This window comes from Pinus tabuliformis, chromosome 6 (genome assembly GCF_031772625.1).
Source record: "Pinus tabuliformis cultivar Carrire ecotype Pingquan chromosome 6, CPIR1, whole genome shotgun sequence".
Classification (NCBI taxonomy): Eukaryota; Viridiplantae; Streptophyta; class Pinopsida; order Pinales; family Pinaceae; genus Pinus; species Pinus tabuliformis.
Window position 1 is genome coordinate 1,700,254,599 of NC_142292.1, and position 144,179 is coordinate 1,700,398,777.

At 40.4% G+C, this 144,179-nt stretch overlaps 1 protein-coding gene and 1 pseudogene across 1 annotated transcript; one reads left to right on the plus strand and one right to left on the minus strand.

Annotated features, from left to right (window-relative positions):
* Positions 1-8,670: 8,670 nt before the first annotated feature.
* LOC149265535 (uncharacterized) lies at positions 8,671-78,920 on the plus strand. The gene is made up of 4 exons (XM_089404603.1): positions 8,671-8,907; positions 36,413-36,965; positions 76,521-77,870; positions 77,988-78,920. Exons 1-4 carry the CDS (start codon positions 8,671-8,673, stop codon positions 78,638-78,640), a joined length of 2,793 nt encoding a protein of 930 aa, XP_089260729.1. The 3' UTR covers positions 78,641-78,920.
* Positions 78,921-100,830: 21,910 nt separating this feature from the next.
* LOC149265536 (nuclear transcription factor Y subunit A-8-like) lies at positions 100,831-129,959 on the minus strand (annotated as a pseudogene).
* Positions 129,960-144,179: the final 14,220 nt, after the last annotated feature.

Sequence of the window (144,179 nt, forward strand, 5' to 3'; positions counted from 1 at the left end):
CACGCTGTCTAGCTTCCACTGTCGTGAATCTCTGCCCCATCACCTCGATCTACCTCGACAGATCCTACACTGATTTGAGGAGCATGTCCGAAAATCTATTTCCATCCTCATCTGCCATCGGATCCTCCTTCTCTGCGTCCACCACAGGCTCCTCCAATTCTGTGTTCACCACAGGCTCCTCCTGTTCTGTGTCCACCATCCGAACACAGTCTCCCTCTCTGTAGGTGTTCTCCAAACTATGCTCAATATCTCTGTATTTCCTACCTCTGTAACAGATGTAGGGCTTCTCCCTCGGTGTCATAGACTGCTAGCTCCACAGGCTAAGCCAGGTCTATGCTCTGATACCACTGTAATATCCCTTATCAGGGGTGTCCCTGGGAGGGCGTTTACCAGATATGTCGCCTCTAAAAAGAGGACGAGATCTGGGGGCTACCTGGCCCTTTCCAGACTCTGTTTAAGAGTATAGGAGAAAAACACATAAGGGGTATAGTAGCCGGGGAGCTCAAAAGAAATAACAGTAGTGCAACATAGAATAATGTATACATGGAATATAAGCATATACTCGAGAAATGCAGAGAGAAACGCTAAGTTATTTTATTATACTGAGTAATGGAAAGAGTACAAGAGGTGATCAGAACGATAGCACCTTGACTTGCACAAGGCAAGTGAAGAAATACACTTAGAACGGTAAGGAAATGGCCTCTCTCTGAACTACGTCCAAGCTGCCAGAGAACTGATGCGCTGCTATTACTGCTGGAATCAAGTGAGGATTTGGGGCTGTTCCCCTTCTCAGAAAATGCTGAAACTTTGGAATCAATCTCTGCTCAATAAACCCAAAAAATCCCAGAAAGATTTTCTAAAATAACTGACCCTCGAAATCACCCCCTTGAGGATCTATGCTATCCCTTAAGGCTCTACGTTGCCCCTGAGGAGAATCCTCCAAAACTCTACCCGAGACTCTGCCAAAATCCTCCAATATGCAAGGGCTGATCCCTTGTTCAATCTCCAAGCTCAAATCCTCCACATAAACCCAATTCGGAGCTCCTACCAAAAGAGACTGTATCCTCCCCTCTCAAGACTGCGCAGTCATCAAAATGCTCAGTTCCTCCTCAACTCCAGAGATCGCTCCTCCTGCAAATACTAATGAAACTACCTTGTCCGAGCAGGCACTCGAAGTCCCCCAAGGCTAAGGGTGAGATCTCCGAACGGAGACACTCGATGCACTAAACAGTGCTGCAGACAAGCTAAATAGCTATTGTGCTCCAAGTTGAAGTGACTAGCTCAAATGCAACATAATCCCATGCCCAAATGAGGAGGCTCCTCTCTCCTTTATAGCGTTGGCCTCTCTTAAAACCCTAAGGCCGACCTCTTCCAACGTAGCCTCTCTCTTGCCATGTGCTCCTTCTCCATTTGCGTAGTCCCTCCAAGTGTCTACGTGGGCCCCCTTCTCTACGTGGTTCTTTGGCCCCCTTGGCTCCCCTTTTAAGTTACAACGTTGTGCTACTAGGGAGTGACTTTATTCAAAAAGTGAGTTATGTCCCCCTTTCCTCACCTTTTTATTTATAAATAACTATAGAAGGCAAAATTGAGCAAAATCAAATATTCCAATTAGCCATGGCTAATTAGGAATATTACACATCGGCTTATCAGAAATCACAATATCGAAACTTTGTCAAGTGAGGAACCTTTAAAATATTGCGATATCGATAAGTGCCGATAAGCCTTTAAAAGTGCCGAGGAATGCTAGAAGATAATTAATAACGGATTTCGGTGCAAAACCAAGGTTGACGATTCCTCCTCTCTCTCCTCTAGTAGGACACATGGCAATGTCTGGTTGGCTTTGATAAGGACACATGGCAGCATCTGATTGGCTACGATAAGGGACAGTGGCAGCTAACATTAGCATGACGTGGCAGTACGGTAGGATATGTGGCAGGCATATTCAACCTTATTGGGTAGGCTAATGGGCTAGTACTAGGTGATGCCCAATGGAAAAATGTGGACCTAGATGGGAAATATATGAAAAGGGGTTATAATGAGTGGAGGGGAGCGATGTATGTGGTGTCGGGAAGCAGGACCACGCAACCAAAATTAGGGTTTCGCATGTAGTGCCACTCCTAAATCTAGTAGCCAATAAAGGAGATCCCACAGGACTAGGATACAAGACTAACTGTCAAATTGGGCAAGGGGACAAGAGTACAGACCAAGCCCATTCTTTCCTCCAAATCCCCTCACTAATCCACGTCTAGATGTGTCCATGATAAGTAAGCAAAAATACCCAATTACAAAATGAAAAACCATACCTTCGAGGTTGGAAGGCCCACCTTCAAACATACGATCATAACAGATGGGTGAGGGCACATAATGGCCATCTCAGGTGGTGGATAATGGTGGCACATCGAGCTATTTGGTGGTTGCAAGGGGTTGTTGATTGCCGACTAAAGACAATTTAGGAGAAACATTTCTCCTATGGGTGTCATCCACTGGTGGTGGGTAATAGGTATCTCCCTCTTCCTGTGACAACTATTACCTTGCAAATCATAACTACATGCTTGGCCTCAAATTATCATTTCTGCAACATTTTTAGTTGCTGCAATACCACCTGTGCTGGAAATTCTTCTTGATCCAGACTTATGTAGGAATGAAATAGAATATAGATATAAACATAAACACAGAGATGCAACATAAATAAATCTTCATTTCATTAATATCAAAGAACTGAAAAATGTTTACATACAGAATGGAAATGAACTAGCTCGTGCAATGGTTACTTATCTCTGAGAAGAGATGTGGTGGCTACATGCCTCTGAGCTGTGTTACAATGAGGCTCAAGGGCCTTTTTATTATTTAACAAGAAGGGGAAACCCTAAACAGCCAAAACCCTAATCCTAGGAGATGGAACGCCAAGAGTTTGTGGGCGTCACCGAGATTAGTTGGACAACCAACTTCTCGGGGTTTAGACTTGGTCATATGGTCTCCGTTTGGTGCGTACGATACCTTGTTAGAAAGCTAAGTTGCACGAAACGGGGAAACGGAAACGAGTTTCCGAAACGGGAAGCGAAACGAAACGCGACCTCCCCAAATTTTGGAAACGGGGAAACGCGAATATATATAATAATATATATATATATATATATTAAAAATATTTAAAAATTATTATTATATATATCTGCAATCATAAAGCATGAATGATACATTTACATTATATGATTATAATTTATTACATTTAAACATTAAGATTAAATTTACATCACATTTACTCATGAGTCATGAATGATCACATAATGAAAATAAAAATATAGGAAAATCCAAAATCAGCCTTTATTTATATTAGTATATGAGGCTGCAAGTACAATAAAAACTATAAGGCTGCAAGAACTATAGAGACAAGTCACAAACTGCTCTTTTATAACTTTAGAATAGGTTTCTAGAACATCCCGGAAACCTAAAAAAAATTTAAAAACAAATTAAAAAAAAAAAATTTAAAAAACAACACATAAATTTGGGGAAACGTGGCTCGTACGGCCTGGAAACGCGTTTCCGGCCGTACTGCCACGTTTCCGTTTCAGGAAACATGGCAGTACGGCCAGAAATGCGTTTCCAGGCCGTACGGTACGCGTTTCCGGGTTTCGTTTCGTTTCCCGGGAGGAAACGACCCCTAGGGCCACATTTCCTGCAACTTAGTTAGAAAGGTATCTCTGAGTGCTACAATATTTGCAGACCTCAAAATAACACAGTTTAGGGGTCAAAATAGCTTCGGAAGTTCATGACCCAAAAAACTGCTAAAAATAGTAAATTATGCTATAATCAAGGAAACTGATGAAACCAGCGGGAGGTTTAGGTGGAATAGGTGGGTGGACACTAATATCGACCTGGATCATTACCCACCTCCACTGTAGAGATGAATCTTGGAGAATCATCATCTCTAGTTTTCACACAAGTATAAGTAGCCAGTGGAAGCTTTAATTTTTAAGCATGCTGTTGAAGGACATTCTTCCAATATTTCAGGATGTGCTTGAAGGTATTGACTCTGATACTAATTGTTGGAAATATTAAGAGGGGGCGTGAATCAGTATTTATTTTACAATTGTTATCTTATACCAGTTAAGATTACTTAGTAAAAACAAAACACAGGATGTACGATAAAAGTATAATTTTATCAATAAGAATGACAAGGACTTCAATCCTCTTTTACAACAATTCAAGTTCCAATTTATACAAAAACACTTATAATTCCTTCAAGGCTCCAACCCTAGACAAAGACTCCAACCTTCAAATTCAAACCAGGCTCTAACCTATACTATACCAAGCTGCAACTTGGTCTACTTGAGGACTCCAATCCTCTCCAAAATATCAGGCTTTGACTTGGTTTTTCACAAGGTTCCAATCTTGTGTGGGGACTCTAATCCTCTAGGGTTTCAACCCTCTTAATTTGCTTCAGTTCTTCAAGGTGGATTTAGTGTTGCTTCAAGACTTCCAATATCTTCTTCAACAAGTCCTGAAAATAACTCCAATATCTTCTTCAAGAAATGCCTCAAATAGTCTCCAAAATACTTTAGGGGCTAGTTCATCAAGGTCAACTCCAACAAGCCTAGTATGTGTCTCCAAGACTCTTCATGTCTGCACAAACAATCTTCTTTAAAGCTACTTCATTAGGGCTTCAACAAAACCGCTTCTTTATAGATGACTACTTCAACGAAATTCCCAAAATGCTCTATTAATGCCTTCTTGAATGCTCTCAACTGTCAACTCAATATATGCTCCAATTTTGCAACAAAGAGATCTTCAATGAGGTCTGTAAAACAATTATTCTAGAAGCTGCTTCTACAAGAAAAAATGTCTTCAACAATGCTCTAGTAGTGCTCAAACAATGATCTCAAACCAACTCTAAAATGGTCTATAATATGACAGGGCTTGTTGTTCTACAATCCAAGGTCTGCTCTTCTAGTCAAGGTCAAAATCAAGATTTGCTGCTCTTGCAACTGGGCGGAGGTTTGTTCTCTTGAAGTATGCTTTCAGCTGCTCTGGTAAGTCTACTCCAAACTAGTAAGTATCCTCAACAAAATTTGATCCAATAAACCGAAATCTACTCCATAGAGCAACCAAGTTTTGTTCAAAAATTGTCTCTGCATAGAGGCACAAAAGGGGTCGAAGTATGAGGTTTATCTTAGCTTTAGAACCAAGCTCTTCTTACAGGGTACAAGCCGATTTTTTGCACAGAACCAAGGCCTGAACAGATGATAGGGGCCCGAAGTTACTGAGGTTCTGTCTCCGCAGAAAAGGGCTGAAATTCTCCACAGAAAGGGCCGAAAATTGAGGTCTGAAAAGAACCTTTCAGAGGGCCGAAAAATATAGAACTTAACCTTCTTTACACAGCTGAAATCATTAATCTCCATAGGTCCGAGTTGTCACCAAGTCACAGGTTCGAGCTGTCAAGGTCATAGGTCCTAATAGGTCTTAAATGTACCTAGACCGAGAGCTTCAGGATGTCTGTTCAAGAAGCCGAGAGTTGGCCTGTTCAAATAATCCAAGAATTCACAAACATGAAGAATTTGCCCAATAGAAAAGTACCAAACACAGTCTTGTCTTCCTTCCTTGATTAGCCTCTTGCCTCAGATTCGAATCTTCTTGTGCTTGATCGAGTGGATAATGAAGTGAGCAGGTGCTATGCCAATTTATAGTGGTTTGACACTATTGTGAAGGGACACCCCTCTTAGTTAAAGGGATGACATGACAGTTGAGCCAACCTGTGCAGAAACCTCTTACTTGTGTTGACCAACCCAAATTGCATAGACATATCCCATTCAATTTGTTCTAAAACATCATTTATTGTTTTTGCTATACAAGTAATTTAGCACAATTATCTGAAGGTTTTGCAGGGACATAGAATATTGGAGGCTCAGCTTTTGTCCTACAACCAATCCATGTAGTTCTGATTGTGAGCACATAAGATCAAAGCATAGTTCAAAGTTCTTCGTTCCTTATCTTTGTCCTCACTTTCCTTTCATTTTGTATCCTCCTGCTATGCATGTATCTCTAATTGATTCACAACAAACATTCCATCACTGAAATTAGAATTGTCTGAGCTCATTGATTCTGTACATATCTTGGAAAGCTTAGGCTTGGTAGCCTGTATCTCCTTAGAGGGTTCTTTGAGTTCATTCTCCCTTTTCCCATGAGAACTTATACCTTGCAAATCATAACCACATGCTTGGCCTTGAATTACCAAAAATCTCTTCTTACAACTCTCTTTTTTGCGGCCTTTTTAGTTGTTTCAATACCGCCTATGCAAGAAATTTTTCCCACCTCCATTGTAATACTCAGTGAGGAGTATTTCTAGAGCACAATCCTCACTAAGAGGGAGTGTTAATTTGTGGTAGCATCAATGTGCTCTAGCCACGAAATTTGGTGGGGAGGTTGGGGCACATGAGATCTCCAATACCTAGAAATGGTTTGGGCAGATTCTAAACAGTTTGGGAGATATTAAAATAATTAATATTTTTAATAGAGTCCCTAAATCTAAACTTAGGGAAATTAAAATATTAATGTGGATTAATATAAAACTGTGTTAGAATGGTCCAAAAGACATGGATCAATCCAGATCTAATCTTAGCTGTTGATTAGGGACTTAATCTCGACCATTGATGTAAGGTCTTCGCAAACTCGGGCGATTGGGCGTTGGGTGCGACGGGCGCGCGGGCACGCGTTGGTGCGACGGGCGTGCGGACTTGCGACGAGCGGGCGCCACTATGCGACGAATGCGACGAAGGATAAACATATGCGACAACACTTGGAGAGGATACGATATATATGCGTTGGTGTAATGACTTGCAAGCCGACTTGCAAGAGTCATCCAATGGGCATGTTATCATATGTTTGGGGGTCGGCCTTAAGGCGTGCACACCCCATACGTTAACCAAGACTTGTGTATATATTGGAGGACGCAAGTTCATTTGGAGAAAAGGCAATCAACTCGCACTTTCTCCTACACATTGGACAAGGGGTAAAGAAGTGCGCAGAAAAGAGGAGCGCGCATATTTCATGCGCTCCACTTGTGAAGTGCGCAGTCTACCGGGAGTAAGTCGTAGGTTGAACAAGGGTGTTCGAGGTGCGGTATAGTTGCAGATTTGTGCAGAGCTTAAGGTGGAGTTCAGGTGTCTCGGGTGAGCACCCTCCTACCGTGTGAAGTTGGCACACGTATTGTAAAGGCTGTTCTATGCCTTGATTGTAAAATTATTCTAAGTATAGACTTGGAGTTTTGCCAAGTATACTTGATGATGTACTATTGAAGAAACTGTTATAATATATTGTTGGGCAGACTGTTCGGGAGTTGCCCCTCCCTTTATACTTGTTTGCAATTGTTGATGTTCTTGGTTAATTGCATATGGATAATGAATGAGTATGGGCTTCATTAAGTATAAAGGATAAATGCATTTTACTTGGTTGCGAAAAACAAACTAAGTAAGGACAAGTGAATTAGGCATAGTCCACGAAGGTGAGTATTGGTGAAAAGAAAGCGTTCGGTGGTGCCGCACCTCGCTATAAGCGGTTGAAAGACTACCGCTGGTGTAGGGGCGTGACAGGTGGTATCAGAGCAGCTGATTCGGGTATTGAAGCTGCTACACAACTTCATCGAAGTGAAGTTGGTATCAGAGCTCGGTTGGAGCTGGTGTATGTTGAAGCTGATACACAACTTGACAATTGGTATCAGAGCAAGGTTTGCTCGTGAAGGTTTGGAATTGATGACAGATGATATTGAGACTTGAAGAGGTTCAGGTGTTGAAGCATTTGAAGGTTGTTTCAAGACTCGGTTTGAGCAGGGTTGCAGGTGACTTGGTGAACATGGAGAAGGCTGAAAAGGCAGTAATGGTGGATGAAGGTGAATCCAGCCATAATGCGGTTGAAGCTCTCCGGTACGAAGTGTTGGAACATATGAGTCGATGGAGTTCTAACTGGGTTGCGATGAGGGCTGAGAACATGAAGATTCGAGAGAGCTGTTCGGAACTAAAGAAGGAACTTGAAGAACTCAAGAGCCAATGCGGAAGTACGACAGATGTTGAACTCAATGAACTTGATGAGGAGATCCAACGAAGTGGTCTTGGTCTTCAAGAGCTCTTTGATGAAAGAGCCCGGTTGAGGAAGGAAAGTGCCAGAGTGGAAGCCGAAATCAAGCAAATTGAGGAAGAGATAAAGAAGAAGCTTCTTGGTAAGAAGGTTGTTGTGATTGAGCAGGAAGAGCTCGACTACATTGACAGGTTGGGAACTCACTACCGAGAGCATCCAGAGGACATTCGGAAGTTTAGTTCTATGAACTTGGTCAGTGGGCACTTGGTTGGTGCACTTGAGCAAGATGCGATGAAGGACAAGTTTGAAGGAAGTCAAGCTGGACCAGGATCGAGTTGCTTAGAAGAGCCAAGCAAGGAGGTGAAATACCTTAAGAGGAATGTCAAGGTGGAGCATGAGCCAATTGACACTTCTGAGGCCGAATTCTTGAAGAAGGTTGCTGATGTAAGGCGCAAGACAAAGCCAACAAAGGGAGATGGTTCCTTGAAGCTAAGTTTTGTGCAGGTGACCGTCAAGGGCAAGAGATTTGCAGCTTTGGTGGATACGGGGGCTACTCATAGCTTTGTAAGCAGGAAGGCAGCAAAGTCTTTTGGGAAGAAAGCAAAGATGGAGAGGGAATGGAGTGATTTCAAAGCAGTCAACTCCACCATTAGAGCTGTTGATGGTGTGTTGAAGAACACTCAGGTGAAAGTAGGATCATGGTTCGGGAAGTTGGATTTGAGAGTTGTGGACATGGATGATCATTCTATGGTGTTGGGACTGGAATTTATGGAGCTTGCACAATCCATACCAATGGTGAGCCGGGACATTCTCTTGATCACAGCTGGAGGGGAGACCATGATGGTACCGATGAATATAAGGAGTTGCTTGGGGTATAGACCAAGGATGGCTTCTATGACTTTGTATCCCAAAGACCCAAATGTGAAGCATGAGGATGTGGAGCAAAGAGGACTTGGGAGTGTGACTCAAACAACGAAGGAAAGGAAGCTTGTTGACTTCGTTGCAAGAGCTGGAAAGAAGAATGAAGGAAGTGAGAAGAGGACCTCACGAACATGGAGACACTTGTTGGAAGCATCTTCTACTGATGATCTTCACAATGGAGCTACAAGTGAAGGGAGCTCGAGTGCTACTTCAAAGGCAGTGGTTGATGAGGATTATGAAGGTAGAGATCCTGCTGGGATAGTGGAATTTTGCAGGTATGCTATGGGCATATATGACTTTCAGTTGACAAAGAACAAGCTAGGTGAGCTTGGATGTACATGTGAGGAGATTGAAGCTGTGCATAGATACTTGAGGACACAACATCAATCTGACACATGGGTGGATGAGAGTCAGGGAGGAAACTTCCTGGCCCTCCTTTCTCTATAGATAACCTTGGAGGAAGGTTGGTGTGGAGGCCTTGGCAGGAAGGAACCACATCAACTTTACAAGGGGCCTTAGAGGAGGCTTCTTTATGACAGGTGCAGACTTGGATGCAGATGACCAGAGGTTGAGATGGGGTCTACATGAATTGGACATCATGGACAACTAGAGTCATGGACATCAGGTTGACTATATGGAGCATGTTGCAGATGAGATGAGGACTACTTCATGGACCTGAGCATGGTTTACTTATATGGATGGATTCTTGATCGAGTTCAGGATGTGACAAGATGTTTTGAGAACCGACTGATGGTGGCATGAGGATGTGCATTCTCATGGTTTGAGCGTGACAGTTGGACTGATCACCCGACTAGTTCAAACATGGGGACTAGTAGTGTACAGAGATGTGTTGGCGTTTGTTGGAGTATCATGACAGAGGTTCACATGGTGACACATGATGAGTTCGACACGAGATGTTGCAGTGGAGATTGTGGCAAAGGGGTCGATGATCATGGATCGAGATGATATCTGATGGAGGACATACCGTAGAGGTGTATACCTTGGTATGGTTATCTTGGTGGCAGTTAGTCACTAAGGTGAGACATGATGGAGATGGAGTTCTACATATGTTGCAGGGATGTTTGCCTTATGTGGAGGAGTTGACATCATGGTTGATGATGATCTTGGTGGATGGTTACCGAGATGGTATGTTGTCGAGGACGACAACGATTTCAGGTGGAGGAGGATGTAAGGTCTTCGCAAACTCGGGCGATTGGGCGTCGGGTGCGACAGGCGCGTGGGCACAGCGGGCACGCATTGGTGCGACGGGCGTGCGGACTTGCGACGAGCGGGCGCTCCACATGCGACGAAAATGCGACGAAGGATAAACATATGCGACAACACTTGGAGAGGATACGATATATATGCGTTGGTGTAATGACTTGCAAGCCGACTTGCAAGAGTCATCCAATGGGCATGTTATCATATGTTTGGGGGTCGGCCTTAAGGCGTGCACACCCCATACGTTAACCAAGACTTGTGTATATATTGGAGGACGCAAGTTCATTTGGAGGACAGGCAATCAACTCGCACTTTCTCCTACGCATTGGACAAGGGGTAAAGAAGTGCGCAGAAAAGAGGAGTGCGCATATCTCATGCGCTCCACTTGTGAAGTGCGCAGTTTACCGGGAGTAAGTCGTAGGTTGAACAAGGGTGTTCGAGGTGCGGTATAGTTGCAGATTTGTGCAGAGCTTAAGGTGGAGTTCTAGGTGTCTCGGGTGAGCACCCTCCTACCGTGTGAAGTTGGCACAAGTATTGTAAAGGCTGTTCTATGCCTTGATTGTAAAATTATTCTAAGTATAGACTTGGAGTTTTGCCAAGTATACTTGATGATGTACTATTGAAGAAACTGTTATAATATATTGTTGGGCAGACTGTTCGGGAGTTGCCCCTCCCTTTATACTTGTTTGCAATTGTTGATGTTCTTGGTTAATTGCATATGGATAATGAATGAGTATGGGCTTCATTAAGTATAAAGGATAATTCATTTTTACTTGGTTGCGAAAAACAAACTAAGTAAGGACAAGTGAATTAGGCGTAGTCCACGAAGGTGAGTATTGGTGAAAAGAAAGCGTTCGGTGGTGCCGCACCTCGCTATAAGCGGTTGAAAGACTATCGCAGGTGTAGGGGCGTGACAATTGATATGTCAATGAGAAAAGTATAAGAGGGGGCTTGAGGGTCACTTGGAGAACACACCAGATAATCAGTCATTCTATTCTCTAGAGAGAGGTTTGCTAAGAGAGATAGAATTAGTTATCGGAGTTGCAGCTTAGGGGCAGTGAGTACAGAGAAACAGAGAGGCAGAGATAGTGCTGAGAGAACAGTGCATGACATAGTAACAGCCAGGGCTCACATAGGGCCATGCAGAGGCAGCCAGGAGCTGCGTAGTGCTTCAGAGAGGCCAGCATTGCTGACGCAAAGGGCCAGAACGCTGACACAGGTCCTCTTGAGGCTAACGCAGACCCATTCAGGGTGATGTAGGGCCAACACTGGGCAGAGAGAGGCTGACGTAGTCCAGAGAGAGGCTAACGTTGGGGTTTCTGGGGCAGATTGGAGCTAAGGAACTGCTGGAGTGTTTATCGGGGTTTCAGCCGGGACATTTGTCTCAGGCTGAGAGGTATTACTGCCAAGGGCATTCTCTGTTGGGTAAGATGGATTTGGCACCCAGATTGTACTATGAAATTGCTAAATAAGAAAACCTCAGATAGCTGCACTGATTTTCTCGCATTGGGTTTTTCCGGGGACATTGGTCCAAAAATAACGGTGTCATTTTGTGTGCTTGTTTCTATTTCCTTCAGTTGATGATCTGTAATATGTTGAGCATGCACTAGTGTTTATTTTTAGTATTTACATTGTAAATAACTTGTTAAGTAACTGAACAAGTAGGTAGGAATAAATTAGATAAAGTGCATGGAGGGTTTCTAAGTAAGTAGACTTAGAAACTTCTCAGTGAGGAGTATTGTTAGATCATAGTTCTCGCTAAGAGGGAGTGTTGATTTGTGGTAGCATTGGATGTGCTCTAGCCACGAAATTTGGTGGAGAGGTTGGGGCACATGAGATCTCCAATGCCTAGAAAGGGTTTGGGCAGATTCTAAACAGTTTGGGAGATATTAAAATAATTAATATTTTTAATGGAGTCCCTAAGTCTAAAATTAGGGAAATTAAAATATTAATGTGGATTAATATAAAATTGTGTTAGAATGGTCCAAAACACATGGATCAAGCCAGATCTAATCTTAGTCGTTGATTAGGGACTTAATCTCGGTCGTTGATATGTCAACGATAAAAGTATAAAAGGGGGCTTGAGGGTCACTTGGAGAACACACCAGATGATCAGTCATTCTATTCTCTAGAGCGGGGTTTGCTAAGAGAGATAGAATCAGTGATCGAAGTTGCAGTTGAGAGGCAATGAGTATAGAGAGACAGAGATGTAGAGATCGTGTTGGGAGATCAATGCAGGAGCCAGAGAGAGTGATGCAGTAGCAGCTAGGGCTCATGCAGGGCCACGCAGAGGCAGCCAGGAGTTGCACAGTGCTTCAGAGAGGCCAGCGTTGTTGACGCAGAGGGCCAAAAGGCTGACGCAGGGCTTCTTAAGGCTAACGCAGACCCATTCAGGGTCACGTAGGGCCAACGCTGGGCAGAGAGAGGCTGACACAGTCTAAAGAGAGGCTAATGTTGGGGTTTCTATGGTAGATTGGAGCTGAGGAACTGCGGAAAGGTTTATCCGGGGTTTCAGTTGGGACATTTGTCTCAGACTGAGAGGTACTACTGCCAAGGGCATTCTTTGTTGGGTAAGCCGGATTTGGAACCCAGATTGTACTCTGAAATTGCTAAATAAGAAAACCCTTAGATAGTTGCATCGGTTTTCCCACATTGGGTTTTTCTGGGGACATTGGTCCAAAAATAACGGTGTCATTTTGTGTGCTTGTTTCTGTTTCCTTCAGTTGATGATCTATAATATATTGAGCATGCACTAGTGTTTATTTTCAATATTTACATTGCAAATAACTTATTAAGTAATTGAACAAGTAGGTAGGAATAAATCAGATAAAGTGCATGGAGGGTGTCTAACTAAGTAGACTTAGAAACTTCTCAGTGAGGAGTATTGCTAGATCATAGTCTTCGCTAAGAGGGAGTGTTGATTTGTGGTAGCATCGGATGTGCTCTAGCCACGAAATTTGGTGGAGAGGTTGGGGCACATGAGATCTCCAATGCCTAGAAAGGGTTTGGGCAGATTCTAAACAGTTTGGGAGATATTAAAATAATTAATATTTTTAATGGAGTCCCTAAGTCTAAAATTAGGGAAATTAAAATATTAATGTGGACTAATATAAAATTGTGTTAGAATGGTCCAAAACACATGGATCAAGCCAGATCTAATCTTATTCGTTGATTAGGGACTTAATCTCGGTCGTTGATATGTCAACGATAAAAGTATGAAAGGGGGCTTGAGGGTCACTTGGAGAACACACCAAATGATCAGTCATTCTATTCTCTAGAGCGGGGTTTGCTAAGAGAGATAGAATCAGTGATCGAAGTTGCAGTTGAGAGGCAATGAGTATAGAGAGACAGAGATGCAGAGATTGTGTTGGGAGATCAATGCAGGAGCCAGAGAGAGTGATGCAGTAGCAGCTAGGGCTCATGCAGGGCCACGCAGAGGCAGCCAGGAGTTGCACAGTGCTTCAGAGAGGCCAGCGTTGCTGACGCAGAGGGCCAAAAGGCTGACGCAGGGCTTCTTAAGGCTAACGCAGACCCATTCAGGGTCACGTAGGGCCAACGCTGGGCAGAGAGAGGCTGACACAGTCTAAAGAGAGGCTAATGTTGGGGTTTCTATGGTAGATTGGAGCTGAGGAACTGCGGGAAGGTTTATCCGGGGTTTCAGTTGGGACATTTGTCTCAGACTGAGAGGTACTACTGCCAAGGGAATTCTTTGTTGGGTAAGCCGGATTTGGAACCCAGATTGTACTCTGAAATTGCTAAATAAGAAAACCCTTAGATAGTTGCATCGGTTTTCCCACATTGGGTTTTTCTGGGGACATTGGTCCAAAAATAACGGTGTCATTTTGTGTGCTTGTTTCTGTTTCCTTCAGTTGATGATCTATAATATATTGAGCATGCACTAGTGTTTATTTTCAATATTTACATTGCAAATAACTTATTAAGTAACTGAACAAGTAGGTAGGAATAAATCAGATAAAGTGCATGGAGGGTGTCTAACTAAGTAGACTTAGAAACTTCTCAGTGAGGAGTATTGCTAGATCATAGTCTTCGCTAAGAGGGAGTGTTGATTTGTGGTAGCATCGGATGTGCTCTAGCCACGAAATTTGGTCGAGAGGTTGGGGCACATGAGATCTCCAATGCCTAGAAAGGATTTGGGTAGATTCTAAACAGTGTGGGAGATATTAAAATAATTAATATTTTTAATGGAGTCCCTAAGTCTAAAATTAGGGAAATTAAAATATTAATGTGGATTAATATAAAACTGTGTTAGAATGGTCCAAAAGACATGGATCGAGCCAGATCTAATCGTAGCCGTTGATTAGGGACTGAATCTCGGCCGTTGATATGTCAACGAGAAAAGTATAAAAGGTGGCTTGAGGCTCCCTTGGAGAACACACCAGATGATTAGTCATTCTATTCTCTAGAGAGGGGTTTGCTAAGAGAGATAGAATCAGTGATCGGAGTTGCAGCTGAGGGGCAGTGAGTACAGAGAGACAAAGAGGTAGAGATAGTCCCAGAAGATCAACGCAGGAGCTAGAGAGAGTGACACAGTAGTAGCCAAGGCTCACGCAGGGCCACACAGAGGTAGCCAGGAGCTGTGCAGTGCTTCAGAGAGGCCAGCATTGCTGACGCAGAGGGCCAAAAGGCTGAGGCAGGGCCTCCTGAGGCTGATGCAGACCCATTCAGGGTGACGTAGGGCCAACGCTGGGCAGAGAGAGGCTGACGCTGGGGTTTTTGGGGCAGATTGGAGCTGAGGAACTGCCAGAGGGTTTATCCGGGGTTTCAGCTGGGACATTTGTCTCAGACTGAGAGGTATTATTGCCAAGCGCTTTCTCTGTTGTGTAAGCCAGATTTGGCACTCAGATTGTACTCTGAAATTGCTTAATAAGAAAACCCTCAGATAGCTGCAGCGGTTTTCCTGCTTGTTTCTGTTTCCTTCAGTTGATGATCTGTAATATGTTGATAAGGAATTAGTGTTTATTTTCACTATTTACATTGTAAATAACTTGTTAAGTAACTGAACAAGTAGGTAGGAATAAATCAAATGAAGTGCATGGAGGGTTTCTAACTAAGTAGACTTAGAAACTTCAACAGGAGACCCATTTATGCCGGTTGAGGTGAGAACTCTACGGACTTAAGCAAGCTCCGAGAGCTTAGTATTCGAGCATTGATACTTGCAGCAGATGGGTTTCATGAAGCATGATGCAGATCCAAACCTATACTACATTGTTGTAGGGGATGATCCGCTCATTCTTATGTTGTATGTTGATGACTTGTTCATTATTGGGGCAGACAGACTAATTAGTGGTTGCAAGGAGGATCTTGCCATGGAGTTCGAGATGAAAGACATTGGGTTGATGCATTACTTTTTGGGGCTTGAGGTGTGGCAGGAGGAGGGGCATATCTTTATGGGGCAGGGACAGTATGTTGTGGATGTATTGAGCAGATTCCACATGGCAGATTGTCGATCCATGTCTACACCTATGATCACTAACTGGAAGAAGATTCATGCTTCAGATTCTAGTTTGGTGGATCACACATTATATAGGCAAGTTATTGGGTCCTGATGTACCTGGTCAACATTAGGCCAAATATATGCTTTGTAGTGAACACACTTAGCCAGTTCATGGTTGAGCCCAGGGTGCACTGGGTAGCTGCAAAGCACATTCTTCGCTACGTGCAAGGGATTGTTCATTATTGTTTGAACTATAGGCGGGGAGATGGAGTGAGGTTGGCAGGTTACAAAGATTTAGATTGGACAGGGTGTGCTTCTGATAGGAAAAACACTTCAGGGTGTTGCTTCGGATTGGGTTTGGCAGTTGTGTTGTGGTTTAGTTGAAAGCAAAAGTCAGTTGCTGTGAGCTCTTCTGAGGCTGAGTATATGGCTGCTAGCCAGGCTAGTTGTGAGGTCATTTGGCTCCGCAAGTTGTTGTATGGCCTATTTGATCAGTAGTTGAGACCGATGGTTATTCACTGTGATAACCAAAGTTGCATTAAAATCACGGAGAATCCAGTGTCTCATGACAGGTCAAAACACATTGACATCAGATATCATTTCATCAGGGACTATGTTCAAAAGGGGGTAGTGAAGTTGGAGTATATATCAACAGATGAGTAGGTGGTCGATGTTCTCATGAAGTCCTTGCTAAGAGGCAAGCATGTCCACTTCAGGGACAAGTGGGTGTGGTGAGAAACACTTTCCTTGGTAAGAGAGAGTGTTGATTTTTAATGTACCTTGGACAAGTGGTTTCCCATGGGTTAGTCTCTAACTAGGGAAAAGTGTCCAAAATAATTCTTTTCTTAAGTGTGACTTTATAAAGTGAAAGTGACTTTATAAGTGGTAAAGTCAATGCTAAATTAAAAAGTGAAAAGTGTCTTTAGACATAAAGTACAATGTGGGTACTTTATTTAATGGGTGAGTTAAAAAATAGAAAGTGAGAATTAAATGCACATTTATTCTCATCCCTTGATGTAAATGAATTTGAGCCATTAGATCTTAAGTTTGTCCAAAAGTCATTTAGGGAAACAAAAGGGGGAAAGAAAAGAGAGATTGCATTCATTTTTCATGAGCAGATTGGAGAAAGGAGGCTAAGAGCTGGAGAAAAGTTCTAAAGGAGAAATTTGTTGTAGAAAATTGAAGGAGTGATTTTTGGGAAAAGATGGGCACGAAAATCGAGGCATAGAAGATAGTAGAAGGTACAGTACGAACATCATTGAATGCTGTGAGTTGCACGCCATTCGAGAGAATTTTTGAAAAAAAATATGTACAGTCTATATGCAATCCGTACAGTACATATTTTTAGCTTCAAGTGGACACAGAAATAGAGGCAAAGTGGGCATGGTTTTCAAGGAGTTTTGGGATGAAGAGATAAGTTGTATTGTTGTTTTGTTTTGTCTGCAAATGTATTTTTCCTGAACTTGAAAGATAAATAAATTTGAAGAGCTCTCTAACAGGTTTTCCCTGGAGAAGATTGAAGGGGTTTTGCCTGGGTCTAAGTTGACCAAAATCAATATCAATACGAGGCCAACACCCTTAGTCAGTGCATGGTAGAACTGAAGAGGGTACATTGGGTAGCAAGGAGGCACAATTAAGTATGGGTTAAGATATACCCGAGGATTTGATGTCAGATTATGTAGATTTATAGATGCGGATTGGGCAAGCAGTTCAGTGGAAAGGAAAAGTACCTTTGGGTACTGCTTCAGTGTTGGATCAGGAATGGTTTCTTGGTGTAGCAGGAAGCAAAAGTTAGTAGCACTGAGCTCTGTAGAAGTAGAGTATATGGCAACAAGCACAACTACGTCTGAAGCTATATGGCTTCAGAAGTTACTAGTGAGCTTGTTCAGGGAGAAGATGGAGGTGACTAGTGTCTTCTGTGATAATTAGAGTTGCATAAAGCTCTCTGAGAACCCAATGTTTCATGACAGGTCGAAACACAGAGATATTTGATGGCATTTCATTAGAGATTGTGTACAACGTGGAGCATTCCATCTACAGTATGTTCCCACGGAAGTGCAGGTTGCAGATATATTCACGAAAGCTTTAGGAAGAGCTAAGTTCGTCTATTTCCCAGAACAGGTGGGTATGGTGGAGAACCCGTTTCAGTAGCAGAGACATATTACCTTGGATGATTTTCAGTTGCAGCAACAACAAATGAGCGGGAGCTACAGTGAATATGCAATGTTGGTAGCAGTATGGCAGTGTCAGCAGCAACATAGCTGCAGCATATATTAGAGTTGTGCAGTGGTTGGTGGGCAGTAGCATTAGAACACATTCCTCTCTAAGAGGGAGTGTTAGTTTTTGTAGCATCGGATGTGTTCTAGCCACGAAATTTGGTGGAGAGGCTAGAATACATGAGATCTCCAAAACCCAGAATCATTTCTAGAAATTCTGCCTAGAAGTATCTCAATTAGATTATTAACCATTTTTTAAATATTTTCTAATTCTAAACTTAGGGAATATGGTTAATTAATCTGTATTAATTGAGATAAGGTGAGAATCATCTAGAAATTCGCATGGATCAATCCAGAGATGATCTTAGCCATTGATTAAGTTTTAATCTTGGTCTTTGGTGCTCCCACAATGGATTATAAGAGGAGATCGATGTGGTGATGGAGTCCACCAATGCAGATACTCATATGCGCAGACAGTTCAATTTTCTTAGTAGCAATAACTCAACAGAGAAGATAAAGCCAGAGGGTGAGTAGCAGATGGTAGAGGAGGGCAAAAGTGTTCTGGGGGGAAGGCTTCCAGTCTCCAGAAAAGGCAAAAGAAGGAAGGCCGAAATTCTCAAGGGCCAGCATAAGCTCTACGCAGAGGGTGACGTAGGAGGCTCTGCGCAGAGGGTGGGGAGGTAATTTCAGAGGTGGAAAATAGCTATGGGGTGAGAGAAAATTCCTCACTAGATTTTTTCAGTATTTTCCTTAGATTAGATCGCCAATTGGGCATCTAAATAATTGTACTCAGAATTCCTGCTGAAGAATAATAATAAAACCCGCATCTGGTGCACTGGTTTTCCCGCATTAGGTTTTTCTGGGGACTATTTTCCAAAAATAACCGTGTCAAAATTCTTGTGTGTGTGCTAGAATTTCTCAGTTTCCAGTATTTTATTTTCCGTAGTATTTTTTATTGTGAAAATTACAATTGTGATTTTATTCATTGTTTGTCGTAGCAAATAAACTGTATAATTAAATTTTCAGTTAGAAGAATAATTTCTAGTAGCTACAATAGATAAAATGTCACAAAAGCTCCCTCAGAAAAGGATGAATCTTTTATTGAAACGTTACAGAGAAGTCTTTCTTATGATAGTGAGTGAGATGTCTTTAGAAATTTTTGAAGAAGGATTACAAAACCAGGATGCCTTCTTAAGAAAATTACAAGGTTTTAAAGATGTTACAAGAGATACCCTTTGGCATAAAGAAGGGTGTTGAGATTTCTAAGTCTACTTAGAAACCCTCCATGCACTTTATCTTATTTATTCCTACCTACTTGTTCAGTTACTTAACAAGTTATTTACAATGTAAATACTAAAAATAAACACTAGTGCATGCTCAACATATTACAGATCATCAACTGAAGGAAACAGAAACAAACACACAAAATGACACCGTTAGTTTTGGACCAATTTCCACGGAAAACCCCAATGTGGGAAAACCTGTGCAGCTATTTGAGGGTTTTCCTATTAAGCAATTTCAGAGTACAATCTGGGTGCCAAATCCAGTTTACCCAACAGAGATTTCCCTTGGCAGTAGTACCTCTCAGTCTGAGACAAATGTCTCGGCTGAAACCCCAGATAAACCCTCCGACTGTTCCTCATCTCCAATTTGTCGCAGAAACCCCAACGTCAACCTCTCTCTGCACTGCGTCAGCCTCTCTTTGCCCAGCGCTGGCCCTGCGTCACCCTGAATGGGTCTGCGTCAGCCTCAGGAGGCCCTGCGTCAGCCTTCTGGCCCTCTGCGTCAGCAACATTGGCCTCTTTGAAGCATTGCGCAGCTCCTAGTTGCCTTTGTGTGGTCATGTGTGAGCCCTGGCTGCTACTGTGTCACTCTCCCTGCATCCTGCGCTGATCTCCTGGCACTATCTCTGCCTCTCTGTCTCTCTGTACTCATTGCCCCTCAACTGCAACTCCGATCATTGATTCTATCTCTGTTAGCAAACCCCACTCTAGAGAATAGAATGACTGATCATCTGGTGTGTTCTCCAAGTGACCCTCACGCCCCCTCTTATACTTTTCTCGTTGACATATCAACGGCCGAGATTAAGTCCCTAATCAACGGCTAAGATTAGATCTAGCTTGATCCATGTCTTTTGGACCATTCTACCACAGTTTTATTGTTAAAATTGGCAACTAGGGCCAAACTCCATGTAGGTCATCTTATTCATGGCTGATAATATTTTTATTAGATTCCTCTCGTCGAGAGGTGTAGGATTGATCTAAAGATCATCCAATTTCGATAAGTATTTATGGAGATATGAATTTATTTTGATTATGGAATAATTATCAAGCCGACCAACAACTCATGTAGGCTCAGAAGCCCAACAGACGCATCTATTCATCATCAACATTTGTATATAAATACAGGAGGCCTTTTCCTCATTTGGAGACACACATCTCATCACATCTCTCTCTCTCTTCTGTGTAGAAAAGAGGCTCTTCTCCTACTGCGCAGAAAGAGACTCTTCTCTCACACGTGTGGAAGGAAGGATGCAGATTTAGGGCTACAACTACAGATCGGAAGTTTGACCAGTGTTGACCATCAGACTCTCTCTCAGAACTACGTTGTAGGTGGAACTGACTCTCCTTAGAAGGCCGCATTTTTTGGTGAAAGAATCAAGTCGATCCGACGGTCGGTTTGCAAGGTATTGTTTGCCCTAGTTTAGGTCTGATCTAGGGTTTGCTGCTGCTGATGTAAATCAGATTTATGTACTATTTCTCTCTGCTGAATTATTGAAGATAAAGGAAGATTTGATCAAAGGGTTTCCCCATATTGGGGTTTGTCCTTGGCTAGTCGCCAGATCTTGTGTCTCTTGTCTTGGCTTGTTTTCTGTCGATCGTTTAATGTTCTATCTGCACTTTACTTACTGTATAATAATAATAAAAAGAAGTAAATTGTTCTAAGCATAGAACATACCATAACTTAACATGGTATCGGAGTTGAGGTGAAGACAAAGCCCGACCAAGAGCAAGAGCAATCACCGAAGAGAAGATTGGCAAGGCTATACTAAAAGAACTATGGGGTCCTCAACACTCTTCCCTGTCGAAGACAAGCTCTGTGAGAAGTCTGACTATCACGGATGGAAGATGTCTCTCAATCTAACCTTAGAAGATCAAGGAGTGTTGGACCATGTGAGAGGTAATATTATTGAGCCTCCATCAAATGCACCCACTGCTGCCATGAACAAATGGAAAACCGGTGAAGTCAAAACAAAGAAGATCATTTGGGACTCTATCGAGAAGCGCTTGGTGGCCTACATCTCCAACCTGAACACCTCCAAGGAAATCTACGATAGACTGGTGAGTTTATTTAAATTTAATGATGCAAATCAAGTTTTGTTTCTTAGAAATAAGCTGAAGGAAATTAAGAAGGGCAAAGATGAGAGCATGCAACCATATTTCCTAAGAATCACCGAGATCAAGAACGATCTCCTATCTATTGGAGAAATTATCACTGATAGGGAAATGGCACTCTCAACCCTTGGAGGATTACTATCCGAATGGTACGTGTTCAGGACTACTCTTCTCAACAATAACGTAATTCCTGGTTTCGAGGAATTAATGGCAAGATGCATTCAAGAAGAAACAAGGATAGAAGAGAAAGAAATGCCCATGCCTAAAGGTCCTCCTGCTGCCTTTTCTTCTCATGCTGAGAAAAGAAATAATTCTGGGACTAAATCAAGAAGAAAGGTTGGACCTAAGGGTGGAAGAAAAGGACGATGTTACATTTGCGATAAAGCAGGTCACTATGCAAGGGAATGCCCTGATAGAAGGAACTCTCACCAGGACGACGATCAAAATCCCTCTCATGGCAATCAAAGGAATGGCAAATCTAATAGTAGAGGTTAAAGGAGTGCTGGAAATCAAGGAAGAGGACAACCATTCAAGAAGGCTAGAAATTCCAGGTATGAATCTAACACTATTGACAATAAACAGGAGGGATATTATCTACCAGCTGCTCTATCTACCTCTGCTCCTTCGGACTCACTGGGAAATTGGCTTATTGATAGTGGTGCCTCAAGGCACTTCACTGGTTACAAAGAAGTTCTCTATAATTTGATAGAGAAAGAAGCTAACCTGGAAATTGTCTTTGGAGATAATATGAAATATCTCGTGAAAGGTGTAGGCAATGTCTCTCTTAAATTGAATCAAGGTAATACAATCCACTTATAGGATGTATTATATGTACTTGACCTCAAAAAGAACCTGGTGTCCATCTCGGCAATGGAAGACAAAGGCTACAAGGTGACCTTCAACAATGGCAAGGTACGTGTATGGAAAAACAATGTTAAAGATGCCTTTACTCTTGGGTTTCGAGTTGATTCATTATATTAGGTCGGTGGAAGTCCGCTAGGTGTCATGTCTTGTGACAGATCTCTTTAGTCCGAACTTTGGCATTAGAGGTTTTCCCACCTTCATTATAAAGCTCTACCCTATGTAAGACAAATGGTGACAGGGATGCCCGAATTCCGAGTAGAGAAAGAAGGTGTATGTTCGGGATGTGCCGAAGGAAAGCTCAAAAGGGGACTATTCCCCTCAAGCCAAAGCAAGACCTCTGATATATTACAGTTGGTTCACTTAGACATATCTGGTATGATGCCTGTGAACTCCTTGGGAGGATATTCATATTACCTTACTTTTACAGATGACTATTCTCGAAAGACTTGGATATACTTCTTGAAAAAGAAGGATGAAGTGTTCTCTTGGTTTTGACACTTCAAAGCCTTGATCGAGAATCAAACCGAAAAGAAGATCAAGATCTTAAGGACTGATAATGGGATTGAATATGAATCTAACGAGTTTCATGACTTTTGTAAAGAGGCTGGCATTAAGAGGGAGACTACTACACCATATACTCCTGAACAAAATGGTATGGCGGAAAGGAGGAATCGTACAATTGTGGAAGCTGTCCGTGCAATGCTCCATGATCAAAGACTGTCGAAGTTTCTATGGGTTGAAGCTGCAAACACCGCCGTATATGTACAAAACTGATGCCCTCATCAAGCATTGGGTTCCAAGACTCCTAAAGAAATGTTCACCGGTAAGAAATTTGACGTATCTCATTTTAGAATTTTTGGAAGCCCTGTATATTTTCATGTGTCGAAAGAGAAAAGGAATAAATTGGGTGCATCTGGAAAGAAAGGAATCTTCGTGGGCTATAGTGAAAATACTAAGGGCTATAGAATCTATGTAGCCGGTCAAAGGGAAGTCGTGATTAGTCATGATGTCACCTTTGACGAAGATATGGCTCTTAGCAAGGTGAACAATCTTCCTATTTTAAGGAGCTCTCAAAAAGCTGACACCAGGGAACCAAAAGAAAAAGATGATGTAACAATACCCGATGTGGACGAACCCATGGATCTTATTGATCCACCTGAGCATTCCTCTTTTAGGAAGAGGCCTTCTTGGCTTAGGGGGCTACTTGATGATGTTGAAGGACACACTGCACCCCGAGGAACCTTCCGTAAAAGTAAGAATCCTAATAGGTATCAGGGATAGCTGACCATCATGAGCATGATCATACAAAACGAGCCTTCATCATTCTCAGATGCCGTCAAGCATCAAGTATGGAAGGATGCTATGACCGAAAAATATGAGTCTATTATGAAGAATGATGTCTAGGAAGTATTTCCCAGACCCCAGGACAAGACAGTTGTCACTTCTAAATGGATTTACAAGATAAAGCATGCAGCAGATGGAAGTACGGAAAAGTATAAGGCTCGTTTTGTCGCTCGTGGCTTCTCCCAGAAGGAAGGTATAGACTATGACAAGATATTTGCACCTGTTTCCAGATATACCACCATCCGCTCGATCATAGCCCTTGCGGCTTCACAAGGATGGAACCTACATCAGATGGATGTCAAGACCGCGTTCTTGCATGGTTCGATCAAAGAAGAGGTCTACGTGGAGCAACCCGAAGGATTTGAGATTTATGATCGAAAATCTCATGTATGTAGGTTGAAGAAGGCTCTTTATGGGCTGAAGCAAGCACCTCGAGCATGGTATGAGAGTATTGATAGCTACTTGATGAAGCTGGGATTCACTAGGAGTGAAGCCAATCCTAACCTTTACTTTAAGGTTGAAGATGACAAACCTCTCATACTGGTGCTGCATGTGGACGACCTCTTCCTAACAGGTGCAGACTTTCTCATTCACAAATGTACGAGGGAGTTGGCTTCTGAATTTGAAATGAAGGACCTAGGACTGATGCACTATTTCCTAGGACTTGAAGTTTGACAGAAGCTAGGGGAAATTTTCCTATCTTAAGGAAAATATGTGGTGAAGATTCTGGAAATATTTGGTATGGTGGAATGCAAGATCGAAACTACCCCGATGGAGCTTGACTTCAAAAAGTTAAGCGGTAGTGCTGCTGGACCTGTTTTACGAAATGCCACCGAGTATCGGCAACTCGTCGGAGCATTAATGTTCTTAGTGAACCCCCGTCCAGATATATGCTTTGCACTCAACACATTAAGTCAACATATGGTTGAACCTCACCACATACATTGGATTGGTGCCAAGAATCTATTAAGATATCTTTGTGGCACAATCACTTATGGGTTGAGATACACTGTCGGAGATGTGAGACTACTTGGATACACTGATGCTGATTGGGCAGGCAATGTGGTGGACCATAAAAGCACTTCCGGGTGTTGTTTCTCCTTGGGATCTGCTTTGATATCCTAGATGAGCAAGAAGCAAAAGTCGGTGGCTTTGAGCACCGCCGAAGCAGAGTATATTGCTGCTAGCATGGCCTCTTGTGAGGCAATCTGGTTGCGAAAGCTCTTCAGTGAGCTGTTTGGATTTACATTGGATACCACCGTGATCCTATGTGACAACTAGAGTGGGATTTGTTTGTCAGAGAATCCTGTATTTCATGATCGCTCCAAGAATATCCATATCAGGTACCACTATATTCGAGATATGGTGCAACGAGGAGCAATAAGGCTCCAACATATCGGTACAGATGAACAGGTCACCGACATTCTAACAAAGCCCCTAGGGAAGGTCAAATTCCTGACTTTTAGAGAACGACTTGGTGTCATTCAAAGACCATCTAATGAGGGTCCTGTATGATGTATTGAGCTCTGGGAACTTCAGGGGGGCGCGGGGTACTTCTTGGAGCAACATATGACCACAGGGTGACTCACCATCCCTTGGTGGTGTACGCCTATAGGGTAAAAGGATCAAAACTTTCCCTGTGACACCTCGTGGCGACTATGTAACAGGATGATCAGTTCTCCTGTGAGGTCTCGATGATGTGTTCTCCATGACAATTGTGTAGCAGGATGATTAGTTCCCCTGTGAGGCCTGGATGATGTGTTCTCCATGGCAATTGTGGAACAGGATGATTCGCTCTCTTGTGGGCCAGGATGATTAGTTCTCCGTGGCATCCACTTGACAAGATGATTCGCTCTCTTGTGGGACAGGGTGATTCGCTCTCCTGTGGATAGGATTGATTAGTTCTCCTGTCGAGGCATCTTACCCATGCAGTCTGGGACTCATGGGAAGTACCTCTCATCTGATCAATGAGCAGGGAAATGAGGATAGGGACCATAGTAGTACTGATGGATGCATTGCTGTATCTACCGTACTCCCTATGCTAGGATGACCTTCATTGGTCTGGGATCAATGATACTCGTCTGTGACTAGTGGTAGGAGTTGTACCCACTATGACACTAACTTCGGGTCGGTTGAACACTGGTTTGGGACCAGTGGTACACACTCTGAGACTGACTTTGAGCCAGTGGAGGATGGTATGATACATCCTCAATCATTTCTTATTCTTCATAATTCGGACAAAACAAAGCAGAGCAAAGTAGAACATAGCAGATCAGAACAGGGTAGAACAGAACAGAGCAGAGCAGGCATAATAGAGCAGAGCAGAGCAGAGGTCAAGCTATACAGTGTAGTGCATTTGATGGATGAATAGTAGCGACCGACAGACGAATTGCTGATGGAGTTCTCCCTAGTTGAGAGGGAGTGTTAAAATTGGAAACTAGGGCCAAACTCCATGAGGGTCATCTTATTCATGGCTGATAATATTTTTATTAGATTCCTCTCATCGAGAGGTGTAGGATTGATCTAAAGATCATCCGATTCCGATAAGTATTTATGGAGATATGAATTTATTTTGATTATGGAATAATTATCAAGCCAACTAGCAACTCATGTAGGCTCAGAAGCCCAACAGACGCATCTATTCATCATCAACATTTGTATACAAATACAGGAGGTATTTTCCTCATTTGGACACACACATCTCTCTCTCTCTCTCTCCTGCGCAGAAAAGAGACTCTTCCCCTACCGCGCAGAAAGAGACTCTTCTCTCACATGTGTGGAAGGAAGGACATAGATTTAGGGCTGCAACTGCAGATCGGAAGTTTGACCATTGTTGACCATCAAACTCTCTCTCAGAACTGCGTTGTAGGTGGAACTGACTCTCCTCAGAAGGCCGCATTTTTTGGTGAAAGAATCAAGCCAATCCGACGGTCGGTTTGCAAGATATTGTCTGCCCTAGTTTAGGGCTGATCTAGGGTTTGCTGCTGCTGATGTAAATCAGATTTATGTACTATTTCTCTCTGCTGAATTATTGAAGATAAAGGAAGATTTGATCAAAGGGTTTCCCCATATTTGGGTTTGTCCCTAGCTAGCCGCCACATCTTGTGTCTCTTGTCTTGGCTTGTTTTCTGTCGATCGTTTAATGTTCTATCTGCACTTTACTTACTGTACATGTGATTGCTAACATGTGGATAATAATAATAAAAAAAGTAAACTGCTCTAAGCATAGAACATACCATACCTTAACAACGGTCGAGATTAAGTCCCTAATCAACGGCTAAGATTAGATCTGGCTTGATCCATGTCTTTTGGACCATTCTAACACAGTTTTATATTAATGCACATTAATATTTTAATTTCTCTGAGTTTAGACTTAGGGACTCCATTAAAAATATTAATTATTTTAATATCTCCCAAACTATTTAGAATCTGCCCAAACCCTTTCTGGGTATTGGAGATCTCATGTGCCCCAATCTCTCCACCAAATTTCGTGGCTAAAGCACATCTGATGCTACCACAAATCAACACTCCCTCTTAGCGAGGATTGTGCTCTAGCAATACTCCTCACTGAATATTACTCTGACCATCCGGCATCAGTCCCTGTGTTGATGCTAGGCCTGCTGCCCACCATCCTCTGCACTATTTCCCATGGTTTTGCCACTGCCACTGCTGCATCTCTACGACAACTCCCTCTACATATGTGCTGTTGGTGGTCCTTTCTCCCAACACTGCATCCACACTGCAACTCCTCTCATCATGGTGCATCGTGCTGCCCATTGCTGCACTGCAACTCAGTTACTGAGAAGTAAGTAATTGATCTCCCAACTCTGACCTCTCTGTTCGGATAGAGACCCTCCTGATGCTGAAGCTCCCTTTGCCGCTGATAAGTGCTCCCTCTCTGACCTCTGCACAACTGCAACAACTCCCTGCATCTCGCACCGTTGTACCCCTCTTTGTGCCATCCATCCTGCACTGGTGCAACACTCCCGTGCCTCTTGTACTGCTGCAACCTACTGGCCTCGCATTGTCCTAGGAATCCTACACTGTAGCTCTCTTTGCCGCTTCATCCGCATCTGTCTCTACCCACATCGGCCAATCCTGCTACTCCTCTTCGGGGCTCCCGTAACAAGGTCTAATCCAAGAGGTTGGGTACCTCGAGGATCCTGCCCCTCATTGCTTGTAGTTCGCCTGACTGCAGCTCGATGTCTCCCCACCTCCGCTCAAGTGGTGCGTGTACACTCATGGCACAGTCATCGTTTGTCTCCACTTCCTTCTCTGCCCTTGCAGGCACTGCCTTAGTCTTGGAATACTCTTCCCTACTCTTCTTCCTTGAACACTGGGTCGCATAATGACCCAACTCCCCACACTGGAAGCACTTGATTTTGGAGAGATCCTTCTTCTTCCGCTTTTCTTGCTTTCCCTCAGATGCTAGGGCAACATCTTCCTCCTCTTGCTTTTTGACTCTGGTCCCCTTACTGTTGCTTCCTGCCTTTGTCTGCCATCTGATCTCTTCTTGGTGAAGAGCCACCCACATCTCATCCCAAGGTGGAAGTGTCCCTCTGTCCAGTATACTTTGGACAAATACCTTCCAATCTTCTGAGACTGCATTCAGGGATGTCCTCACCATCAATTCCTGATCCGACGTGGCTTCTATGGAAGTCAACTCATCTGAGATCTCATTCAGTCCTCCAAGGAACGTGTCAATCAGTTCTCCCTTCTTCATCTGATATGACCTCAGCTGATTTTCTAGTAACATTCTTCTCTGCACATAAGTATGCTGGTACAATTTCTTTAGGGCCTCCCACATCTTGTTTTTCATTTCCTTCTCGACAATGTGTGGTACTACATGGTCTTTGACCCCATCAAGGATGATGATCTTGGCCCTCGCCATTGCCTCCTCGTACTTGTCGTTCTCAGCTGGGTCGACTAGGATAGCTATCGTCTTCAAGGCGAAGTGCTTGACATGATTTCTGTCAAGTACGGATAAGATTCTAGCCTTCCAGACTACGAAGTTTGACACTCCGTCCAGTCTGTCTTGGTCTCTTACTCCGTGTAGTGCCATGATGCTCTTCTACTTTCCTTTTGGAAGTTCTCGATGTGACTCCCTCCGAGTCTCGATTTCCCTCCTGAAAATCCTTCTGCCGATGTCGAGATGCCCCCTACTCTGATTGTCTATGCAACCGCACCACTGATTCGGATTTCTCGGCTAGAAACCCTTGGTAGCAACTCCCACCTCTTGGCCTTGCCTGTTAGGTATTGTTCTGACTACAGTACCTCACCAGATCCACTCTGCAACTTTCCCACAGCCTCCTAAACCCTAGCAACCTGAAGGTGAGAGCTCCTAGGCTTTGCGCAATCCCAACACCAACAACTCGACCTCCTCAGCCAACTGTGTCAGCCCTCCTAGCTTCTGCGTGGCTCTGCGTGAGTCTCCCTTTGCCTCCCTTAGCCTCTGCGCTGCCTCTTCCTGGCTCACCCTTGATGACGCAGGCACTGCGTCACCCTTCCCTTGTTGCTGCTCTGCTAGAAACAACTTCTGTCACTCGGGACAGCTGTTTTCTGCTACTATTGCTCCGCTCGGCTGATGTCCTCAGTTCTCCTATGATCTGCAACCACGCTCTGATACCATGTTGAAGTTTCTAAGTCTACCAATTAGAAACCCTCCATGCACTTATTCCTACCTACTTGTTCCATTACTTAACAAGTTATTTATTATGTAAATAATGAAAATAAACACTAGTTCATGCTTAACATATTACAGATCATCAACTGAAGGAAACAGAAACAAACACACAAAATGACATCGTTATTTTTAGACCAATGTCCCCGGGAAAATCCAATGCAGGAAAACCGATGCAGCTATCTGAGGGTTTTTGTATTAAGCAATTTCAGAGTACAATCCGAGTGCCAAATCTAGCTTACCCAACAGAAAATGTCCTTGGCAGTAGTACCTCTCAATCTGAGACAAATGTCTCAGCTGAAACCCCGGTTAAACCCTTCGGCAGTTCCTCAGCTCCAATCTACCCGAGAAACCCTAGCGTCAGCCTCTCTCTGGACTGCGTCTTCCTCTCTCTGCCTAGCACTGGCCATGCGTCACCCTAAATGGGTCTGCGTTAGCCTCCGGAGGCCATGCATCAAACCTTCTGGCCCTCTGCATCAGCAACGCTGGCCTCTCTGAAGCACTGCGCAGCTCCTGGCTACCTTTGCGTGAGCCCTGGCTACTACTATGTCACTCTCTCTGGCTCCTGTGCTGATCTCCCGACACTATCTCTGCCTCTTTGTCTCTCTGTACTCACTGCCCCTCAGCTGCAACTCCGATCACCGATTCTATCTCTCTTAGCAAACCTTGTTCTAGAGAATAGAATGACTGATCATCTAGTGTGTTCTCCAAGTGACCCTCAAGCCCCCTCTTATACTTTTCTCGTTGACATATCAACGGCTGAGATTAAGTCCCTAATCAATGGCTAAGATTAGATCTGGCTTGATCCATGTCTTTTGGACCATTCTAACATAGTTTTATATTAATCCACTTTAATATTTTAAAAATATTAATTATTTTAATATCTCCCAAACTGTTTAGAATCTGCCCAAACCCTTTTTGGATATTGGAGATGTCATGTGCCCCAACCTCTTCACCAAATTTCATGGCTAGAGCACATCCAATGCTACCGCAAATCAACAAAGGGCTCTTTTCATACTTAAGGAGATTTACAATGATAAGTGGATTTTAAAATAACTTTTCTCCTCAAGCAATAATGTTGATCCAATTACAATCCCAACTTCAAAACACCCCAAGACAAGTAGGTCAACCTTCTAGATCACTGCCTCCAAACATTGATGAAATTATAACCAATTTACTCACTGCTTAGAAGACCGAGACCTCTACAAAATCTGAATTTTATGCTCAAAAAATGGATAAGTTTTCTGCAACAACAGTGACTTGAAGTTCAGTGAATGGTTCTCCTTAGTTCACTGCCCCAAATAGATGGAATGACTTTCAACAAGGCCTACTGCGTTGGAAGTCTCTAAGCAGCAAGGGCTCTCAACCTAGCCCAGAAAAATCAAATAAAATTTAGATTAAATTTTATTAAAATTTCAAGGAAAATTTTGTGTGGTTCAGGGTTCAAACTTTTTCAAAAATATTCACTGCAAACCCTTCTCTGCTCAGACTTTTGCACAGGTAAAAGGAGGCCCTTCCAGAAGCTCTTAGCGCATGGAACTAGGGACACAAAAATGTTGCTTTCAAACTCCAATTAAATGCCAGAAACCCTGTAAAACGAAGTCAGCCAAACTGAACAAAAGAGCAGAAATGTTCACAGCCTTGCAGAGAAATAACCCCAAAAATTTTAATAAAATTTTGTAAGCAATTTGTAAAATCTTCAGAATTTTTTTTGTAATAGTCCTCCGAGAAAGATTCCAGATTTAGATCTACAATCCTGATTTAGATCTACAAGACAAGGCTTGTTAGAATTCTAAACCATCCCTGCAATAAAAGAGGCTTGAAAGCCTTAGAGAGAGCTTTGAGTTCATGGTAATGAGGGGAAAAGAGGCTTTCAGTTCTGCTGAAAATCACAAAGGGTAGTCCTCAAAAATCCTTCCAAAATTTGTAATCTAAACCCTGCAAAACAAATCAGGATTAGTTGAAAATTTGACCTCTCACAGACTAGCGCAGAAAATTAATTAAAGTTTAACCTTAAATTTTGTTTCAATTTCTTGGTAAATTTCTTAAGGTTTTAGATCTGTAAATTTGTTTATAAAAACCCCTCCTTCAATCTGGCTTTTGACACCAGTGGACAGAGGCTCCTCTTGAGCTCATGACTTTGAGGAAAAGTGCTGAAGATTTGGGTGCTTTCTTTCAGAAAAAGAATTCCAAATGAACCAGACCCTCGGAATCAATTTCTTTGCCCCAATATTTGATAAAAAACCCCTGCAAACAAAAACAATTTAATTCTCTACAAAATTAGCGGGGGTTATTGGATATAAAATTATGGCAACAGGGATAAGCCTTGAAAGCTTGCAGCCGTCAATAACATATTCAACAAATTTCTGAACCACAAGATTAATACCAAACCCTTTCAAAAATTTTGATCTCAACCTAAAAATGAACAAGAAAAGTATATAAAAAAAAATAAAAATTTAAAATTGTCAAGCCCTTGCAGCCATGATAGATTAGTATCCAAAAAATTTCAAAACCCTGAATAAAATCCTTGCAGCTAACTTGAAAAATGCAGAAAATAATTCAGGGCCAATTACCTGAAAATTTGTTTCTAAAAAACCCTTTTCAAAGAAGTTTGTCTTCTGCAGTATAGAGGTTAGTGGCCAAAAAAATTAGGATATATAAAACCCCTCTTCAAACCTTTGTGGCTGTTACCCACCATTTTGTGGGTAATATCCCTAAGAGAAAATTTTTCTCCAAGATGATCCTTAGCCGGCAGCCAACAACCCCTTGTAGCCATTAGCTAGCTCATTGTGCCATTTCTCTGCCACCTGAGCCAGCCATGTGGTCCCTCGCCCATCTGCCATGATCGTATGTTTGAAGGTGGGCCTCCCGAATCTAAAGGTATGCCTTGTCATTTGGAAATTGAGTATTGTAGTTTGCTTATCATGGACACTTTTGGGCATGGATTAATGGGGGGATTCGGCGGAAAGAATGGGCTAGGTCTGTGCTTCTGTCCCCTAGACCCCTTTTAGGAATTAACCTTGGATTCTAGTCCCATGGGATCTCTTTTACTAACCATTTGGTTTCAGGGATGGTATTTCACGGGAAACCCTGATTTTGGTTGTGTGGTCCCACTCCCTTATCTGCTTATATTACCCTCTTTCCACTCATTATTACCCCATCCATCATTTTTCTTGCCTGGGTCCACATTCCTCCATTGGGTCCACATAGGGTTAGCTTGCCCCTTCCCCTTGCCCACACCTTGGGTCATGGCCTAGAATGAAGCCCGAAGGTTGATGCAGCTGAAAAGAAAGTTAAAAGCATATATGGCCACATTCAACAGGAAAAGTACCACAAAATGCAAAAGATGGCTGGGACAAAAACATTTTAGCACGTGGGCAAAAGCCAATACATGAGCTCTACCCCATTATCATGGCCATCACCCTGGTTCCTATAGGTTCTATGATCCTTCATCATCATATAAGAACCCATGATTGTCCCAACCCCTGGTGGGCGATGAACCACCCCACCTTAAAGGGGGAAATTCGCTGCTATATCTTATACATCATGTTCTAACCCCTTGAGCCCTGAGCAGTTAATCCAAGAAAATCATAAAAAGGAAAAAGGCATAAAAGAAGGGTGGAAAAATCAAGGTCGGGGCACCTCATGTACCATGACTGTGTTAGTTTTTGGTAACATCGGAAGTGCTCTAGCTTTGAAAACTGGTGGAGAGGCTAAAGAACATGAGTTCTAAAGAACCCAGAAACCGTTCGGTGAAATTCCACCCGGATTGTATTTTATTCAACTAATTAATATTTTTAATTGAGTGCCTAAGTCTAAACAGTTGGAACAGCCGGAACAGCTGGGAGAGCTGATGCAGAAAAGTTGCTTGTCACGCAGAATCTAGAACTGCCATAACTGCCGGAACTGCGAGGCACTGCCAAAATAGTCGAGAGAGTTGACGCAAAGGGCAGAGAAGGCGACGTAGGGCCAGCGCAAAAATAGCCGGGGTTAGCCACTCTTGTGCCGAATCAATGGAAATTTTGTCGGGTGAAGTGAGGTAAAACTCACTCAGATTTTCCGCCATTATTTTCTCTGTAAAGCATTTCTATATGAGCATCCTAGAGTTGTATTAAGATATTTCTCCTGCATAATAATAAACCCTTAGAACTACTGCTCTGGTTTTCCCGCATTGGGCTTTCCTGGGGACTATTGTGTAAAAAAATAAGTGTGTCCTATGTATCTTGTACTTTGCTCTGTTTTCTATTTCATGAGATCAAATATTTAATTAGTGTAGGCTACAAAAGAAATTTGCTTCAGTATTCAGAAGAATAACTTGATAAATGTAATTTAAAAATCAAGTAGATGAAGTAGATTCAGATTTGCTGCAATAGGGGTTCCTTCGAGTGTAGGAATTTTCACAGACTACTCCCTCCTACACATGAGAAACCAAAGTGTGGGCTTCCCTCTTGTTAGCTACCCTTGTACCTCAGCGTGTGACCCAGGGTTGCCCTTTCTCATTCCCTACTTCATTCACCTATCTGCCACATGCCACCACCTCTTGATGGATGTACCTTGACTATATTATCCCCTTTAGAAGTAGAAACCACTTAATAGGGTGTTTGGTGAGCCCCATCTGGAGTTTAGGAGACATTGGCACATTCTTAAGTCCATTATGGAAGGGTAGGCCATTATGAAGTCTCCACCTGTGGTCCATGATTAGGTAAGCTCATTTACTCAATTTATCTAATGACTTGTTGTACTAGAAGACTAGGGGACGTATTGGATCTTATGCAAGATTGCAAATGGTTTCGATTTGGGGTTTGGTCTCCCTATACGAGGTCCTAATCCTCCAGAGAGCTACATTGGCACATGTAGGGTGAGCGTTGAGAGCCATGGGCCTCCACAGTAGTAGACTACACTCCATGGATCCCCAAATCCATTCAGAGATTGCTCGTGGTTCACTTATTAGACGAGGAGGATGCACTTGATCCATCAAGCCCAGCGGGCGCTAGATCTACACCATACACTCGGTAGATGATCCAGGACTTCCACGATGTTGTGGCATCTCCTATACCATCATCCTAGCCCCTAACAGAAACCTACATGCATCTTCGATTTGTTTGGAGACCCATGAGGACACTTTGTGCCCCTAGATGTCATTTGGAGCACCATAGGTTATTACAAGGGGCCACTCCCTTGTCCATTACTTTTGAGGGTCCTTCTCTTCATTATGACACCCATGGACCTCATTAGGCCTCTTAGAGGGCCTTACAACATGCATAGATTATTATTTGATCTCTTGAAAGGCTTATCCTTTCATTTATGAGCTAGTTTCATAGGCTTGTCACCAAAAGCTGTATTATTAGCACATTATTTTATTTTTGGGGCTTATGTAGGCCAAGGAGGCTAAATCGAACTCCTAAGACGTGTATAAATACAAGTAAGGTGAGATCATTTCTCATCATCACTTTGATTGGATCTCTCTCTTCTTTAGTTAATTTCACACTTTTTTCTAGAGGATGAATTGGAGCATTTATGGACAAATTTTGATGTATGGTTATTGGTCTATCTTCTCTTGGAGCTTCTCTATTGTAATTTGTGAATGGTTGGATATACTCTACTGCATGTAAGTACGAAATTTTGATGTTATTCTTGTTACTTTTGTCATATATGCTGGATTTGGGATTTTCATTGTGTTGGGGCTAATTGCTGCATGCAAATTATTGCTTAATATTGTGGAATTGTCTCTATTATAATGTTCTCTCTCCATGTATGGGAAATGCAATGGTAGTGAAACCTCCTAGGGGTAAAATTTGACCTTGATAATCCATTTCTCTCGTGCATTTAAAGTATAAAAGCTGCAAGATTGCTTTCACTTGACCTAGAGGGGTTTGTGAAGTAATTTTGAGGCCTCCTTGACTGGGAACCAAGAAATATTTACACATAATCAACATAGACTCCATTATCCCAAGGATTAAGGCATTGATCTACCAAGGGTGGTCATCAAATCTCTTATTCTTTAACCTTCTCCCAAGTCTAGCCACTTGGGGTGCATAGGGAATCAATTTACTGACAAGTTAGCCACTAAAAAATTTCAATCTCATACGCTAGCCTTTCCTCTAGCCCTCCTCCAAACTTGAAGACATTCCGATAGTGGAATTGGGAGAAAATTCAAGCCCTAGGTCCAGGACCAAAACTTGCCCTGCCATACCTAAGGCTAGCACTTCTCAGGATCAAAGCAACATCATTGAGTGAAAATACTTTCTTTGATCCTTCCCACCTTGTCTAGGGTAAGAATATCATTGATTGTTTCATACCTTCCTCATACCTAGATTGGGTTCACTTGGCCCCGTGTGGTTCGCTCCTTCAAAGGACCATTCTTCAAAAACCATCTGGGATACCAATTCTAACAAGGATTTTAGGTTGCGAGAAACTCCTTTCAAAGCCTATTCCCATACACCTAACCCCAAAAATTCTCTCTTCCTTTCCCTGGAAGCTATACTACCTTGCTTAGTGAGCAAGCAAGCTCCATATTTCAAACCTTTCTGGGAAAGGCTTAGTTTGGGCCACTCATATTCATTGACTTATCATTCATTTGTGACTCCAATCCATATCGATTCTCCTCCCATCAGTGGAAGTCTGTTAATAGAAGGGATCCTTAGCTGAGCTGATAGTGGGCTAAGTCTTCATTTGTTGTCTTTGGCCTAACATTTGTCCTTTAGGGATTCCCCTTAGGTCCCCTGCTAGTTTGAGCGGTAACATTTTGGCATTGTTTTCGAGGACACAAAACATGTGTTTTGTTCCCCATACAACACATTGACATATCACTATTGGCGACTCCATTGGAGGAACGAAGTCCTAGTTCCTCATTGAACTTCAAAGTTAATGCTTGTAGGGTGAAGCAGGCATTTGTGAAGGCATTTTAATTCACCCTAGAGACTCCATTTTTGCATTATATGAAAGATCATGAAAAATGGTTAAATAAAGTATCCATGACATTAGCCTCGAAGAAGAACAAGACCTATGGGAAAGATTGGATTCGTGGTCTGAGCTTTGTGATCATCTGATAGAGCACAAGAATGAGGACTTCATACTCAATTTTTATAACAAGAGCAGGTCAAACCTCAACAACATAAGGAAGGAGTATGAAGAAGGGCCCACAGATTATCTCTTCTTGGAGCTTGCCTATTATACTGGTGCATTTAATTCCTTGTCTCACAAGATCAAGGAAAAATTTGGCTCATTACCAGATGAGGATTTGGATGACTAGGATGACCAAGAAAATGAGGATGATGAGCAAATATCAGTTATGGAATTGGGTGCGAATAGCAGTGAAGTGAAAGACATCTCCTCTGAGGATGACAAAGAGTTGGATCCTGAAAGCCTCCAAATCATGCAAGAAAGAATGGATGAATATAGTAGGTCATGCAGGGGGTTAGTAAGGGAATGTAATTCTAATGAAGTATTCTCCCATTTATATGATGAAGAGGTGAAGCTTCATAATATGAAATGTGAATATAAAGAGAACCCCACTCATGCTCTCCTCCTAGAAGCGTATTACGAAAATCATGTAACAAATACCTTAGCTATTTTTTTTCAAGAGAAGAGAGAAGAAGATGGGTCTCGCTTGTCAACCAACCAAGATGAATATGATCTTGAGAATCTCGAAGATGAGCTCTCGTTGGGGTCGCAGGATGGACATGATGACTCTAAGAGCACATGTGTTAAGGAGAATGAGGATATGGAAAGTAAGGCCGAGACTGAACTTACCTTTCTCAAGGGTATCACTCCTGATGACTCTCCTTTCGAGAACCTTGAGGAAGGTGATCCCATGAGCTCCTTGGAAGATGACATTGGAGATTATTTCCACATTGAAAAGGACAAATGGGAGATTGTTGGGACTCAATTTGATTTTTCTTCCATTTATGATACTGACAAGGAAGATGATATTGAGATTGGTTTTTCCTTTATCCCAGGCATTACTTACGATGAAATCTCCATCGATACCCTTGGGAAGGAGAATTATTATTTTCCCTTGCATGAAGTAAGACAATATTTGATGGAAGTGATTGACTCTCCTTTTAAAGAAAGCCCAATATTTGATGCTTATAATAAGGAAAGCAACACGGCTATTACCTACCCACCTTATGATTATGTATTCAAATCACTTGAGCCTCTAGATTGTGGGGAAGGAAAACCTGTTGAATATGACACTTCACCCTCCCCTTTGCCTTTCCCTCTTATTCATCACCTTGAGTCTTCCTCAAGTAACTCCCTCATCCCTTTTGGTATAACCTCAAGTGACCATGCCCCTTTTCCCCTTTCTGAATATGGTGTCAAGAAAGAACCCTTCATTGAATATACTTTATCCCCTTTGACCCATCCTTAGGATTATGATCACTCCGCGACCTCCCCTCTCCGATGTGACCATCACATTGAGCGACCTATTTGTTGCACTCCTTCTTTCTCTCACCCTTCGTTCCCCTCTCATCACAACCATGTGACATCTTCAAAGCATGATATTACAAACAGTGATTGTGATGAGGAGTTCTTGAGAGTGATCATTCATTCCACCATTGTGTACCTAGAAGGAAAGCTCGGGACCTCTAGATTGACCTATTTTCTTTCTCCTAGGACTTCCCTTTACCTCGGGAGTTGCTGCATGAGTAATCATACTGATAGGCATATGTATATTGATGTGATGATATGTTTGTTGCACTCGAATTATGACTACATTTAGTATCAACCTTACTATTTGCATGTTAGAGTAGGATGCATTGCATGTTGATTTCCACATTAGAAATAATGTCATATGATATTTCTCATGGTAGATTAGTTGCACTTAGATTAAAATTTGCATATCTTTATTTTTCTATTGATTTTATGGCCTAACATATTAGCATGTGCAATCATGAGACGCCGTGAAATCATGTTGCCTTGTGTTTTTCCATCTATTATATGTGCAGGTGTCAGGTCTACGGTAACCAAGAGGTTGTTGGAGTTGCCGTGACCGCCCGTCCAAGTAGCTTTGCCCACTTCTTCGAGAGATCACCTCCTAGTTGGAGCTATATGTTACCCACCATTTTGTGGGTAGTATCCCTAGGAGAAATGTTTTCTCCAAGATGGTCCTCATCCGGCAGCCAACAATCCCTTGCAGCCATTAGCTAGCTCATTGTGCCATTTCTTCGCCACCTGAGCCAGCGATGTGGTCCCTTGCCAATCTACCATGATCGTATGTTTGAAGGTGGGCCTATCGAATCTAAAGGTATGCCTTGTCATTTTGAAATTGAGTATTGTAGTTTGCTTATCATGGACACTTCTGGGCAAGGATTAATGGGGGGATTTGGCGGAAAGAATGAGCTAGGTCTATGCTTTTGTCCCCTAGACCCCTTATAGGAATTAACCTTGGATTCCAGTCTCGTGGGATTTCTTTTACTGGCCATTTGGTTTCAGGGATGGTATCTCACGGGAAACCCCGATTTTGGTTGCGTGGTCCTGCTCCCTTATCCACTTATATTACCCTCTTTCCACCCATTACTACCCCATCCATCACATTTCCCGCATGGGTCCACATTCCTCCATTGGGTCCACATAGGATTAGCTTGCCTCTTCCCCTTGCCCACACCTTGGGTCACGGCTTAGAATGAAGCCCAGAGGTTGATGTAGCTGAAAAGAAAGTTAAAAGCATATATGGCTACATTCAACAGGAAAAGTACCACAAAATGCAAAAGATGGTCAAGGCAAAAACATTCTAGTACTAGCCATGTCCAATCCTAAAATATTTTCCAAATCTAGTTGCCAGTGTAAGATAGCTATGCACTAATAATTTTATGTAAGCTGTTAGGAATCCAGCTCACAAAAAGATAGAAAAGATAGATCAACGCCTTAGAATTCAGCCTCTTCGAGGGGGCAACCTCCTTTACATTACACAAATGAACAATTATTGGATGATACAAATGACTAAACCTCCCTTCTATATATAGGAGTCTAAGGGGTCACAATATAATCAAGCCGACATAACAGTAATAACATAAGGTCACAACAATAACAATAGTGGGTTTCTATGGGGAACACTAATAACGATATGGGGACAATAGGGGTAGAATAATAACAATAAGGGATACAATGACAATAGTAATGGGGGAATCACTAGTATTATAGGGACCTAACATGCCCCTCTCCTTCCGAAAAGCGTTGTCCTCAATGCTTGAGTAGTTCTGGATGCTTCTGTATAAAATTCTCATCTTCTCATGTGGAATCTTCAGCGGATAATTTCTTCCACTTGATGAGACACTCTGAAATTGATCGATTTTGTAGCTGTCAAGTTCTTGTTTCTGTGACTCCTTCCGGTTCCAATATGATTTTTCCTTCCTCATAAAGTTCTGGAAATATTGTTTGAACTGAGAGCTTGTCACCTATAACCTTCTTTAAACATGAAACATGGAAAACTGGGTGCTCTTGGGAAGTTGCAGGAAGCTCCAATTTGTATGCCATAGTACCAATCTTTTGCAACACCTTGTACGAACCATAATACTTTGGTGATAATTTATTATTCTTCTTAGCTTGCTTGAGGGACATTTGTTTATATGGTTGTAGTCGTAGGAATAACCAGTCACCTACATCAAAACTTCTTTCACTGCGATGTTGATCTACCTGTTGTTTCATTCTATTCTGCGCCAACGTGAGGTTATCCTTTAAGAGTTGGAGAACTTTTTGTTGATGCTCGATGTGATGTTCCACTGCTTGATCCTTAGAATTTTCTCTTAAATATGATGTGATGGATGGTGGATGATATCCATAAAGTGCCATAAATGGGGTCATTTTTGCTGTAGTATGGAAGGAAGTGTTATACCACCATTCAACTAGAGGAAACCATTTGACCCATTGTGTCTGTTTAGCAGATATAAAGCAACGAAGATATCCTTCCAAACATTTGTTTACTATCTCAGTGTTCCCATCAGATTGAGGATGATAAGATGAGCTATGAGCTAATTGAGTACCGAGACAAGAAAATAATTTTGTCCAAAAATTTCCAGTGAAAATGGAATATCTGTCGCTTACAATAATCTTTAGGTTTCCATGTAGCTTTTGAATTGTTTCCATAAATGTAGTAGAAACTGTACTGGCTTTAAATGGATGCGATAATGCACAAAAGTGTGTGTTGACCACTACTGGTCAACTGCCCATAGCAGTACACCCCTTTTTCTTTGCAAAAAGGGTAGCGCTTGATCGACATGTTTGTGCCATTCTACAGTCATCGACAGCTTGATCAATTTATGTTGTAAACTCAGTCTGCATGTATAAATTGTAAATAATCTTAGCAGATATGAGTCATGTCTGTAAATTGCCTAGGTTGACCTAATTTTCTAAGTGATAATCTACGTTCCGGAAGGTTTTTCGTCTCACCGATCCATGATCGGCAGAGTTTTCCTTCAGCCTAACCCCAAAGTCGGGATGGATTTTGTCATTAGAATCTTAGGAGAATCCTAGTGTGTTAATCTGCTAGATTATAGTTGTGTCGCAGAACTGGGTGGTTTATGAGGGTCTATGTCAAATGGGTTTTCCCCCTTGGGATGTAAAGTTGTAAAAGTCATGATGTAAAGTGTCTTGAGGGTTAAGAAATGTTTTAATCCCCTCATAAGTCCTAAGTCCTAGGTCCTAGGTAATTTTCCCAAAAGTTAAGTTCAAGGATCCATTTAAAAATAAATTAAAAAATAATAAATAAATAAATAATAATAATAATAATAATAATAATAAAAATATATGATAAAGTAAAAAAAAACCTAAAAATAATAGAATAATAATATTTTGAGTAAATAAATGCAGAATTTCAATTTTTTAATACATTAAAAATTCGACGGATGAGATCAAGAGATATCTTGATCCTCATCGACGGTCAAGATCATTTTGACATGGATCACTTGAACTAGCTGTTGGGATCTTTTCCTTTAAATAGGGTGTAGGAGTCATTTGAGATCATTCGATCTTGGAGTCTTGTGCTGAAGAAGCTCTCTTGTAAACTTTTCTGGTGCTAATAAAAAAGGACTTTGGGGTTAAAATCTTGCTGGTGTTACTCTCTGGAAGTGCTGTGAGCTATTTTATTTTCTGCATATTTTGATTTTCAGCCATTAGTAACAGCTTATTATAGAGTATTGTTGAGCACAGGTATCTTGTTCACTTGCTAGGGCTTGAATGGTATTAGGTTTTCTGAAGTAATGGCAGGTATCTCCATTGCTTTTTGAGATCTAGTATTATTTTTCTCTCTTTATTGATGGTTGAAGTAAGCTGTGGAGGAAACCCTTATCGAAGAAGATCAGTGGGCGTTTGGGGAAGTTCTCGGCTGAACTAGCCAACTCCCACAAGCATTTTCTTGCAAAGCCCAGCTAGTTTTGATCCTGGGTTTATCATTTAGTTTATTTTTCCGAATTTGCATGAGAGATTTTCTGAAGTTTTTCATAGTAAATCTGATATTCTGAAAATACTACTGATTATTATTGATAAATGTGGCTGTTAAAGAGTCAAAAGTTGTAAATTGTTTAGTTGATCTAGAGTTTAAATTTTGTTTTATACACAGATTTTATTAGGGTTTTCCTTTTCTTCTGCAGGTTACAGGTGCTGGTAATTGAGAATTTTTTGGGGTTTCATCAATTAAATCTGAAGCAGGCAAAACTTAAATTTTTTTATTTAAAGCTTCTTCAAGGTTTTCTGAGTTGCTGTTCTACAAACGTGCCGAATCTTTCAGCAAACCTGCAATCAGAAGAAAAACACCTTTTCCCTTGCCCTCCTCACGTGGTGCTCCCAATCGCTGCCTATCCGGGCTACCTACGCTTTCCCCTCGTTTAAGCTCCTTGGCTTTCCGTTCTTTTTCCTCCCTCAACTGCATTCTCATTTGCGGATCCAGCCTACCTGCGCTGCTCAATTCAACTGTCTCCTACTTGTTCTACTGCTGCCATTCCCCAGCTCCTCTCTCTTGCGTCCATTTTTTCAACGCCTAGCATACCCACGCTGCCTCCAAACACTGTCCATGCTAATCACTGCGTATTTCTCTTTTTTTTTTCTCACACCATCCCTTCACACAGTTTATCCTACGGTTTTCTTTGCTCGTTCTTGATCTTCTCTAGTTTCCAATACCTGCAAAATAACTCGCTTGTCCTCCGCACGCAGCCTATACTCATTTCGTGCGCACCTGCAAATGTACACAGTGATCAAACAATACGGGCCAACAATACACCATACGCAAGGAACTCCGCCATACTTCATTCATTCCACCAACGTTCTGTTGTCCATCGAACCATCTGCAAACCTGCGTGAGGCCTTTCACGCTGCCGCCGCCAGAACATCCGTGGGCCTGCACTGGATCCACGCAGAAACCATTGAGGCTTTATACCGTTACCACTGCGTCCGGTTCTTTCTTGCTGCCATTGTCACCTGTGCAACCTGCAAAAAAACGCATCCATAAACTCCTTTGTCGACAGTGTTTCTTCACCCTAACCGCCATCAAGGCCTTCAAGCCTGTGCGTTGGAGCAGAAGCATTTTCATTTTATGCGTGGAGATAAAGTTTGAGGTGGAACACATACGTTTATTTTTTAATTTAGATTTAGAATTGTTCTGAGGTTTATTTTAATCTAGCGTATGGTTTAGTTTAGGTTTTTTTTTTAGAGTCTAATGGTTAGTTTTTTTTAGAATTTAGTTTTATTTTTATTTTTAGTTTTTGTTTTAAAATCACATTTAATATATATATAATATAAAAATTTCCTTTTTTAGACTCTAGATTTAGATTTATATTTAGTTTAGATTTTATTTTTTTTATTTTGAATACAGTATAGAATTTTATTAGTCTCGTTATTTTAAAATTTCTCTTTCATTTAATTAGGATTTAATCTTTAGTTTATTTTAGTTTTGATTTTTCTTATTTAGATTTAGATTAGTTTAATATTTATATTTTGAATTAAAGTTTAGTTTTAGTTTTAGATTTATTTGGTTTGGGTTTTTGATTTAGTTTTTTTTAATTTTCTTTGAAAAATCATAAAATCATTTTTTTTATATATTTTCCCAAATTCGATCTTGGCTCAAGGTTTTATCACGTTTTATTTTCTCCTGCTGAGGCTAAAATTTTGATCTGGGATTAATGTTTATCATCTCTTATGTGATTTGACATGCTTAAATGATCATGAATGTAATATCTGATTAGAGTTTAAAATTTCGTGGTTGTTTTTTCGAGCTTTATCTTTCGAAGTTTTAAATTGCTAGATCATCGTTAAAACATTGTGATTATACTGGATATCTTGCATCGTTCAAGTTATTTGATGGTAAATGATTGCTGTACATGGTTTACATTTTTATAACATTCAGTAAGTAATCATTTAAACGTTAACCCTATAAGGCACTGGTCTGTTAATTTAATAAAATCTATTTAGTGCTGGTTTCCTTTCGTGTCTCCCAACCCAACTAGTTTACAGTTGGTCATCCATTTCCCTACAGGGACTACCCCCCTTAGCCGTGGGAGACAGGCTTAAACGGAGAGATCGGGGATGAGGGTGACAGCCCCCGGTTTGAGCGTTGTCATGACAATCTGTGCGACAACATTTTTTGGCGCCGTTGTCGGGGATAGAGTTTTATCTGTCCTTGGTTCTTTCATCTCAAGCTTTTTCGTGTTTTACTTCTTGTTCAGGTGGCGACTCCACTTCATATATTATCTTCGAGAGTGTACACTAGAAGACATCCAAGCAGTCTGTGCAATCCTACTCCTGATCCTGAAAAGGTCCTCAGGGTACGATTACACAAACTCGCTTCTCGTACACTTCTTGCAAACCTTGGACAAGAAGCCCTCTCTGATATTCATTTGCTTTTTAAAGGTCAAGTTAGGCACAACATCATGGATATGTATGCCCCTTGTGATTTTTCTAACAGTCTAGGATATCCCAACGATATTCCATCTATTGGGATTGATAAATTGCCTAATTTTCAAGGAAATAATGCGATTAGTGCTAACTCTCATTTGCGAGATTTTAGCATATGGATGGCTAAGTACGCAAGACCTGCTGATTTCGATCATGAGGATGTCAGAATGACTCTTTTCATTTTAACTCGAGGAGGTGATGCCTATGATTGGTTTGCAGAAAGGCCTCAGAATTCGTTTAACTCCTTACAATCGATCATTAATGCATTTAAAGAAAAATATGGAGATAAGAGAGAAGGAAGACACCTCGTAAAAGCTATTAGCCTAATAAAAAAGAGAGAGGATGAAACTGTTGAAGAATTTAATAAAAGGTTTAATGGTATTGTTAGAGAATTACCTCAAGACTATAAACCTACAGATAAAACTCTCCAAGATTTTTACATTGATGCCTTTAGTCCTGAGCCATCTTATGAATTAAGGCGTGCTAAACTTAATGATTATAGAGATTGCCAAGGCTTAGCTATAGAGCTTGAAAAGGACAAGGCCACATCTGGGAAGTCTGAGATCCCAGGTTTCGATAGGGCTGCTACGAAACTAAAGGAACCTAAAGGAAAAGCAGTCCAAGAACTTGAAAGTGAGCTTGTTCTCAAATTGCTTCAAAAAATTTAAACTATGGAAATTAATCATAATAAGGAGATAACCACTTTGCAGAATAGGTTGATCCAAATGGAAAGATCGCAAACGCAGAATTTTCAACCTCGAAATAATAATAATAGAAATAACAATTGGCAAAGGAAGGGTCAATCTAGTGAGCAGAGACCTCCTAATCCGCTAAATAATTTGGTTGATAATGCTCCTCCTTATTGTCGGGTTTGTGATGCTCTTCATGAAGAGGCCACTTGTCCCATCGTTAGAAGAATTTTAGATAATGGAATGTTTGGAACGGGTGATCAAATAAATGTAGTAGGCAGCAAGTTTCCTTTGTCTATGGATGATTGGATAGAGGTCAAGGAAAGGAGTCGTGATGTTGTGAATCCTTCATCAACTTTTAGTATAAATAACCTTGAAAATGAAGATGATATTTTGGCTAGGTTATATGGTGAAAAACCCTCTCCCGAGCAAATCTTGGAAATTGCTAGAGATAAGGGTTTGACCTATCAGAGAAGGGATAAAGATCAAAGCAGGAATCAAATTCCCCTTCGAACTATTAACCGTGGTGTAAACTCTGGAATAGATGTCGATTTGGGAAGTTGGTATAACAATGCAAAAATTTGGGTTCCTGTCTCCGAGATTGCTAAAATCCCTTCCCAAAGAGACAAGTTACTAAAAGCGATTCAAGGTCCTTAAGTCAATACTTCTCAACAGAAGACTCGGGAAGTTGACTATCATGATGCTCCCATATATCTGCAAAGCTTAGATGCTGATAACAAAGATCACCAGCCTTTCTTTATCACCTTATTAGTTAATGGGTATAAATTGAATAATTGCATGTTGGATTCTGGTGCATCAGCTTGTGTAATGACTAAAAGGGTCATGGAACAACTTAACTTAAGAGTTTCTAGACCCTACTATAACATATGCGCCAGGGATTCTAAGAAAATCGAAGTGCATGGTTTAATCAAAGATTTGCAAGTTCATCTTTCAGTTTACCCAGACATCATGGTTGTCATGGATATTGTTGTTGTGGATGTGCCTGATGCCTGGGGTATGTTGTTATCTAGAAAGTGGGCCTCTGATCTAGGAGGAAGTATTCAAATGAATTGGTCATATGCCATGATTCCTTCTCCTAGGGGTGATGGTTTTGTAAGACTAAATAGAGAGCCCGAAAGAAAATTTCATGTTGAAGATCCTAAGAGACCTCACAACGAAATAATCAAAGAGCAATCTGACATTGGGAACTATGCCATCATTTCTAAATTTATAATTCCTCCCGATGATAAGATTAGGGATCTCAATGATAAAGTTTGGTATATGTACTTCGATGGTGCATCGTCTAGGCATGGTAAAGGTGCTGGAATAGTGCTTAAATCTCCCCTTGGTCACATTTTCAAGTTTGCCTATCGATTAGAATTTGAGGCAACCAACAATGTCGCTGAATATGAGGCTATATTGTTGGGGCTTGAGTTGGCCAAGTCCTTGAAGGTTAAATTGCTTAGCATTAAAGGGGATTCTGATTTAGTTATCATGCAGCTTAAAAATAAATTCACATGCAGAAATCAAAGATTAAGAAATTATCGAAATGCTATGTGGGATGCTATGGAGCATTTTGATGCCCTTGACCTCGAAGCAATTCCAAGAGAGCAAAATAGTTTGGCAGATGAACTTGCCGTAGCTGCTACTACTTTCCAGTTATCTGATGAGCTAATTAAAGATAAGATCAAAATGGAAGTAATATTCAGACCATCTGTTCCAGATAACTCAGAGCATTGGCAGGTCTTCAATGATGAAAAGCAAGTCATTCGTTTTCTTAATAGTTTGGATGAGTTTGAGGATTTCCGGATAGTTTCTGAGGAGGATGGATATTTAAACCATGATCATATCATAAATCCTACTCCTAGGAATGTGGTTGCCTTAGAGCAACATTTTGATCGGCATGATGCCACGAAGCTGAGAGAAGAAAATAAGATGGACCCAGGCGAATATCTCGAGATAAACATTGGTACTTCTGAAAACCCAAAGATCGTCAAAATTGGTAGAGGTACTAGTGTGGAGGAAAGAAAAAAGTTAACTGATTTACTTCGCGAATATCGAGATATTTTAGCTTTTTTTTATGATGAATTAAAGGGCTATAGGGAAGATGTCATAGAACATACTATCCCCTTAAAGGATGAAAATGCTAAACCCTTTTGTCAGAAACTCAGGCAAATTAATCCTAAATTAGCCCCCTTGGTTCAGAAAGAACTTGCGAAAATGCTTGCAGCAGGGATTATCGCCCAAACAAGGCATTCAACATGGTGTTCGAATCTGGTGATTGTTAGGAAAAAGAATGGTACGATAAGGCTGTGTGTCGATTTTCGAAACCTCAATCTAGCATGCAAGAAAGATAATTACCCTTTGCCAAACATGGAGACTTTACTGCAAAGAGTAACCGGTTCTGGAATGATGTCGCTGCTAGATGGTTTTTCTGGGTACAATCAGGTATGGGTTAAGAAGGAAGATCGTCATAAAACCACGTTCACCACACCATGGGGTACCTTTGAATACATCAGAATGCCTTTTGGATTAACAAACGCTGGGGCTACATTCCAAAGGGCTATGGATTATGCCTTCAAAGGGTTAATCGGGAAATTTATTGAAATTTACCAAGATGATCTTACTGTTTTTTCTAAAGATGGTATCAGTCATGTAAATCATCTTAGGCAGGTTTTCGATAGATGTAGAGAATACGGGATTTCTTTGAATCCAGCTAAGTCTGTTTTTGGAGTAACGGAAGGGAAATTACTCGGCCATATCATTTCTAAGGAGGGAATCAAGATTGATCCTGAAAGAATTGAAGCAATCCAAAAGATTCCTCTCCCTCATAATCTTAAATCCCTTCAGTCTTTCCTCGGAAAGATAAATTTTATTAGAAGGTTTATTCCAAATTATGCAGAAATAGCTAAGCCTATTCAAAATCTTCTAAAGAAAGATGCAAAATTTGTTTGGCAAGAAGACGGCAAAAAGGCTTTCCAAGAAATCAAATGTGCTATCGCAAGAGCTCCTGTCTTAGTTAGTCCCGATTATTCCAAAGATTTTATGATTTTTTCTTTCGCTTTCGAAGATACTATTGCTGGTGTCCTGCTTCAAAAGAATAAAGATGGTCACGAGAAGCCTATTGCTTTCATGAGTAGAGCACTTCAAAATTCCGAATTGAAGTACAATACCATGGAAAAGCAGGCTTATGCCCTGGTCAAGTCTCTTAAGCACTTTAAAACTTATGTGGGTTATTCTAAAATCATTGCTTTCGTCCCACATTCTACTGTCAAGGATATATTAACTCAAATTGATTGCTTAGGGACGCGTGCTAGGTGGGTTACTAAAATATAGGAATATGATTTAGAGATCAGACCCACCAAGCTGGTCAAAGGCCAAGGTTTAGCTCAGATGTTAACTGAAGGTAACGAAAAGACTCTTGGTTTGTTCTGTCTTAGCGATCTATCTTCGCTGGAGTTGCAAAGATTAGGAGAGCATAAGTGGTACAAGGACATAGTTTATTACTTGATGAATCTTGCATGTCCTAAACATTTAGTCGCTCATAAGAGAAGGGCTCTTAGACTAAAAGCCACTAAGTATTACCTTATGAAGGATGGCCTTGGGTGGAGAAATCCTGAGGGCATAGTGCTTAGGTGTGTTGACGACGTTGAGTCCAAGAAATGAATCTCTGAGTTTCATTCAGGATTTTGTGGTGGTCATTATGCTGCTAGAACTACTGCCCACAAAATCCTGAGAGCTGACTATTATTGGCCTTCAATCTTTTCTGATGTGCACAAGTTTGTTAGAGCCTGTCAAGCCTGTCAACTATTCACTGGGAAACAGAAGCTTGCTGCCCTGCCTATACAACTTGTCATTGTAGAGGCACCTTTTCAGCATTGGGGTCTGGACTTCATAGGAAAGTTCCATGAAAATTCTAGCAATGGCTACTCATGGATTTTGACTGCTACGGATTATTTTACTAAATGGGTTGAAGCCATTCCTGCTAAGAATGCCACTGAAAAGGTTATTATGGATTTCATTGAAAATAACATCATTACTAGATTTGGTGTCCCCGCTAAGATCACTACTGACAATGCCAAAGCTTTTAGTTCTTTAGAGTTTTCATCTTTTTGTTTCAAGTATGGCATTGTCTTATCTCATTCGTCAAATTACTATCCTCGGGGTAATGGTCTGGCTGAATCAAGTAACAAGAATCTCATAACCATTATCAAGAAGATAGTAGGAGATAATAAGAGATCATGGGACAGCAAAATCAAGTATGCTTTATGGGCAAATAGAATCACTAAGAAGAAAGCTACTGGTAAATCTCCCTTTGAATTAGTTTATGGCTTGGATGTAACTTTACCTGTGCACCTCAAATTGCCAGCTTATTAGCTCCTCCAGAATTTTTCTACTAATAAAGATGTTGTTCAAAATAGAATAAATCAGATTGTGGAGTTAGATGAAGCTCGTAGGATAGCTTTTGATGCCATATGTAAAAATCAATCTAACGTTAAGAAAAGCTTTGATAAATTTTCTCGATCTAGATCTTTGCAGGTGGGAGATATGGTATTGCTTTGGTACCGCAAGAATGAGAAACCAGGAAAACATAAGAAGTTTGACAGTCTGTGGCTGGGACCGTATATCATTCGAGACGTAGCTGGACCAAACTCATTCCATTTGAGCAGATTGGATGGCGAACCACTTGATCTACCTGCAAATGGCCAAATGCTCAAGTTGTTCTTCAAAAATGATATTTGATGCCATAGGGCATCCTTTGTATTGTATTTCTATCCCTACTCCTTGTCATTTCAGCATTTCATTTCTGTTTTAGATTAGATTTACTTTTCATAGTTAAAGAGCTTCTATCTTTTATGTGCTTAAATGTTGTATGATGATTTTTGAATGGCCGCTACTTATTTCTGTTGTGTGTTGCGTGGATGTAGATTCTGGATTCTCACATTCCTACAGTGCAGCAACGTGTCCCCAAGTAGAGCCAGATGTTGACCACTACCGGTCAACTGCCCATAGCAGTACACCCCCTTTTCTTTGCAAAAAGGGTAGCGCTTGATCGACATATTCGCGCCATTCTACAGTCATCGGCAGCTTGATCAATTTATGTTGTAAACCCAATCTGCATGTATAAATTGTAAATAATCTTAGCAGATATGAGTCATGTCTGTAAATTGCCTAGGTGGACCTAATTTTCTAAGTGATAATCTACGTTCCGGAAGGTTTTTCGTCTCACCGATCCATGATCGGCAGAGTTTTCCTTCAGCCTAACCCCAAAGCCGGGATGGATTTTGTCTTTAGAATCTTAGGAGAATCCTAGTGTGTTAATCTGCTAGATAATAGTTGTGTCGCGGAACTGGGTGGTTTATGAGGGTCTATGTCAAATGGGTTTTCCCCCTTGGGATGTAAAGTTGTAAAAGTCATGATGTAAAGTGTCTTGAGGGTTAAGAAATGTTTTAATCCCCTCATAAGTCCTAAGTCCTAGGTAATTTTCCCAAAAGATAAGTTCAAGGATCCATTTAAAAATAAATTAAAAAAAAAAAAAAAAAAAAAATAATAATAATAATAAAAATATATGATAAAGTAAAAAAAAAAACCTAAAAATAATAAAATAATAATATTTTGAGTAAATAAATGCAGAATTTCAATTTTTTAATATATTAAAAATTCGACGGATGAGATGATCCTCATCGACGGTCGAGATCATTTTGACATGGATCACTTGAACTAGCAGTTGGGATCTTTTCCTTTAAATAGGGTGCTAGGGGTCATTTGAGATCATTCGATCTTGGAGTCTTGTGTTGAAGAAGCTCTCTTGTAAACTTTTCCGGTGCTAATAAAAAAGGACTTTGGGGTTAAAATCTTGCTGGTGTTACTCTCTGGAAGTGCTGTGAGCTATTTTATTTTTTGCATATTTTGATTTTCAGCCATTAGTAACAGCTTATTATAGAGTATTGTTGAACACAGGTATCTTGTTCACTTGCTAGGGCTTGAATGGTATTAGGTTTTCTGAAATAATGGCAGGTATCTCCATTGCTTTTTGAGATCTAGTATTATTTTTCTCTCTTTATTGATGGTTGAGGTAAGCTGTGCAGGAAACCCTTATCGAAGAAGATCAGTGGGCGTTTGGGGAAGTTCTCGGCTGAACCAGCCAATTCCCGCAAGCATTTTCTTGCAGAGCCCTTCTAGTTTTGATCCTGGGTTTATCATTTAGTTTATTTTTCTGAATTTGCATGAGAGATTTTCTGAAGTTTTTCATAGTAAATCTGATATTCTGAAAATACTACTGATTATTATTGATAAATGTGGCTGTTAAAGAGTCAAAAGCTGTAAATTGTTTAGCTGATCTAGGGTTTAAATTTTGTTTTATACACAGATTTTATTAGGGTTTTCCTTTCTTCTGCAGGTTACAGGTGCTGGTAATTGAGAAATTTTTGGGGTTTTCATCAATAAAATCTGAAGCAGGGAAAGCTTAAAATTTTTTCTTCAAGGGTTTCTGAGTTGCTGTTCTGCAAACGTGCCGAATCTTTCAGCAAACCTGCAATCAGCAGCAAAGCACCTTTTCCCTTGCCCTCCTCACGTGGTGCTCCCAATCGCTGCCTATCCGGGCTACCTACGCCTTCCCCTCGTTTAAGCTCCTTGGCTTGCAGTTCTTTTTCCTCCCTCAACTGCATTCTCATTTGCGGATCCAGCCTACCTGCGCTGCTCAATTCAACTGTCTCCTACTTGTTCTATTGTTGCCATTCCCCAGCTCCTCTCTCTTGCGTCCATTTTTTCAACGCCTAGCATACCCACGCTGCCTCCAAACACTGTCCACGCTAATCACTGCGTATTTCTCTTTTTTTTTTCTCACGCCATCCCTTCACACAGTTTATCCTACGGTTTTCTTTGCTCGTTGCTTGATCTTCTCTGGTTTCCAATACCTGCAAAATAACTCGCTTGTCCTCCGCACGCAGCCTATACTCATTTCTCACACAGCTAATTTGTGGAGCCGCGCGCACCTGCAAACGTACACAGTGATCAAACAATACGGGCCAGCAGTACACCATACGCAAGGATCTCCGCCATACTTCATTCATTCCACCAACGTTCTGCTGTCCATCGAACCATCTGCAAACCTGCGTGAGGCCTTTCACGCTGCCACCGCCAGAACATCCGTGGGGCTGCACTGGATCCATGCAGAAACCATTGAGGCTTTATACCATTACCACTGCATCTGGTTCTTTCTCGCTGCCATTGTCACCTGCGCAACCTGCAAAAAACGCATCCATAAACTCCTTTGTTGACAGCGTTTCTTCACCCTGTCCACCATCAAGGCCTTCAAGCCTGTGCGTTGGAGCAGAAGCATTTTCGTTTTATGCGTGGAGATAAAGTTTGAGGTGGAACACATACGTTTATTTTTTTAATTTAGATTTAGAATTGTTATGAGGTTTATTTTAATCTAGCGTATGGTTTAGTTTAGGTTTTTTTTTTAGAGTCTAATGGTTAGTTTTTTTTAGAATTTAGTTTTATTTTTATTTTTAGTTTTTGTTTTAAAATCACATTAATATATATATATATATATATATATCTATCTATCTATCTATCTATCTATCTATCTATCTATATATATATATATATATATATCTATCTCTCTCTCTCTCTCTATATATATATATATAATATACAAATTTCCTTTTTTAGACTTTAGATTTAGATTTAAATTTAGTTTAGATTTTATTTTTTTATTTTGAATACAGTATAGAATTTTATTACTCTCGTTATTTTAAAATTTCTCTTTCATTTAATTAGGATTTAATCTTTAGTTTATTTTAGTTTTGATTTTTCTTATTTAGATTTAGATTAGTTTAATATTTAAATTTTGAATTAAAGTTTAGTTTTAGTTTTAGATTTATTTGGTTTGGGTTTTTGATTTAGTTTTTTTAAATTTTCTTTGAAAAATCATAAAATCATTTTTTTTATATATTTTGCCAGATCTATCTTGGCTCAAGGTTTTATCACGTTTTATTTTCTCCTGCTGAGGCTAAAATTTTGATGTGGGATTAATGTTTATCATCTCTTATGTGATTTGACATGCTTAAATGATCATGAATGTAATATCTGATTAGCGTTTAAAATTTCGTGGTTGTGTATCGAGCTTTATCTTTCGAAGTTTTAAATTGCTAGATCATCGTTAAAACATTGTGATTATACTGGATATCTTGCATCGTTCAAGTTATTTGATGGTAAATGATTGCTGTACGTGGTTTACATTTTTACAACATTCAGTAAGTAATCATTTAAACGTTAACCCTATAAGGCACTGGTCTGTTAATTTAATAAAATCTATTTAGTGCTGGTTTCCTTTCGTGTCTCCCAACCCAACTGGTTTACAGTTGGTCATGCATTTTCCTACAGGGACTACCCCCCTTAGCCGCGGGAGACAGGCTTAAACGGAGAGATCGGGGATGAGGGTGACAGCCCCCGATCTGAGCGTTGTCGTGACAATCTGTGCGAATCATTTAAACGTTAACCCTATAAGGCACTGGTCTGTTAATTTAATAAAATCTATTTAGTGTTGGTTTCCTTTCGTGTCTCCAACCCAACTGGTTTACAGTTGGTCATCCATTTCCCTACAAGGACTACCCCCCTTAGCCGCGGGAGACAGGCTTAAACGGAGAGATCGGGGATCAGGGTGACAACCCCCGGTCTGAGCGTTGTCGTGACAATCTGTGCGACAACAGTGTGCATACTTGGTAAGTCTGTCAACTACCACCATGATGACACTCTTTCCTTCGGACTTGGGTAAACCTGTCATAAAATCCATTGAAACCTCCTCCCAACGTTGGCTTGGAATGGATAAAGGTTGTAATAGACCTAAGGTCTTAATTGTTTCAACTTTATTTTGTTGGAAAACCAAGCATTCCGCCACAAACTTTTGAATATCCGATTTAAGGCCATCCCAAAAAAATTCTTTTTTAACCCCGTGGTAAGCTTTTAAAAATCCTAAGTGCCCTCCTAATGGAGAAGTGTGCAATTCCATAAGAATCTTTTATTTGAGTTTGGAATTCTTACATAGGTATAAGTGATCTTTGTACTATAACGAATCATTTTTTCAGCTAAATGTATCAGATGTATTGGGATCTTGTTGTAACTTTTGAATGAGTGCCCACACTTCTTCGTCATTCTTCCATTCATCACTTGCTTTGTTTATCCAATCTGGTTGGATAATAGAAATGGTGCACAACAATGCTTCCACATCCTCATCCTTTCTTGAGAGTGCATTTGCCACAACATTTTGTTTCCTTTTTTTGTAGATGATTTCAAAGTCATAACCCAACATCTTTGTGACCCATTTTTGTTGCTCTTCAGAGGATAATCTTTGTTCTAAAAAGTATTTAAGACTATCATGATCTGTTTTTACCTTGAAATGTCTTCCCATTAGATAGGGTCGCCATTTCTTAAGTGCAAGTAGTATTGTCAACATTTCCTTCTCATAAATATATTTGTGTAAATACTTTCCTTTGATTGGATGACTTTTGAAAGAAACGGGTCTTTCATCTTGCATTAAAACAACACCAATTCCATTTCCTGAAGCATCAAATTCCACAATAAAGGTTTTTGTTAAGTCCGGCATAGCTAAGACCGGTGCTTGGCACATTGCCTCTTTAAGATGTTCAAAGGCCTTTGTTGCTTCTGGAGTCCATGAAAATGCATCTTTCTTCAATAATGTTGTTAGAGGTTTTGCTATTCTCCCATAATTCTTAACAAACTTGAGATAATACCCTGTCAACCCGAGAAATCCTCGCAAATGCTTTATGGATGTGGGGATTTTCCATTCCTTAATTGCTGTAATTTTGCTAGGGTCTACCTTAACACCTTCATGAGATACAATATGACCCAGATATTCCACCTCTTGTACTCCAAAGAAACATTTGGAGCTTTTTGCATATAATTGTTTTTCCTCCAATAGTTTGAGCACCCTGTCAACATGTTCAACGTGATCCTTCCAAGACTTGTTGTAGATTAGTACATCATCAAAAAATACCAACACAAATTTTCTAAGGAAGGGTTTGAAAATGGAATTCATCAAACCTTGAAATGTAGAAGGTGCATTGGTAAGGCCAAAAGGCATGACCAAAAATTCATGATGACCCTCATGAGTTCTAAATGTTGTTTTCAAAATGTCTTCAGTCTTCATTCTGATTTGATGATATCCTGAACGAAGATCCAACTTGGTGAAGTAAATTGATCCATGCAATTCATCCAATAATTCATTAATGACAGGAATTGGAAATCTATCTTTAATAGTGAGCTTGTTGAGCTCCCTATAATCCGGACACATGCGCCATGATCCATCCTTCTTGTGCACCAATACTACTGGAGAAGAGAAAGAACATTGACTAGGTTGAATTATACTAGCATCTAGCATTTCTGCAACCATATGTTCAATTTCACTCTTTTGATCATAGGGATATTTGTACAGCCTGATGTTTGGAGGAACACTTCTTGATGAATAGCATGATCATGATCACGAATAGGTGGGAGACCTTTGGGAGTCTCAAATACATTGGAATGATTGTCCAAGACTTTTTGGAGATCTGGAGAAATAAATGATTTCAATGTGGGAACCTCTAGCGAACATAATTGTGCAATTACGCCTCCTTGTTCTTTCTTTAGAAGCTTTTTCATACCGTTAGAGCTGATTATCTTTCCCAGTTTCCCTGGAATACCCCTTAATTCAACTTCCTTTCCTTCTGCACAAAATTTCATGAAAAGTTCTTGAAAATTTCAAGCTATTGTACCTAAGGATTGTAGCCATTGGACTCCTAGTACAACATTAGCACCACCCATTGGAATGGAAATCATTGGGCTATTCAATACATATTCTCCCATGGATAGCTTGATATTATGGAACTTTCCAGAGCAATTTATGGTTCCTCCACTTGCAACCATCATTTGACACTCTGGTGTTGGATATAGGAAGCAATTCAATTCCTTAGCTATCTTACAATGAATAAAATTATGGGTACTTCCTGAATCAATCAACACTATTACCTCTTGATATGTCCTTCTATCTTGATAGTTTAAGGAGTGGTAATTCCAACCAATGCATTACAAGATATGGTTGGATTCATTTCTCCTTTATCGAGGGTTTGTTCTTGGAGTATATTCTCTTCTTTTGACATTTCTTGTTCTTTTTCTTCCTCCTCTTTACAATCTATGTAGAATAATTTCTTTTCAGCACACTTATTACCTTTAGTGTATTTGTTATCACAACTGTAACAAAGCCCTTTTGCTCTTTTTTCTTTCAATTGTTGTGGTGTCAACCTTGTAGGTTGTGGAAGTCTAGGGGCAATAACACTTCCATCTTTATAGTTGTGAGTGGTAAACTTTCTAGTCGCCATAATTTTGCTTTCCATTTTTCTTGCTAACTTGAATGCCTTCTCCAATGAATCAGGTTCCCAAAGGCGAACCTCATGTTGGATATTATCGTTTAAAGTCCCTATGAACACATCAATTCTATGCTCCTCTGGAATATCTTTTACGCTTATGTTCAATTTTTGGAAGTCCTCAATGTGCTCCATCATTGAAACCTTTTGTTTGAGATTTATCAATTGGCTAAAAAGGGTGTTGCTTTTTGTATCCTCATAATGTGTTATCATTTCTTCCATAAAAATTGTCCAAGTGACAATTTGTTTACGAGAGCAAAGCCATCAATACCATACACACTGATTTGGTTCCAAATATAAAGTTGCAATACGTATCTTTTGTGTGTTTTGCACATTATGGAGATCGAAAAATTGCTCCATCTGTAGTATCCATGTTCCACGATCTTTGCCATAAAACTTCCTCATATCGATTTTTGAAACATGGTGGGCTTTCAATCAACATTAGAGTCTATGAAATCATGATTAACATTTCTTTTGTTCTCATCATGAGTTTCCTTTACTACCTTTTCACCATTAGTAACCATTTCTCGTAGCAACTTATTCAAATTTATCTTCAATTCTTCCATCTTAGCGTCCATGCCATTCATCTTAGCTTCTTCGCCATCCTTCTTAACTTGCATGCCATTCATATTAGCTTCCATGCCATCCATCTTAGCTTCCACGCCATCCATCTTAACTTTCATGCCATTCATATTAACTTCCACGCCATTCATCTTGGCTTCAGTTACCTTTTGTGAGAGTGAAATTTTTTGTACTTGGTCTTGTAATTTTGATATGTCATGTTGCATTTCTTCCTCTTCTTCACGAGTAATGCTAGAGCTTTTAGGTTGCTTACTAGGTGTTTCCATTTTCTTTCTTCGGGGCATCAAGTAATGCTAATAATTTTTCACCAGTCCCTTTGAATTCCTTCAAACTAATTTTTCAAACCAATCTTATGCAAAATTTAAAAAAAACTACACACTTTTTTTTTTCACTTTGTAAGAGCTCGATATTGAATCTATTGTATCTCTATAACTGCGGATCTCAAATATCTGAAATCGCGTCCTGCAGTAGCCCTTTGAGTCCTTTTTCTAGCACCGCAAGTTTGATCAAGATTGGATTCTCCAAGGAAGAGTTATGCCAAATCTCCCACGGTGGCTTGATTATAGACTAGTTCAGTAGAGGGAACTTCTACGAAGTGCTGCGTGTCACTGTTTCAACCTTAGTATCTGAAACTGATATACAGAAAACTACAGGCCGTCTTCTTTCTGAAAATTCTTATGAAATTTCAATCTGATGCTCAGAACAAAAGTTATTGCGATTTCCCCAGGTCACCTGTTTGGAATGTAAATCGGGAGTTTGCAAAAACCCTAACTTCTGTAGATCATATCTCTGAAAATCTAGCGATACAAGCTCTGAAATTCGGACCCGACGTTCATAACAATTTCGGCTCAAATGGGTTTTTTTTTTTAGCTTTTGAAACGTCATAGAAAAAAAGTTATAGTGAAAATTCCACAATGATCTGTTTGGAGTAACAAAACCCTAGAATCCAAAGCTCTAATACCAAATGTTAAGGAAATTAGCTCACAAAAAGATAGAAAAGATAGATCAACACCTTGGAATTCAGCCTCTTCGAGGGGGCAACCTCCTTTACATTACACAAATGAACAATTTTTGGATGATACAAATGACTAAACCTCCCTTCTATATATAGGAGTCTAAGGGGTCACAATACAATCAAGTTGACATAACAGTAATAACATCAGGGCACAACAATAACAATAGTGGGTTTCTATGGGGCACACTAATAACAATATGGGGACAATAGGGGCACAATAATAACAATAAGGGATACAATGAAAATAGTAATGGGGGAATCACTAGTATTATAGGGACCTAACATAAGCAAATAAGTAACAATTATAAACACTAGTAGAAAATTAAGCTCAAGAATTCATTACCATATCATAAGAGAAGAGACACAAAATTTCACCCCAAAGACTTGTGTTTTATTATTTCAAAATAGAGATCTTCAAGAGCAAAGAGTTAGAGCACAATATCAAGAGATGTCACAATGAGGAGCACATGCTTCCTTATATAGAAAAAATGAGAGTTTTAGAGACTCTTCCAAGTGAAAACGGCTAGGTCCATGCAGGTGCACAAAATGGACTTGATCCTGGCTGATTAAATGCTTGATCCATGTCAAAATAATCTCCACCATTGATTGCTTGAGAAAAAAATTGAATTTCTTGATGATGCCTTTTCTCTTGTTCCAAAAAATATTTTTTCTAACTTTTTCTCCTTGAAAATCCCCATTCATTTAACCAACTTGGACCATAAATTCTATTTTCATTAAAAAAACAATTTTTCTGGGAATTAATTCCTCTTTTCTGGACCAAAAATATTTTCTTGGATTTTTGCTTGCCTGATTTGTGGAGATTCCCTTCTTGAAAAGTGCACATTCCCTTTTTTAATATTTTTCACTTGGAGAGAATTTACTTCTCACATTTTTATTTTTTGATCAATTTCCAGCTAATTATTTAGCCATTTTTTTGCCGGAAAAAGAAAATAAAAATAATTTGAGGGGATAAAGGTAATTTCCAGTGTGGAAAAAGTCTGCAAAAAATCCCGATTTAATCCTAAAAATGCGATTTTTTTGAACTAAACGATTTAATCCCCCGACTTTTTGGCGACTTTTTCACAAAGGAAAAAATCCCGATTTTTTCCTTATACTCCCGATTTAATCGGAAGTCGACCCAAAAAGTCTGCCTCCCTTCCTAGGCCGCGGATAAAGAGGCCGCAAAGGTGAAAAAATTGTAAATTGAAGCTTCCATCCATGCATTTTCAAATTATGGCATTGTATTGTTTGTTATACTTCTTGCGAGCATAGCAGTCTCATTTGTAATCTGTTAGTTTTGAGGTTAAGATATGTTTTTGTTTTCCAGGGAAAAACAAATCTTTATACTTCATATTTCTAGTTAGAAAGCAAAGTATACATTGGCTAAGCCTCCAAGCTTTCAGTGATCCAAACTCTAACAGCCACTGCCCCTTCAAAAGATTACAAAAGTACCAAAAGGACAGGCATACAACAGTCTTCCGTAGAAAGAACCCCACACCATCAAAAACATTGTTACAGTTGTTGAATGCTTCCAGAAGAAACAACAAAGAGGAGGTCATGAAGATCAAATAGCAACAACCTGTCCAAAAAAAACAAAACCAGTGCCTCAAAAAAGAACCCATTTTTCAGACAGGGACAAAGTACCTGTGAAATCTTGTGACAGCAAAGATCCTTCCTGCAATGAGAGCACGTTTTGAAAGAGAATCTTCTTTAGTGGTGAACTCCCTGTAAATCTGGGGAAAGGTTATGTATCAAAAGTGGATTTTACCTCCAAGAGTTTATGAATAATAGATGCCAAGGCTAGGTTAGTAATCTGACATCTACTGTTTTCTCAGAAAATAAGCAGCTTGGAGTCACCAAGCGTTAATTTTCACATCTACTGTGATACTCACTGTTAATTTTCATTGGACCTACCACCTGACACCTTATTAACCAAGCAGATTACAATCTACTGAATAAATGCATGACTTATTTCTTAATACAATTAGCGGAAACAAAAATTAAAAGGGGAAGAGGATCTCAGTGACTGATTACTTGATGAATTTTAGATGACTCATGATATACATTTATTATATTTTTTGTTGATATTTTGACTCTTGAGAGTTGAGACTCAGACAGGACCCAAAATTCAGGAGTTGATTCACTATTTTGATATGTGATGTAGCATTAGACTTCATATACATATTATATATTAGCTTTCTTTACATGTTTATGTGGAAATGCATTTATTTGATGTTGTGGATACTCTAGATGTTAAAAAAAATAAAATAAAAATGAATAATTTTGTGTTTTTTTAATTTGCCGACTTTTTGCCGACTTTTTCAAAAAACTCCCGACTTTGACGAGTTTTTCAACTTTTGGACCCTTGTCGAATTAATCCCGACTTCGACTTTTTCCACATTGGTAATTTCAACCCTAAAAAGGTAGATAAACATAAAGTTGAGGTGTATAGGTTCTAATTATGAGTATTCTACCCCCTTAAAATTTTACAAACATTTGATTTTACAATTTACATCCAAATTATTAAATTTCCGACCTATTGGAAAATTTAATAATTAAAAATAGACACTTAGACTTAACCAAATTTTGCGAGACTCAAGACATGATCTAGTATGATAATTATACATAGACTCGATACACTAGGATGCACTCAAGACATCACTATTGAATCCCACCCTAGCTTTGGGGGTATATGTGGGAGAAAAATTCTATTAATTATTTCATGTACAAAAGAATTAACGAGGTTAAAAAACTACCTAGGATGAAACTAGTTAGAAAAAAATCTTAAGCTTAAGTAAGTGGTTTTACATGGCTTTATAGACATATTAGAATAATTTTTACAATGGACACTACAAGAAAAAGGACATTGGTGAGGGGCAAAAAATGTCACCATAAGCTCATTGGTGACGGTCAAAAGAGCATTCATCACCAAAAACAGAATGTCACCAAAGGTGGCGTCGCCAAAAGTATAGGTGTTGTAGTGACATAAAAAGTTCGTCACCAATAATAATTTATAATGATGGATAGCGATCATCACCATTTCATATGAGCAATGGTGACGAACCATAGCCTCCATCACCAAAAACTGAACGTCACCAAAGGTGGCGTCGCCAAAAGTATAGGTGTTTTAGTGACATTCGAAGTTCGTCGCCAATAATGATTTATAATAACGGATAACGACCATCACCATTGCATATGAGCAATGGTGACGAACCATAGCCTCGGTCACCAAAAACTGAACGTCACCAAAGGTGGCATCGCCAAAAGTATAAGTGTTATGGTGACATTCAAGATCTATCACGAATATTGATTATAATGACGGATAGTGACTGCCACCATTTCATATGAACAACAATGATTTATTGTGATGGATCTTTAATGGCTGTCACTATTGGTGCATATATATGGTGTCATTCATTGACTGTCACCAAAAGCCACATTACCAGAAGTATAGGTGTTGTGGTGACATTCAAGGTCTATCATGAATAATGATTACAATGATGGGCAACGACTGTCACCATTTCATATCAACAACAAAGATTTATGGTTACAGACCTTTGAGGGTCGTCACTATTGATGTGTATATATGGTGGCGTTCGTTGATTGTCACCATTTCATATTTTTGGTGAAGGTCGAAAAATGCCACCAAAGCTCATTGGTGATGGTCAAAAGAGCCTCCGTCACCAAAAATTGATCATCGCTATTCCATCTGGATGTCAGGGTACGATGGGATTGAACCACCAACCTCCTACTTGTAAAGCAAGTGCTCTTCCATTGAGCTAGCACCCTTTAAAAAATTATACTTTTAAAAATTAGACCTTGAAACTTCATAAATTATAAATTCTACAAAGTCTCAGCAATATTTTACTAAACAAGAAAAGCAGCATCGAAGTTGCTGGTCCCTACCTAATGGTTATTGAAGTTATGAAAAGTGTGTGGAGGGAAAAATAGTTATGTATAAGAGAATCAATATGTTTAGTTGAATACTCAATTAGAAGTGAAACTCTAAAAACATTTATAATCTATAAATGACCTATAACTAGCAAATGCACCAAATATTGCAAAGGAAATGTCATCAGTGGATAGCATATGGAAGAAGAGGAGGCAAGGACTTGGAACCCTTGTACATCTTGGCATGCCTTAGCACTTGGCACATATTAGCTTGTTTGACATGTCTTCGTACTATCTGGCACATGTTAGCATGCCCTAGCATTCCCTAACACACCTTGGCAGTCATGACCTCACAACTAGCATTACATTTTTCCATGACTTGGGAACCTTACATTCACTAGAACACCTTGGCACTCCCTAGTTGTCATGCCCTCTGTTATCCTCCACAATGTCCCAGGCTGATGAGGAGATCGACGGAGGTAACCACAGACCAAGCTTTTAGTTTGGTAGCTAGCCCTACCAAACTAGAGAGGGCTCTCTCTATGAAATCACAGCCAAGAGATGACTGGAATGTAAAGGATTTTAGGCTAGATAGCTAGGCTCAGGTGGGTTTTTGAAAAATTTAAGGACTTGGAACTCTCTCCGCCAGTGTCTTGTCTAGCATGGACTTTGTCAAGGAGGCAGGGACTTGGAACTCTGTCTAGGATAAAGCACCTAACATGCATGATAGAAGCTTCTTAGAATAGAGTACCTCCTACCTAGAAGAGTGTCCCCTGCTCAAAATATAGAACCCTTCTCTATTGTGCACTTTTCTTAAAGATAAATTTGTGCATAAAATAATTCTAAGAAAAACACCTAAATTAAGAAAAGTGAGCATCTAAGTCAAACTATAAAAGTATACTAAATATGGCTCTATATAAGTTTGGGAAACACTAGACAAGCATGCTTGCATAAAACAACCATAATATGCCTAAAATCGATGCGCTTCTTTCATCGTTTCTATACCCTCACAACAAAACCGGAATCTCTAGCGTGTACCCCAAGGCTATATGCATCTGTTGAAGGTGTAGATTGAAATGATCTGCTGAGATGAAGTACTATTGAAGGAGAAACACCTTCAAAACAACAGATAAAGTCTACTGTGAATTCAACCCATTTGCACATAGACCAAGGCTGCTATTGGGTACACTTCTCTGCTGAATGGAAATTGCAATGTATTGTAGTGCTGTTGAAGAAAAAACACCTTTAGTGCAACATGGATAAAACTCTAACAGATATTGTCACTGTGGCCTCGGTTGTAGATGATCTCATCAATATAGGTAACAACTTCGATAATTGAAAAACCAAAAGGTGAGCTGCATAGATCATTTGAAATGACAGATTTGGGCATACTTTATTATTGTTTAGGAGTGTTAGTATAGAAAATGCAAGGTAGCCTGTTGCGTCTTTATGTCACAGGCCAAGGATGCGAAGAAATACATAAAATATTAAATAGCATGGTATAAGTCGATTGCAAGTTCTTTTGAAATGGGAATGGAATTCTCCTTGTGCGGGTTCTAATCTAGTGGGTATAACTTTAAATAAGAAACTGATAGTTATGGGGTTGGAATTGTCTCACAATTCATGAAAAGTCCCAAATTTGTTCACTAGAAAGAGGAACAAACATCTTTGCAATAGATTCAAGCTCCCTTTAGAGCTGTGGAGGAATTCAGAAATTTTGGAAGGGTCAGTAATGCTATAGGTCAATTTTATCTCCTTGGAGAAAATTTTTAGTTTCAAATATAGGAGAGTGGTTAAAATGCTGGTAGAAACTGATCTTCATGAAAATACTGAGATTGCTTGCAGATACTGAGATTTCCCAAGGAAAATGGATTTTAAACTAGAAGTTGGACTTCTGAACAGTGAAAAGTCCCATTTCATTGGGTTGGCTCTCATACAATTATGTGGGAAGATTGGTGTCTACAGATTCTAATTTGGAGGCTAGTTTGAAGTCTTGACAGGTTAAAATAAAAAGCGCAGGGAAATCTCAAGACTGTTGATTCAGATGTTGTTCCAACTTACAGCTTTGGAAGGTGATAAGTGCTAGTTTGAGGTATGTGGTCCTAAAGTGGTTGAAGGAACACACGATTTTCCTGTGACTTTTCAAGGTAGGTCCCCTTTTATCAATTCCTCGTGCTATCAAACAGTACTAAAAGAATCCCCTTCCGTTATTGGATTCTTTTACTAACTAGTTACAAACAATTTTGTACAGTACTAAGAGAATCCCCTTCCATTATTGGGAATAATCTCACTATTCCACATTAGCACCCATCATGCCCACTCGACCATCTGAACAATGAAGGAAGAGTGTGTTTCCTCACCCTCCTTGTACCTCCAATGTGCAACAACTCCAAACTCAACTTGCTGATGCATTTCTTTAGTCTATATTTGTATTTCAAATGGAAAACCATCATCCCCAAAAACAACAGTATGCAAATACTGATACCTAAAGCGTTTGGACCACAAGAAGTGTTAGGAGAGTAACCCAAAAAATCCCATTGGTTTGTTCCTAACCTAATCTACAAATGACACAACTTCAATAGAGCGAAATGATGAATATCCCAAATCAAAGAAAGCATAAAATATATATCCTTTGCATATGCAAATGTAGTGCTAAATTAAAATTCCTATATTTGGGGAGTGGTAGCAATGCAAAATATTTTCAAAGGGGATGTTGATGAATGATGTAAGTAGAAGCATCTGTTATCCAACATATCCAATGGAATTAAAAAAAATAACAATATCTTATTAAGAAATAGTGAAAATTACGACACTGCCACCATGCAAAACATGCCGATATGCCACCATGAAAAACTTGTTGATATGATTGGTGATATGCCATTTAAGTTGTACATTCTCCTATAATACCTCAAAAATGTCATCCACAGATTTGCAACAATTGATTTGAATGCCCTCTTTCACGAGATATTTCAGCATCTGATTTTCTACTTCATAATGTATGATGATCATCAAGAAGGGGTTTGTTAAAATAACCTCCCTCGCCTATACTACCACTATATGATCTCCCTTGTCATAATTTATCAACCTACTCGAAGCTCAAGCCTTTCATCTCAGGAACAAAAGCAAGGACAAAAAAGAATGCAGCCCCAACAATGGCGACGAATACTATAAATGTTTTGGATGTGCCCAACACATCAATCAAAGATAGGAATCTCTCTGAAACAATCAGATTAAATATCTAGCAAACTGTTGCAACAATGGCTCCACACATACTTCTATATTTTGAAGGATAAATTTTGGAATTGATTGTCCATGGAACTGGTCCCATGCCAGGTGAGAAGAAAGCTATATATAAAACCAAGCCATGAACAACAAGTCAACCATAGGGAAGAATTAAGGGAGCGAGGATGAGATGGTTGAACCCTAGCCGCCTCTGCCCCTAGTTCGTGCCTTTCCTTCGTTTCTTGGCCAAGTCTTCGGGACTTCTCGACTTGCTGTCAACGTTGTTGCCTGTTTTGGGGGCGATTATTGCACATAGGTTGTTCATTTCCGTGCCTACGTGAGGTAAGAGTCGAGGTTTATGTTTCCGCTAATGGCAGAAGTGTCCTCAGACACGTAATTTTATTAATCAGAAAAAAACAATTACATATTTGATTTTGCAAGAGTTTACACCCGAACATCCAAACTTTCTTGCAATGAGCTATTTATAAGCTCCATGTCCTAACTATCTCTAATTATGGATCACTTATTAAATAACAAGTGTCCATTTACAATAAATTCTATTCAAAACAACTAGCTAACAAATCTCCTAAAATAGAGCCTAAGATACGACACTTTTGGAGAGTCATATCTTGTTACAACAATATACTAATTCTAAATGTCTCCATTAAATAATTAAGCATTCTAGAATAATAATTATGAATTTAATATCTTAAATTAATAATTATTTTATTCTAATTTTATAACCTATGATAAGATTGTATTTTTGGATCATCTAACATTCCCCCCTATGATCCAAAGATACATTAAAACAGATACCAAGTTCGTCCCTAAACTTAGTAAATTTTATTCTGCCAAGTGGTTTTGTGAAAATGTCGGAGATCTGATCTTCAGAAGGACAATAAACAGGCTTGAGGACATCTTTGGCAATGAGAGATCTGATATGATGATAATTGGTGTCCACATGCTTTGTCTTGGAATGAAAAACTGGGTTCTTGGTAAGTTTGATGGCTGACTGGCTGTCAATTAATAATGATGTAGCTTTTTCCTGAGAAAGGCCCAAGTCTTGCAAAATTCTGCGCAACCAAACAATTTCACATGCTGCTTCCCATGCTGAAATGTACTCTGCTTCTGTTGAAGAAGTGGCCGCTGTAGCTTGTTTCTTACAACTCCAAGATACTGCTTCTGACCCCATGTTCATTAAATAACCTGATGTTGATGCTCGATCATCAATACTTCCAGCAAAGTCGGCATCAGAATATCCACCAAGTACAAAATTTTTAGTCTTTGTGTAAAAAAGACCAAAATCTTTTGTTCCTTGGATATATCGAAGAACTCTTTTGGCTGCATTCCAGTGGCTGTCTCGTGGTTCCTGCATAAAACGTGAAAGAATACTGACTGCATAAGATAGATCAGGATGAGTATTTGTCAAATAAATCAAGTTGCCAATCAACTGTCTGTAAGTTGTACTGTCCACCTTTTCCCCCCTTCAAATTTTGAAAGTTTCAAGTTTTGCTCCATGGGGGCGAGTACGAGCTTGCAATCCTGCATGTCAAATCGCTGAAGAACCTCTGCTGCAAAATTAATCTGAGAAATGAAAATATGATGTGGACGTTGGAAGACTTCAACTCCAAGATAGTAGTGAAGTAATCCCAAATCTGTCATCTTAAAACCTGCATGTAACTCCTTTTTCCCTTGTGCAATATGATCATCATGGTTCCTAGTAATGATCAAATCATCTACATACATAACAAGAATTACTAGATATTTTCCCTATTGTCGCACATACAAAGTATCATTAGATTCACTTCGTTGAAAACCAACTTTCTTAAGGTCTTGATCCATCTTTGCGTACCAAGCTCAGGGAGCTTGTTTTAATCCATATAAAGCCTTGATCAATTTGCAGACTCTATGTTCTTGTCCTTCAATTTCAAAACCTGGCTGTTGGGTCATATACACTTCTTCCTGTAAATCCTCGTTGAGAAAAACACTTTTCACATCCATTTGATGAACTTTCCATCCTTTCTGAGCGGCCAATGCAAGGGTTAATTGGATGGTGTTCCATTTCGCTGTTGGAGCAAACGTTTCCTCGTAATCAATGCCTTCCTGCTGTGCAAAACCTTTTGCGACAAGTCGTGCTTTATACTTTTCAAGTTCTCCCTTTTGATTATACTTAATTCTGTAAACCCATTTGCATCCCGTGGGTTTAACATTTGATGGACAATCAACAAGTTTCTAAGTGTTGTTATCAATCACTACTTGATATTCTTCAACCATAGCCTGTTGCCATTCTTTATGTTTTACTGCTTCTTTGTATGTGGAAGATTCAGTAAAATCATTTGCTATCAAGGCAAAATTGCCTTCACTTCTATGTGCCCTTCTGGTGCCTGTTTTATTTTGCTCATCAAGCTTTACATCTTTCAAAAGTTGAACTGCCCATTTCGGTAGTTGGTGCTCACTTGTTTGTTCTTCTGTAAAATTTCCATCATTTTACAGAGGATTATTATAAACGGATGTTCTTCATTCAGGTGAAGAGTCTGGAGAATCACTGTCAGAAGAACTGCTGCTGCTTGGAGATGCGGATGAATTGCTAGAAGACCCAGATGAAGTTCTTGATGTAGATGGACTGGATGACTTATCTTCAGAGGAAGGAAAATCAAGTTCATACCAATTTGGTGAAGTTGGTTGACTTTGCATTTTTCCATTTCTTTTACTTCCCTTAGTTTCTAACTTGTGAAGAAGATTTTCAATTTCTTCAGCACTCTTATTCTCAGTTTCATCAAAAATGACATCCCTGCTCACAATGAATTTTCCATTGGTCAAAAGACGATACCCTTTCTTCTCATTAGAATAGCCAATCATTGTGCATTTTAAACTTCTTGAGTTAAGCTTAGTTCGTTTTTATTTCGGAACTAAGGCATAACATACTGATCCAAAAACTCTAAGATGTTTAACTCGAGGTTTGAAACCAAACCAAGCTTCATAAGGTGTGATTCCGTCTAAAAAAGCAATTGGAGATCTGTTTCTTAAGTAGACAGCTGTATGTATTGCTTCTGCCCAATATGTTGGACTTAACTTCTTGAAAGTTAACATGGATCTCGCCATTCCTAACAAGGTGCGATTCATTTTTTCAACTACTCCATTTTGCTGTGGAGTGTAAACATTAGTAAGATGTCGCCTTATGCCATTTTTGCTGCAATAAGTTTTGAATTCATTTGAAGTGAATTCTCCTCCATTATCTGTCTTGAGAGTACCTCTCTTTTCTTTGACTTCATTTTCAACAAGTTGGCGAAAAATTTTAAACTTCTCAAATGCTTCTGACTTGTTCTTCAAGAACTAAACCCAAGTCATTCTGCTGAAATCATCAATTGAATAGTAAGAAATATTTGCAACCACCAAAGGAAGTTTGTAGTGGTCCACAAACATCACTTTGAACTAGTTGTAGCGCATGCTTGCACGCCATGAACTTGTTGGAAAACTTTGTCGACTTTGTTTGCCATAAATGCAAGCTTCACATTTTGCATTTTCCCTTTTGAAAGTGGGAAGTCCTTTAACCATTCCTTGTTTCTGCAATTGAGAAAGACTCTCAAAATTTAAATGTCCATAGCTTACATGCCATAATCTTACAGGTGAAATACCTATAGTCATTGCCCCTGCAAAATCAGAATGCCTTGGAATAACTGTCCCTTTCATCCGTAACAGTTTTCCATCTTCATAACCTGTCATGACAGTTTTCAAGCTCTGTTTGACTGAATTAATTTTGACTAAACCATCTTCCATAATCACATGATGTCCTGCTTGTCGAATTGTGATTAAAGAGAGCAAATTTTTCTTAAAAGTTGGTACATACCATACATTGGAAATCATTTTTTCTCCAATGCTAGGGAGAAAAACTTTAACTGCTCCTTTTCCATAAGGAGTATGTTTTGTATCATCAGCAAGAAAAATGGAATTAAGTTGGAAATCTTGAAAATTCCAAAAAAAATCACGTCGACTAGTCATGCGCTGAGTTGCCCCGAAATCCAAGATCCAGGCATCTTCATAATCACTTCTAAGATGGGATGAAAGTTGTGATGTGGGTGAGGAAGTAAAAACATATTCTGAGTTATCATCATCTTGATCATTTGCAAATTGAACTGAGTGCTGCTGAAACTTGGGAAATTTATTAAGAGATGTTCGACAATCTTCAGCATAATGGCCAACTTTGTTACATCTTCAACACACAATTTGACTTAAGTCTCTTCCTCTTCCTGAAGATTGTCCTCTACCTCTCCTTTGACTTCTATGTTGAGATTGTCCTCTACCTTGATTATTATTTCCTTGTCCTTGAAAATTGCCTCTTCCTTGGTTGTTTCCTCTACCTTGAAAATTACTCTTCCTGAACTGTTACCTCTATTAAAGTTATTTCCTCTGCTTTGGCTTTGACCTCGACTTTGTACATTATGTGCAGCTTGATTCTGATTCCCTCTGCCTTTGCCTCGAGAACTGTGTGCTGATGGTTTACTAGTGCTGGCCTCTGTGAGAAAAACATCTTCACCAACTTTCTTCTTCTTCCCAAAGGTTTTATCATGTTGGGTCAACATTTCATAGAGATCATCAAACTTTAATTTCTCTAATTTCCCAGTTAATTGTATAGTCTCCAAAAATTGCGTGTAGGAAGAAGGAAGTCCAGCAATTACAATTGTTACCACAAAACTATCATCTATTGCTGGAAAACCAACGTTAATGATTTCCTGCCTAATATTCTTAAGTCTTGAGATATATTCAAGAACATCACCTCCTTCAGTGAATTTTTGTTGTAACAATTTTAATTGTAGATCAACTTTCTTTGATTCAGGCTGAGTATCAAAGAGGTCTTTAAAAGTTTTCAAAGCAGACCATGTATCTGTAGCATTTTCTATATGGACATATATTTCATCATTCACAGAAGATTTAATAAGAGCTAAGTCTTTGGCATTCTTAACTTCCCATTTTGCTAGTGCAGCGGCATCTGTGGGTTTATTCGGCTTAATATCTCCATCACATATACCCTGCCATAATTCATTGTAAATGAGAGTGCTTTCGATGAGACGGTGCCATGTTTTATAAGATTTTGTGCCTTCAAGTTTGTCGGTATCAGAAAACAAATTAATCAACTTAGACATTGTAGCGTTGAAGCTTCACACCAAGAATCAGAACAAAAATGTCAAGATGGGCAACACAACACCACACAAAAAACACGATCTATCGGGGCTTGGCCTTGACCCTCGTATAGTCGTTGAAGCAGGAGAAAAATGACTGAGCTTTGCATTTGGCTCTAGTCAATTTCTCAAAATTTACAAGGTAACTTTCAAAATTTGACTTTTACAATGATGCTCTTGCAAAACTTGGTAAAAAAAAGTTACCTCCCCTCAAAGTAAAATTACTTTGAGTTACCCTTATCCCTTTAAAAAATTACAATTAAAATCCCCTTATTACTCCAAAAATTTACAAATCACCTTATTACTCCACAAACAATAAATTCCAAAATTAAAAAAATCACCAGATCTCTCCAAAATACAATATTCCTTATTTCTCCACAAAATTTACAAAACTCCATTAACATTACAAAATTAAAAATATTCCTTATCTCCAGCAAAGACTTTTCAGATTCACCTTTTTGAAAAAACTGTCAAACGTTGGATCTTTATACTTGTCAAACGCTGGCTGGCTGGTTCTTATGCTGGCTTCTTGCTGGCAGGCTGTCTCAATAATCACACACTCAGATAGCATACAGTCAAACAATATTCAAGAATTTGCACAATCCAATTTTAATTTCTGAAAAGCTACATTGAAGGCATGACGATTTCCTGAACAGTTCTCATCAGTAAGAACCCCTTCTACTTCGAGGAGAATAGGAATATCTGGCTTCGTCGTTGTCTATCGCTGGCAATTCTGGCAATTAGCATTCAAATTTCTCCAGCAGCGTTTTAATGTTTGCTGAGATGCTCATATATCCGTACGAAAAAGCATAAAGGTTCGATTGTTGTGAAATTGGATGCAGAGTTGTAGATTCAAAATGCGGAATTCACATAACAGGCTGCTGCGGGTAGCTGGCATCGCCCTGAAATGTCCCATAATATGCCTGCCCTGCAACCATCCATTCCTTTTTCGAAAAAGAAAGCATCCACTGCATAAAAAAATCTAACGCAAGTCAAACCTGAAAATCAAACCACAGTGCAAGTAAGAATCCTCCAGTGCCTTGTTCAGAAATTCAGCGTGTGGCAGGGCGGCCCGAAGACAGATTTAACTACAAGCATGAATGGCGTTTCGCTGTTTGCGTTGGGCAGTTGTTGCTTGATGAAAAAGTGTTTTTTTTTTAGATAAAAAATATCCTATTGCAATGAATCATGCAATGATCAGAATGTCAATAACAAGTTCTCTGCGGGATTCCCAAGTATCCTCTCCAGTAAGCGAGCAAATAGTAGAATTAGCAGTAGAACTGCGCTTGACGGTGACTAATCTAAAGCCTAAGAATTGGAAACCTCAAGGCCTGGGTTGCAATGAGTTTATTTACTTGGTTGTTACGCTTGTTGACCACTACTAGTCAACTACCCATGCAGTACACCCCCTTTTTTTGGGCAGAAAGGGGTAGCACCTGATCAACATGTCCGTGCCATCCCGCAGTCATCAGCAGCTTGATCGATTTATGTTGTAAACCCAGTCTGCATGTATGAATTGTAAATAATCTTAGCAGATCTGAGTCATGTATGTAAATTGCCTAGGTGGACCTAACTTTCTAATGATAATCTACGTCCCGGAAGGTTTTTCGTCTCACCGATCTACGATCGGCAGAGTTTTCCTTCAACTTGACCCCAAAGCCGGGATGCATTTTGTTATTAGAAGTTTAGGAGAATCCTAGTGTGTTAATCTGCTAGATTATAGTTGTGTCGCAGAACTGGGTGGTTCATGAGGGTCTGTATTAAGTGGGTTTGTCCCCTTGAGATGTAAATTGTAAAAAAATCATGATGAAATGTGTCTTGAGGGTTGAAGAATGTCTTAAATCCCCTCATGGGTCTTAGGTCCTAGGTCCTAGGAGATTTTTCCAAAGGCTAAGTTCGAGGATCCATTTTAAATGAAATAAAAATTAAAAAATAAATAAAAATGATAAAAAATTAAAAAAACAAATTTTTAAAAATTAAGAAATTAAAAAATTAAAAAATTGAAATAAATAAAAAAATAATAAAAAATTATAAAAAATAAAGCAAAAACCCTAACTAATAAAATAATAATATTTTAAGTGAATGCATGCAAAATATTATTTTTTAATAAATCGACGGATGAGATCAAGAGATGTCTTGATCCTCATCAACGGTCGAGATCATTTCAACATGGATCACTCGAACTAGCCGTTGGGATCATTTCCTTTAAGTAGGGTGCTAGGGGTCATTTTCAGATCATTGGATCTGTGAGTCTTGTACTGAAAAAACTCTCTTGTAATCTGGTTTCTGGTTAATAAAAGAAGACTTTGGGGTCCAAATCTTGCTGGTGTTACTCTCTGGGAGTGCTGTGAGATGTTTAATTTTCTGCATATTTCGTTTTTTAGCCATTAATAATAGCTTGTTTTTAGAGTATTGTGAGCACAGGTATCTTGTTCACTTGCTAGGGTTTTAGTGTTGTTAGGGTTTCTGAAGTAATGGCAGGTATCTCCATTACTTTCTGAGATCTAGCAGCATTCTTGCTCTCTTTACTGATGGTTGCTTGAGTTGTGCAGAAAAAACCTTTATTGAAGAATATTTGTGGGCGTTGGGGGAAGTTCTAGGCTGAACCAGTCGACTCCCACAGGCTCTTCTTTGCAGAGCCCAGCTGATTTTGGCCCTGGGTTAATCATTTAAAGTTTATTTCCTGTTTTACATGAGAGATTTTCTCGAGTCTGTTCACAACAAAATTTAAGTTTCTGATATTTCGAAAATATTACTGCAATTATTGTTAAATCTAGCTGTTCTAGAGCTGTGAGTTTTTTTTTGAGTTTAGGTAAAAAAAATAAAATTTGAAGGGTTTACTGCAAAATTTTGTGTATATCTGCCAGATTTCTTTTCCTGCAGGTTACTAAGACAAAATCGGGAAGAGGTTTTCTCTAGTGCTGTGTTGATTGTCTGCCCATCTGCTGGGCTGGCTGTCGAGGGATCAAGTCCCACAAACCGTGCACTGAAAGGAATATAGTCCAGTCAAAGGGTTTTAACTAAGCTTCGGAGGAAACACTGTTTCAGAATAGAGATCAAGCAATCTGATTTAACACTTGCAAACTATTGTGTATGCCTTCAATCAATAAGCGCAGTGGTGTTCTACAAATACAGAGGAAAAGCGGGATTTGAAATGCGTGTGTGCATTTTTCCTTCCTAAAACTGGAAAACGCATGTGCTGTCGGTTTACATTCTCACGTGGGTCCTTCAAAAAACATTTAAAAGATGCAGGATATCCGTCATCAGGTGAGGTTGCAGTTTAATCTTCAGTGACCAGCCATTTGTATGCACCCGGAACGTAAGGCAAATAAAAAAAAGAGGGTTACGTCTTTCATCCACACCTGCACATCTAAAATCGATCCGCAATCACCACCGCCGTCAAGCTTCGGTCGATTTGCAAACCAGGTTATCGATCTCCTTTGCTAACTGACATAACTGCGTGAGTCGATTTCTTATATGCGTGAGTTCATTTTTTCATTTACGTTTCATTTAGTGTAGAAGTTATAAAAAAAAAATTCTCATAAAAAATTTTCGTTTAGATTTTAGTCATAGTTTTATTTTTTAGGTTTTAGATTTAAATAAATCGTTTTTAGTTCACTTTTCCCTTTTTTTTTATTATTTAGACTTAATCAAATTTTCAAATCGTTTTTTTTTATTTCCTATTGTTTTTAGTTAACGTAGAATTTTGTTAGAAATTTTGATTAGGCATTATTTTAAGGCTTTTATGTAGATGTAATTTTTTATAGTTTAGTTTAGATTCAAATTTTGTTTAAATTTTTTTTTTTTTTTAGGCTTTTTAAAAAAAAATAAAAAATTCTTTTAAGTATAGATTTAGATCTAGCATAAAAAATATTGTGGGAAATTTTTCCAGTTTCAGTTTTTCTCGGGATATCATCACGTCATACTTTTTTCACGCTGAGATTTAAATGTATGTGGAATGAATGTTTATCATTTTAGACAATTCTGTGCATAATTCATCATCTTAAAGATTTGCTGCATATGATATCTGGTTAATGATTTATAATTGCATGGTTGTTTAAGGCACTGATCGAAATTTTGTTAATTGCTAGATATCGTTTGTTGAGATTTGGTCATCGCACGATCTTTATGGTTATTTGATGATAAATGATTGTTGTTCATGGTTTATAATTTTATATTATCTAGCAAGTAATCGTTTAAACATCACTCTCATAAGGCACTGGTCCACCAAATTAATAAAATCATTTCAGCATTTCGTGTCTCCCAAACCAACTGGTCGACAGTTGGTCTCCTTCACCTCGTAGGGTCTACCCCCCTTAGCCGCGGGAGATAGGCTTAAACGGAGGGATCGGGGATCAGAGTGACAGCCCCCGGTCTGAGCGTTGTCGTGTCAATCTGCGCGACAACATTTTTTGGCGCCGTTGCCGGGGACAGAGTTTTTCTGTCCTTGGTTCTTTTCAAGCTTTTCTGTGTTTAACTTCTTGTTCAGGTGGCGACTCCACTTCCTATATTATCTGCAAGAGTGTACACTAGAAGGCATCCAAGCAGTCTGTGCAACCCTACTCCTGATCCTGAAAAGGTCTTCAGGGTACGATCACACAAACTCGCTTCTCGTACACTTCTTGGAAATCTTGGACAAGAAGCCCTCTTCGATATTCATTTGCTCTTTAAGGGTCAAGTTAGGCGCAGCACCATGAGTATGTATGCCCCTTGTGATTTTTCTAACATTCCTGGATACCCCAATGATATTCCATCTGTTGGGATAGACAAATTGCCTAGCTTTCGAGGAGATAATGCCATTACTGCTAATTCCCATTTACGAGATTTCAACATATGGATGGCTAAGTATGCAAGATCTACTGATTTTGATCATGAAGATGGATGACTCTTTTTATCTTGACTCTAGGAGGTGATGCTTATGATTGGTTTACAGAAAAGCCTCCAAACTCATTCGACTCCCTACAATCAATCATTAATGCATTTAAAGAAAAATATGGAGATAAGAGAGAGGGAAGACATCTTGTAAAAGCTATTAGTCTAATAAAAAAGAGAGAGGATGAAACTGTTGAGGAATTTAATTGAAGGTTTAATGGTATTATTAGAGAATTACCTCAAGACTATAAACCTACAGATAAAACTCTTCAAGACTTTTACATTGATGCCTTTAGTCCTGAACCATCTTATGAGTTAAGGCGTGCTAAACTTAATGATTATAGAGATTTCCAAGCCTTAGCTATAGAACTTGAAAAGGACAAGGCAGCTTCTGGGAAGTCTGAAATCCCAGGTTTTGATAGGGTTGCTACCATTGTTTTACGAAACGGCCGGGTTGACTCCGAAACGGCCGTTTCGATCCGGGTTGAACAAAAAAATTTCAAAACGGCCCATTGACCCGGCTCGGTGACCGGGTCAGCTATGACCCGGCCGAGTCAGCCAATGACTCGGCCGGGTCATAGCTGACCCGGTCAACCCGGCCGGGTCACGTCAAAAAACGGCCGTACCGATTGGAACCGGCTGGGCAGCGATTTCACTTAAAAAAAATTACTTTTTTGCTGATTTGGAGCTGATTTAGTTAGGGTTTGTGGACATGAAAAGGTTTATGTGATTAGTTAAATGCATTTGGGGTCCATTTCCCCCTCCCAAACTCTATTTAAGACAGCCAAATGCTCTCATTTCACTCACAGCAGTCTTATGCATTTGAGTGAGAGTCTTCTTTGAGAGTTAGTGAGCAGTTCTTGAGCTTGTTTTGGAGCAGCAGTGAGGAGTCTTGGAGGAGCATTGTAGCTGGAGTGAGGAGCTTCTTGGGCAGCCATTTGGAGCAGCATTGAGGAGCTGATTTTTGGAGCAAGTTTGAGGAGGCAGTTTGTGCCTGGAGGTATTTTTTTCCACCTCTATAAATCTGTTTTTACTTATTAAATTTTAGGTGCATATAAAGATAGCTTAGAGAGTGTTTTTAGTCAAATAAATGAACATTGAATCAATTTTTTTTTTTTTTTTTCATTTTGAGATTGTTTTCCTAGTCAAAAAATGGCACCTAGAGCAAAAGATGCTGCTTGGGCATATGTTGAAATGGTTGATGATGAGATGTGTTGCAAGTTTTGCCATAGGAAAATTAAGTCAGGTCCTGGGGGGATTCATAGGCTGAAACAACACTTGGCAGGGATTAAAGGCAATATTACTGCATGTAAATCCCCCGAAATTGGGGAGATTAGAAAGACTTTGTTGGAAAGCTTTGAAAAATTTCAAGAAGAAAAGACTAGGCAAAAAGAGATACAGGCTGAAATTGGGAGGAAGAGGGAGATACAAAAAATGATGGCCGCCAACCCCCACTATGAGTTTGAGGGTTCTTCCTCTATCCCTCACACTGATGCATCAAACCCTTTCCGTTATGTTCCTCCCTCTTTTGCTTCTGTTCAAGATAAGGGAAAGGGTAGAATGAAGGGTGATGGGACTATCAAAAGTTTTTTCACTCACTCAGGCTCCTCTCCATCAGATGCACATGGTCCTGGAGTTAGTAAAGGTCTTTCTCAGCCCACTTTAGATGACCATTGGAAGAAAGAATTGAGGGAGACTGCTTGTGACTACATAGCTAGATGGTGGTATGATGCTGATATCCCCTTTAATGCTGCTCGTTCACCATATTATGAGCCTATGTTTGAGGCCATACATGCTGCTGGAAAAGGCTTCAAAGGCCCTACTATGCAAGAGCTAAGGGGGTTTCGTTTGCAGAAAGAAATTACATCAATTAATGAGTATTTGCAAGATTTCAAGGAATCATGGGCAAGAACAGGGTGTACCATCATGTCAGATGGATGGACTGATCAAAGAAACCGTACCATCATAAACTTTCTTGTCTTCTGCCCACAGGGAACCATGTTTTTAAAATCAGTTGATGCATCTGATAAGGTAAAAGATGGCCACTTGTTGTTTCAGCTATTGGATGAGGTTATTCAGGGTGTGGCGGTGGCTAATGTTGTTCAAATCATCACAGACAATGCCTCTAACTATGTTCTTGCTGGTAGACTGTTAGAGGAAAAACACAAGACCATCTTTTGGACCCCATGCGCTGCACATTGCATAGACCTCATGCTTGAGGATATTGGGAAATTAGATTGGGTCAGAAACACTGTAGATAATGCCAAAAGCATAACAAAATTTATCTACAATCATACACTGGTTTTGAGTATCATGAGGAAACACACTGGAGGCAAGGATATTATTAGGCCTGCCATCACTAGATTTGCTACACATTTTTTGACATTGCAATCTATGCTTTCCCAACATAGAAACTTGCAAAAGATGTTTTCCAGTGATGATTGGAATAATAGCAGTTGGTCTAACAAACCAGAAGGCAGAGAATTGAGAAGGAAAGTCCATGATGAAACTTTTTGGAGAAAGGCAACAGAGATTGTGAAGGTTGCTGAGCCACTAGTTAAGGTGTTGCGGTTGGTGGATGGGGAAAGGTTGGCTATGGGCTTCATTTATGAGGCTATGGATCAAGCAAAGGAGCAAATAAAGGCAGCATACAAGGATAGAGTGGCAAAGTATGGGCCCATTTGGGCAATCATTGATGAAAGATGGAACAATCAACTCCATCGCCCTATACATGCAGCTGGGTATTTTTTGAACCCACGGTATCATTATAAAGCTAAGGAGTCAGGAGCTTTGAGGGGGGAGGTCAGAGATGGACTGGTTGATTGCATTGAGCGCATGGTCCCATCGGAGTCTGATCAGCTACTGATACATCAGCAGGTCACATCCTTCAGCAATGCAACAGGTACCTTTGGGAAGAACCTAGCAAAGATTGCAAGAGAAGCAGATGAGCCAGGTAAACAAAAATTTCAATTTTCAATTTCTCAATTTCAAGTTAGATATAATTTGTAATTTTGTTGAGCTTCAGCCTTCATCTAACTCATAATTCATTACACTCCTATGTTTTTTGCAGCACAATGGTGGGAGGCCTTTGGTGGCCAGTGCCCTGAATTGCAAAGGTTTGCAATTCGTATTTTGAGTCAAACTTGCAGTGCATCTGGGTGTGAGCGCAATTGGTCTGTCTTTGAGAGGATTCACACAAAGAAGAGAAACCGTTTGGAGCAAAAACGGTTGAATGATCTAGTTTTTGTCCAATACAACCTTCGGCTCAGACGGAACCAATTGCTGAACAAAAGACCTGATTCAGATCCCATTGTGTTGGAAGACATTGATCCAACATCAGATTGGGTAGTGGAGAGTCGTCTACCAGAGTTTGATCCTGATGAGGATCTTGATGAAATTGATGTTGGAGATCCACTGCAGCGTGTTCAGTTGAATGCAGATCCCAATCCACCAGCCTCAGTCTCACAGCCAGCTAGTAGGACTCCAGTTGTAGGTGCTTCGCCTTCCTCTGCTCAGCCACGACAGAAGCGCAGCCGCATTTGTACTCTATCTCAGCTTGCATCTGCTTCACAGCCTAGTGGTACTGGTACTGGCACCACTTCTACAGTTGCAGTTGGAGACGATGATGATGAGGAGGAGCCATGGGGCTCCTTGTCTGGCTCTGATGATGATGATCCAGAGATTGGTCGAGATGATCTTGGCTCCTCTGGCAGTAGCCAGTAGCTACTAGCCTCCTTGGTTATTTGTATTTTGTTTTGACTCTTGAGTCTTTGATCATGTATGACACAGACAGACTACAGTTGACTATGTATTTACTATTGCCATTGGGTACACCGTACCATTTTGATATAATGGATTGGTTCATGAGCCTACTTTGATCATATGTTGTCTTCCATGTATATTATAATGTTGTGTGTTTGGAAACTTGAATGAAAATCTTTAAAATTATGTTTAAAATATTTAAAATTATGTTTTTTTATAAAAAAAATAAATATTTAATGTATTTTTTACAACGACCGAGTCATTGAAATCGAGCCGGCCGAGTCATTGCCGTTTCCGTTTCCGTTTCCGAGTCGATCCTCGGCCGAGTCCGAATCCGAGTCCGTTTTGTAAAACATTGGTTGCTACGAAACTAAAGGAACCTAAGGGAAAAGCAGTCCAAGAGCCAGAAAGTGAGCTTGTTCTCAAGTTGCTTCAAAAAATTGAAACTATGGAAATTAATCATAATAAGGAGATAAACACTTTGCAGAATAGGTTGATTCAAATGGAAAGAGCGCAATCGCAAAATTTTCAGCCTCGAAATAATAATAATTGGCAAAGAAAGGGTCAATCTAGTGAGCAGAGACCCCCTAATCCGTTTACTAATCTGGTAGATAATGCTCCTCCTTACTGTCGTGTTTGCGATGCTCTTCATGATGAATCCTCTTGTCCCATCGTCAGAAGAATCTTAGATAATGGAATGTTTGGGACAGGTGATCAAATAAACGTAGTAGGGAGCAAGTTTCCTTTGCCTATGAATGATTGGATAGAGGTTAAGGAAAGGAGCTATGATGTTATGAATCCTTCATCTGCTTTTAGTATAAATAACCTTGAAAATGAAGATGACATTTTGGCTAGGTTATATGGTGAGAAACCCTCTCCTGAGAAAATTTTAGAAATTGCTAGAGATAAGGGTTTGACATACCAAAGAAGGGATAAAGATCAGAGCGGGAATCAAATTCCCCCTCGAACTTTAAACCCTGGCATAAACTCTGGAATAGATGTCGATTTGGGAAGTTGGTTTAACAATGCAAAAATCTGGGTTCCTGTGTCTGAAATTGCTAAGATCCCTTCCCAAAGAGACAAGTTACTAAAAGCGATTCAGGGTCCTCAAGTCAACGCTTCTCAACAGAAGACTCGTGAGGTTGACTATCATGATGCTCCCATATATCTGCAAAGCGTAGATGCTGATAACAAAGATCATCAACCCTTCTTTATCACCTTATTAGTCAATGGGTATAAATTGAATAACTGCATGTTGGATTCAGGCGCATCTGCTTGCGTTATGACTAAAAGGGTCATGGAACAGCTTAACTTAAGAGTTTCTAGACCCTACTATAATATATGTGCTATGGATTCTAAGAAAATCGAAGTACATGGTTTAATCAAGGATTTACAAGTTCATCTTTCAGTTTACCCAGACATCATGGTTGTTATGGATATTGTTGTCGTTGATGTACCTGATGCTTGGGGTATGCTGTTATCTAGAAAGTGGGCCTCTGATCTAGGAGGAAGCATTCAAATGAATTGGTCATATGCTATGATTCCCTCTCCTAGCGGTGATGGTTTTGTTAGGCTAAATAGAGAGCCCGAGAGGAAATTTCATGTTGAAGATCCTAAGAAGCCTCATAATGAAATAATTAAAGAGCAATCCGACATTGGGAACTATTCTATCATGTCCAATTTCATAATTCCCCCCGATGATAAGATTAAGGATCTTAAAGATAAAGTTTGGTATATGTACTTCGATGGTGCGTCCTCTAGTCATGGTAAAGGTGCTGGAGTAGTGCTTAAATCTCCCCTTGGTCATATTTTCAAGTTTGCCTATCGTTTAGAATTTGAAGAAACCAACAATGTTGCTGAGTACGAAGCTATATTGGTGGGACTTGAATTGGCCAAGGTTTTAAGGGTTAAATTGCTTAGCATCAAGGGGGATTCCGATCTGGTTATCATGCAGCTTAAGAACAAATTCACATGTAGAAATCAAAGATTAAGAAATTATCGAAACGTTGTGTGGGACACTATGGAGCATTTCGATGCCCTTAACCTTGAAGCAATCCCTCGAGAACAAAATAGTTTGGCGGATGAACTTGCTGTAGCTGCCACAACTTTCCAGTTATCTGATGAGTTAATTAACGATAAAATCAAAATGGAAGTAATATTTAGACCATTTGTCCCAGATAACTTGGAGCATTGGCAAGTTTTTAACGACGAAAAGAAAGTCATTCGTTTTCTCAACAGTTTGGATGAGTTTGAAGATTTTCGGATAATTTCTCAGGAGGATGGATCTTTAAATCATGGACATATCATAAATCCTACTCCTAGAAATGTGGTTGCCTTAGAGCAACATTTTGATCGGCATGATGCCACGAAGCTTAGAGAAGAAAACAAGATGGACCTAGGCGAGTACCTCGAAATGAACATTGGTACTTCTGAAAATCCAAAAATAGTTAAAATTGGTAAAGGTACTAGTTTGGAGGAAAGGAAAAAGTTAACCGATTTACTTCATGAATATAGAGATGTTTTAGCTTTTTCCTATGATGAATTAAAGGGCTATAGGGAAGATGTTATGGAGCATACTATTCCCTTAAAGGACGAGAATGCTAAACCCTTTCGGCAGAAACTTAGGCAAATTAATCCGAAATTAGCCCCCTTGGTCCAGAAAGAACTTGCAAAGATGCTTTCAGCAGGGATCATCGCTCAAACTAGGCATTCGACATGGTGTTCGAATTTGGTGATTGTTAGGAAAAAGAACGGTACAATAAGACTTTGTGTCGACTTTAGAAACCTTAATCTAGCATGCAAAAAGGATAACTACCCTTTGCCAAACATGGAAACTTTGTTGCAAAGAGTAACTGGGTCTGGAATGATGTCGCTGCTAGATGGTTTTTCTGGGTACAATCAGGTATGGGTTAAAAGGGAAGATCGGCACAAGACCACATTCACAACACCATGGGGTACTTTTGAATACATCAGAATGCCATTTGGGTTAACAAATGCTGGGGCTACTTTCCAAAGGGCTATGGATTATGCCTTTAAAGGGTTAATCGGAAAAATTATCGAAATTTACCAAGATGATCTTACTGTTTTCTCTAAAGATGGTATCAGTCATGTAGATCATCTTAGGCAAGTTTTCGATAGATGTAGAGAATATGGAATTTCTTTGAATCCGGCTAAGTCTATTTTTGGGGTAACAGAAGGGAAATTACTCGGTCATATCATTTCTAAGGAAGGAATCAAGATCGATCCCGAAAGAATTGAAGCAATTCAAAAGATTCCTCTCCTAAATCCCTTCAGTCTTTCCTTGGAAAGATAAATTTTATTAGAAGATTCATCCCAAATTATGCAGAAATAGCTAAGCCCATTCAAGGTCTTCTGAAGAAAGATGCGAAATTTGTCTGGCAGGAAGAGGGAAAAAAGGCTTTCCAAGAAATCAAGTCTGCTATTGCCAAAGCTCCTGTCCTGGTTAGTCCTGATTACTCCAAGAATTTCATGATTTTTTCTTTCGCTTCTGAAGATACCATTGCCGTTGTCCTGCTTCAAAAGAATAAAGATGGTCATGAGCAGCCTATTGCTTTCATGAGTAGAGCACTTCAAAACTCCGAATTGAAGTACAATACCATGGAAAAGCAGGCTTATGCCCTGGTCAAGTCTCTTACGCATTTTAAAACTAATGTGGGTTATTCTAAGATCATTGCTTTCGTCCCACATTCTGCTGTTAAGGACATATTAACTCAAACCGATTGCTTAGGGACTCGTGCTAGGTGGGTTACTAAGATACAGGAGTATGATTTGGAAATCAGACCCACCAAGCTGATCAAAGGCCAAGGTTTAGCTCAAATGTTAACTGAAAGTAATGAAAAGACTCTTGGTTTGTTCTGCCTTAACGATCTATCTTCGCCAGAATTGAAAAGATTAGCAGAGCATGAATGGTATAAGGACATAGTTTATTACTTAACCAATCTTGCATTTCCTAACCATTTAGTCGCTCATAAGAGAAGGGCTCTTAGACTAAAAGCCACTAAGGACTGCCTTATGAAGGATGGCCTTGGATGGAGAAATCCTGAGGGTATAGTGCTTAGGTGTGTTGACGATATTGAGTCCAAAAGATTAATCTCCGAGTTTCATTCAGGATTTTGTGGTGGTCATTATGCCGCTAGAACTACCGCCCACAAAATCCTGAGAGCTGGCTATTATTGGCCTTCGATTTTTTCTGATGTGCACAAGTTTGTTAGAGCGTGTCAAGCCTGTCAACTGTTCACTGGGAAGCAGAAGCTTGCTTCCCTTCCTCTACAACCCGTCATTGTAGAGGCTCCTTTTCCGCATTGGGGTCTGGACTTCATAGGGAAGTTCCATGAAAATTCTAGTAATGGCTACTCATGGATTTTGACTGCCACGGATTATTTTACTAAATGGGTCGAAGCCATTCCTGCTAAGAATGCCACTGAAAAGGTTATTATGGATTTCATTGAGAATAACATCATTACTAGATTTGGTGTCCCCGCTAAGATCACTACGGACAATGCCAAGGCTTTTAGTTCTTTAGAGTTTTCATCCTTTTGTTTCAAGTATGGCATTGTCTTATCTCATTCGTCAAATTATTATCCTCAGGGTAATGGTTTGGCTGAATCAAGTAATAAAAATCTCATAACCATTATCAAGAAGATAGTAGGAGATAACAAGAAGTCTTGGGACAACAAAATCAAGTATGCTTTGTGGGCAGACAGAATTACTAAGAAGAAATCTACTGGTAGATCTCCCTTTGAATTAGTTTATGGCTTGGATGTTACTTTACCTGTGCACCTGAAGTTGCCAGCTTATCAGCTTCTCCAAAATTTTTCTACTAATAAAGATGTTGTTCAGAATAGGATAGATCAGATTGTGGAATTAGATGAGGCTCGTCGGACAGCTTTTGAGGCTATATGTAAAAATCAATCTAACATTAAGAAAAGCTTTGATAAATGCTCTCGATCTAGATCTTTGCAGGTTGGAGATATGGTTTTACTTTGGGATCGCAAGAATGAAAAGCTGGGAAAACATAAGAAGTTTGATAGTTTGTGGCTAGGACCATACATCATTAGAGATATAGCTGGGCCAAACTCATTCTACTTGAGCAGATTGGATGGCGAACCACTTGATCTACCAGCGAACGGCCAAATGCTCAAGCTGTTCTTCAGAGATGATATCTGATGCCATGGGGCATCTTCTGTATTGTATTTCTATCCCTACTCCTTGTCTTTTTAAGCATTTCATTTCTGTTTTTAGGATTAGATTTACTTTTCATGTTATTAGTTAGTCAATAAATCAAGAGCTTTTATCTTTCCTGTGCTTAATGTATATGATGATTTTGGAATGGACGCTACTTATTTTTATCTGTGTGTTGTATGGATGCAGATTCTGGATTCTCACATTCCTACAGTGCAGCAACGTGTCCCCAAGTAGAGCCAGATGTTGACCACTACTGGTCAACTACCCATGCAGTACACCCCCTTTTTTTGGGCAGAAAGGGGTAGCACCTGATCGACATGTCCGTGCCATCCCGCAGTCATCAGCAGCTTGATCGATTTATGTTGTAAACCCAGTCTGCATGTATGAATTGTAAATAATCTTAGCAGATCTGAGTCATGTATGTAAATTGCCTAGGTGGACCTAACTTTCTAATGATAATCTACGTCCCGGAAGGTTTTTCGTCTCACCGATCTATGATCGGCAGAGTTTTCCTTCAACCTGACCCCAAAGCCGGGATGCATTTTGTTATTAGAACTTTAGGAGAATCCTAGTGTGTTAATCTGCTAGATTATAGTTGTGTCGCAGAACTGGGTGGTTCATGAGGGTCTGTATTAAGTGGGTTTGTCCCCTTGAGATGTAAATTGTAAAAAAATCATGATGAAATGTGTCTTGAGGGTTGAAGAATGTCTTAAATCCCCTCATAGGTCTTAGGTCCTAGGTCCTAGGAGATTTTTCCAAAGGCTAAGTTCGAGGATCCATTTTAAATGAAATAAAAATTAAAAAAATAAATAAAAATGATAAAAAAAAAAAAAAAAAAAAAAAAAAAATTTAAAAATTAAGAAATTAAAAAATTTAAAAAATGAAATAAATAAAAAAATTATAAAAAATAAAGCAAAAACCCTAACTAATAAAATAATAATATTTTAAGTGAATGCATGCAAAATATTATTTTTTAATAAATCGACGGATGAGATCAAGAGATGTCTTGATCCTCATCAACGGTCGAGATCATTTCAACATGGATCACTCGAACTAGCCGTTGGGATCATTTCCTTTAAGTAGGGTGCTAGGGGTCATTTTCAGATCATTGGATCTGTGAGTCTTGTACTGAAAAAGCTCTCTTGTAATCTGGTTTCTGGTTAATAAAAGAAGACTTTGGGGTCCAAATCTTGCTGGTGTTACTCTCTGGGAGTGCTGTGAGATGTTTAATTTTCTGCATATTTCGTTTTTTAGCCATTAATAATAGCTTGTTTTTAGAGTATTGTGAGCACAGGTATCTTGTTCACTTGCTAGGGTTTGAGTGTTGTTAGGGTTTCTGAAGTAATGACAGGTATCTCCATTACTTTCTGAGATCTAGCAGCATTCTTGCTCTCTTTACTGATGGTTGCTTGAGTTGTGCAGAAAAAACCTTTATTGAAGAATATTTGTGGGCGTTTGGGGAAGTTCTAGGCTGAACCAGCCGACTCCCACAGGCTCTTCTTTGCAGAGCCCAGCTGATTTTGGCCCTGGGTTAATCATTTAAAGTTTATTTCCTGTTTTACATGAGAGATTTTCTCGAGTTTGTTCACAGCAAAATTTAAGTTTCTGATATTTCGAAAATATTACTGCAATTATTGTTAAATCTAGCTGTTCTAGAGCTATGAGTTTTTTTTGAGTTTAGGTAAAAAAAAAAAATTTGAAGGGTTTACTGCAAAATTTTGTGTATATCTGCCAGATTTCTTTTCCTGCAGGTTACTAAGACAAAATCGGGAAGAGGTTTTCTCTAGTGCTGTGTTGATTGTCTGCCCATCCGCTGGGCTGGCTGTCGAGGGATCAAGTCCCACAAACCGTGCACTGAAAGGAATATAGTCCAGTCAAAGGGTTTTAACTAAGCTTCGGAGGAAACACTGTTTCAGAATAGAGATCAAGCAATCTGATTTAACACTTGCAAACTATTGTGTATGCCTTCAATCAATAAGCGCAGTGGTGTTCTACAAATACATAGAGGAAAAGCGGGATTTGAAATGCGTGTGTGCATTTTTCCTTCCTAAAACTGGAAAACGCATGTGCTGTCGGTTTACATTCTCACGTGGGTCCTTCAAAAAACATTTAAAAGACGCAGGATATCTGTCATCAGGTGAGGTTGCAGTTTAATCTTCAGTGACCAGCCATTTGTATGCACCCGGAACATAAGGAAAATAAAAAAAAAAGAGGGTTACGTCTTTCATCCACACCTGCACATCTAAAATCGATCCGCAATCACCACCGCTGTCAAGCTTCGGTCGATTTGCAAACCAGGTTATCGATCTCCTTTGCTAACTGACATAACGGCGTGAGTCGATTTCTTATATGCGTGAGTTCATTTTTTCATTTACGTTTCATTTAGTGTAGAAGTTATAAAAAAAAAAATTCTCATAAAAAATTTTCGTTTAGATTTTAGTCATAGTTTTATTTTTTAGGTTTTAGATTTAAATAAATCGTTTTTAGTTCACGTTTTCCCTTTTTTTTATTATTTAGACTTAATCAAATTTTCAAATCGTTTTTTTATTTCCTATTGTTTTTTTTAGTTAACGTAGAATTTTGTTAGAAATTTTGATTAGGCATTATTTTAAGGCTTTTATGTAGATGTAATTTTTTATAGTTTAGTTTAGATTCAAGTTTTGTTTAAATTTTTTTTTTTTTTAGGTTTTTAAAAAAAAAAAAAATAAAAATTTCTTTTAAGTATAGATTTAGATCTAGCATAAAAAATATTGTGGGAAATTTTGCCAGTTTCAGTTTTTCTCGGGATATCATCACGTCATACTTTTTTCACGCTGAGATTTAAATGTATGTGGAATGAATGTTTATCATTTTAGACAATTGTGTGCATAATTCATCATCTTAAAGATTTGCTGCATATGATATCTGGTTAATGATTTATAATTGCATGGTTGTTTAAGGGACTGATCGAAATTTTGTTAATTGCTAGATATCGTTTGTTGAGATTTGGTCATCACACGATCTTTATGGTTATTTGATGATAAATGATTGTTGTTCATGGTTTATAATTTTATATTATCTAGCAAGTAATCGTTTAAACATTACTCTCATAAGGCACTGGTCCACCAAATTAATAAAATCATTTCAGCATTTCGTGTCTCCCAAACCAACTGGTCGACAGTTGGTATCCTTCACCTCGTAGGGTCTACCCCGCTTAGCCGCGGGAGATAGGCTTAAACGGAGGGATCGGGGATCAGAGTGACAGCCCTCGGTCTGAGCGTTGTCGTGTCAATCTGCGCAACAACAACGCTGAAAACGAGACCTGATGGTATAGGAACGATTCATAAATTCAATCCCACGCAGAAGAGAGAATTTATATTAATTGAATCACTCTTCAAAATACAAAATCTCAATCATTTCCTGAGGTTTACGAATCACATCACAGTGACACCACAGTGGGCCTGCTCATCATCTAAATGGCCTTAGGTTGAATTGGGGCATCTGCAATTGCTGCTTTAGTGTGCACGGTGGCAGCAGTAATTCTTACCATTGATTTTCAGATTTAAAAAAATCTAAAATCACTAAAATAATAAAATTTCTTTTCTTTTGAACATAAAACTGGACAAATTCATACCAATCATTCACTGAGCAATTCAATGGAGTTTTCCAAAAACTTGTAGAGCTGGAATCTCCTCTTCACATCCACTGCAACATTACTAGAGCTTTGATACCACAATAATGGCATAAGTGTCCTCAGACACGTAATTTTATTAATGAGAAAAAAAACAATTACATATTTGATTTTGCAGGAGTTTACACCCGAACATCCAAACACTCTTGCAATGAGCTATTTATAAGCTCCATCTCCTAACTACCTCTAATTATGGATCACTTATTAAATAACAAGTGTCCATTTACAATAAATGCTATTCAAAACAACTAGGTAACAAATCACCTAAAATAGAGCCTAAGATACGACACTTTTGGAGAGTCATATCTTGTTACAACAATATACTAATTCTAAATGTCTCCATTAAATAATTAAACATTCTAGAATAATAATTATTAATTTAATTATTATTCTTCTTTTTCTTCTTCTGGTGCAACGTTTTTATGGTCGTTGCAGGTTTCATTGGGGTTTACACCCTGTTTCTAGGTTTGGCTTTTGGTTGGTGGTAGCTGCATTTTGCGCTTGTGTCACTACATATTGGGGAGTTGAGGGAGTGGGGACGAGGTGGCTGACCCTAGCCAACTTTGCCTCTAGTTCGTGCCTTCCATTTTTTCTTAACCAGGTCTCTGGGGCTTACTTCCGACATTGTTCTTGGGTGCTCGTTCGCCATGGGCACCTATCTGGTGCAACGTTTTTTTTGGTTTTTCATTGTGGTTGTAGTGGGTTCCGTTGGGGTTTATGCCCTGTTCCTTCTACTGCCTTGTTTCTGGGCTTTTTGTTCTGGGTTACCTGGGCGGCCTGTGCCCAGGATATATTCTGGATTTTGGTAGTTTTTTGCCATAGCTATGTGTATGCGCCTGTGTCACAAGTCGTCTGCTCGCTTTTGTTACCTTGATGGGGTTTTTGGCTCCTATTCTTTCAAGTTTTTTGCTGGGGTTTTTCAACCCGTTTTGTAAATGATTTGATGCCTGTTTTGTTTGGTCAGAACAACACAGAAATTGGCTTATGACCACTATTACTACATATTCTATCATCATCTACAACATGTAATTTTCAGATATCAATGAAAATTATGATTTTTCCAGGGGAAAAAAACAAGCTAGCCATAGCTAATTGGACCCACATCACTGTACCAAGAGCAAAAATGATGGGAATAGTATTGCTTGGATTTTGGCCTTTTTATTAATGAGGTCTAAGGGCATTAGTTCTGCTACAGCCCCCTGTTGACCACTACCGGTCAACTGCCCATAGCAGTACACCCCCTTTTCTTCGCAAAAAGGGGTAGTGCTTGATTGACATGTCCGTGCCATTCTGCAGTTATCGACAGCTTGATCAATTTATGTTGTAAACCCAGTCTGCATGTATAAATTGTAAATAATCTTAGCAGATATGAGTCATGTATGTAAATTGCCTAGGTGGACCTAATTTTCTAAGTGATAATCTACGTCCCGGAAGGTTTTTCGTCTCACCGATCCATGATCGGCAGAGTTTTCCTTCAGCCTAACCCCAAAGCCGGGATGGATTTTGTCACTAGAATCTTAGGAGAATCCTAGTGTGTTAATCTGCTAGATTATAGTTGTGTCGCAGAACTGGGTGGTTTATGAGGGTCTATGTCAAATGGGTTTTCCCTCTTAAGATGTAAAGTTGTAAAAGTCTTGATGTAAAGTGTCTTGAGGGTTAGAAAATGTTTTAATCCCCTCATAAGTCCTAAGTTCTAGGTCCTAGGTGTTTTTTTCCAAAGGCTGAGTTCGAGGATCCATTTAAAAATAAATTAAAAATTAAAAAAATTAAAAAAATTAAAAATAAATAAATAAATCACTGAAAAATAAAATAATAAATAAAAAATAAAAAATAAAAATAATAATAAAAATAAAAATAAAAAATAATAAAAAATTATAAAATAAAGCAAAAACCCTAAAAAATAATAAAATAATAATATTTTGAGTAAATACATGCAAAATTTCATTTTTTTTAATGAATTAATAATTTCGACAGATGAGATTAAGAGATGTCTTGATCCTCATCGACGGTCGAGATCATTTCGACATGGATCACTCGAACTAGCCGTTGGGATTTTTTCCTTTAAATAGGGTCTTAGGGGGTCATTTCAGATCATTGGATCTGTGAGTCTTGTGCTGAAGAAGCTCTTGTGTAATCTGTTTCTGGTTAATAAAAGAAGACTTTGGGGTTCAAATCTGGCTGGTGTTACTCTCTGGAAGTGCTGTGAGATGTTTTATTTTTTGCATATTTTATTTTTCAGCCGTTAATAATGGCTTATTTTAGAGTATTGTGAGCACATGTATCTTGTTCACTTGCTAGGGTTTGAGTGGTGTTAGGGTTTCTGAAGTAATGGCAGGTATCTCCATTGCTTTTTGAGATCTAGCATCATTTTTGCTCTCTTTACTGATGGTTGATTTAAGCTGTGCAGAAAACCCTTACTGAAGAAGATTGGTGGGCGTTTGGGGAAGTTCTAGGCTGAACCAGCCAACTCCCACAGGCTCTTCCTTGTAGAGCCCAGCTAATTTTTACCCTGGGTTAATCATTTAAATTTACTTTTCTGGTTTGCATGAGAGATTTTTCTAAGCCTTTCCACAGCAAATTTAAATTTTCTAATATTCTGAAAATATCTCTGCTGTTATTGCTAAATCTGGCATTTCAGGGGCCACAATTTGTAGATTAACTAGCTGATCTGGGTTTCAATCTTTGCCTTATACGCGGGTTTCATTTTCTTGTGTTTGCAGGTACAGGGTTTTGAGAAATTCTTCAGGGTTTCTGGAGCAGGAAAGATTGAAATTTTTTGAGGTCAGGGTATTGAGTTTCAGACATTATCATTGTCATTCAGCTGCCATATCAGCATACCTTCCCTGGATCCATGCGTCCACCCTTCATTCCTTATGCAGTAAAAATATTCGCATCTATCTCAACCAAAATCCTCTCCAGCCCACCTCTGTTCCACTCTGCAGCTCCTCATTTGTCAAAAAACCCAACATATCTGAGAACATCATAGGCTTTCAAAGACACAGCCGCACGCCTCCACACTCAAATGCCGTTATGAAACATTTTTGTAAGATCCCGACACCTTCAGCTTTCCACATAATAAGTGCAGGGCCTATCGTTTCACCTGGACAGTGACTTTGGTGACCTCGTTTCTTAAAATTTACCCGCAATCATTCCGATTTGAACAGCATACGACATTCTCAAAGCTGAAAGATACCCACGTCCACGCGTATATTTATCACCATCCGGTAGCTGGAAGCTTCACGCGTCAAACAGTGGCGTGAGGTAGATTCGAATATATACGCAGGCTCAACGCATGAAAACGTCAGGTAAGAGACGCAGTGCTGGGTAGCCTTTGACGTGAACTATTCCTCGCCAGGTAGCGAATTCAATCTCAGTCGAAGCACTCAGGTGAGTTTCAAACCGATTCCCATTTCTGTCTGCCGCCATCGACTGTGCTCTTGCCGAAATTTCCTTTTGCGCGTTCATCCTTGTCGTTTCACGCTGGAATCAAGGTCACGATTTCTTTGTTTTTGTTATCTCATATATCAGTTTCCAGCAGTATAGTAGGTCTACTTTGAATTTAACGTCACGATATACATCTGCGTAGATGGTGGTTCATCATTAGAAAGGGTTTTCTTTTAGGATTTCGATTTAGGTTTATTTTCTTTTTGTTTAATTTTAGTTTGAATGTTAGATTTATTGCAGTGGTTTCATATTTTTTTTTTAGATTTTATATATATATATATATATATATATATATATATATATATAAAGGGGTTTTCGTTTGGGATTAGAATTTTTGATTTAGTTTTAAGTTTGACTTTAGAATAGATTTTAATTTAGATTTTAATTTAGGAATTAATTTTTTCTTTTTTTTAATAGTTTAAATTTTATTTATTTGCTAAGCTTTGGTTTTATTTTAAATTGTTTCAATTTTTTTTAGATTTTATTTAAAAAAAAAAAAAAATTTGCCAGTTTCAGTTATTATTCTCAGGAAATTATCATGTTGTATTTTTATGCTGAGATTTAATACGAATGCAATATCTGGTTGATGATTCATGATTTGAGTGGTTGTGTAAAGCATTCATCTTTTCAAAATTTTCAGTTACTGGATATTGTTATTAAGCTTTGGTCATCATAAGAACGTTGTTGTTTTAACTGATATCTTGCATTGTTCTAAGTTATTTGATGACAAATGATTGCTGTTCATGGTTTATATTTCTATATCATCTAACAAGTAATCATTTAAATATCAATCTCTTAAGGCACTGGTCCATTTACTTCTAAACCGATCAAGTGCTTGTTCTCTATCGTGTCTCCCAACCCAACTGTTTGGCAGTTGGTCTTCATCATCTCATAGGGTCTACCCCCCTTAGCCGCGGGAGACAGGCTTAAACGGAGAGATCGGGGATCAGGGTGACAACCCCCGGTCTGAGCGTTGTCGTGACAATCTGTGCGACAACACCCCCAATACTACACCTAGCCTTATATAAGCCCCCAAAATTATACAAGCCATCCATCAAACAGGCTGCGTTCCTGACTTTTGTACCTATGATTTACTTATTGATGGATACTGTAGGGAAAGTAGAGTGTCAGAGGCTCTTGATCTTGTGAATGATCTCATTTCACAAGGAGTCTTTGTGCCTCAAATTAAAACTTACAATGCATTTATCAAAGGTCTTTGTGGGATAAGTAATTTGAAGGATGTCAGCTGCCTCCTACAACAAATTCATCAAAGGAGATTGAAACCAAGCTTTGAAATTTATATAGTTTTAATTGAAACTCATTTGCAGAAGGGAAGCCTTGGACATGTTACCGAGCTACACAATCAGATGGTAGAACATGATCTTCTCCTTGACATGGCTAGCTACAGTTCATTCATTAGCATACTTTCTAAGCTTGGAATGGTAGAGGAAGTGAATAATCTTATCTTTCAAATGTTAGACCAAGAATTGGTTCTTACATCAATGATTTTCTCTGCAGTTGTGGAGATCAACTGCCTCAAGGGAAATGTTGAACAACTAAACAGAATCCATGATGACATTATTAGAAAAGGTATAGTATTGAATGTTGCAACTTATACTACATTGATTGAAGGGTTGTATAAAGGAGGACAGCTGGAAGAAGCAAATGAATGGTTTAATGAAATGCAGGAAAGGGGTTTGACTCCCAAAAAAAGTAGCTATGTCAAACTTATATATGGCCATTACACCAAATACTTAAGTCTTCACTGTACTGATCATGCCATGAGATAGTTTTTGAAAAAGAGAACTACTCTTCTGTTGCATGTCTAGTTCTTTGATTACCATGCCCTCACTATGGTAATTGTGTATGCCACTGTAGTCTTAGAATATGTGCAGATAGAAACCCGTCCAAACATCATAGTGTTAATCATACTTTCCTGAATAAAATAATTTCTAATTTAAATCATGACATGATCAATTGTCTAACAATAACCAGCCAAGAATGATTTGCCTCTTAGAAATACCAGATGGTGTAGGTCAATATATTGACCAAACACTGGAACACTAAATCACAGTGCTAGTGTGTAATATCCCTTATTAGGGGTATCCCTCAAACACAAGCAAACTCCAACCAGAGATGGACTGGGAGGGCGTTTATCAGATATGTTGCCTCTGAATAGAGGATGAGATCTAGAGGCTACCTGGCCCTTTCCAGACTCTGTCCAAGAGTATAGGAGAAAAACACACAAGTGGTATAGTAGTCGGGAAGCTCAAAGAGATAAAAACAACAATAGTGCAACATATAATAATGTATACATGGAATATAAGCAGATACTCGAGAAATGCAGAGAGAAATGCTAAGCCATTTTATATACTGAGTGATGGAAAGAGTACAAGAGGTGATTAGAAAGATAGCACCTCGACTTGCACAAGGCAAGTGAAGAAATACACTCAGAATGGCCTCTCTCTGAACTGCGTCCAAGCTACTGGAGAACTGCTGTGCTGCTACTACTACTGGAATCAAGTGAGGATTTGGGGCTGTTCCCCTCCTCAGAAAATGCTGAAACTCTGGAATCAACCTCTACTTAATAAGCCCAGAAAAGCCTAGAAAGCTTTTCTAAAATAGCTCAACCCTGAAAATCACCCCCTTGAGGATCTACGCTATCCCTCAAGGCTCTGCATTGCGCCTGAAGAGAACCCTCCAAAACTCTACCCGAGACTCTGCCAAAATCCTCCAATATACAAGGGCTGATCCCTTGCTCAATCACCAAGCTCAAATCCTCCACATAAACCCAATCCGGAGCTCCTACCAAAAGAGACTGCGTCCTCCCCGCTCAAGACTGCGCAGTCATCACAATGCTCAGTTCCTCCTCAACTCCAGAGATCGCTCCTGCAAAATACTAATGAAACTACCTTGCCCAAGCAGGCACTCGAAGTCCCCCGTGGCTAAGGGTGAGATCTCCAAACAAAGACACTCGATGCACTAAACAGTGCTGCAGACAGGCTAAACAGCCAACATGCTCAAGTCGAAGTGAGTAGCTCAAATGCAACATAATCCAATGCCCAAATGAGGAGCTCCTCTCTCCTTTATAGAATTGGCCTCTCTCAAAACCCTAAGGCCCACCTCCTCCAATGTAGCCTCTCTCTTGCCACGTGCTCCTTCTCCATCTGTGCAGTCCCTCCAAGTGTCTACGTGGGACCCCTTCTCTACGTGGTCCTTTGACCCCCTTGGCTCCCCTTTAAGTTACAACGTTGTGCTACTAGGGAGTGACTTTATTCAAAATGTGAGTTATGTCCCCCTTTCCTCACCCTTTTATTTATAAATAACTATAGAAGGCAAAATTGAGCAAAATCGAATATTCCAATTAGCCATGGCTAATTAGGAATATTACAGTCTCCCCTGGCAAAATGTTGCTTGTCCTCAAGCAACTAAAGTGATGGATGCTGCAAAATTTTCTCACTCTCCCAAGTGGCATCCTCATCCGGTAAATTCTTCCACCTGACCAAGAATTCCTGGACCGTCCTGCTCCGCAGCTGCCTCTCCTTGGTATCAATAAGAGCCTCTGGCTGCAACACCAAATGCCCCTCATCATCCGTGGTGGTAGCTCATCTATCACTGTCACTTGCTGCCCTAATGCCTTCTTCAGGCATGATACATGAAAAACGTTATGAATCTTGCTGCCTTGGGGTAGCTCCAATTCATACGCAACCTGTCCAATCCTGCGTATCACCTTCTATGGCCCATAAAAGCGGGGCTTGAGCTTCTCAACTCTCTCCACCTGACCCCTGTTAGCATACAGCTTCTGCTGGTTCTGCACTATAGCCATATTATCCTTGAGAGCTCGGAGGATACCCCGACTCCCTTGGATCCAAATCTTGGCTCTCGGAGCCTTGCTAGCACCAAACATCACGTCAGCAAAAGATAAAGGATGATATCCATACAAAGCATAGAATGGTGACATACCAATGGACATGTGATGTGTAGTGTTGTAGCAGTACTCCCCTAGATGCAGCCACTTCAGCCATGCTCGCTGCTGCTAATTGACATATTTACGCAAGTAGCCCTTCAACCACTTGTTAACTATCTTTGTCTGCCCGTCCGTCTGTGGGTGATAACTAGTACTCGGTGTCAACTCCGTCCCTACCAACAGGAAAAGCTCCTGCCAAAACCCGCCCATGAAACGATTGTCCCTGTCACTGATGATGGTCTTAGGAAGACCGTGTAGCCTGAAGACCTCTCTGAAGAACAGCTCGGCCACCTGCGCTGCTGTGTAGTGTGCGGATATGGCGAAAAAGTGTGCGTACTTTGTTAGTCAATCAACGACGACAAAGATACAATCCTTGCCCTATACCATGGGCAACCCTGTGATGAAGTCCATTGAAATACTCTCCCATTTCCCCTCCGGAATGGGAAGAGGTTGCAATAATCCTCCGAGATGGCTCATCTCCCCCTTGTTCCTCTGGCAAATATCGTACTCTCGGATATGGTGGAGTACGTCCTCCTTGAGGCCCTTCCATGAGAACCTCTCTCTAATGGCCTTGTAGGTTTTGGTAAACCCCTAATGGCCGGCCAATGGTGAATCAAGTGATGCCTGAAGTATCTTCTTCTTGAGCTGAGATCCCTCAGTCAAGAAAATCTGGTCCTTATAGTAGATGATCTCATCGATTACCCTGTACCTGTCATCCACCACCTGCCCATCCAGAACCTCACATGCAAATCTGTCCTTGGAGTACTCTACTAAGAGTCGAGCCCTCCAGTTTGTGTCCAAGCTCATAAGAGACAACATGACTGGTCTACGTGAAAGAGCATCTGCTACCATGTTGTTCTTACCTTTGACATACTCAATGTCAAAGTCATACGCTTGGATCTCACTGATCCACTTCTGCTGCCTCTCCTGTAGCTGTTTCTGCTCCAAAAAGACCCTGAGGCTGTTGTGATTAGTCCTCACCCTGAACCTGTTACCCACTAAATACTGCCAGAATTTGGCCAATGCATGCATAATGGCTAGCATCTCCTTGTCGTATATAGAATACAACCTCTCATGCGGAAGGAGCTTCTGGATCTCAAAGGCTATAGGGTGACCTCCCTGCATCAACACTGCGCCGATCCCCTCTCCTGACGCATCACACTCCAAAACAAATGGTTGGGAAAAATCTGGCAATACAAGCACTGGGCAGCTGCTCATAACCTCCTTGAGCTTGTCAAAGGCTCGTTGCACTGTATCCGACCAACTGAATGCCCCCTTCCTCGTCAGATCTGTCAGGGGTGCAGCAAGCTGTGAGAAACTCTTGACGAACTTCCGGTAGTAATTACAAATGCCAATGAATCCCCGAAGTTCTGTCACGTTCCTCGGCTCTGACCAATCTCTGATGGCCTTGATCTTCTCCTCGTGGACTCTTACTCTGTCCACCCCTATGATGTGTCCCATGTACAACATCTCCATCAACCCAAACTCACACTTGGAGAGCTTGGATTAGAATTGCTGCTCCTCGAAGATGCGCAACACTGTCTCAATGTGTTGGAGATGCTCCTCCCAAGTCCAGCTGTAAATGAGAATATCATCAAAGAAAACCAACACAAACTTCCTTAAGTGACTGTGGAAGATGTGATTCATGCAGGACTGGAATGTAGTTGGGGAATTGGTTAGCCCGAAGGGCATCACCAAAAACCAAAAGTGCCCATAGTGATACTTGAAGGCAGTCTTGGGAATGTCCTGCTCTCTCACGCGAATCTGATGGTACCCAAATCTCAAATCAATCTTTGAGAAGAACTGTGCTCCTCTCAACTCATCTATCAACTCATCAATCCTGGGTATTGGGTACCTGTTCTGCAGGGTCTTCTTGTTCAGGGCCCTGTAGTCAATGCACATCCTCAATGTGTTGTCCTTCTTCTTCACCAACACCACGGAAGAAGCAAAAGGACTTGTGCTCGGCCGAATGTGCCCAAGAGCCAGCAACTCTTGAATGGCCTGCTCAATCTCATCCCAATAGGCCTTGGGATGCCTATAGGGGGTAGTAATCACTACCTGTATGCCCTGCTCAAGCTCAATGGTGTGCTCAAACCCCCGGATCGGTGGCCATCCCGGCGGAATCTCCCCAAACACTGTGGCATACTGGTCAAGGATGGACTGTATCTCTGGGTGCACCCTCTGCCCTGTAGCCCTGCCTCTGATGCACGCAGCTCTCTACATCTCCCTTCTGGAAGACTGCCTCCATCCGATGAGCCGAAACAGTCTGAGGTGGATATGTGTGCTGTTCCCGTATCTTCTTATGCCTCCTTGTCTTCTCATCATCACACTCCATCTCTAGGGCCTTCCAATCTATCGTGACCTTCCCTAGGGTGATAAACCATTGAACACCCTGTATCATGTTGGTGTCCGGAATATTGACCACGAAAAAGTGGTCACTCAGTGTGTAGGTGCCCATCGTCACTCATAACTCTGGGACATAACAAGCACACACCATGGTCTGATCTCTTAGGACCAAAACTGAAAAGCCATTGAAGCTCTCTGTCTATATACCTCTCCGCTCAACCATTTCTGCGTCGATGAAGTTGTGGGTTGCCCCACTGTCAGCCAAAACTGATACTTGCTGGCCACGTACTCTCCCCCGTATGTGCAACATCAAATACTTGGGAACTCCTCGCAATGTTGCAAGGGCCTCTCCGGTAGGTGAAAAAGCTACACCACCTGCTGTTGGTGGTGGAGGTGGCAAAGGATCCTGCGCGGCATGACTATCTCCTGCCTCCACATCGTCCTCATCCTCTTCCCTGTTGCTCTCGAAGAAGACCTCAATAAAATGTGCTTTTCTAGCAGCACATCTACGTCCCGGTGGCCACGGCTCGTGACAGGTAAAGCACAACCGCTTCTTCTTCAGCTCCCTCCTGGCATCATCATCAATCTGTGCTCGTCCTGGTTTCCCCTTTGGAGGCGGAATCCTCACATCCTTCCCCTTAGGCTGGAAAGCCTGTCTTTCGGGGTAAGGTGTCCGGGTCCTGGGTAAGGCATCCTGTAAGTCCCAGGTCTTGATAATAACATCCTGGAGTGTGGCTGGTCTCGTGGACCTGACTAGACCCCGAAGTGGCTATGCTAACCCCTCAACAAACATGTAGATCCTCCATGCCGTGGATAGATCTGGCACCATCATTGAAACCCTCAAGAAGTCTGCAATGTAGGTCTCTGGGTTCCCGGTCTGTTTGAGCCTCGTTAGCTCAACAATGTGCTGTTCTGGATCCCCCCGGTCAAACCTCTCTATCAGTCTCCTGGTGAACTCAGCATATGTCGTCACTGTGGAGTGTCCGAGTGTAACCATCCCATGGAACCACCAGTCCTGGGCCTCACCATCTAAACGTAATGTCGCCACCTTGATGGCCTTTATCTCCGACATCTGGTTAAGCTGGAAATAGATGTCCAACTTCTCCACCCAAGACTTTGCCGAACTGTTTGATGAGCCATCAAATGTAGGCAAGTGGAATCTACTAGCTGTGCGGTGGGTGTCTCCATCATGATAATGCCGGTATCCTCTGTGATGTTCACGTGGTCTACTATCCCGCTGGAGCTGAACAAAGTCTCTGAATGAGAGAGCATCCCTGAACTCCTGCCCAATAGGCCTGATACTTTGCAAAATAATTGCCCATATGACCGGGCTCTGCCTCCTGCTGGGCTTCGGCCCCCGTGTCTCCTCCTAGGAAAGTGGGCATGGTAGAGCGTGTAGGGGCATGTGAGGCCATTTGCTGAGTAGAATCACGCTGAGTGGCACCCTACTCTGGGAAATGGTGGGATGTACCCGATCCCTCACCAACTTGGAAAACCCGTGGGTTCTCACGCTGTATAGCCTCCATCGCCGTGAATCTCTGCCCCATCACCTCGATCTGCCTCGACAGATCTTGCACTAATTTGAGGAGCATGTTCGCAAATCTCTTCTCGTCCTCATCTACCATCGAATCCTCCTGCTCTGCGTTCACCACAGGCTCCTCCTGTTCTGTGTTAACCACAGTCTCCTCCTGTTCTGTGTCCACCACCCAAACGCTGTCTCCCTCTCCGTAGGTGTTCTCCAACCTACGCTCAATATCTCTGTATTTCCTACCTCTGTAACAGATGTAGGGCTTCTCCCTCGGTGTCATAGACTGCTAGCTCCACAGGCTGAGCCAGATCTATGCTCTGATACCACTGTAATATCCCTTATCAGGGGTATCCCTCAAACACAAGCAAACTCCAACCAGAGATGGACTGGGAGGGCGTTTACCAGATATGTCGCCTCTGAAAAGAGGACGAGATCTGGAGGCTACTTGGCCCTTTCCAGACTCTGTCTAAGAGTATAGGAGAAAAACACACAAGTGGTATAGTAGCCGAGAAGCTCAAAGAGATAAAAATAATAGTAGTGCAACATACAATAATGTATACATGGAATATAAGCAGATACTCGAGAAATGTAGAGAGAAATGCTAAGCCATTTTATTATACTGAGTAATGGAAAGAGTAAAAGAGATGATTAGAAAGATAGCACCTCGACTTGCACAAGGCAAGTGAAGAAATACACTCAGAATGGCAAGGAAATGGCCTCTCTCTGGACTGTGTCCAAGCTGTCGAAGAACTGCTGTGCTGCTGCTACTGCTGGAATCAAGTGAGGATTTAGGGTTGTTCCCCTTAGAAAATGTTGAAACTCTGGAATCAACCTCTGCTCAATAAACCCAGAAAAGCCCAGAAAGCTTTTCTAAACTAGCTGACCCTTGAAAATCACCCCCTTGAGGATCTACGCTATCCCTCAAGGCTCTGCGCTGCCCCTGAAGAGAACCCTCCAAAACTCTACCCGAGACTCTGCCAAAATCCTCCAATATACAAGGGATGATCTCTTGCTCAATCACCAAGCTCAAATCCTCCGCATAAACCCAATCCGGAGTTCCTATCAAAAGAGACCGCGTCCTCCCCTCTCAAGACTGTGTAGTCATCACAATGCTCAATTCCTCCTCAACTCCAGAGATCGCTCCTCTTGCAAAATACTGATGAAACTACCTTGCTCGAGCAGGCACTCGAAGGCCCCCGGGGCTAAGGCTGAGATCTCTGAACGGAGACACTCGATGCACTAAACAGTGCTGCAGACAGGCTAAACAGCCAGCGTGTTCAAGTCGAAGTGACTAGCTCAAATGCAACATAATCCAATGCCCAAATGAGGAGGCTCCTCTCTCCTTTATAGCGTTGGCCTCTCTCAAAACCCTAAGGCCCACCTCCTCCAACATAGCCTCTCTCTTGCCACGTGCTCCTTCTCCATCTGTGCAGTCCCTCCAAGTGTCTACGTGGGCCCCCTTCTCTAAATGGTCCTTTGGCTCCCTTGGCTCCCCTTTAAGTTACAACGTTGTGCTACTAGGGAGTGACTTTATTCAAAAAGTGAGTTATGTCCCCCTTTCCTCACCTTTTTATTTATAAATAACTATAGAAGGCAAAATTGAGCAAAATCGAATATTCCAATTAGCCGTGGCTAATTAGGAATATTACATACTCACAGTCAACATTGTATCAGAAACACGCTTAAGTGTAGCAGGTCTTCCATCTGGTTACTTCCATAATCAGGCTCTCAAATGCACAAGGATCTGACCAAATCTGCCAAGATATTTTTACATCAAACATCATCATCCCAAAAGAAACCTGAAACAGGCTGCTTTCTGATATGATAACATTGGAAAACAAAATAAATCTGCAAGCTTTAGTTCAGCTTCCTCCCCTCCCAGTACCATAAGTTTCACTTTCCTTGAACTGAAGTAAATTTCTCCCATACTCTAGTGTTATAATTATATGAAACATGATACTGAAACAAATGAGAGCCCAACCAAACTGATGTCAAACTTTCATTGGATCACAACAGTTATCTGTTGCAACCCATTTAATGCTATATCCCATACCTTGCCCACTCTCTACTTCACCACTTCCATCTGAAAGAGGACTGCAACCCAATAAATGGAAATGTGAACTAGCATGGTGGTAAAGATACCCTCCATTCCCTTGAGTATAGTTGTAACCTGTTCCATCAGGACATGATTCTGACATGCTTGTAACTTCTGATCTTGACAACCTTGAATTACTATGTACCTCTAAAGAATTCATATTTCCATTTTCAGACTGCAAAGCTTCAATGCTTGATGAACTAACAGCCTGTGCATGTTTTTCCGTCTGTTAATTTCCCATCATCAGCATTAACCTTTTTTGTCTCCAACGATTTTGTATTTAGGAAGTGACCACCACATCCCCTTGCTCTTCGCATTGCATGAAGACGAGATTCATGGAGATAAGGCTGAAGAGCAAACATCATAGTATGAGAAACAATACATTAAAAGACAGAAAACATGCTAGTATATCAATAACCAAATATGTTGACATGCTTAATTCAGAAGATGAAATCAATACAATTTGGCTTAGCCAAAAGAGGATGAGAGAAAGTGCATTTGAACCAGTGTCTTGAAGGAGCAGGGATTCTGACACCGGGGAGTGGTCCTTCCCCAAAAAATCTAGGGAACGATGCCAACCCAGGAGCATTTTGTACATATGATTATTAGAATGTGTGTGTGTGTGTGTGGTCCTAGGAGTGGTCCTGCGAGCAACTGGGAGTGAGAGGCCCTAAAATGCTCCAATGCAACATTGTTTTGAACAAACATGTTAGGTATTTGAGAAATAATCATAAACACAATTGTTCCTTACCTTCCTTACTTTGATGAGCTTATTTTCTAATTCTGCTTTGGCTCGAGATTGTCAACGTCGCAAAATTCCACGGTATTGTTTAGCATTGACATAGACTGGTTCATCTTCAATCACATCAGATAGTGAAATCAAATGAGTTAGCTCTCCAAATTCCTCATTTTCTTTATGGGCTCATATTACTCTAGGTACAAAATAGTCTTGATGACTCAAATTTGACACAACTAGAATTATCAAGTAAACTAGTCTTTCAACACCAATGTTTGGGCATTACAAAGGTGTCAATTATAATGTAAACTGTTATGATGTATAAAGAAATCATGCATCCTATCAGGTATGGGCATCATGGCAGATCATACAATGGGATGCCTCTGCATATGACAGAGAAATGTAATCAGGTTCCACAAAAGTGACTCATTAATTGCCAGATAAGCAGTACAATTTCTTTCAGTTATAATATATTACATATAGAGAATGCAGAACTCCCTCCAGACAACTGTATCTTTTCTACAGCCAAGCTTCAAGGCTATTAGTCGTTTTAATATTCAAACTGCTTCTTATTCACAGTCCTCAGAGTCATGGCCACATGCAAACCAAATGCACAATGTACATTACAAGGCACATCATAAAGAATTGAACTAAACTAGTGGCTAATATGACAACTAGAATTGACTAGTTCACCTTCTTTCAGAAACATGACTGATGATGTTGGATTGACAAAGATCAGAAGCTGAATAATCTACCAAGTATCTTATTAAAATCAAATGCTATTCAATAAAACCTCATTAGTAGGTGTAAAACTTGCCATTTATTTCAAAAGGGTGTTCCCATCTTTAGTGAGCTTAATGTATCCAATGCCTCCAACAAGCCTGTCAAAATGCACAAATCAGCATCTCCTACTTATAAAACCTTCACACGAGACTACATTGTAATCTCATTAGCAAGAACAAAATTACAATGAATATACCATAAAATCTGGTACAAATGAACAATATTTCCAGTTTATTTGATGGACAAAAGCCTAACTTAGGAGATAATCAATGTTCTAAGAAATTATATTAGACAATTTGGAAGCTTATACGTAAATTTCGCTGATCAACAGCATCAGTCCTAGTAGATGTAATATGTTTGGTAATATCAAGAAACAACTGCAAGTCCCATGTAATTTCACTTCAGCTAGTGATTGGGAAAATAAATGGTAATGTGGATAAGGTTGAAGTTATGACCATCAAATGCGAGCAGGGAGAAGAAGCCCTAGTGAATCAATGTACAAAACACACACACACACACACACACACACACACACATATATATATGAAAAATGTTTTCCATGACAATTTGGTCTGGAGGGAGTTCTGCATTCTCTATATGTAATATATTATAACTGAAAGAAACTGTATATCTTATCTGGCAATTAATGAGTCACTTTTGTGGAACCTGATAACATTGATTTGTCATATGCAGAGGCATCCCATTATATGATCTTCCATGCTGCCCATACCTGATAGGATGCATGATTTCTTTATCCATCATAACAGTTTACATTATAATTGACACCTTTGTAATGCCCAGACATTGGTGTTGAAAGACTAGTTTACCTGATAATTCTAGTTGTGTCAAATTTGAGTCATCAAGACTATTTTGTACCTAGAGTACTATGAGCCCACAAAGAAAATGAGGAATAAGCAGTACAGTTTCTTTCAGTTATAGAAAAATCTTAAACAAGAAAGCTGATATGTGGTGACTCATAGTCTTACAACTTTTTCTGCTTTTCTTGTTAAAACATAAAGAGGAAACTCAGAAGTATAGAAAGAGATTCCAAAGAAACCAAACTTCAGACCTTCTTAGCCCCAAGGAGGTCTAGTCTACGCACAAGGAGGCACCCAAAAACATACACCTACATTTCTGATAGTGTGAGGAGAATACTCTGTTCATTTTGGCTTGGTTTGAATTGTTAATGTCAGCCAGAAATGGTACGATTGTTGGGAAGCCTTAGGGACCTCACTTACAGTTGGGTAGGTAATGGAATAAATAGATTGTCAAAAATATTTTTATTCCTAGATGAAGTAAATCTTGGATGCATAGAATGTAGTATGTACATGCCCTTCAATCAAGGGTTGGCCTAAAACTTGTAGAGTCTTTAGGTCCTTGGACCAAGGATTTGGCGTTAGATTTATGGAGTGACAATACAGCGAAGCTGACTCACAAACTTATCATATACAACAACATCGTTTCGTTGAGTGTTCTTGGCATCAACAATCATTACATAAATAAGAATTACAGTAAAAGAAATATTTTCATATCAACACCTTTAGTGTTAGGTTTTTGGAGTGACAATACAGCAACAACATCGTTTGGTTGACTAACTTGGCATCAACAATCATTACATGAAACAGAATTATAGTAAAATAAATATTGTCATAATAACACCTTATACCTAGCAAGGTGACACCTTGTAAGTATGCAGGAAGTGCAATTGGAGGCCACAAAGACTGTTTACAAATTTATGTTTGCATATAAAGGAAGCCAACCATGAGTACATTAAATAATTTATTGCCATCTTGTTTTCTTTGTGCGCAGCAGAAACTAATAGATATGTCTAGAATTCAACACTGAGAGCATACCAACCCAAACTTGTGCTACTCAATGAATTGAGGTGGAATAGTTAAGATATCTGAAGATAAGATGGCTTGCAGTTCAATATCCCTCATTCTAACCTCTAGGCATGCTTAAATCAGGTTGTTAACCCAATAAGTACCAGGATACGTAATGGCCCCTTAACAGAATTATACCATACTTCCTATGGGCTCAGAATTTGAGGCTCTCATAAATCCTCACATGTCCTTTTTTCATGGCTGCATTATGCAATGTTGCTTCTCTACCATACATTTCTCTCTCACAGATATATCATTCTGTATGGATAAATTACACACTTTGAATAATACATCATATGTCTCTCCTCTCTCTACAAGTGTTCTTCATATGTGCAAGTGCAAGTTTGATATGGCAATGATGCCAAGCTACAAAGTTAGCATCTAGAGACTAGGAGGTCAAAGCCCTAACTAAGAATTGAGATAAAAACAAGGACCCTGAGTCACCAAGAATAGTTGCAAACTAATGAAGTTGTCCTTGAAGAAGCACAGAATGTAAGTCTAGTACCCACCACCAACATGATCTACCAAAACTACACTGGCAGATACTGAGTACTTTTGAGTTACAAGCATTTATGAAGTGATTTAAGCATTCAATTCACATTTATTTTCTTTATGGCTACATTGTCCAGTGGCACTGGTCTACCTTACATCTCTCTCTCATGGAGATATCATTGTGTATTGATAATTAAACATTGAATACTATATCAAATGTCCCTCCTCTCATTACAAGTGTTCTGCATATGTGCATGTGCAACTTTAAAATGGTATTGATTCTAAGCTACAAAATTAGCATGTCACATAGCAATAGAGGAAGTATATGAATGTTGAAAAGTAAGTGCGAGGGACTAGAAGCTTTGGTGACAGGTAAAATAATTATATCAAAGCAAATCAAGAAACAATAATATTATGGAAAATTTTATAATAGCTTCATGACTAAGATCAAGGATCACCAAAATCATATGCACCTCTCATAAAAATATTGGGCATTTCAAAACAACCTGACTTCCCATGCCACTAAGAAAGGAAGAGGGTTTATCTTTTAATGATCAACTTTGTGCACCAGGTTTTTAGATTTTCTTCCACTGAGGCTCCTCCCCACATACCATATTTTTTTTTGTCATATATATGTAAAATAGGAAAGCCTTGATGGTTAATTTATTGTATCAATTCCACAAAATGTTTTTCAAAAAGATATATCTCTATCGAAACTTCAAATCTGTAACTCACATAAATGAAAATTCAAATTTGTGACACTTCCATTGATGTAATTCAATTTAATCAAGCTGAAAGTGGAATGGAATGACCATTGAAGGCTTTTCTGGTTGTTTTTTTGTCATATATATGTAAAGTAGGAACTTGATTTTACTGGGAACTCATCCTCTTCAGATGGAACCATAGAGAGGGTAACGGTGCTTGCTTCCACTCATTGAACAGTTACAGTGCTTGCATTTTGGGGATGGTGTTGCAGTGTGGTGTGGATGGTTTCCACTTGATTTTGAAATGACACAGCATAATGTCATTATGAAGTTCATTTCAATATGGGTTGGGCTTCCCGATCTATATAAATACTCACTCATTTGAAGCCACCCACCATTTTTACGGTGTGTGGGCTCTAGAATTATATCCTTGGATGGTTGATTTGAAACTCCTACGTCCTTGCCTTCATTTGCTAAGGAAAACTACTAGTTTCACAATTTCATCCTTACTTATAACTTCGTGCTTTTAGGTTGAGTTTGAACTGGGCCTATTAGTTTCAATAAGATAGTATCAACGGCCTAGTTTCATTCTTCAACCCATATGTGGTTTCCTAAGGTCAACCGATACATAACAATGTGCAAACAAAGTGAGATGGTTGCACAAGGATATCCCCGGGATATCTTCTTTTTCCCTGTGATATGGTTGCGATATGAACCCCATATGCTCATTCTCACCATGTTTGAATAAGCCTGCCTGATATTAGTTAGAATGTGTGCTCTCAGTTGAAAAAAAGCCTGTTTGAATCAGAGGTATTGGAGGGTTGACCTATTGACGCTGTAAGGAGTAAGTTAGGTAGCGGGGTACCGGTGTGAAGCCTGCCCCAATCCCCCGAAGGGCAAGGGGTTGAAAGAAGAAAGAGTGAAATCAGGTGCACGATGATGATTCATTAGTTGCTCCCATTCAGATAATGAGAATCTATGAAGTTCTGTGGGTAATGCAAATCCCTTTCGAGAGTGAAGTGTCATGGTGACCCCGCCTTATCCACCGAATGAGAAATCTTATTTGGGGAAATGTGGCTTGGAAATGATGTGATCAGAGTGAACACGTGAGGATTAAAACAGGCTATTCATAGCTTTCTTTGAGAAGGATTCCAGAAGCTTTTGCTTGGAGTCGTGGAGAGTGAACACGAGAGATTAGACAAAAAAACTACAGAAATTACCGATTAAGGAAGGGTTGACCTATTGACATTGTAAGGAGTAAGTTAGGTAGCGGGGTACTGGTGTGAAGCCCGCCCCAATCCCCTGAAGGGGAAGGGGTTGAAAGAAGAAAGAGTGAAATCAGGTGCACGATGATGATTCATTAGTTGCTCCATGTATACATTATTATATGTTGCACTACTATTATTTTTATCTCTTTGAGCTTCCCGGGTACTATACCACTTGTGTGTTTTTCTCCTATACTCTTAGACAGAGTCTGGAAAAGGCTAGATAGCCTCCAAATCTTGTCCTGTTTTCAGAGGCGACATCTCTGGTAAATGCCCTCCCAGTCCATCTCTGGTTGGAGTTTGCTTGTGTTTGAGGGATACCCCTTATAGGGGATATTACAAAGTCACTTTCGTGTTTTTGGAAGTGAAGCATTGGCCCATATTCCAGATGAGAAATATAAAGCTTTAGAACCTAAGAGTGAAAATTATATTTTTGTTGGATATTCTGAAGATGTCAAAGGATACAGACTTATTCCACTTAAGTCCAAAAATTTTATCATTAGAAGAGATGTAAAGTTTGTTGAAAATATATTGGCCTATGAGCCTAGTTCGGTGGATGTGTCACCTCTCTCTATCCCTTCTACTTCTAAAAATATTTCTTCTTCAGATGATGACAGCGAGGATGACAATCCTCCCCCACCTTCTCAGGATCCTCCTTCAGCTCCTCAGCTTCCAAAATGGGTTCGTGCTACTCAGGATGTAGCAGGTGCTCTTGCCAGTGATCCTACAGATCAACGATGTACACATTCTCAGTTCGATAGAGCCTCTTCTTTACTAGCTCAAGCTTCAACTAATTATGATCCTGACACCTTTGCAGAAGCTTCAGACCATTTAGATTGTGATGCAGCTATGAATGAAGAATATCGTTCATTATTGGCAAATGATACATGGGATCTTGTTCCCCTTCCAAATGGACGAAAACTTGTTAGATGCAAATGGGTTTACAGAACCAAGTATGGACCAGATGGAAAAGTTGATAAACATAAAGCTTGTCTTTTTGCTAAGGGTTTTTCACAAGTTGGAGGCATTGACTATACTGAAACCTTCTCCCCTATTGCCAGACTGAACTCTATCCGCCTTGTTCTTTCCCTTGTGCCTCTTTCAAATGGGAAGTCCATCAGATGGATGTTAAATCTGCCTTCTTGCATGGGGACTTGCATGAAGAAATCTATATGGAACAACCTCCTGGCTTTATACAAACAGACTCCAGCCTTGTATGTTAGCTTAAGAAATCCCTTTATGGTCTCAAGCAAGCCCCTCGGGCTTGGTATGCCAAAATGGATAGCTTTCTTTTAGAAACTGGATTTTCTAGGTGTCATTCTGACAATACTGTCTACACCAAGAAAGTGGGCAAGTCTCTTATCATTATTGTTCTTTATGTTGATGATCTTATCCTTATTGGTAGTGATCCCAACCTTATAAACCATGTGAAGTCTAGCCTTAAAAAGAATTTTGAAATGACAGACTTAGGACACTTGCATTGTTTTCTTGGTCTTCAAGTCTTGCAATCCAAGGAAGGTATTTCCCTTTCCCAGTCCAAGTATGCATGTGATCTTCTACGCCATTTTCACATGGAAGACTGTAAGCCAGCCCCTTCTCCCCTTTCAGTCTGGAGCCAAACTTTCAGTCACTTATACTTCCCCTGAATTTGATGCTACCTTATACCGTCAACTTGTAGGAAAACTTTGTATCTGACCCATACTCGTCCTGACCTTTCCTTTGTTGTTGGCCTTATTGCTCGGTTTATGCAAAACCCACATGAAAGTCATTGGAAAGAAGCTAAAAGAATACTTCGTTATGTTCGGGTACAATTTAGTTTGGGGTTCATTACAGCGCAGAAGCATCTCCTCTATTGGTTGGTTTCACTGATTCTGATTGGGCTGGTGACCCTGATGATCAGAAGTTTACTGCAGGTTATGTGTTCACTCTTGGTTCAGGATCTATTACATGGGCTTGCAAGAAACAAAGTGCCATTTCTCTTTCTTCAGCAGAAGCAGAGTATCGTGGTGTCGTAGAAGCTAGTAATGAAGCCCTGTGGCTTCGTCAGATCCTGTCAGAGTTTGGCTTTTAGCAGCATCATCCGTCTACACTTTGGTGTGATAATCAAAGTGCCATTCAACTATGCAAAGATCTAGTCTAACATCAACGCAACAAACACATTGAATTGCACATGCACTTCATCAGAAAGCTCATTCACGACCATGTTCTTGAAGTGCAATATTGTTCAACAGATGATCAAGTTGCAGACATCTTTACAAAGGCTCTCACAGAGGCGAAGTTTACTAAACTTCGATTTATGGTTGGAGTTCAGGAAGTTGTCACTATGGAGGGATAGGCTCTAATGCCTCCTTCCTTCTCCTATTGTGTCATATTTGTACATCCTTCAATCCTATCCCAAGTTGTTCTTAAGGGGGGATGTTAGGATATTCCGACACATAGGAAATAGTTAAGTATAACTTGGTCTAGTGTAGAGTTAGGTAAAGTGTGTTTCTTTACTATGTACTTTTGTAATTTACAATTTGACGGTCATGATATGTAGTGATCCGACGGTTCATTCTCTCCTCGGTATTACCGACACTTGATCCGTGGCTTAACACCCGATTGGTCCATGATCTCTATTTAAAGAGCATGGAGGGTTATTTGTAAGGTAATCGTTCATGAGAGAAGCTTATGTCAATTTTCATTCTTTTATTAATAAATTGCCTGAAGTGGCTGCGTTGGCTCAGGCCGTGGACTGTTTCCCTCTTTGAGGGTTTTAACCACGTCAACAATACTGGTGTATTGATCTGTGATCTATTTGTGAGCAGTGTCCTTTGGGTGTTCTCTCTGAGGAACTTACCCTATAAATTCGTACATGTACAAGGGTTTTGAAATACATTATTTGCGAAATATTTTTGTATGGAGTTTCTTCTTTTGATGAATGGCTAAAAATATTTTAGAATTCAATGCACACTATAGCCTTTGTGAAGATTCAATCCACCATACAAATATTTGGGATCCAAGAAAAATAATTCCTGCTCAAGTTTGTGAACTTGGAGACCAAGAACTGAAGTACCTGCAGACACTATGTATTTATTTCAAGACAATCAGTTGATCATATGGGGAATCAAACCACTTAAGATTAGCCCAAAACTATCAATAGCATGATTTTATCTCCATCTAATGAAAATAGATCTTATCAATATTTAGCACAACATAAGAAAGCCCATAGTCAATACATACCACAAATCATGAACATGGAACACCTTCAAATTGCACCCCAAAGTCTTTATTATGATAGAACAAATAGTTCTCAATGCAAAAATAGTTTACATGAAAGCTTCAACAACGATTTGCTAGCCAGAGATCATTGTGCTAGAGACTCAAATGATTCTCTAATTTATAGCTAAATCCTCCAAGTGGAAAAATAACGACTAGTTTCTTTGATCTTTGTCAAAATAATCTCGGTTGATAAACTCTTGAAGATCTTTTAATCTTAGCCGTTGAATTTTTATTTTTGAGGAATTTTCGAATTTCTCATTTAACTCCATTTTTATTAGCTCAAAATTAATTATGTTGAGCTAATTTCTTAAAAAAATTGACATTGACTTAACCACCAAGGTCCAAGGATCCAAATTTTCTTGAAATATACAATATGGTGGAGGACATTCAAATATTACTTCTTTTAAGACCGACGATTTTTTCCACTTGGAGAATTAATTTTCCTAAGACAAATTAAATTTTACTTCAATTAATTAATTTTCTAACTTACGATTTAATTATTTTTGTTAGAAAAATTAATTAATTGACACTTGAGGGGATTAATTATTTTTTCCACCCTCTAATATTTTAACCATGGCGTCTATGTATGAGGGACCATGCACTAAAATAATTTTTACATGAGATTTACAATTTCAACCCTCAGAGAGGGAATACTTGTTCAGCTTAGACCCTAAAAAAAATACCTAATCTGCTACACAATATGAGCTAGTAGACCAAGTGATTTGTAATAAAATAATTTAGCCAATTAACTTAAATTATTCCCAAATCACTTTTACATAAGATTTGACTAAAACACTAGGACTCAGCCAAGATTTTGACGAAGAATTCCATCCTAACTTTAGAGTGAGGTTGGAGGGAAAAAATTTGCCGACCATCCGTATATAGAAACACAAATGAATCAATGAGACGAAAAACCTCGTAGGATGAAACTCTTGCCAAAATAATAGGCTTACCTAGGTTGTTACATACATTCACGATCTTACTAGGATCATTTACATTACATGATTTTTAGATTGGGTTTACAACAACTCATAAATTGTTGATAGATGATTTGATCTTGTTAAAAAAAATGTACTTCCGCTTCCTTGGAACTTTGACAAATTGAGTGCAACATCTGGCTCTATATGGGGACACGTTGCTTCCATGAAGTGACGTGAGAACCCCAGAATCCTACATCCAAGAAAACAAAAGTCCATCAAATAGATATCCATTCAAAATCAAAATCATCATGTATACATAGAAAATGTCGCTGGAATAGAAAAATCTACTCTAACAAACTGAAATATAAAAGACATAATATAAATGTGTGAAATAAAACTATCTCATGACATGAAATAAAAAGGATTAGGGTTAGAGATACTATACAAAGATGCACTATGGCATTAGATGTCTTCAATATAGTGCATACTGAGCATTTGCCGACTCTTCGGCAAGTCTGTGGGTTGCTTCTTAGATGTGCCACGCTGAATTCTGAAAATGATAGGACTTGAATCATCCGAATATCAAGCTGCTCCATGCCATCAGATGCATCAAACTTCTTCCTTCTTCTCTTTTGCTTTTTATGCTTGCCTTCGATAGGATGCAATGTTGATGTTGATGCGATCGGTGTGCAACTTTCTATCTGATTTGGACAACACTCGTCCAGATGATTTGGAATGTCCACAATTTTTTTGACCTATTCTTCTTTATTTTCATGACCCTGCTCTGTCAACACCACTGCGTCAGTGTTGCAAACATCGATTTGATTTCCTTCAGTGTCCTTCCTGCCTGGATCATCTTTGTTTAACCATTTTTCAATGGAATCAAAGACTTCTCCATAATAAGATGGAGGCTGCTCTAGTGAGATGGGAGGTACATGAACTGGATCCTTTGGTCTTTCCTGGAGTTCCTGAACCTATGATTTTTGTGAAAATTCCAAACTAGAACCCTATTGCAGCAACTGGAAATTATTATCCTAATTGTTAATTTAATTTAACAATTTATTCACTGTTTGCTACAACAAATACTAAATAAATCAAACTCAAATCTACACAAATAAAAATTTGGAAGAATAAATGCTGGAAGAAATGCTAGCACACACACATAAAAATAACAAAGTTATTTTTGGACAAAAAGTCTCGGGAAAACCCAACTTGGGAAAATCGGTGCAACAACTAAGGGTGATATTATTATGCAGCAGTGAAATAATTTGAGTACAACTAGATGCCGAAACTGGCAATCCTACAGAGAAATACTTGCAAAAATCTAGAGAGGAATTTTCCTCACCCCACAGGCAATCCGAGCTCCGACCTCAGCTCCAAGTGAGTCGACCAAACTGACCCTGTGCAGCTACTGCGTTATCCTAACGCAGTCTCTTTGGCACTCAATTTGAATCAACCTCTTCTCAAGCCGTCTGGTCTGCTGCTGTCTGGGAAAATGCGTCTCCTGGCCTCCGGAACCTCTGTCTAGCTTCTGGAACTGAAACATGTCTTTCCCTAGCAGAATCGACATTGCCTCTGGAGGCTACTATGCCGCCCCAACATCAGCCTCTCTATGGCTCTTCTGCCTCTCCACAAATGTACTCACCGGATCAGGAATCCTTCCTCCATCTTCACTGTCTCTGTGCCTCTCTCATTGCTTAGATCTCTAGCTCTCTTGGACAACTGACTGTTGCTACTTTGAAAATCAATTTGCTCCGAAATCGATCCTTTCAAGTATCTTCTCCATCTGGCATCACCACATCGACCTCCTCTTATAATCCTATGTTGGAGCACTAACGACCAAGATTAAAACATAATCGATGTCTAGGATCATCTTTAGATCGGTTTGTGTGAGTTTCTAGATGATTCGCACCTTGACTTAATTAACATTGCTTAATTAACCATATTCCCTAAGTTTAGACTTAGGAAATATTTAAAAACTGGATAATATTCTAATTAAGTCATTTCTAGGCAGAATTTCCAGAACCGATTTCTGGGTTTTCGAGATCTCATGTATTCTTGCCTCTCCACAAAATTTCATGGCTAGAACACATTCGATGCTACAAAAACTAACACTCCCTATTAGTGAGGAATGTGTTCTAGTGCTACTGCACCCCGTATAGTAGCACCCCGTCTCTACATCATCTCCTGTCATGTTGTTGATGCCTGGCCATACTTCCCACCAACCACTGCGCAACTCTACATATGCTACTAACATTGCCATACTGCTGCTAACACTAGAACTCGTTCTCAACTATTGCTATTGCAACTGCAAAATTTGCAACTGAAAAGCATCCAAAACACTGAATAAATTGTGATCAATATAATGCATTTGTCACCCGAATTTATGATTGGTGCTAGTATCTACACTGCCACTGAAGAATTTGCGTTGCTGCTGACTTTGCATTGTGCCAACAGCATTGTTGCTAACTCTGCACTGTGCTCCCCAACATCTGACTGCTACTAGTCTATGCAATTGTCTCTCTGGCATCTGACTTCATCAAATGTCACCTATCCATCCTGCAACTGAATACTGTGGGCCCCCATAGGCAGGTATTGATCCATGAGGTGGAGTCCTCAAGGATCCTGCCCATCTGTAGCGCTCTGGAGCTACAACACCAAGTCACCCCACCTCACTCCTGGAGTTATGTCAGCAAACATGGTGAAGTCTTCCTCCAGCCTGAAGGAAAGCCTATCAATCTCTGCTGAAGTTGCCTACTGGTCCTGATTCTTCTTCTTGTCCTTCTTCCTTTAGAGGACACTGGGTACTGTAGTGACCATGCTCACCACATCTGAAGCACTTGACCTTCGATGGGTCCTTGTTCTTCTTCCTCTATTCCCCCTGTCCTTGACTGGGACCCTTTGATGTAAGGGCCACATTCTCCTCCTCCTTCAATTTCTTCATTCCGTTGCTGCTTCCATTGATGGAACTCTTCAATAGAGCTCGTCTCATCTCCTCTTGCTGCAAATGAACCCACATATTGTCCCACCTTGGCAAGGTATCTCTACACAAGATACTTTGGACAAATACCTGCCATTCCTCTAAGACATGGTTCAATGCCAATCACACTAGCTCCTTGGGTTGAGGCGCTACCCCAACAACCGACAACTGGTCTCGAACCTCCTGAATCCTGGTGAGGAAGGGGTCTATGCCTTCCCCTTTTTGCATCCTGATGCATCTCAGCTTCTCTTCTAAGTACATCTTTCGTTGCTCGGAAGTCCCTTGGTATAGCGTGGAGAGGCTCTCCCACATCTCTTTGGCCGTTCCTTCGCCCACTATATGTGAGACAATATAATCCCTGACTCTATCTAGGATCAACCTCTTCGCTTGTGCCATCTCTTTCTTGTACTCTTTCAGCAAATTTGGATCCGTGGGAGTTGCTACCACTGCATCAATATATGTTTTCATGCCAAATTCATCTAGAAGGAGGGACAACCTTGCCCTCCAGATGGCATAGTTGGAAGCCCCATCCAACCTGTCCTGATGGCGAAGCCCAACAGTGGCCATCTCAACAAAATGTTGAAAATCTCCTCTTTCCTTCTACTCAACTGCTACTCTTGCTATTCGCACTCCCTTATGGAGTGAGAATATTTTCTCACAACGACTTCTAATCTGCAAGGAAAAATCGAACTTCCTGAGACAAGAAGTACCCTGAGGAAAATCTTCCCTTTGTGTGTGTTCTTCTTACTTCCACCCAACGCTGGCTCTGCTCTAGCAAACCATTGCAAAACCACTGTGTCCAACAAAATATCTACTCCATGAAAAATACTGAGCTTCTCCCTCTACCTCTGGAGTCACTCGATTTGGAGAGATCGAATTTTTCTGCCTCTTACTCAGAAAAGTCGAATCTTCTCAAGTAACTCAGCCTCTTGGAAAAGTGATTGCACTGCCCCTGGGAATGTTGATCTGCTGCTAAGACTGAACAGCGAAATTCCTTCTCTCTTCGCCTTTGAGATCTCTGGCTGATCAATTGCGCTCTGATACCATGTGAAAATTCCAAACCAGAACCCTATTGCAGCAATTGGAAATTATTATCATAATTGTTAATTTAATTTAACAATTTATTTACTGTTTGCTACAACAAATACTGAATAAATCACACTGCAATCTACACAAATAAAACTGCGGAAGAATAAACGTTGGTAGAAGTGCTAGCACACACATAAAAATAACATAGTTATTTTTGGACAAAAAGTCCCTAGAAAATCCCAACTTGGGAAAATTGGTGCAACAACTGAGGGTTTTATTATTATGCAGTAGTGAAATAATATAAGTACAACTTGATGCTGAAACTGCCTATCCTGCAGAGAAATACTGGCAAAAATTTGGAAAGAAATTTCCCTCACCCCACAGGCAATTCGAACTTTGACCTCAGTTCCAAGTGAGCCATCCAAACTGGCTTTGCATAACTATTGCGTCACCCTAGCGCAGTCTCTTCTATAGTCAGTTTGAATAAACCTCTCCTCTTGCCATCTGGTCTACAACTGTCTGGAAAATGTCTCTCGTAGCCTCTGGAACCCCTGTCCAGGTTCTAGCATTGAAACACGTCTTCCCCAACAGAATTGAAACTGCCTCTAGAAGTTACTGCGTTGGCCAGCGCCAACCTCTCTATGGCTCTTCTTCCTCTCTGCAAATGTACTCACCGGATTTGGAATCCTTCCTCAGGATTCACTATCTCTACCCCTCTCTCATTGCTTCAATCTCTAGCTCTCTTTCCAGCAACTGACTATTGATACTCTGGAAATTGATCTGCTGATAAATCGAACCTCTCAAGTATCCTCTCCATCATCACATCAACCTCCTCTTATAATCCTCTGTTGTAGCACCAACAACCAAGATTAAACCATAATCGATGGCTAGGATCATCTTTAGATCGATCTGTGTGAGTTTCTAGATGATTCACACCTTGACTTAATTAATGTTGAGTAATTAACCATATTCCCTAAGTTTAGACTTAGGAAATATTTAAAAACTGGTTAATAATATAATTAAGTCCTTTTTAGGCGGAATTTCCAGAAACGATTTATGGGTTTTGAAAATATCATGTATTTTAGCTTTTCCACAAAATTTCATATTTAGAACACATCCGATGCTACAAAAACTAACACTCCCTATTAGTGAGGAATGTGTTCTAGTGCTACTACACCCCCTCTAGCAGCACCATGTCTCTGTATCATCTCCTATCACGTTGTTGATGTCTGGCCATTCTGCCTACCAACCACTGTGAAACTCCTATATACGCCGCATCTGTGTTGCTGCCGACACTGCCATACTGCTGCCAACACTACAATTCGTTCTCAACTGTTGCTACTGCAACTGCAAAATTTACAACTGAAAAGCATCCAAAATACTGAATCAATTGTGATCAGTATAATGCATTTGTCACTCGAATCTCTGATTGGTGCTAGTATTTGCACTATCACTGAAAAATTTGCACTGCTGCTGACTTTGCACTATGCCGACTGCACTGCTGCCAACTCTTCATTGTGTTCCCCAACATCTGACTCCTACTAGTCTCTGCAATTGTCTCTAGTATCTGACTTCATCAACTGTCGCTGATCCATCCTGCTACTGAATAATGTGGGCCCCCGTAGCCAGGTATTGATCCATGAGGTGGAATCCTCAAGGATCTTGCCCATCTGTAGCGCTCTGGGCTACAACACCAAGTCACCCCACCTCACTCCTAGAGGTATGTCAACAAACATGGCGAAGTCTTCCTCCAGCCTGGAGGAAAGCCTATCAATCTCTGCTGAAGTTGCCTGTTGGTCCTGCTTCTCCTCCTTGTCCTTCTTCCTGAGAGGACATTGGGTACTGTAGTGACCAAGCTCACCACATCTGAAGCACTTGACCTTCGACAGGTCCTTCTTCTTCTTCCTCTGCTCCCCCTGTCCCTGACTGGGACCCTTAGATGTGAGGGCCACATTCTCCTCCTCCTTCACCTGCTTCGATTCGTTGCTGCTTCCATTGATGGAGCTCATCTCAACTCCTGCTACTACAAATCAGCCCACATCCTGTCCCACCTTGGCAAGGTATCTATGTCCAAGATACTTTGTACGAATACCTGCCATTCCTCTTAGACACTGTTGAGTGCCAATCACACTAGCTCCGTGTGTTGAGGCGCTGCCCCAACATCTGACAACTGGTCTCGGACCTCTTGAATCCTGGATCTATGCCTTCCCCTTTCTGCATCCTGATGCATCTTAGCTTTTCCTCTAAGTACATCTTCCGTTGCTGGGAAGTCCCTTGGTATAGTGTGGAGAGGGTCTCCCACATCTCTTTGGCTGTTCCTTCACTCGTTATATGTGAGACAATATGATCCCTGACTTCATCTAGGATCAAACTCTTCGCCCGTGCCATCTCCTTCTTGTACTCTTCCAACTGATCTGCATCCATGGGAACTACTACAACTGCATCAATATATGTTTTGAAGCCAAATTCATCTAGAAGGAAGGACATCCTTGCCTTCCAGATGACGTAGTTGGAAGCCCCATCCAACTTGTCCTGATCACGAAGCCCAACAATGGTCATCTCAACAAAATGTCGAAAATCTCCTTTTTTCTTCTGCTCTGCTGCTGCTCTTGCTATTTGCACTCCCTTATGGAGTGAGAAGATATGCTCACAATGACTTCTGATCTGCAAGGAAAAATCGAACTTCTTGAGACAAGAAGTTCCATGAGGAAAATATTCCCTCTGTGTGTTCTTCTTCCTTGCAGCTGACGTTGGCTCTGCTCTAGTAAACTGAGCTTTGACCTCAGTTGCAAGTGAGCCATCCAAACTGGCTCTGGGTAGCTACTCTGTCACCCTAGTGCAGTCTCATCTGCACTCAGCTTGAATCAGCCTCTCCTCGAGTTGTCTGGTTTGCTACTGTCTGGGAAAATGTCTCTCCTGGCGTCTAAAACCTTTGTCCAACTTCTAGCATTGAAACTCGTCTTTGCCTAGTAGAATTGAAACTGCCTCTAAAGGTCACTGTGCTACCCCAACGTTAGCCTCTCTGTGGCTCTTCTGCCTCTTTGCAAATGTACTCATTGGATATGGAATCCTTCCTCCGGCTTCACTAACTCTTCCCCTCTCTCACTACTTCAATCTCTAGTTCTCTCTCGAGCAACTGACTAATTGTTGGAATTTCTAAGTTTAACCCGTTAGGAATTCTACCTGTACTATCTGATTTATTTTTTCCTACTTGTTCAATTACTTAACAAGTTATTTACCATGTAAATACTGAAAATAAATACAAGTACAATATCAACACATATAGATCATCAACTGAAAGTAAACAAGCACACAGGTGACACCGTTTTTTTGGACTAATGTCCCCGGAAAAACCCAATGCGGGAAAATCGATGCAGCTATTCAGCGGGTTTTATTATTATGCAATTTCAGAATACAACCTAGGTGCCAGAAATGGCTCACCCAACAGAGAATGCCCTCGGCAGTAGTACCTCTTAGTCGGAGACAGATATTCCGGCTAAATCACCGGATGAACGATCCCACAACAACAATGCAGCTTCTGCTGCTCTGCGTCACTCTGATAGGGATTGCGTCACTCTGATAGGGATTGCGTCACCCTATCCGGCTCTCCAGCTCCCAGTCTGTCCCACGAAATCCTCCAGCGCTGCCTCTAGGCCCTGTGTCAGCCTCTCTGGCCTCTGCATCAGCTTTTGGAGCCTCTGTGTCAACCCCTAGACCCTCTGCGTCTCACACGCTGGCCTCTCTGGCTCTGCGCAACTCCTGGTTGCCTCTGCGTGGCCTCTAGCTGGCTTTGCGTCAACCTCTCCTGGCTTTGCGCTGATCCTCCTGGTACTAACTCTGCCTCTCTGCTATGTATTCACTGCCCCTTAGCTGCAACTCAGATCACTCACTCGATTTCCTCAGCAAACCCTGCCCCAGAAAATCGAATTCTTGATCAACTTGGTGTGTTCTCCAACTGACCCTCAAGACTTCTCTTATACTTTTCTCGTTGGTCCATCAACAACCGAGATTAAATCTCTAATCAACGGCTAAAATTAGATTTGGCTTGATCCAAGACTTTTGGACCCTTCTAACCCAGTTTTATATTAATACCCATTAATATTTTATTTTCACTAAGTTTAGACTTAGGAACTCCATTAAAAATATTAATTATTTTAATATCTCCCAAACCGGTTAGAATCTTCCCAAACCATTTCTGGGTCTTGGAGATTTCATGTGCCTTAGCCTTTCCACCAATTTTCATAGTTAGAGCACATCCGATGCTACCCCAAATCAACACTCCCTCTTAGCAAGGATTGTGCTCTATTAATACTACTCACTGAGTATCACCCTGACCATCTAGCATCGGTCCTTGTGCTGATGCTGGGCCTCCCCGCCCAACCTCCTCTGCACTGCTGCATCCTGTACTGCTGCCCATGACCTTGCCACTACCGCTGTTGCATCTGTACGACAGTTCCCTCTGCATTTGTGCTGCTGTTGGTCCATATACCCAGCACTACATTTGCACTACATTCCCTTCTCCTCATGCTGCATCGTGCTGCCCATAGCATTGCCACTGCTAACCGCTACACTGCAACCCAGTTAGTGAGAAGGAAGTAACTGATCCACCCAACTTTGACATCCGTGTCAGGCTAGAGACTCTCCCGATGCTGAAGCTTTCTCTGCCGCTAACAAGTTCTCCCTATACTGACCTCTCCGCTGCTGCAACAACTCCATGAATCTCGCACCGTTGCACACTTCTCTGTGCGATCCTGCACTGGTGCAACACTCCCGTGATTCTCGCAGTGTTGCAGCCTCCTGTCCTTTGCATTGTCCCGAGACTTCTGCACTGTAGCACTCTCTGCCGCTCCAACCACATCCGTCTCTACCGACATCTGCTAGTCCTGCTACTCCTCTTCAGGGCTCCTGTCGCAAGGGATAATCCAAGGGGTTGGGTACCTCAAGGATCCTGCCGCTCATCGCCTATAGTCTGTCTGACTACAACTCGATGTCTCCCCACTTCCTCTCAAGTGGCACATGAGCACTCATGGCACAGTCGTCATCGTCCTCAACTTCTTTTTCCGCCTTTGCTGGCGCTGCCTTTGAGTCAGAAGCCTCTCCCTTACTCTTCTTCCTCGGATATTGGTTTGCATTGTGACCCAGTTCCCCATAATGGAAGCACTTGACCTTGGAGAGGTCCTTCTTCTTTCGCTTCTCCTGCTTTCCCGTCGATGCGAGAGCTGCATTTTCTTTGTCCTCCTTGATTATGACCCCTTTTCCGCTAGTCCCCGTCTTGGTCACGCGTATGATCTCTTCTTGACGAAGAGCCACCCATAGTTCCTCCCAATCTGGAAGGCTCGACCTGCCCAGTATGCTGTAGACAAATACCTCCCAATCCTCTAAGATTGCGTTCAATGCAGTCCTCAACATTAGTTCCTCATCCACCGTGGCCCCTATGGAAGTTAGCTAGTCACGAATCTCCTTCAATCCATCGGGGAAGACATCTATCTGCTCTCCCTTTTAATTCTGGTATAACTACAGCTGATTTTCATGTAACGTCTTCCTCTGCTTGGAAGTACGATGGTACAATTTCTTCAGGGCATCCCACATCTTATTTGTCATGTTCTTCTCGGCAATATGCAACACCACATGATCCTTGACCCCATCAAGGATAATGCACTTTGCCCTGGCCATTGCCTCCTTGTACTTCTCATTTTTAGCTGGGTCAACTGGGACTGCTATTGTTTTCAATGCGAAATCCTTGATGTGATATTTGTTTAGAATGGACAAGATCCTAGCCTTCCAGACCACGAAGTTGGATGCTCCGTCCAACCTATTCTGATCTCTCACTCCATTCATGGCCATTATTTTGCTCATCTTCCGACTCCTCTAAGTCTCTTTACTTCCCTCTTCCCTCCTGGAATTCCTTGGTTTAACTCCCTCTGAGTCTCGATTTTCTTTCTGGAAATCCCTTCTCCTTGGTCTTGCCCTGTTAGGTATTGTTTTGACCACAGTACCCCACCAGCGTCGCTCCGCAAATTATCCACAGCCTCGTATACCCCAGTAACTTGAAGGATTGAGTCTCTAGGTCTTGCGCAATCCCGACACCGACAAAATCTGCACCTCTTGGCCACAACATCGATCCTTCTTGACTGAGAAAGATGACCGGGCACTGCGTAGGTCAGGTCTGCTCCTCTCTACCTCTGCATTGATCCTCCTCCTGGCTTGAACTGATGATGCAAGCCCTGTGTGTCACCCCTTCCTTGCTTCTTTCTGCTAGGAACATCTTCTGTCACTCGGGACAGCTGTTTCTGCTGCTATTGCTCTACTCGGCTGATGCCATCAGTTATCCTGTGATCTACAACTACCCTCTGATACCATGTTGAAATTTCTAAGTTTAACCCATTAGAAATTCTTCCTGTACTATCTGATTTATTTTTTCCTACTTGTTGAATTACTTAACAAGTTATTTACCATGTAAACACTGAAAATAAATACAAGTACAATATCAACACATACAGATCATCAACTGAAAGTAAACAAGCACACAAGTGACACCGTTGTTTTTGGACTAATGTCCCCGGAAAAACCAAATGCGAGAAAATCGATGCAGTGATTCAAAGGGTTTTATTATTATGCAGTTTCAGAATACAACTTGGGTGTCAGAAATGGATCACCCAATAGAGAATGCCCTCGGCTGTAGTACCTCTTAGTCGGAGACAGATACTGGCTAAATCACCAAATGAACGATTTCACAGCAACAATGCAGCTTTTGCTGCTTTGCATCACTCTGATAAGGACTGCGTCACCCTATCCGGCTCTCCAGCTCCCAATCTGTCCTACGAAATCCTCCATCACTGCCTCTAGGCCCTGTGTTAGCCTCTTTAGCCTCTATGTAAGCTTCTGGAGCCTCTCCGTCAGCCCCTAAACCCTCTGTGTCTCACACGTTGGCCTCTCTAGTTCTGCGCAGCTCCTCGCTGCATCTTCGTGGCCTCTAGCTGGATTTGCGTCAACCTCTCTTGGCTCTGCGTTGATCCTCCTGGTACTAACTCTGCCTCTCTGCGATGTATTCACTGCCCCTCAGCTGCAACTTAGATCACTCACTCGATTTCCTCAGCGAACCCTGCCCTAGAAAATTGAATTCTTGATCAACTTGGTGTGTTCTCCAACTAACTCTCAAGCCTCCTCTTATACTTTTCTCGTTGGTCCATCAACGACTGAGATTAAATCTCTAATTAACGGCTAAGATTAGATTTGGCTTGATCCATGACTTTTGGACCCTTCTAACCCTGTTTTATATTAATACCCATTAATATTTTATTCTTCCTAAGTCTAGACTTCGAAACTCCATTAAAAATATTAATTATTTTAATATCTCTCAAACCGGTTAGAATCTGCCCAAACCATTTCTGGGTCTTGGAGATCTCATGTGCCTTAGCCTCTCCACCAAATTTCATGGCTAGAGCACATCCTATGCTACCCCAAATCAACACTACTACTACTCTGGAAATTGATATGCTTAGAAATCAAACCTCTCAATTATCCTCTCCATCACCACATCGACCTCCTCTTATAATCTTTTGTTGGAGCACCAACGACCAATATTAAAACATAATTGATGGCTAGGATCATCTTAGGATTGATCTGTGTGATTTTCTAGATGATCCACGCCTTGAATTAATTAATACTGATTAATTAATCAGATTCTCTAAGTTTAGACTTAGGAAATATTTAAATACTAGTTAATAATCTAATTAAGTCATTTCTAGGTGGAATTTCCAGAAACAATTTCTGGGTTTTGGAGATCTCATGTATTCTAGCGTCTCCACAAACTTTCGTGGCTAGAACACATCTGATGCTACAAAAACTAACAATTTTTCATCGTTTGTAACTTACTTTGAAGAGTGATTTGTTTAATTCTTATGGCATTCATTTCATCAACATGTATTGATTCCATAACTTTTATTTGTTGTACTCGATCAACCTCCATGGTCTTAATAAAGTTCTATAGCCTATCCGTAGTGGCATTCACTTGGTCAGAATGTGCATCCTTAATAGTAGCGCTAATTCCCTTGGCATGATTTTTTTTTATGGCGATCAAATGGTCTTGCATGGTGGTCATCTGATTGGTCTACATGCTTTTCATTTCCTTAATATGCTTTTCTTCTCTAGCTAATAACCTGTTCTAAAGAGAGACCTGATTAACTTCCATGTCCTTTATCATTCTATTATGGTTTTCTTGAATAGAACTTATTTCTTTCTTATGATTTTCTTTTATGGAGCTTAGCTCCTTAACATGCTCTTCCTCTAGGGCATCCATCGTGTTCTGAAAACTGATCCTTTGATTATACTGAGTAACCTCCATTTCCTGTAACCTGTTTCCCATGGAACTCATTTCTTTGGCATGATCTGCTATCAATCTTGCTTGACTAGATTGCATTTCTTTGATCATTTGAGTTAATTCCTTAACAAGATGCTTGTCTTCTTTCTTTTCATCGTCAAAATGATTAACTTGGTTACTAGTTCCTACCTTTCCACTATCGAGGACTCTTCTTGCAATGGCACAAGTGGATTCATCATGAAAGTGATTACAATATCTACAATATGGTACTTCTTGATCACTATAATGTTGTAACTCATTCTCTTGCAACTTCTTTATGTGATTTTGCATATCATTGAATTGATTTCTTTGCTCATCATGCATACTTTTAATGATTTCTATTAATTATTTAACCCCATATTCCTCTTTTGGAAGGTCATGAGGATAACCTTGAGTGTTAGTAAAATGACAAGGGACAGACAAGTCATCCATGATGACTTACTTAAGGGGAAAGGGAAGCTAATGGATGTCAGAGAGATATCATTTTTCAAGACAATCAGGAAATCCACAAGAAGCTAGCCTCTAGTAGGAATTCTTGTAAAAAATGAAAGAAGTGGAGTCGCCACTTGAACATGAATCTATCTCCAAAGTCCAGAAGGAAAAAATTGAAAAGTTAGTCAAGGAAAAGTAAGTGGATATCAAGGAAGGTTTCCTGTTTGAGAAAAAATGAATGCTTACCAGAATGTAATTTGTTTAACTGAGCTCTAAGAGCGGGGTTAACCAAGCTACCGAGATTCTTTCTAATGTAAGCTTTTGTGAATAAATGAAAAAGTGGAGTCGTCACCCAAACAGGAAACTAACCCAAATGTTTAGGTGTTAAGGTGCAAACAGAGAATTGAACAAGGCGATAAGAAGACTAGTGAGATATCAAAGTGCCAGTAAATGTGGTGCTTGACGGATTAAGAAGATGAAAAATGGATTAGAAGATTATGAAGATTGTCATTGAAGCACTGAGAATAAGATATCTTCGGCAATGACGCCAAAAAATGTTGTCGCTCAGATTGTACAAGCATTGCGACAACTGCTCAGGGCGGGGGTTTTCTCTTTTGGTTCCCCACCCACTCCGTTCTAGTTGTCTCCCAACAACAGGATATGGGGGGTAGTCCCTATGAAGATGATGTGAAGGTAAACAAGTTGGGAACCAACTTGTTTGGGAGACACGGATGAGTGGCCTAGCTAGTTGGTTAAATTTATCAAGATTAATGGTTAGATTAAATTTTAAGTATGAGACCAATGCCTTATGGAGTCACAATTCTTGTTTAACGTAAATTAATGCCAAGTAACCGGATGGATACCCGTTGCTTGATATGATGGACTAACTTATATGGGATGTACGTCCTAAGAGCTAGGTCTGATGCAAGATTGTTGGTAAATTTGAGATTAACTGCCTATTCTAAGTTGAACCTTTCCCTTAACTATTTTGAAAAACAGTCTTCAGAGTAGGTTGTGAGATGGAAGCCAATGAGAAGCATGCAAAGGCCTGATTAACGATACTTCCCCTTGTGTTCCAACCACCCAGTGCCTCTGGCGCTACAGAGATTGTGGCTTTGACGAATGCAAGGTCACTGTGTTAACTACTATGAAGGGCTCAATCCCTCAAGCTAATCGGAAAATGATTGCTCTAGGAGTCTATCAACCTAGGAGGTAAGTTTTTAGTGCAAGCTAGATCCTAGAATGCTCGTGCAAAGATGATGAGTGAAATTACTTGAGTTAAGATTGTTTAAGTGTTTAAGTACTCAAATTATGATTACTCCTTATGACAACAATAGTTAACAACAATTAAAGGACAATCTTAATACAAGGCAAGTTTCTAAGGATAAAAGTGTCTATGAATAAATCCACAAGATACTTAGAATAAATTATCCGATTTGCCAATTAGCTAATAATTACACGATGCCAATAAATTTACCCAAGATGTTCTTATCACAATGCCAATTAGATTCCAAGTGTCAAAGCAACTTAACCAACCACAAGATCATAAATTTAGAGTTTAAATGTATGAGTGCTTTAAGTGTAAAATTCAGAAATCTTTGTAACTTGGAGCAAGGCAAGCAAGTGTTAGATCTCAAATATCCAAATCAACAGTGATATTTCAGAAAATTCCAGCACTTATTAGACTTATGACAGCAGCAAGAAAATTGCTTTAGATCATGGAATTTACCAAATATATGAAACATAAAATTTTCCGAATGATTAGCAAATGTAAATTTATGAATTTAGCCCACTTTAAAATGGAGTATTCAGTGATATGTCAGATCTGAAGTAAGTTATTACAGTAGTAAACAAATCCTCAAATCAACAAGTTAATGATGCTACAATAAATGCCCAATATGCCCAAAACTAGGAAAAGTTTATCAAAATTGAAAAAAATCAAGTTTTTATCGCTTTTAGAGTGTGATATTCATAAAATATCAGATTTGAAAAAATGTTACAACATTGAGAAAATCAGAAAACCAGTGAGCTATAAGTGCTTGAACAAATGCCAAGAAATGGCCAAAAATTGGAAAAAATTGCCGAAACTGAAAATTTAAAATTTTGAGCTTTTTAGGGTAATTATTCAGAAAAAGTTCAGATTTGGTATATTCAATTATGCAGTAAAATTCCAGCAAGCAACAAATCAAATCTAGGCTAGATAACCAATGCCCAAATGACAAAATTTAGGAAAATTCAAATTTTGAATTATTTTGACCAAATTAAATGTGATTTTAGGACTTATATATCACTGTTAAAAATAAAAATTACAACAGTGATAAAACAGTGAGAAACTAGGGTTTAGATAGTAAACCAAGAAGCCTTGGGGCCTTGTAGGTGGCTAGGAAGACTTCTAATGAAGATGGCCACCCGAAAACATAATGTTAATCCCAAAATTGCTGCAAAACAAATTGTTAGAGATAAAATTCCAATACCTTGAAGAATACCTTATTTGCAACGAGATCTATCCCTTGTAGGGCTTATGGATTTCTTAATGCTCTCAAAATAGGTCCCAAACACTAGCCTTTAGAGCAGAAATTCAGATCTGCACAAATGTAGAAAGGGGAGCCCATTGATCCGTTCCTCATGAAGCTTCAGGAGACTTGGGATGAGTTAGTTGCTTTGGGGTCTACACCTCAAGGTTCCGAGATGGTGAGACTGGCCCTAAACTCAGTCTCAAAAGAGTGGAAAGTCTTTGTCTAGAGCATCCTGGGAAGGGCGACTTTGCTAGACCGAGATAATATGTGGGCAACTCTCAAGTAGGAAGAGTTGAGGAGAGATCTATTCAAGTGTAAGCTTGATGGAACCAGCAGCAGTGGGTTGAAGCCCAAGGAGGAGGAAGAGAATGCAACCCTTGCATCCAAGGGGCAGCAGGAGTAGTGGAGGCGAAAGAAGGACATCTATGTTAGTTGTTGGTAGCATCAGAAGTGCTCTAGCCTTGAAAATTGGTGGAGAGGCTAAGGCACATGAGTTCTAAAGAATCCAGAAACCGTTTGGTGAAATTCCACCAAAATTGTATTTTATTAAAAAATTAATATTTTTAATGGGGTTCCAAAGTCTAAACTTTTGAAAATTAAAATATTAATGGGTTTAATCAAAATATGGGTGAGAATGAGTAGAAGGCAGATCGAGTCAAGTTTTAATCTTAGCTGTTGATTAGAAACTTAATCTCGTCCGTTGAAATCTCAACGAGAAAAGTATAAGGAGGCTTGGGGTTCAGTTAGAAAGAGACAGAGAGTTGATCAGTCAGTTTGATTTTCCTAGTGAAGGGTTTGCTAAGGAATTCGAACCAGTGATCAAGCAGCGAGGATTAGAGGTAGTACTGGAAGAAGTGATTTCTAGATCCAGTGAATATACGTCAGAGAAGACAGTGAAGAAAAATAGAGCCAGTGCTGAGCCAAGGAGGGACAACGTAGTAGCTGGAGGAGATTGACGCAGAGGGACAATGCCGCAATTGGAGGAGGTTGATGCAGAAGTGCTGGGGGATAAGTAGAGATCAGTGCGAGGAATCACCGTGGCTGATTGACAGGAGAAATCTTTATTTCTCAACAGCAGAAGAAGTAGCAACCTAGGTTGACGCAGTCAAAGGGAATCTCCTATTGGGTGCAGGAATTGCACTTAAGCAAACTCCTCAACACTTAATTGTCAATCCGAGGGTTTCGTAAACTTAGAGACGAAGCACAGGAAATTCCAGAAGTAGTATGAACTTTCCCTATTCTTAATCCTACTTCTTAAAGGAAATGTTTGCAGAATCTTATAGAAAACAATCTTTAAAGGCAATTGACACCAAAGCAACTCTAGTGCTGGAATATAAAAGAACAATTTGCAAGTAAATCAAGTAAAGGAGCTTTCACGCAACTGAAGCAATCTTAATGGAAGGAAATTCTATGTTTATCTTCAGGTAGATGGCTAATAGTTTGACAAGTGGGCCCTTGCAGAGATCTTTTGTCCTCTTGATCTTCCTTCTACACAAATAACCTGTTCTTGTACTATTGCAATGTGCTTGCATTAGTGCAGGTACATTGCCTTTGTGTAAAAGTATATTTTACCTCCCTTACTGAATATTTATGTCTTTGTGGAGGTGCTCTAAGCCTCAGGGCTTAGAGCACTTTGTTTCTGTGACAAGAGACCAGCTCTTGCACCGAGGCAGAGTTTCCTTCACCAAGTTTCTAATTTACTTTCGAAAAGATTGAAAGACGTGCTGAAAAAGAATTGCAATTGCAAACGAAATTCTGAGATAAATTATCTATGGAAAAGAAATGATTTAATTAATTAAATCTTGCAAATGAAGTAAACTTCATGAAATGAAAGCAACTCAAAGTAATCAAAGCAGTAGTCTAAGTGATCTACATGTATCATCTAACTTCAGCAATCCACTTAAAGTGTTTCTGTTCCTTGGTCGTAAAGCATAAAATGCAAGTATAACATGTCTATGATAAATTCATGCAATTGTTCTCAGATCCTTTAGAAATATACTTTTAATGTTGAAGGTAATTACTGAAATTAGTAGCCCATTTGATTGCAAGAATAACTGAAATGATAATCAGGGAAAGAAATGCAATGTTTGCTGTAAAATAAATGATTGAACCGAAGTGCAGGAAATCACATGCACTGGTACAGGAAAAGGGCTTCTTGCACGATCCAAGCGGAGGAAAATCGAGACAAGAACTGCGAGTAAAGAAATGTGAGAAAGAAATTACAGAAAATAAATAACTCACTCAACTCCCAAGCCATGGATCCGTTTCACACTTAACTCCAAAATAGATTTAAATAAGAACTTCATAAATAAATATAAAACTGTTCACACCACGCAACTGCAAAGGGAAATATCCACACAGTCTTTCCGAATAACGAAAGCACAAGGGTAAACAAGCTGGGTTGGTTGGGCCCTAGCCAACCAGCTCGTTTCCCTTTTAAGAAATGAAAAGATTCAACACTCAAGTACACATCAAAGATAAATTAAACACAGTGCATGAATAACATGGTGGATTCCTTATATTACTTGATCAACAAATGTACATAGTAGTGCGAGTCCAGCCCAGAGCCGAGGGCAATACCAGATTACATAGAAAATGAAATTACAGTCTAAGGATCGCTAGCTAGTTCTACCTACAATCTATATTTTATACATCCTTTCGGCCTTAGCCGTATTCCACTAATTACAGATTCAGGCCTTTCAGCTAAACAGACTAACAACTGAACGTTACAAAATCGGTTAACAGTTATAATGGAACGTGTACTTCGCTGGTCGTAGACCATCCTTGGCAAACATCCCTGATTGTGTGCCACCAATATCCATCCTCAGTTAATCAGCAATCGAACTTGGAGTCATGGATCAAAATGTCCACGTGGAAAGATTTAGCTCACGGAAATCTCGGACCAATCATCGTGGCGGTGCAGGAATCTGCCTACACTGATCATACTAACTCATAATTAACACTAAGTTCCTCAATTACTTCTAGGAAATTATCATAAGTTACAAGAGGTACTTAATAGGCATGAAATCTATGTAAAAATGATTAATAAAGCACTTTAATAAATCTTAATGTAAAATATGAAGCATATGCAGGAATAGGTAGTTATCTTGGACTAGTGCAGGAAAGAGAGGTTTAAGTTGAGATAAAACAGAGGTTAATGTTTATAGAAATGGGGTAAAAATAGGGCAATTTGGGACACCAACATCCTCCCATCCCTAAGTTGTTGTGTATCCTCACACAACATTTTACCTTCTGCAAAAAAATCCTCAAAAATGAGTGGCCAACTCTCAATCTTGAACTTCAATGCTTATTCCTGCTTTCACTATCTTCGGCTTTTTCCCTCGGGCTCTTCTTAGTTGATTCGTCACCTTCTTGAGGTGTTTGTAGCATTTGGAAGCCCGATACTTCCACACTTTTACTTGTTGCTTCTGCCTTTTTACCTCTGCAAGTAGCTCCACCTTGCTTTGCTTCTGCCAACTTTGTTCCTTCATGACCTGGTTCAAAGCCTCCAAGTCATGAACTTGCTGCTCCAATTCTACTATTCGACTGTTGAGGTAGAGAGTAGAGGGTGTCGTGCTAATATCTTCAGGTGTAAATGTCTTCTCTGCAATGGACTCGAAACAGGTCCCATCATCGTCAAGGTCAAGGTCGTCAAATGTCTGCATTATGACGTCGCCGAGGGTTTCTACACTCAGGGTTTCCTTGTCACCGAGGGTTTTGATGCCCTCCACAATCTTCGTGCCAAGGGTTTCAGTACCTTGTGCACTCAACTCCTCAGGGTTTTTAACGCCCTATTCTTCTAGTTCCTTAGGGAACTCAGTACCCTGTCCATTCAGACCAGTAGGGTCTCAGTACCCTATCTTTCTAAAACAGTAGGGGGTTCAGTACCCTGTTCTTCTAAAACAACGGGGGTGTCAGTATCTCGTTCCTCGAAAGCATTGAGGGTTTCAATGTCCAGTTCACTGAAATTATCGAGGGTCTCTATATGCTGCTCTTCTTCATCCTCATGACCCTCTGTTTGGACTTCACCGATACTCGGTTTCGTCTTCCTCTTCCTTAATCTGCTGACAAAAGTTGACAACAATACATCGTCTTCCGCGTTCTCTTCATCTCCCACAGTGTGTGCTGCTGCATCTGTAAGCACTGAGAGATTATGAACTTTAGGGGAAACTTGGGGTGATTTGTTGATTATAATCGGAGAGCTTGACTAGTTTGTCCCTTGGGAGATAGTCTTCCTCCTCACCGAGGTTCTGGTCTTTCTCTTCTTAGCCGAGGGTGGAGTATTTTCAACAGTCTTCTTCCCTGCTTGCACTGGTGTGCTTTCATCTTTCTGCTCTGCAAGAGACGATGTCTCTGCTTTCCTTTTCTTACTTGTACTTGTGCTAGTAGACTTCTCTGCACTCCTTGCTCGAAACTCCTTCAAGAATGCTCCCCAAGTTACTCCTTTTTCTTCCAGCTTCTTCTTGACCAGAATCGTGATAAGCCCATGATGGTAGAGCTTGTTTGCAACTTGGCTTGCATTTCCACTCTGCACGCCCTTCGCCATTTTCTCAAGACTCCTGAGCAGGTAGTAAGGGAAATTAATCAATTTTCCCGACTCAAAGTGTAGCAACAACCGAAGGTGATACATGAACGCCAATGTATAGCGTCCCTCTCCAATCACAAATTTCTGCAGTATGAATAGGAGGTCTCGCCACTTCCTGATCATGGCGCTCTGCAGAAGTCCCTTCCTCCAATCAACCTTAAGCTTTTTGTCAACCACGAACCGGTGCCATTGTTTCTTCCTGAGCCGCTCCTTTTTAAACCAATGCTCTCCTGTAAGTGGCAAGCCTGTAGCTTGCACAATAGACTCTTCTGTAACTTTGAACTTCAATGATCCGACCCTGACTCGGCCTTCTTTGAATATCCTTGCAAACTCCAGTACCACAGCCATGTCGAACCCATCAAACTTTTATAAGAATGGTAGGAACCCGGATTCTTGCAATAGTGCAAGACTGTTCTGGTACTTTGCGGTTTGCTGAATCTCCTGCAAAGACAACGGCTCACTCCTTACGGGTGCCATTTCGAACTGCGCTTCAACCTTTTCGATAACACCCTCGAAAGAATTCCAGCGATTGACACCAATGCTTTGCCGAGAGCTTTATGTTGGAGGTTCGTCACCTTCCGTTTTTTCAGTCCCACTCACCCGGTCATGATGAAAACAACTCTTCGTATTAGGCGCAGATTCGTATCAACCCGCTGCAGGTGAGTCATAATGATTGGGTGGAGTGGAGGTTTATGCGGCGGTGGCGCAACGGTTACAATGATCGGGTTACGAGGTAAGGTAATAATGGAAAAGCAATGTGAAATTATTTCAAGGTGAATACAGGCTATCAGACAACAGTACTATCCCATAGTCTGCCTCGTAATTTAATCAAGACATACTTCAACACTTATTAAAAAAATTAGATTTCAAAACCCTATACACCTTGCACTTTAAAGATTTTTCCTAAGTCAGTAAATGATGAAACAGAGTATTAATTGAAACATGCAATGCTATGATATATCAGTACTCATGTGCAGGAAAGTAAAGATCCATAAATATCCTTGATAAAACACTCTTGGACTGTGTGAATTTTACTTGCTTTCACAGTCAGCTGTGTTCCTGCACTAAACCTGCTTGCACTGCGCATCTTGCACCAGGGACTTTTACCAAAGCAGAAAATCTGATAGAACATAATTCTGTAGCTGGACTTAAATTTTTTTGCCTCATTATACAAGAAAAAATTATTCACCATCCTTTGGTGTTTCACGAGCATGCCTTCTGGATTGATTGCATCAAATTCTGCAATCAATTTATGAGGGAATAAAGAAGTGGGAAGGGGGGTAAAATTTTTTAGAATTGGAAGGAACATTATAGCAGGGATCCCTGAAACAATATCACCAAGAGGGATAAACGAAACGGGATGTGGGAAAAAAATTCAAGGGAAAAGAGGGATTTTACGAAATCGGGAAAGGGTAGTTTCTTAGAAGAAAGAGGAAGGTAATTCATTGGGGATTTTAGAAAAGAAACTAGTGGAAATTTTCGAAATGGGAGATAGAAAAAATATAGTTTTTACCTTGAAATCTCCCTGCAATAGTGTAGGGAAAAAATCGCTGTAGCGGGAAGTAAGTGTTTACTTGCATAAAAATGTCCATGCTAGTTACCCCAAACTTGGGTAAGTTCTCAGTTTCGTGAGCTGCTTCTTCTTGGTGGCAGACAACATATCTAAAAATCAAGTAACATTCCCGTTTTATTAAAATTTTGATCTTCCTGCCAGCATGCTGGTTTTCAGGTTGATCATTATGTAATCATGTCAGTGAACTAATTTTCATAATTACAGGATTTTTTTTTCTTTTTATACTTTTTTATTTTTGTCATTTTTTCTTTTATTATTTTTCAATAAGGACAAGAAGGAATCAAATCTTCAACAGGTTGGTGTTACCACCTGCCAACTCCTTTTCAAATGGTTGTTGGACTTGCTGCATAAAATCTCCTTTAGTAAGGGGCTGAAAATATACCTTCAATCTATGCCTGTTTACCAGGAACACAAAATTCCATCCATCAATAGTTTTGATTTATACTGCTCCATTTTCGAACACTTTGACCACCTCATAGGGTCCCATCTAGCGTGTATGGAATTTTCCTGTAAAATATTTGAATCTAGAATTGTAAAGGAGTACCCAATCACCTCGTTGGAATTGCTTCTTCTGAATGGACTTGTCATGCCACTTCTTGCACTGCTGTTGAACCAAGATGTTCTGCTGAACAACATCCCTTCTGTTAATTTTAGGTATGTTCTATGCTAGAGCAATTTATTTAAATTTTCACAGTTAGCAATCACATCAACATTAAGGTAAACTACAGATAGAACATAAATATAAATCGCAGAAGACGAGCAAAGACAAGAGGACAGAAGATGTGGTGCTAGCCAGGGACAAACCCCAATGTGGGGAAACCCTTGATCAATTCTTCTTTTATGTTCTTCAAAGTTCAGCAGAGAGAGAGATAGTACATTTACAACAAAAGTCAACACTTTGACTTATCTAGATTTGAGCATAGATCATATTTTATAATCATGAGTTCAGTTGAAGACATTCTGCTTCAACTGATTCTCCAAGGTGACGACTTCACCTATCGTAAGGCTGCCTTTCGTCCATTTGCTGCTCATAATTGTGTGACACCATGTTGTACTGTCACATGTGTTGAACCTTGATGACTGAGCTGCTCCTGCTCTCATTATCATGCTACTCATTATTTATCTTGCCCACTATTTCGTCCATCATCATGCTGCCCTTGCTAATGTGCCCATCATGCATCATCATGCTGTTCCTTACTTAACATGTCTATTTATGTTGCATCTTTCATCATCATGAACTTGGATTGTTCATCTTTATCATTCTCATTATGTTGAGACTATAACCATCAGAAACATTACTACTTATGATCCTTGTCATGGTGACTGCATATTAATATGTTGAGCAAATGTATGGTACTGATATTCAGATTGAGATCACAGATCTAAATACTGTGCATCATGGAAACTTATTTCATCAACACGATTCTGCAGAGATAGTATGCCGAGAGTTCTACCACTACTGTTCATTGTGTTGGAGCTGCTACATGTATGCCACTGTATCACTGCTATTCCATTGTGTTAGGGCTGCTACATGTATGCCATCGTATTAGGGCTGCTACAGGTATGCCACCGTATCACTGTAAACCTTTTCCTCACTGTGATTGCGTATGCACTATTGTGAGAGCACCGAGATACATGTTTATCTACTTATATGCTGAGGCTACTGTCACCTGAGTTGATGATTGTTCTTATAGCGAGGTGCAATCAAACCCTTGGCCTCAGCTTCATGTGGAGATGACTGAGGCTCCATATATAATTGCGGCTAATTGTGTTTCCATATATGACTGCATTTCCATATTTCCATATATGACTACGTATATATAACTGTGGCTAACTGTGTTTTCATATATGACTGCGTTTCCATATTTCCATATATGAATGCGTATATATAACTGTGGCTAACTGCGTTTTCATATATGACCGTGTTTCCATATTTCCATATATGACTGCATATATATAACTATGGCTAACTGCTTTTTCATATATGACTGCGTTTCCATGTTTCCATATATGAATACATATATATAACTCTGGCTAACTGTGTTTTCATATATGACTGCGTTTCCATATTTCCATATATGACTGCGTATATATAACTGTGGCTAACCGTGTTTCCATATGTAACTGTGGCTAAGTGCGGCTCCATATATGACTACAGCTCTTCATAGCTGTGTTGCTTTTGAATGTGTATGCGTTCTTCATTGACTACATGGGATCTTGACGATGGTTTCATAGCTGTGAATAGATCTTCATGACCTGCGTTGGATTAGGGCATTACATGACTGTAATTTAGGGCTTCGTTTAATACCTTTTCCTCCACTGCGTTTAATACCTTCTTCTCCAAGACTTGTAGGCCAACGTATTACTCTTGGTGTCTCTCTCCTACACCAAAAACCCAAGACGTGGGGAGGAGGAGATCACCTGAAGAATGTGTCACATATATGACTTCAAGTCCTCACCAATTTATATTATAACGTAGATGATGAATAGACACGACTATTGGGCTTCTGAGCCTACTCAAGTTGCTGGCTGACTTGACAATTTGTCTTATAACATAAATAAATTCATAACTCCATGAATACTTATCGGAATCAGATGATCTTTAGATCAATCCTACACCTCTCGATGAGAGGGATCCAATAAAAATATCAGCTGCCATAAATAAGATGACCCACATGGAGTTTGGCCCTAGTTGCCAATTTTAACACTCCCTCTCAACTAGGAAGAACTCCATCCGTTGATCCATATGTCCGACTGTACTACCTCTGCCATGAGTGCCCTGCACTGCTCTACTCTGCTTAGCTCTACTCAGCTCTGCTAGCTCTGCTCAGATCTGCTCAACTCTGCTAGCTCTGCTCAGCTTTGCTGAACCATGAAGAAGAAGAATTGATCGAGAATGTGTCATACCATTCTCCACTAACCCGAAGTCAGTCTCAGAGTGTGTACCACTGGTCCCAGACCAGTCCTTAACCGACCCGAAGTCAATGTCATAGTAGGTACAACTCCTACCACTGGTCTTAGACCAGTATTCTATTGACTCGAAGTCAGTCTCAGAGTATGTACCACTGGTCCCAGACAAGTCCTCGACCAACCCGAAGTCAGTGTCATAGTAGGTACAAGTCCTACCACTGGTCCCAGACCAGTATCATTGATCCCAGATCAATGAAGGTCATCCTAGCATAGGGAGTACGGTAGATACAACGATGCATCCATCGATACTACTATGGTCCCTATCATCATTTCCCTGCTCATTGATCAGATGAGAGGTACTTCCCATGAGTCCTAGACTACATGGGTAGGATGCCTCGACAGGAGAACTAATCATCCTATCCATAGGAAAGCGAATCATCCTGTCCCACAAGAAAGCGAATCATCTTGTCCCACAAGAGAGCGAATCATCTTGTCCATAGGAGAGTGAATCATCCTGTCCACAGGAGAGTAAATCATACTGTCCACAGGAGCGCGAATCATCCTCTCCCACAAGAGAGCGAATCATCTTGTCCACAGGAGAGTGAATCATCTTGTCCACAAGAGAGCGAATCATCCTGTCCCACAAGAGAGCGAATCATCTTGTGCCAGTCCGCACCATCGGGTGAGGGTGAGTCACCCTGTGGTCATATGTTGCTCTAGTAAGAACTGCAAGCCCCTAGAGCTCGCAGAACTCAATGTATGCAACAAGCAGGACCCTTTTACAAGGGTCTCTCGACGACTCCAAGTCATTCGGGAAAATCACAAATTTGATCTTTCCTCGGGGCTTTGACAAAGTGTAGCGACTTGTACATCATCTCAATGCGATGGAGCCTCCTTGCTCATTAACTTACCATATCCCAAATAAGGCAATATCTGATGTCTATCTGCTGGAGCAATCGTTGAATAGGGGATTCCCCAATAATCGAATCCCACCTCTGGTTGTTACAGAGAATCACAGTGGTATTCATCATGTGCAAAAACAGCTCACTGAAGAGCTTCCCCAACCAGGCAGCTTCGTACGAGATCATACTCGTAGATATGTATCCGGTCTCGCTTGTTCTTATAACAACCAACTTCTGCTTCCTACTCATCCATGATATCGAAGCAGAATCCAAAGAGAAACAGCACTAAGAAGTGCTCTAGTGATCCTCCACACTGCCTACCCACTCAACATTCGAATAATCATGCAGTTTCATATTTCCGGTAGTGTATCTCAATCCATGAGAGATTGTGCCCTGAAGACATCTCAAAAGATTCTTGGCACCAATCCAGTGAGGCTCAACCAAATATGAGCTCCCCGTGCTAACTGCAAAACATATGTCCAGACGGAAGTTCACCAAGAACTTTCCCAAATCTGGTCCGACATCACTACCGTATAACTTCTGAAAGTTAAGATCCTCGAGGTAGTCACAGGCTTGCAGTTCACCATTCCACATCTGGAATCCAACTCCCTCTTACTTCAGCAAATGAGAGGGTCTGCACCTGTTAGAAGTAGGCCGTCCTCATAAGGTGCTGGTATGAGAGGTCTATCATCCACAACCTTCGGATGGTTTGGATCCGTTTCCTCCTAGTGAATCTCAGCTTTATCAGACAGCGATCGATCCTCTCATACTATGCCCGGGGTGTTTTGCTTCAAGCCATAGATTCTGGGGTTCCTTGCTTTCTTTGAAGAGTCGACCATTTCCTTGATGACCTGCATTACTAGTCATTCCTTTGATCATTGAAGATGTCCTTGCAATGATTGTTATCTTCATCAAGAGATGTGTCTCTGCCATTCAGACACTCCTTCGCATGATGGCTGAACTTATTGCAACCAAGGCATCTGCGTTTCCTTCCACCCTTAGATCCGAATTTCCCAATGAAGTGATCTTTAGGTGGGCCATCAAAAAATTCCGCTACGCCATTCTGATAATATGCTCTGCTTCGACTTCACCCTTGGTGAACTTAGAAGAGAGATGTGCAACCCATTGATCCTTCTGTCCTGTCCCAACTGTCTTTGGTGATTGCTTCTCACTCTTGCTTGGGCATTGTCTTCACCTTAGCTCCGATACCATGTTAATTTTAGGTATGTTCTATGCTAGAGAAATTTATTTAAATATTCACAGTTAGCAATCACATCAGCATTAAGATAAACTACAGATAGAACATAAATATAAATCGCAGAAGACAAGCCAAGAAAAGAGTACACAAGATGTGGCACTAGCCAGGGACAAACCCCAATGTGGGGAAACCCTTGATCAATTCTTCTTTTATGTTCTTCAAAGTTCAACGGAGAGAGAGATAGTACATTTACAACAGAAGTCAACAATTTGACTTATCTAGATCTAAGCATAGATCATCTCTTATAATGATGAGATCAGTTGAAGACATTCTGCTTCAACTGATTCTCCACGGTGACGGCTTCACCTATCGTAGTGTTGCGTTTCGTCCACTTGCTGCACATCATTGTGTGACACCATGTTGTACTGTCACATGTGTTAAACCTTGATGATTGAGCTTCTCCTGCTCTCATCATCATGCTGCCCTTGCTAATGTGCCCATCATGCATCATCATGTTGTTCCTTACTTAACATGTCTATTTACGCTGCATCTTTCATCATCATGAACTAAGATTGTTCATCTTTATCATTCTCATTATGTTGAGACTATAACCATTAGAAACATTACTGCTTATGATCCTTATCATGGTGATTGCATATTAATATGCTGAGAAAATGTATGGTACTGATATTCAGATTGAGATCACAGATCTGAATACTGTGCATCATGGAAACTTATTTCATCAACACAATTCTGCAGAGATAGTATGCCGAGAGTTCTATCACTGCTGTTCATTGTGTTGGAGCTGCTACATGTATGCCACCGTATCACTGTTGTTCCATTGTGTTAGGGCTGCTACATGTATGACATCATATTAGGGCTGCTACAGGTATGCCACCATATCACTGTAAACCTTTTCCTCACTGTCACTGCGAATGCACTATTGTGAGAGCATCGAGATATGTTTATCTACTTATATGCTGAGGCTACTGTCACCCGAGTTGATGACTGTTCTTATAGCGAGGTGCAGTCAAACCCTTGGCATCGGCTTCATGTGGAGATGACTGCGGCTCCATATATAACTGCGGCTAACTGTGTTTTCATATATGACTGCGTTTCCATATTTCCATATAAGACTGCGTATATACAACTGTGGCTAACTGCATTTTCATATAAGACTGCGTTTCCATATTTCCATATATGATTGCGTATATATAACTGTGGCTAACTGTTTTTTCTTTTTTTTTTTCCAAAAGAAAAAATCGAACTTTTTAATACCAGGATAAAAAGTTACATAGTATATGCCGCAACATTCATTTTGCTCTATAATTTGCGAATCATAGAGCTCACTAGATGAGAAACTTCAGCCTTGTCCAGCTAAACATGTAGGGAAGACCACTGAACAGATACACGACCTCCTCATATGAGGAATGCTCGGGCCATTGCCTGTCCAGGTGGAGAGCTTGAAAAATAAAAACAAAAACAAAAAGTATGAGAAAGGACCACAGCGGGAACAAAAGAGAATATTGGGAGAAATCAAGACTTCCTCCCCTTTTTCTTCTCAACTTTTTGCCATTCTCCTTGGGACGGAATTATGGGAACAAGTTGAAGTGGATTTTCTTCACCGGGTTGAGGATTTTCCTTGTCTGAATCAGAGGTGTCTGATGAGTGCTGCCTTTTGGTTCCACTGATTTCCATTGAATTTGAGTTCTTTCCCGATTGTGATTCCATAGGTTCTTGTGGGGAAATCTTCTGAGTTTCTGTTTGGTTGCTTTCATTTGGGGCGGGTTCTTCCTCCTCATTATCTTCCTCCTCTTCCGAATCTGAATAGGAGAATTTCCATCCCTTTTGATGGTTGCCTGTTTTCTTCTTTTTGCAGCTGTTCTTTTTGTATTCTGGACATGCATTTTGCAGGTGTCCAGTTTGCCGACATATTCTGCACCTGAAAGCTGTATTTTCATAGTCTAATGACTGCAACCAGCTGCGATCTTTGTGTTTCAGTTTTATGCTTCCTGGTAATCCTTTACTAAGGTCTACTTCCACACATATGCGTGCGAAAGTAAAAATTCTTTCATCGATTCTTTGTGTATCCATTTTGATAAATCTGCCTATGGAGTTGCCTATGCATGCAAGTATCTTTTGGTCCCAGAAATGGATAGGGAGATTATGAAGACGTACCCATACAGGCATCCGAGAAACAACAAAAGTGTTTGCATCAAACTCCGGGAACCATGGAGTAATAAAGAGACCCGAAGAGCCCCAGAACCACGGTCCTTGCTGAATCACGAGCTCTCTGACTTCTGGCGACTGAAATTTAACTATAAAAACCCTTTTGAACAGAGGTGGATCTCACAGTCCAGAGACCATTTTGTGAGTATCCAATGAAACAGATCCAAGGGTTTGGGCCAAAAACCGTTAAAACGGCAGATGATGGCTTGCTTTTCATAGCTGTCACATACCTTCTCTGCTTCTGCTGTATCGATTGTTAGTTCTGGTGTATGCTGCAGTTGCTCCACTATGTATGGACTTGGTTCTGTTCCGGCCTGCTTTGGAATTGTCGGAGGAGCTTTCCCACTTTGTAAAATATGCTTGTAAGACGCTCCTTCGCTTCTGTATTGCTGGTGCTGATCTGGGTTGTGATTCGATTTGGACCCACTGCCTCCTTCTGTTGATTTGCTGGTTGCTGCACCTCCTCGTAGTCTCATATTGAGAATGATTGTAGATCCTGGCTTGATGTTGTACTCCTTCAAGGTTCTGTAGTCCTGTAGCGATCTGCCCCCTGTTACTAGGTGTTGCTTGCCTGCTGGATAGCCAATCTGGTTGGCTATGTTGTTTTTCAGATCTATTACACTATCTGTAGCATAAGTCCAGATCAAGATTGTATTCCCCATGGGCGTTCTGACGAGGATTTGAAAGCGATTGGGTTCTGTCCCAGTGGAGCTAGGACTGGCGATCTGGGGCCGGGATCCGGTCTGGAGGACTTCCTTACCTGCTAAAGTGGCTTCGACTGCTTCTGCCCCAATGGCCTTGCAGAGATCGAGAATGATCTTTGCATTCGACAGCCCCAGCTTCCTGGATACGCAGTCAGCCATCTTTGAGGGCTCAACCAGCCAGAGACGCTCCCGTCCATCTGTCAAAGCCCTGGCTGGCTTCTCCTGTTCTGCATTGTTAGTCCCTTCGATTCTGAAGATTGTCTTCTCAATGAGATCCGTGTCTTTCCCATGTTCCAGATCCGGCCAAAACCAAACTGAATCAGATCTATGGAGAAAGACCTGGCCTCAGCTCCAAGCTTCCTTCCACCAGGGTGCGAGAATTAATGAAATGTCAAGGTTTGCCGCCGCCCCTTTGACTGTCGCTGGGTACACGCTCATGGCCATCCGAGGCTCTCCCTCATACCCTGTTCTAATGCGGCCTATCTCTATCTTGTTCCAATGAGCGGAGCTGTGGATCGGCCAAGACTTGAAAAACCTAGCCGCGTCAGTCCTGTGGAGAGAACGATCCGCGGCAGATAAGACATATCTTATATCAGATCTAGACCTTAGCACTATCCATAGCCCGAGATCTATTCGCCCGACTGCATGAGGGCTTCGATCTGATCCTGGGAAGCTCCCTTCCTCGGTTTGCAGAGCGTCGGTAGCAGTAATTGCTGCAAGAACCCTCACAAACCTGACATGAACACCAAGACTCCGATGCATTGCTGAACGATCAAGACAAATGAATACTCCATATGTCACAGATGCCCAACTGGGGCTTTTAGCGATGCAATCAAAACACATCTTGTTTTCAGACTTCGCCTTTAGCTTTCGAAATATAGTATCGTGATCGGAATACTCTTTTGCAAACGCCATTGCAGTCGATCCCAAAATTTCAGAGCCTCCCAATATAGATCCTCCTCCTATACAAAACCCCCTTCTCCTTAGGAGATCGAACTTGATGAGTGAGTGAGTCAATAGTATCACTAACTGCATTTTCATATATGACTATGTTTCCATATTTCCATATATGACTACGTATATATAACTGTGGCTAACTGTGTTTTCATATATGACTGCGTTTCCATATTTCCATATATTACTACGTATATATAACTGTGGCTAACTGTGTTTTCATATATGACTGCGTTTCCATATTTCCATATATCACTGTGGCTAACTGCATTTCCATATGTAACTGCGGCTACGTGAGGCTCCATATATGACTGCGGTTCTTCATAGCTACGTTGCTTTTGAATGTGTATGTGTTCTTCATTGACTGCGTGGGATCTTGACGGTGGTTTCATTACTGCGGATAGATCTTCATGACCTGCGTTGGATTAGGGCATCACATGACTGTAATTTAGGGCTTCGTTTAATACCATTTCCTCCACTGCGTTTAATACCTTCTTCTCCAAGACTTGTAGGCCAACGTATTACTCTTGGTGTCTCTCTCCTACTCCAAAAACCCAAGACGTGGAGAGGAGGAGATCACCTCAAGAATGTGTCACATATATGACTTCAAGTCCTCACCAATTTGTACTATAACGTAGATGATGAATAGACACGACTATTGGGCCTTTGAGCCTACTCATGTTGATGGCCGACTTGACAATTTATCTTATAACATAAATAAATTCATAACTCCATGAATACTTATTGGAATTGGATGATATTTAGATCAATCCTACACTTCTCGATGAGAGGGATCCAATAAAAATATCAGCTGCCATAAATAAGATGACCCGCATGGAGTTTGGCCCTAGTTGCCAATTTTAACACTCCCTCTCAACTAAGGAGAACTCCATTCGTTGATCCACATGTCCGACTGTACTATCTCTGCCATGAGTGCCCTGCACTGCTCTGCTCTGCTTAGCCCTGCTCAGCTCTACTAGCTCTGCTCAGCTCTACTAGCTTTTCTCAGCTCTACTAGCTCTGCTAAGCTCTGCTAGCTCTGCTCTGCTCTGCTAGCTCTGCTCAGCTCAGCTCTGCTAAGCTCTGTTGAACCATGAAGAAGAAGAATTGATCGAGAATGTGTCATACCATTCTCCACTGATCCGAAGTCAGTCTCAGAGTGTGTACCACTGGTCCCAGACCTGTCCTCAACCGACCTGAAGTCAGCGTCATAGTAGGTACAACTCCTACCACTGGTTCCAGACCAGTATTCTACTGACTCGAAGTCAGTCTCAGAGTATGTACCAATGGTCCCAGACCAGTCCTCAACCGATCCGAAGTTAGTGTCATAATAGGTACAACTCCTACCACTGGTCCCAAACCAGTATCATTGATCCCAGATCAATGAAGGTCATCGTAGCATAGGGAGTATGATAGATACAACGATGCGTCCATCGGTACTACTATGGTCCCTATCCTCATTTCCCTGCTCATTCATCAGATGAGAGGAACTTCCCATGAGTCCCGGACTGCATGGGTAGGATGCCTCAACAGGAGAACTAATCATCTTGTCCACAGGAGAGCGAATCATCCTGTCCCACAAGAGAGCGAATCATCTTGTCCCACAAGAGAGCGAATCATCTTGTCCACAGGAGAGCGAATCATCCTGTCCACAGGAGAGTGAATCATCCTGTCCGAGTGCGCACCACCAGGGGAGGGTGAGTCACCCTGTGGTCGTATGTTGCTCCAGTAACAACCGCCTTTGCATTTGTTTCATATTTCTTCTTCTCAGCTGGATCTGTAGGAGTTGCTGATGGAAAAGTATACCCTGTATCTATGATATCCCAGACTTCTGTACCAAGAGATTGAAGATAGGCAGTTTTTTTCAAAACTCTTACCTTCCAATAAACGAAGTTTCTCCCATCAAAAATCGGTGGCCTGATTGATGCTTCCCTCTCGTAGTTGCTCATGATGAAAGATCTTTTTTCAAGCGATCAAGCTTCTTCTGAAGAACCTACTCTAATACCAATTGTTGGAAATAATACTGAGAAGGGGGGGGGGGGGTTGAATCAGTATTATCAAACTCTTTTCAATATACCTTCCAGATTTATACTTTAATTTATTCTTCAGATATTGATCATTAATTTGTATGTCATTGCCATATAATGATGAACAAGAACAAGAAAAATAGATAAGCACACTAAAGCACACCAGATATAAGGTGGAAACTCAATGTGGGTGAAAACCACCTGCTGCAATATGTCTCTATCTTCTTTCAATTAGAAACTTCTTTTACAAGGATTTTGTACTGGTGCAGTCCTTTACCAGTACGCAGGCTGCAACCTGCAGAGAGCTACAACTCTCTCTCGTTTTCCAGCCTCTCCTGGAAGGGAGCTACAACCCCCTTTGTTCTTTTACTTCTTTAGGGACCACGTTTCATTAATTTTCAAACTGGATCCAAGAAGATCAAATAATAATAGAGTACATGCAAATCACCCAATCTCCTTATACAATCAACCAATGAATCACCCAACTTCTCAGAATGTTGTAAACAGAAAAAGTACTACCAGAAATCGAAACCCAGAACTTTGCAGCAATAGATAAAAGACAGTCAACAAATGTTTCAAGAGAGGTCCGCAACTTCACCAATAGTGGCCTGCGAATACCCGCAGCTCTTATGTGTCTAAACTGCGCAGATCCGCACCTGGTCGGTCTACTGCTCTGCATATCTCCGCACCACTCATTCTGCTGCCCTGCGTACCTCTGCTCAGATCCGCACCTGCACTGTTCGTCTGACAGCGTACCTCCACAACTTGTTCTTCTGTTTCCCTGCGAACCTCCGCACTGTGTC

Bases quoted from the DNA above. Each gene is read 5' to 3' on its own strand.
- LOC149265535 (XM_089404603.1), top strand. From the start codon at position 8,671: ATGGAGAGGGAATGGAGTGATTTCAAAGCAGTCAACTCCACCATTAGA. The intron at 36,966-76,520 runs GTGATCCCATGA...TCACTCACTCAG, and splicing joins TTTCGAGAACCTTGAGGAAG to GCTCCTCTCCATCAGATGCA. The intron at 77,871-77,987 runs GTAAACAAAAAT...TGTTTTTTGCAG, and splicing joins AAGAGAAGCAGATGAGCCAG to CACAATGGTGGGAGGCCTTT.